This window comes from Bufo gargarizans, chromosome 6, assembly GCF_014858855.1.
Source record: "Bufo gargarizans isolate SCDJY-AF-19 chromosome 6, ASM1485885v1, whole genome shotgun sequence".
Taxonomy (NCBI): Eukaryota; Metazoa; Chordata; class Amphibia; order Anura; family Bufonidae; genus Bufo; species Bufo gargarizans.
The window spans coordinates 232,422,607-232,566,785 of NC_058085.1; the positions used below are offsets into that span (position 1 = coordinate 232,422,607).

The 144,179-nt window shown below is 44.8% G+C and overlaps 1 protein-coding gene across 3 annotated transcripts; it reads right to left on the bottom strand.

The window, feature by feature from the left end:
• Positions 1 to 23,427: 23,427 nt before the first annotated feature.
• Positions 23,428 to 104,653, bottom strand: LOC122941779. Of its 3 annotated transcripts, none has more exons than XM_044299213.1 (7): positions 104,539 to 104,653; positions 46,442 to 46,654; positions 45,372 to 45,485; positions 44,705 to 44,761; positions 44,280 to 44,492; positions 38,620 to 38,736; positions 23,428 to 23,960 (listed from the first exon to the last, which is right to left on the bottom strand). In XM_044299213.1, the coding sequence occupies exons 2-7, from the start codon at positions 46,643 to 46,645 to the stop codon at positions 23,895 to 23,897; spliced, it is 771 nt and encodes a 256-aa protein (XP_044155148.1). In that variant the 5' UTR covers positions 46,646 to 46,654; positions 104,539 to 104,653; the 3' UTR covers positions 23,428 to 23,894. The 3 variants fall into 3 exon arrangements, with proteins under 3 accessions (XP_044155148.1, XP_044155147.1, XP_044155149.1); XM_044299212.1 differs by lacking the exon at positions 104,539 to 104,653 and adding an exon at positions 67,013 to 67,130; XM_044299214.1 differs by lacking the exon at positions 104,539 to 104,653 and adding an exon at positions 59,346 to 59,430.
• Between the last annotated feature and the right edge of the window lie 39,526 nt (positions 104,654 to 144,179).

A 144,179-nucleotide genomic window follows, 5' to 3' on the forward strand; every position in this document is an offset into this window, starting at 1 on the left:
TTCTCAACCCCCGCTACAAAGAGAACTTCTCATCTCTCATTCCTCAGGAGGAGAGGACGAGCAAAACTATGCAATACCAGAAGGTCCTTTTGAAAAATAGCTCAAAACATTTCCATCTGACATTGCTGGCGGCAAAGTCCGTACTTCCTTGGGCAACCGAGGGCGGGGGGGGGGGACAAGGGGAACACACAGCAGTTCCAACAGAGGCAGGGTAACACTGTCAAAGGCCTGGGACAGTTTCCTGACACCCCGCCAGCACCCTCACCCTGATGCGCGGCCTAGTGTCATAAGGAGGGAAAAGTTTTGGAAGATAGTGAAGGAGTACGTAACAGCAGCCTCTAACATACAGTCCTATGTAAATGACACCCCCCTGCCCCAGCCCCCTCCAACATACAGCCCCAAGCAAATAACATCATCACCTACCACAGCCGTCTTCAACATACAGTCCCATGTAAATAACATCACCCTGCCCCAGCCCCCTCCAACATACAGTCCTATGTAAATAACATCACTCCCTCCTACAGCCACTATCAACATACAGTCCCATGTAAATAACATACCCCCTCTCCAGCCACCTCCAAAACACAGTTCCATGTAAATAACATCCCTCCCTTCAGCCCTAACATACAGTCTCAGTTAAATAACCCCAACTCCCAGCATTACTCTGCCTCTCCCTTCACTTACTTCTCCTGATGTAGCAGACATCACCTCAGCTTCTTCCCTCTTCACTGCTGCCCTTTCCTGTACTGGTCACATGATGATGTAATCATCACAGGTACTTCTCAACCACTGTTTTACTGGTCACATGACCTGTGATGTCACCACAGGTCCTTCAGCTCTTCCATTGCATTAGATTCAATTGCATTGCTGTTCTGTGGATGGCAATACAGTTGTATCTAGCAGGCAGACAGGACATTCAGGGCCTGGGACAAAACATCAGGGACCCAGGCCCCGAATGTTTTAACCTAGCAACGCCCTTGTCTAGGTCATACTGTTTATTGTCTCCCCAAAGGAAAGGGGGGGTGGTTCAGGGGCAACTGTTAGCTTAATATTTCTGGGGTATATGTTGGGAGTTTGAGACAAGAGCTTGTTATGCAAAACAATACATGAACAAACTTATGTAAGCATTTCTGTTTGTCAATGAGCAACAGACCAACAGAGATAAAATGTGTAATACAACTGAGTAAAGCCTTGTGTAAGAACCACAGAGCTTGCTACTAAAATTGAAGTAAAGAAATACAAAATCAACTGTCAAACAGAAAAGAACCGATTGTTAAAATAGTTTGCGTATATCTGTATTTTTTTATTCTAATTATAGGCTTATTATATATGTAGGTAAAAAAAGACATCTACTCACACGTGGCTACTAGAGATGAGCAAATTTTTTAAAAATTTGATTCGGCCAGTTCGCCGAATTTTCAGAAAAAAATTGGTTTGTTCTGAATTTATTTGCGGCAAATTGCGTTAACAAAATGCTATTTCCTGGCTGCAGAGAGCCTTTATAGTGAGAACAATGTGCCTTGCAGTAACACGCATAGGGAGTCTGCTGTGGTAATGAAATAATACTGTGAGTCTGTATGACTTGTAGATGACAGGCGTCGCTCTTAGAATCACTGCACACTTCACTTATTTGGGAAGTCACGGGGGCCAAAACTGACCAAATAACTCAAGTATGAACTCAGCCTTACAGGTCAATGTTAGCATCAAAAATAAGCGCACTCCTTTTACACCATCGTCAGCTGATTCCACATAGATGTCTACAGAACCTGTTCTATTAAACACTTATACAAGTAAAGCCCCCCCGACAGAGTGGAGGGGGTGTCAGCAGTAAATTTGTGTTGAAGTCACTGATTTTTTTGCCCTTCCTCTGATCCGTTATAACAATAACTACATAAAAACCAGATCCTGTGTGTGTAGCATCCGCCTTCACTCAGTCAGCATTTGGTCAGTAATCCATCAGTATTGCTAATGCCAAAGAAAACAAAAAACTGGTGTGGATCCAAAACAGATGACACATGAATGGAATATTTGTATGTCTTCTGTGTTTTGTACCAACTTCTGCTTTTGGCTACCAAATCACAAAATAATAGCAAAGACAGGTGCAAGAGTTCAAGAGTTTTGTCCTGCGACGCTCTGCAAACTGGGGCATGAAGCTAGGTATCGTGGATGATTGTTTTTATTGTGCTCTGGCAGCAGGTACAGTTTCAACGCGCCCAGGTCCACGTTGAAACCACAATAGACATCCTACACAAGAAGGAATTATGTGGATGTGATAATCAATATAACAATATAACAAAATAATAGCAAAGACAGGTTATCACGACCGGCGTGCCGATCACATACTTGACGCAAAGGGAGGGAAAAGGAAGGCCCTGTCCGAGGGAGAGGAAAAGATGGTGACCCCTAACTCACCTAGCTGCTGGCATCTGAGTGCCCTGACGTCCCTAGACAGGTTTCTCACCCGTACGCCGATCACGTTCCAAAAATGAGCCCTACGTAGTGAATAGGGCGGTGGGAACACTAGTCCGCACCACTAACACTAAAGGGAAACACTAGGGAGAAGACAGACAATACTGACAAAACACATAATCCCAGGTGGACGACAACAAACAACCAACGGGGATCCGGAGGGTAATGCTCTGGTACGACAACCAGGGATAACAGCAACTCAGCTCCAGTGGGTCAGTATAGAAGTCCAGGCAGGAAGCTCTATATCTGACAACCAGAGAAGTGGGAGAGGGGAAAATAAGGAGGTTGGGAGTGCTGGACAAGAAACAGCTGAGGAGAAGAAGCTACGGATCCCTGAGTGAGACAGAAAGGATTACAAGGCAAACCCCAAAAGCTACCATTAAGAAACAGCACTGTTTTTAGACATAGAGCGCGCAGCCACCCCGGAGCGACTTCCTGACCCCGGGTATAACGGAGTCAGACGTGGCTCTTGACACCCTCGTGACACAGGTGCACTCTGCGGTCTTACTAAACCCTCAAACTGATTTTAAAATTGATAGATTAGCCAACATGTCCTACGGTGCAGGACGTCTGATCCCGAGCACCATGCCAAGGTTTCTCAAGTAGCTTGGGACCTAACACTCACCTACCTGTGCCATGTTTTATACAGGAAAAAGAACACAGCATTCCAAGAAAAACACTGCTACCTACAGTAAAATATGGTGGTGGTTCCATCATGCTGTGGGGCTGTGTGGCCAGTTCAGGGACTGGGAATCCTGTCAAAGTTGAGGGACACATGGATTCCACTCAGTATCAGCAGATTCTGGAGACCAATGTCCAGGAATCAGTGAAGCAAACCTGAATGAACTAAAGATGTTTTGTAAAGAGGAATGGTCCAAAAAACCTTCAACCAAAATCCAGACTCTCATTGGAACCTACAGGAAGCGTTTAGAGGTAGGGATGAGCGAACTCGAACTGTATAGTTCGGGTTCGTACCGAATTTTGGAGTGTCCGTGACACGGACCCGAACCCGGACATTTTCGTAAAAGTCCGGGTTCAGGTTCGGTGTTCGTCTCTTTCTTGGCGCTTTTGTGACGCTTTCTTGGCGCTTTTTGAAAGGCTGCAAAGCAGCCAATCAACAAGCGTCATACTACTTGCCCCAAGAGGCCGTCACAGCCATGCCTACTATTGGCATGGCTGTGATTGGCCAGAGCACCATGTGACCCAGCCTCTATTTAAGCTGAAGTCACATAGCGCCGCCCGTCACTCTGCTCTGATTAGCGTAGGGAGAGGTTGCGGCTGCGACAGTAGGGCGAGATTAGGCAGATTAACTCCTCCAAAGGACTTGATTAATCGATCATTGAGCTGCTGAAATTCAATTGTTCACTGTTTTTAGGCTGCCCAGACCGTTTGTCAGTCACTTGTTTCTGGGGTGATCGGCGGCCATTTTGTGTCTTGTGCGGTGCTGCGACCAAGTGCATCCAAGCTGCGACCAAGTGCATTTAACCCTCAATGGTGTGGTTGTTTTTTGGCTGAAGCCTACATCAGGGTGAAGCTGTCACACCAAGTGCATTTAACCAGCAATAGTCTGTTTATTTTTTGGCCATATACTACATCAGGGGCAAGCTGCGCCTGTCACCAAGTGCATTTAACCCTCAATGGTGTGGTTGTTTTTTGGCTAAAGCCTATATCAGGGTGAAGCTGTCACACCAAGTGCATTTAACCAGCAATAGTCTGTTAATTTTTTGGCCATATACTACATCAGGGGCAAGCTGCGCCCGTCACCAAGTGCATTTAACCCTCAGTAGTGTGGTTGGTCAAGCTGTCACACCAAGTGCATTTAACCAGCAATAGTCTGTTCATTTTTTGGCCATATACTACATCAGGGGCAAGCTGCGCCTGTCACCAAGTGCATTTAACCCTCAATGGTGTGGTTGTTTTTTGGCTAAAGCCTACATCAGGGTCAAGCTGTCACACAAAGTGCATTTAACCAGCAATAGTCTGTTCATTTTTTGGCCATATACTACATCAGGGGCAAGCTACGCCCGTCACCAAGTGCATTTTACCCTCAGTAGTGTGGTTGGTCAAGCTGTCACACCAAGTGCATTTAACCAGCAATAGTCTGTTCATTTTTTGGCCATATACTACATCAGGGGCAAGCTGCGCCTGTCACCAAGTGCATTTAACCCTCAATGGTGTGGTTGTTTTTTGGCTAAAGCCTACATCAGGGTGAAGCTGTCACACCAAGTGCATTTAACCAGCAATAGTCTGTTCATTTTTTGGCGATATACTACATCAGGGGCAAGCTGCGCCCGTCACCAAGTGCATTTAACCCTCAGTAGTGTGGTTGGTCAAGCTGTCACACCAAGTGCATTTAACCAGCAATAGTGTGGTTATTTTTTGGCCATATCCCAGTCTAATTCTGTCACTAAATCCATACCGGTCACCCAGCGCCTAAATACTAGGCCTCAAATTTATATCCCGCTAAATCTGTCGTTACCGCTGTACTGTTGTGGCTGGGCAAGTTATTTAGTGTCCGTCAAAGCACATTTTTTGTTCTGGGTTGAAATACAATTCCCAATTTAGCAATTTCATAATTTAGTGGTTTCTGCTATATCAGAGCTAATTGAATTCTATCCCTAAAAGGGTATATAATATTCAAGGTGCACATAGGGTCATTCAGAATAACTTCACACACACGCTACTGTGCATTTCCAAGTCTAATTCTGTTAGTAAATCCATACCGGTCACCCAGCGCCTAAATACTAGGCCTCAAATTTATATCCCGCTAAATCTGTCGTTACCGCTGTACTGTTGTGGCTGGGCAAGTTATTTAGTGTCCGTTAAAGCACATTTTTTGTTCAGGGTTGAAATACAATTCCCAATTTAGAACTTTCATAATTTAGTGGTTTCTGCTATATCAGAGTTATTTGAAATCTATCCCTAAAAGGGTATATAATATTCAAGGTGGACATAGGGTCATTCTGAATAACTTCACACACACGCTACTGTGCATTTCCAAGTCTAATTCTGTCACTAAATCCATACCGGTCACCCAGCGCCTAAATACTAGGCCTCAAATTTATATCCCGCTAAATCTGTCGTTACCGCTCTACTGTTTTGGCTGGGCAAGTTATTTAGTGTCCGTCAAAGCACATTTTTTGTTCTGGGTTGAAATACAATTCCCAATTTAGCAATTTCATAATTTAGTGGTTTCTGCTATATCAGAGCTATTTGAAATCTATCCCTAAAAGGGTATATAATATTCAAGGTGCACATAGGGTCATTCAGAATAACTTCACACACACACTACTGTGCATTTTCAAGTCTAATTCTGTCAGTAAATCTATACCTGTCACCCAATGCCTAAAAACTAGGCCTCAAATTTATATCCCGCTAAATCTGTCGTTACCGCTGTACTGTTGTGGCTGGGCAAGTCATTTAGTGTTCGTCAAAGCACATTTTTTGTTCTGGGTTGAAATACAATTCCCAATTTAGCAATTTCCTAATTTAGTGGTTTCTGCTGTATCAGAGCTATTTAAAATCTATCCCTAAAAGGGTATATAATATTCAAGGTGCACATAGGGTCATTCAGAATAACTTCACACACACACTACTGTGCATTTCCAAGTCTAATTCTGTCAGTAAATCTATACCTGTCACCCAGTGCCTAAATACTAGGCCTCAAATTTATATTCCGCTAAATCTGTCGTTACTGCTGTACTGTTGTGGCTGGGCAAGTTATTTAGTGTCCGTCAAAGCAAATTTTTTGTTCTGGGTTGAAATACAATTCCCAATTTAGCAATTTCCTAATTTAGTGGTTTCTGCTGTATCAGGCCTACTGTAAATACATCCCTAAAAGGGTATATCAGAATCAAGGTGCTGATAGGGTCATTCTGAATAACTTCACACACACGCTACTGTGCATTTCCAAGTCTAATTCCGTCAGTAAATCTATACCGGTCACCCAGCGCCTAAATACTAGGCCTCAAATTTATATCCCGCTAAATCGGTCGTTACCGCTGTACTGTTGTGGCTGGGCAAGTCATTTAGTGTTCGTCAAAGCACATTTTTTGTTCTGGGTTGAAATACAATTCCCAATTTAGCAATTTCCTAATTTAGTGGTTTCTGCTGTATCAGAGCTATTTAAAATCTATCCCTAAAAGGGTATATAATATTCAAGGTGCACATAGGGTCATTCAGAATAACTTCACACACACACTACTGTGCATTTCCAAGTCTAATTCTGTCAGTAAATCTATACCTGTCACCCAGTGCCTAAATACTAGGCCTCAAATTTATATTCCGCTAAATCTGTCGTTACTGCTGTACTGTTGTGGCTGGGCAAGTTATTTAGTGTCCGTCAAAGCAAATTTTTTGTTCTGGGTTGAAATACAATTCCCAATTTAGCAATTTCCTAATTTAGTGGTTTCTGCTGTATCAGGCCTACTGTAAATACATCCCTAAAAGGGTATATCAGAATCAAGGTGCTGATAGGGTCATTCTGAATAACTTCACACACACGCTACTGTGCATTTCCAAGTCTAATTCCGTCAGTAAATCTATACCGGTCACCCAGCGCCTAAATACTAGGCCTCAAATTTATATCCCGCTAAATCGGTCGTTACCGCTGTACTGTTGTGGCTGGGCAAGTCTTTTAGTGTCCGTCAAAGCACATTTTTTGTTCTGGGTTGAAATACAATTCCCAATTTAGCAATTTCCTAATTTAGTGGTTTCTGCTGTATCAGAGCTATTTGAAATCTATCCCTAAAAGGGTATATAATATTCAAGGTGCACATAGGGTCATTCAGAATAACTTCACACACACGCTACTGTGTATTTCCAAGTCTAATTCTGTCAGTAAATCTATACCTGTCACCCAGCGCCTAAATACTAGGCCTCAAATTTATATCCCGCTAAATCTGTCCTTACCGCTGTACTGTTCTGGCTGGGCAAGTTATTTAGTGTCCGTCAAAGCACATTTTTTGTTCTGGGTTGAAATACAATTCCCAATTTAGCAATTTCCTAATTTAGTGTTTTCTGCTGCATCAGAGCTATTTGAAATCTATCCCTAAAAGGGTATATAGAATTCAAGGTGCACATAGGGTCATTCAGAATAACTTCACACACACGCTACTGTGCATTTCCAAGTCTAATTCCGTCAGTAAATCTTTACCTGTCACCCAGCGCCTAAATACTAGGCCTCAAATTTATATCCCGCTAAATCTGTCGTTACTGCTGTACTGTTGTGGCTGGGCAAGTTATTTAGTGTCCGTCAAGGCACATTTTTTGTTCTGGGTTGAAATACATTTCCCAATTTAGCAATTTCCTAATTTAGTGGTTTCTGCTGTATCAGAGCTATTTGAAATCTATCCCTAAAAGGGTATATAATATTCAAGGTGCACATAGGGTCATTCAGAATAACTTCACACACACGCTACTGTGCATTTCCAAGTCTAATGCCGTCAGTAAATCTATACCTGTCACCCAGCGCCTAAATACTAGGCCTAAAATATATATCCCGCTAAATCTGTCGTTACTGCTGTAATGTTGTGGCTGGGCAAGTTATTTAGTGTCCGTCAAAGCACATTTTTTGTTCTGGGTTGAAATACAATTCCCAATTTAGCAATTTCCTAATTTAGTGGTTTCTGCTGTATCAGGCCTACTTTAAATATATCCCTAAAAGGGTATATCAGAATCAAGGTTCTGATAGGGTCATTCTGAATAACTTCACACACACGCTACTGTGCATTTCCAAGTCTAATTCCGTCAGTAAATCTATACCTGTCACCCAGCGCCTAAATACTAGGCCTCAAATTTATATCCCGCTAAATCTGTCATTACTGCTGTACTGTTCTGGCTGGGCAAGTTATTTAGTGTCCGTCAAAGCACATTTTTTGTTCTGGGTTGAAATACAATTCCCATTTTAGCAATTTCCTAATTTAGTGGTTTCTGCTGTATCAGAGCTATTTTAAATCTATCCCTAAAAGGGTATATAATATTCAAGGTGCACATAAGGTCATTCAGAATAACTTCACACACACGCTACTGTGCATTTCCAAGTCTAATGCCGTCAGTAAATCTATACCTGTCACCCAGCGCCTAAATACTAGGCCTAAAATATATATCCCGCTAAATCTGTCGTTACTGCTGTAATGTTGTGGCTGGGCAAGTTATTTAGTGTCCGTCAAAGCACATTTTTTGTTCTGGGTTGAAATACAATTCCCAATTTAGCAATTTCCTAATTTAGTGGTTTCTGCTGTATCAGGCCTACTTTAAATATATCCCTAAAAGGGTATATCAGAATCAAGGTGCTGATAGGGTCATTCTGAATAACTTCACACACACGCTACTGTGCATTTCCAAGTCTAATTCCGTCAGTAAATCTATACCTGTCACCCAGCGCCTAAATACTAGGCCTCAAATTTATATCCCGCTAAATCTGTCATTACTGCTGTACTGTTCTGGCTGGGCAAGTTATTTAGTGTCCGTCAAAGCACATTTTTTGTTCTGGGTTGAAATACAATTCCCATTTTAGCAATTTCCTAATTTAGTGGTTTCTGCTGTATCAGAGCTATTTTAAATCTATCCCTAAAAGGGTATATAATATTCAAGGTGCACATAAGGTCATTCAGAATAACTTCACACACACGCTACTGTGCATTTCCAAGTCTAATTCTGTCAGTAAATCTATACCTGTCACCCAGCGCCTAAATACTAGGCCTCAAATTTATATCCCGCTAAATCTGTCGTTACTGCTGCACTGTTCTGGCTGGGCAAGTTATTTAGTGTCCGTCAAAGCACATTTTTTGTTCTGGGTTGAAATACAATTCCCAATTTATCAATTTCCTAATTTAGTGGTTTCTGCTGTATCAGGCCTACTTTAAATACATCCCTAAAAGGTTATATAATATTCAAGGTGCACATAGGGTCATTCAGAATAACTTCACACACACGCTACTGTGCATTTCCAAGTCTAATTCTGTTATTAAATCTATACCTGTCACCCAGCGCCTAAATACTAGGCCTCAAATTTATATTCAGCTGAATTTGAATACAATACATTGGGCCAAATAATATTTTTGTTGTTGTGGTGAATGATAACAATGAGGAAAACATCTAGTAAGGGACGCGGACGTGGACATGGTCGTGGTGGTGTTAGTGGACCCTCTGGTGCTGGGAGAGGACGTGGCCGTTCTGCCACATCCACACGTCCTAGTGTACCAACTACCTCAGGTCCCAGTAGCCGCCAGAATTTACAGCGATATATGGTGGGGCCCAATGCCGTTCTAAGGATGGTAAGGCCTGAGCAGGTACAGGCATTAGTCAATTAGGTGGCCGACAGTGGATCCAGCACGTTCACATTATCTCCCACCCAGTCTTCTGCAGAAAGCGCACAGATGGCGCCTGAAAACCAACCCCATCAGTCTGTCACATTACCCCCATGCATATCAGGGAAACTGTCTGAGCCTCAAGTTATGCAGCAGTCTCTTATGCTGTTTGAAGACTCTGCTGGCAGGGTTTCCCAAGGGCATCCACCTAGCCCTTCATCAGCAGTGGAAGACATAGACTGCACTGACGCACAACCACTTATGTTTCCTGATGATGAGGACATGGGAACACCACCTCAGCATGTCTCTGATGATGACGAAACACAGGTGCCAACTGCTGCGTCTTTCTGCAGTGTGCAGACTGAACAGGAGGTCAGGGATCAAGACTGGGTGGAAGACGATGCAGGGGACGATTAGGTCCTAGACCCTACATGGAATGAAGGTCGTGCCACTGACTTTCATAGTTCGGAGGAAGAGGCAGTGGTGAGACCGAGCCAACAGCGTAGCAAAAGAGGGAGCAGTGGGCAAAAGCAGAACACCCGCCGCCAAGAGACTCCGCCTGCTACTGACCGCAGCCATCTTGGACCGAGCACCCCAAAGGCAGCTTCAAGGAGTTCCCTGGCATGGCACTTCTTCAAACAATGTGCTGACGACAAGACCCGAGTGGTTTGCACGCTGTGCCATCAGAGCCTGAAGCCAGGCATTAACGTTCTGAACCTTAGCACAACCTGCATGACCAGGCACCTGCATGCAAAGCATGAACTGCAGTGGAGTAAACACCTTGAAAACAAGGAAGTCGCTCAGGCTCCCCCTGCTACCTTTTCTGCTGCTGCCGCCTCGGCCTCTTCCTCCGCCTCTGGAGGAACGTTGGCACCTGCCGCCCAGCAAACAGGGGATGTACCACCAACACCACCACCACCTCCGTCACCAAGCGTCTCAACCATGTCACACGGCAGCGTTTAGCTCTCCATCTCACAAACATTTGAGAGAAAGCGTAAATTCCCACCTAGCCACCCTCGATCCCTGGCCCTGAATGCCAGCATTTCTAAACTACTGGCCTATGAAATGTTGTCATTTAGGCTGGTGGACACAGACAGCTTCAAACAGCTCATGTCGTTTGCTGTCCCACAGTATGTTGTTCCCAGCCGGCACTACTTCTCCAAGAGAGCCATGCCTTCCCTGCACAACCAAGTATCCGATAAAATCAAGTGTGCACTGCGCAACGCCATCTGTAGCAAGGTCCACCTAACCACAGATACGTGGACCAGTAAGCACGGCCAGGGACGCTATATCTCTCTAACTGCACACTGGGTAAATCTAGTGGCAGCTGGGCCCCAGGCGGAGAGCTGTTTGGCACATGTCCTTCCGCCGCCAAGGATCGCAGGGCAACATTCTTTGCCTCCTGTTGCCACCTCCTCCTTCTCGGCTTCCTCCTCCTCTTCTTCCACCTGCTGATCCAGTCAGCCACACACCTTCACCACCAACTTCAGCACAGCCCGGGGTAAACGTCAGCAGGCCATTCTGAAACTCATGTTTGGGGGACAGGCCCCACACCGCACAGGAGTTGTGGCGGGGTATAGAACAACAGACCGACGAGTGGTTGCTGCCGGTGAGCCTCAAGCCCGGCCTGGTGGTGTGTGATAATGGGCGAAATCTCGTTGCAGCTCTGGGACTAGCCGGTTTGACGCACATCCCTTGCATGGCGCATGTGCTGAATTTGGTGGTGCAGAAGTTCATTCACAACTACCCCGACATGTCAGAGCTGCTGCATAAAGTGCGGACCGTCTGTTCGCGCTTCCGGCGTTCACATCCTGCCGCTGCTCGCATGTCTGCGCTACAGCGTAACTTCGGCCTTCCCGCTCACCGCTTCATATGCGACGTGCCCACCAGGTGGAACTCCACCTTGCACATGCTGGACAGACTGTGCGAGCAGCAGCAGGCCATAGTGGAGTTTCAGCTGCAGCACGCACGGGTCAGTCGCACTGAGGAACAGCACCACTTCACCACCAATGACTGGGCCTCCATGCGAGACCTGTGTGCCCTGTTGCGCTGTTTCGAGTACTCCACCAACATGACCAGTGGCGATGACGCCGTTATCAGAGTTACAATACCACTTCTATGTCTCCTTGAGAAAACACTTAGGGCGATGATGGAAGAGGAGGTGGCCCAGGAGGAGGAGGAGGAGGAGGAAGAGGGGTCATTTTTAGCACTTTCAGGCCAGTCTCTTCGAAGTGACTCAGAGGGAGGTTTTTTGCAACAGCAGAGGCCAGGTACAAATGTGGCCAGCCAGGGCCCACTACTGGAGGACGAGGAGGACGAGGATGAGGAGGAGGTGGAGGAGGATGAGGATGAAGCATGGTCACAGCGGGGTGGCACCCAACTCAGCTCGGGCCCATCACTGGTGCGTGGCTGGGGGGAAAGGCAGGACGATGACGATACGCCTCCCACAGAGGACAGCTTGTCCTTACCCCTGGGCAGCCTGGCACACATGAGAGACTACATGCTGCAGTGCCTGCGCAACGACAGCAGAGTTGCCCACATTTTAACGTGTGCGGACTACTGGGTTGCCACCCTGCTGGATCCACGCTACAAAGACAATGTGCCCACCTTACTTCCTGCACTGGAGCGTGATAGGAAGATGCGCGAGTACAAGCGCACGTTGGTAGACGCACTACTTAGAGCATTCCTAAATGTCACAGGGGAACAAGTGGAAGCCCAAGGCCAAGGCAGAGGAGGAGCAAGAGGTCGCCAAGGCAGCTGTGTCACGGCTAGCTCCTCTGAAGGCAGGGTTAGCATGGCAGAGATGTGGAAAATTTTGTCAACACGCCACAGCTAACTGCACCACCACCTGATACGCAACGTGTTAGCAGGAGGCAACATTTCACTAATATGGTGGAACAGTACGTGTGCACACCCCTCCACGTACTGACTGATGGTTCGGCCCCATTCAACTTCTGGGTCTCTAAATTGTCCACGTGGCCAGAGCTAGCCTTTTATGCCTTGGAGGTGCTGGCCTGCCCGGCGGCCAGCATTTTGTCTGAACGTGTATTCAGCACGGCAGGGGGCGTCATTACAGACAAACGCAGCCGCCTGTCTACAGCCAATGTGGACAAGATGACGTTCATAAAAATGAACCAGGCATGGATCCCACAGGACCTGTCCATCCCTTGTCCAGATTAGACATTAACTACCTCCCCTTAACCATATATTATTGTACTCCAGGGCATTTCCTCATTCAATCCTATTTTTATTTTCATTTTACCATTATATTGCGAGGCTACCCAAAGTTGAATGAACCTCTCCTCTGTCTGGGTGCCGGGGCCTAAATATATGCCAATGGACTGTTCCAATGTTGGGTGACGTGAAGCCTGATTCTCTGCTATGACATGCAGACTAATTCTCTGCTGACATGAAGCCAGATCCTCTGTTACGGGACCTCTCTCCTCTGCCTGGGTGCTGGGCCTAAATATCTGACAATGGACTGTTGCAGTGGTGGCTGACGTGAAGCCTGATTTTCTGCTATGACATGCAGACTAATTCTCTGCTGACATGAAGCCAGATCCTCTGTTACGGGACCTCTCTCCTCTGCCTGGGTGCTGGGCCTAAATTTATGAAAATGGACTGTTGCATTGGTGGCTGACGTGAAGCCTGATTCTCTGCTATGATATGAAGACTGATTCTCTGCTGACATGAAGCCTGATTGTCTGTTATGGGACCTCTCTCCTCTGCCTGGGTGCTGGGGCCTAAATATATGACAATGGACTGTTGCAGTGGTGGCTGACGTGAAGCCTGATTCTCTGCTATGACATGCAGACTGATTCTCTGCTGACATGAAGCCAGATTGTCTGTTACGGGACCTCTCTCCTCTGCCTGGGTGCTGGGCCTAAATATCTGACAATGGACTGTTGCATTGGTGGCTGACGTGAAGCCTGATTCTCTGCTATGATATGAAGACTGATTCTCTGCTGACATGAAGCCAGATTGTCTGTTATGGGACCTTTCTCCTCTGCCTGGGTGCTGGGCCTAAATATCTGACAATGGACTGTTGCATTGGTGGCTGACGTGAAGCCTGATTCTCTGCTATGATATGAAGACTGATTCTCTGCTGACATGAAGCCAGATTGTCTGTTACGGGACCTCTCTCCTCTGCCTGGGTGCTGGGCCTAAATTTATGAAAATGGACTGTTGCAGTGGTGGGTGACGTGAAGCCTGATTCTCTGCTATGACATGAAGACTGATTCTCTGCTGACATGAAGCCAGATTTTCTGTTACGGGACCTCTCTCCTCTGCCTGGGTGCTGGGCCTAAATATCTGACAATGGACTGTTGCATTGGTGGCTGACGTGAAGCCTGATTCTCTGCTATGACATGAAGACTGATTCTCTGCTGACATGAAGCCAGATTCTCTGTTACAGGACCTCTCTCCTCTGCCTGGGTGCCGGGGCCTAAATATCTGAGAATTGACTGTTCCAGTGGTGGGTGACGTGAAGCCAGATTCTCTGCTATGGGACCTCTCCCTAATTGATTTTGGTTAATTTTTATTTATTTAATTTTTATTTTAATTCATTTCCCTATCCACATTTGTTTGCAGGGGATTTACCTACATGTTGCTGCCTTTTGCAGCCCCCTAGCCCTTTCCTGGGCTGTTTTACAGCCTTTTTAGTGCCGAAAAGTTTAGGTCCCAATTGAGTTTAATGGGGTTCGGGTTCGGGACGAAGTTCGGATCGGGTTCGGATCCCGAACCAGAACATTTTTGGGATGTTCGGCCGAACTTCTCGAACCCGAACATCCAGGTGTCCGCTCAACTCTAGTGATTGGCTCTTCGTAAGACGGTTGAGGGTTTTGTGGCAGCCTGTGAGACCTACGCTCGTGCCAAGGTCCCTCATTCACGGCCATCGGGATCTCTCCTTCCGTTACCCATTCCTTCCCTTGGACGCATCTGACCGTTTTAGCAAAATAGCGCATTTTATTTCCTTTCCTGGGTTACCCAATGCTAAGACGCTGGCGCAAGCGTTTGTTGATCACATTGTTAAATTGCATGGCATTCCTTCAGACATCGTTTCTGATTGGGGCACGCAATTTGTTTCCAGATTATGGAAGGCCTTCTGTTATCGCTTGGGGGTTCGGTTGTACTTCTCTTCTGCTTTTCACCCGCAGACGAATGGTCAGACCGAACGCGTTAATCAGAATCTGGAGACATATCTGCGCTGTTTTGAGGCGGAGAATCAGGAGGATTGGTATTTTTTTTTGTCCCTTGTTGAGTTTGCTTTAAATAACTGTCACCAGGAGTCCTCTGATAAGTCACAATTTTTTGGTGCATATGGGTTTCATCCGCAGTTTGGGACATTCTCTGGAGAGGGGTCTACTGGTTTACCTGATGAGGAGAGATTTTCCTCATCTTTGTCATTTATTTGGCAAAAGATTCAGGGTAATCTGAAGAGGATGAGTGAGAGATATCAGAGTGTGGTGGATAAGAGACGTGTGCCTGGTCCGGACCTCAATGTGGGTGATCTGGTGTGGTTGTCTCCAAAGAATATCAAACTGAAGGTCCCTCCTGGAAGTTGGGTCCTAAGTTTATTGGGCCTTATAAGATCTTGTCCGTCATCAATCCTGTTGCCTTCCAGTCTTGATCTTCCTCAGACTTGGAAGATCCATAATGTTTTTCACAGGTCCCTATTAAAACCTTATGTCCAACCCTCTGTACCATCCTCTTTGCCTCCTCCTCCAATTGTTGTTGATGGTAATCTTGAATTTCAGGTCTCTAGGATTGTGGATTCTGGCATTATCCATGGTTCTCTTCAGTACCTTGCTCATTGGGAGGGTTATGGTCCTAAGGAGAGGATGTGGGTCCCAGTGGCGGACATTAAGGCCACTCGTCTCATTAGGGCTTTCCATAGGTCTCTTTCGGAGAAGGTGGGCTCTGAGTGTCCGGAGTCCACCCGTAGAGGGAGGGGTACTGTCACCGCCAGTTCTGTGAGAAGGTCTGGTGGACATTCTTCTCTACCTCTTGTATGACGTTATTTGCTTTGGTTTCACTTTGTCATCTCCCTTGCTTCTGGCAGGTGTCACTTATTTAGACTAATCGTCTTCCTTTATATTCCCTCCCATACTGCTCACTTTGCGGTTTATACTACTTCCTGGATGAAGTGTTCACTGCTGGAAGCTGCTGTTTGCTCATATAAGTATTTTCCTTTATTGTGTTTCCTTGCTGGCTTGATTCTAGGGGATCCTGACTCCGTCCGTAATAAGTGCAGGGAGCCGGTGAAGGGAACGAATGTCCTCGGTGAACAGTTCCAAGTATTTGCTAAGAAGCAATAATCCAGCAGTCCGACTGCCCCCCGGAACAATGCCAGAAGAGGCCAGTAGCACAAAGGTTAAGAAATGACAAGCTCAGAGTCTTGTCTACAAATGCTCGCAGTCTAGGGAATAAGATCAATGAACTTGAGGCTATAATGGCATCTGAGAATATAGATGTAGTGGCTGTTACTGAGACGTGGTTCAAGGGGAGTAATGACTGGGATACATCAATACCAGGGTTCTCTCTATACAGGAAAGACAGAGTAGGCAAGAAGGGGGGAGGGATGGCCCTGTATGTGAAAGATAGCATAAAATCTAATTTGATACAAGTTAGCAAGAACAATTTGGAGTCAGTTTGGGTTACCTTGCAGCTTGAAAATCATAAGGTAACTCGTGTAGGTGTGATATATAGACCACCTAGCCAAGTCAAAGAATTAGATGATCTACTAGTTGAGGAAATAGCTAAAATGACATTGAAGGGGGAAGTTATCATTATGGGAGACTTCAATCTTCCAGATGTAAACTGGAAAACCAAAATAGATAGTTCTGCCAGGAGTACAGATATTCTAAATTCCCTACTGGGATTATCTCTACAGCAAGTAGTGGAGGAGCCAACCGGAAGGAGGCCATTTTAGATTTAGTATTCACAAATGGGAATTTGGTATCTGATATTACTGTAGGGAAAGCTTGGGATCTAGTGATCACCAGTCAGTGTGGTTTACTATAAGTACAGTGACTGAGTCACACCACACAAAAACTAAAGTTTTAGATTTTAGAACAACTGACCTTTCTAAAATTAGATTAGTGGTACACGAGTCCCTATCAGACTGGGACAGTTTCATTGGAGTCCAGGAGAAATGGGACTACTTAAAAGTGGCACTATTGAAGGCAACAGAAAATTGCATTAGGCTTGTCAGTAAAAGCAAAAAAAGGAAGTGACCACTGTGGTACTCAGCAGAAGTGGCCAAAATCATTAAAAACAAAAAGATAGCATTTAGGAATTATAAAAAAAAAAATATGAGGATGACAGACAAATTTATAAGATTAGGCAGAGAGAGGCCAAACAAGTTATAAGAGCTTCTAAAGCACAGGCAGAAGAGAAATTAGCTCAGTCAGGGAAAAAAGGCGATAAGGCATTCTTCAGATACATAAATGAAAAAAGGAAACTAAAACAAGGAATTACCAAATTAAAAACTAAAGAAGGAAGGTATATGGAAGAAGATAAAGAACTAGCTGATTGCCTCAATGAATACTTCTGTTCAGTTTTTACAAAGGAAAATGAAGGAGAAGAACCTCAGTTAGGAAAGAAGACTAATGAATCTTTTGACGCATGTGTCTTTACAGAGGAAGAGGTTCTAAGTCAACTGTCTAAAATTAATACAAATAAGTCACAGGGGCCTGATGGGATACACCCAGAGCTATTAAAAGAGCTCAGCGGTGAACTAGCAAAACCATTAACAGATTTATTTAACCAATCACTGGCAACAGGAGTCGTCCCAGAAGATTGGAAATTAGCAAATGTTGTGCCCATTCACAAGAAAGGTAGTAAGGAGGAATCGGGCAACTATAGGCCAGTAAGCCTGACATCAATAGTGGGGAAATTAATGGAAACCATACTTGAGGAGAGGATTGTGGACCATCTAAAATCCCATGGATTGAAAGATGAAAAACAGCATGGGTTTACTTCAGGGAGATCATGTCAAACTAATCTTATTGATTTTTTTGATTGGGTGACTAAAATAATAGATGGAGGAGGTGCAGTAGACATCGCTTATCTAGACTTTAGTAAGGCTTTTGATACTGTCCCACATAGAAGGCTTATCAATAAAGTGCAGTCATTGGGCTTGGACTCCCATATTGTTGAATGGATTAGGCAGTGGCTGAGGGACAGACAACAGAGGGTTGTAGTCAATGGAGTATATTCAGACCAAGGTCTTGTTACCAGTGGGGTACCTCAGCGATCTGTCCTAGGACCCATATTGTTTAATATCTTTATCAGCGAAATTGCAGAAGGCCTCAATTGTAAGGTGTGTCTTTTTGCTGATGATACAAAGATTTGTAACAGGGTTGATGTTCCTGGAGGAATACACCAAATGGAAAAGAACTTAGGAAAACTAGAGGAATGGTCAAAAATCTGGCAACTAAAATTTAAAGTCGATAAGTGCAAGATAATGCACCTGGGACGTAAAAACCCAAGAGCAGAATATAAAGGGATCATTATTTCAGAAGACTTAAAGGTAGGCAGACAATGTCACAGAGCAGCAGGAAATGCTAGCAGAATGCTTGGGTGTATAGCAAGAGGAATTACCAGTAGAAAGAGGGAGGTGCTCATGCTGCTCTACAGAGCACTAGTGAGACCTCATTTGGAGTATTGTGCTCAGTACTGGAGACCATATCTCCAGAAAGATATTGATACTTTGGAGAGAGTTCAGAGAAGAGCTACTAAACTGGTACATGGATTGCAGGATAAAACTTACCAGGAAATCTTAAAGGAACTTAACATGTATAGCTTGGAAGAAAGACGAGACATAGGGGATATGATAGAAACTTTTAAATACATAAAGGGAATCAACAAGGTAAAAGAGGAAAGAATATTTAAAAGAAGAAAAACTGCTACAAGAGGACATAGTTTTAAATTAGAGGGGCAAAGGTTTAAAAGTAATATCAGGAAGTATTACTTTACTGAGAGAGTAGTGGATGCATGGAATAGCCTTCCTGCAGAAGTGGCAGCTGCAAATACAGTGAAGGAGTTTAAGCATGCATGGGATAGGCATAAGGCCATTCTTCATATAAGATAGGGCCAGGGGCTATCCATAGTATTTAGTATATTGGGCAGACTAGATGAGCCAAATGGTTCTTATCTGCCGACACATTCTATGTTTCTATGTTTCTATGTGGTCGTGTCCCCTCACTATTATAGGGTTTTCAGGTGTCACACAGTCCTAGGTTTGTGGCCATGCAATTGTCTACCATTGAGACCCTTGCATGTGCATAGTAGTCAGGGAGAGCTCTTAGGGATTTAAAGGGCTTACCCATATGCTCCTTAGTTGGTATCAAGCCAGTCGGTCATTTATTTATAAGTTCCAGCTATCTGAAACTGCATCTGTGACAGATGAATACTGTAGTGTTCAGTAGGGAATCCTGAAACGGGCACAATGTGGCATTTGGATAAAAAAAAGTGACTTCAGGAACTTGTCACTAGCCGTGGTGAACTGGCAGCAGCCTAACATTGTAGCAACAATGGAAATCCTAAACTGGAAAAGTCATGGTAAATTGGATAAGTGTCCATTCCTCCTTGGCCATCAAAGATGGTGAATCCAGGCTCTGCTCTTAACTGAGGTCGGTAGTTTGGATCAAATAAAGGGTTAACCTTTGTTATGGCATTTGCTGGTAAGTAAACTGGGAAAGGACCTACCCATTGCATTGAGTCTTTAGGTTGTGGGTCAGATACTTTTTGTAGACGGACCCTGCTGGTAGCATAATATAGTTTTCTTACAGAGATTGAAATCATAGGCTCATCAGGAATAGCTTTTGTGTTTAAAGGTACAGTATCAATTGGCTCTGATGTAGCAGAGTCCATAGGAGTGCGATTTTTCTCATATGATTGCATTTGTTCACACTCACCATGTTGAGTCTGGTCTGTCTTGAGTGCAGCAATGTGGCATAGATCTTCTAGATGTATCTCTAGTCTGGCAGTTCTTTCTTGTAGGTTTTGGACTTTGGCATCAGGCTCTGCAGCAGTAGGTTTCATCTTGTCTTGACGCATCTGATCCAGTTATATGCTGAACCGTTCTTTATTCACAATGTCCTCAGGCATTTGGACTTTGCGCGGCAGCTCCGGTGATGGATATGGGCTGATAGGACGCTCCAAGACTGTAGGTTGCCAGAAAATATTGGGTCTAATAAAGGTGGCTTTCTCTTGGTTGGTGGTATGGATCGGCTTACTGTGAACCTGTGGGGTAGTTTCGGAATAGTTCATCAGCTTCCTCCCAGTTTTCAGACTTAGGCCACGGGCGCGTCACTGCTGTGGCGTACGGACTTCTTAGGCCCTCCGCAGGGGTAAATTCAACGGGCTCACCTTCGAGGAGATTGTGCATGTATCCCTGCAAGTAGCTCCGCTTCACTGATCTGTGGTTCACATATAGATCACGGCCAGTGGTGAGATCTTTTATGAAGCCGAACCCACGATCTTTGTCAAAGGTGATGACGGTGCCTGACCTAGGTTCCAGGCAGGGCTGACATTCTCTTGGGTCTTCATGTATGGCTTCGGCAACTTCTTCAAAGTAAATTTTAGCTTGTGTCATTTTGCGTACTGCAGAGGCAGGTTTCTCTTGCATTAAAGTAGGCCATAAGGGATTCGGCCTAGAAAAACCTCCACTCAAATTTAAGCAGAGGCAGGGCAACCTCTCCGGTCCCGGAGAGTAAGCTGGTGGCTCACCCATTTCACATGCCGCGGCTCGGGGCTGTGCATCGGCAGATGCTGGAGTCTCGGTAATTGTTCAGGTGCACGTCGCTCTTGGGAGCACAGTCTCTGGCATGTTTGCAGACCGCAGGACTGAACTGAACTGCACAGAACAGCACAGCCTATCTTAGGTCTTAATAAGCTATATATACACACTGACACTGCTCCATCTAGTGGAGAAACAAGTGTAGTGCATCCTGACTAGGCCTGTGTAAAGGATATTTGCATGTAAAATCAGATTTTGACATGGAGAATATGACAGGAGATAAAATACAAAATACAGGCATATTACATGACATTAATACATAATTAAGATATGTTTGCGCGGCCCCCGGTTACTTGAGTGGGACACTGCACCCCCAGTTACAGTGGAAATAGTACAAAAAAAAGTCTCTCATAGTCTCTCAAAGGTCTTTCAGTGACTTCTTGAAGACAAATAATGTGGAAAAATATATTTAAAAAAATGTGAAAAGTAAATAAAAAAAATCACAAAAAATAAGTAATAAACCAATTATAAAAATTAATACAATAAAATATTAATAAAATACAGATAAAAGTGAAAAAAATAAAATAAAAGGTGCAAATAAAAAAAGATGCATCAGTGTCCCCCAAAGGTCTTTTTATGACCTCTTTGGAGATATATAATGTAGCAGAAATATATTAAAAATTTAGTTAAAAAAAATAAAATAAATAATAAAATTCATAAAAGAAAAAACACCCACACCAACCAAAACCATCACCATTCATGTGAAACTATACATATTATATAACAAAATGGCCTACACAAAATAGAGAACTAAAAATAATAATTTATTTTGGTGTGAGTTTGCATATTTAAAGAATAAAGAGCTATAGTTTGAAAAAAATAAAATAAAGTTAAAATGTTTTGTATAGAGGTGAGACGAATCCAATATTTTTCAAATCCGAATCCCAATCCACATCCGAAAAGGTTCTCAAATCTATTGAATCTTTTGAATCTCCAAACCTATGAATCCTGTACATAAGAATTGTCTGAACGGTGTAAGAAACAAAGTGATCCAAACAATTAAGGGGGCGATCTGTGGATGACACTGCTATGGGGGGATCTGTGGATGAAACTGTTATGGTGGGATCTGTGGATGAAACTGTTATGGGGGAGTCTCTGGATGGCACTGTTATGGGGGATCTTTGGATGGCACTGTTATGGGGGAGTCTCTGGATGGCACTGTTATGGGGGATCTCTGGATGGCACTGTGATGTTGTTTCCACTAGTAAGTTAAAGCGGGAATACTGTAGATCTGTGTAACATTGTAAGCTGTTGTGCTGCACCACAGGCTAGCCTGTACCACACACCCATACAGTGATCCTTGTTCTTTTAGGGTAATAACAGGTAAGGTGTGGCAGTTTAGTTGTGCCCGCCAGTAGGTAAATTACTGCTCTTTCCTCCTGCATCCATCGGAGAGCACCATTTTGTGCAGCACAAGGGTCTCAACCTTCCGGCTGGGTGTCAATTTATCGTATGTTCCCAGCATTTGTGGTTGTGTTTATTGCCACATTTAAGTAAAATTCTGTTTTAGCAAAAACTGGTGTTGGGGTTTCTTTCCTCGTTCATGACTTCACTGTATGCTGGGGAGCCCACCCCGGTACATGGCTTACACTAGTCTAGACTACTTCAGAGGGATAATCATAAAATGTGGTTCTTTAAATCAATACAGAAACTGAAGGCGTGTGAAAGGTGACATTTGCTTTATTTTGTAGCGTGACTACATGTCAGTAACATAGCAGTATTAGCCAAACATGTGGAAATTAACTTTTCTATTCTTTCATAATCAAATATTTAATTGGTAGCATGACAAAATAGCGAAAATCATTAGAAACGCCAGACTACTGTAATTGAACCACACTCTTACAGTGACAGTGCTTGTCATTTGAGGGGGCTGGTGTAGCGGGTTAGGTGTATTCTCTGGTCTACATTCTGCAATTATCTTATGTGACAAAATGGTATATTATTCAACACATTACTAATTTTACCACCAACATGTCTATATCTCACCATTAATGAGGTTCTCTGTGGTACTTATTCCTCCATCATGCTACCAATTCTCAGAGATTGTGCATGTATCCCTGTAAGTAGCTCCGCTTCACTGATCTGTGGTACCGATGCTCACACAACCACCTGGACTGGCTGCCGGCTTTTCCTTTAAGGATCCAACCAGATGGGTTCCTAAATTCTCCCATTCCGCTGTATTTAAAGTGTGCAGCTAAACAGGAAGAATAAGGAATACATTTGGTCAGGACAGGAGCGGAAGAGCCCACAGCTGGTCCAGGTTACATGACCTCAGGGTAGACAGCGGAATCGGTGGCATGATGAAGGGATAAGTACTGAGGAAACCACTTTGCCTCCACAGGTCACAAGGCTGACAGATTTTTAGAAAAGCCAATAGAACCTCTTTAACAGGGTGCCACCGACACTGCCAAGTGCCCCTTGGTCCAGTGTAAACTCTGGCATCTACAGGTAAAATGTTTGCAGGTCGCCTAATTAGTATTGATAATGTTGATTTTATACCAGGACAGAATGCAGCTGCAGAGTCTGACTTTACACTCCCCTACCACCTAATTTATCTGCACACAAACCCCAGCATACAGGTGTTTGTAATCTTTTATAACAATTTGGAATCAGAATATTTTTGTCCCAGATTTTCAGGAATTCTAGACCACAGGGTGGCAGATCAATAGAATTTTTCATTTATTTAATGTTTGCAATAAGAAAATTACAGCCAAAGGAGGAGATTTATCAAACTAGTGTAAAGTGGAACTGGCTTAGTTGCCCATAGCAACCAGATTCCACATTAAATTTTCCAAAGGAGCTGTCAAAAATGAAATGTGGAATCTGATTGGTTGCTATGGATAACTAAGCCGGTTCTACTTTACACCAGTCTGATAAATCTCCCCCATAGTGGTTATTTAATTAATAGCTAGATGAATGTTTGCATTAAATTCATGTATCATTGGATCTAAAGGAATATCATAAGGAGGCAAACGTTCTGTGACTTAAATTGTAAAAAGGTAATAGCTCTGAAACAGGGATTAGCAACCTCCGGCACTCCAGCTGTTCAGAAACTACAACTCCCAGAATGCTTAATTCACTTCTGTGGGAGTTAGAAGAACAGCTGAGCATGTTTGCATGCTGGGAGTTGTAGTTTCACAGCAGCTAGAGTACCAAAGGTTGCTTACCCCTTCTCTAGAAGAAATTATGAACAAATAAATTGGATAGTATGAAATTGTGGTTTTAACTAACACTACAGCAACAGTATTTCCCTTACAAAATATGCTTTTATAACTATGCTTTAGATCCGTGGATTTTGCAAAGTCTTCTCTTTAGGCAATGATGATGTCATCAGTAGGAACTGGTGCTATCAGAGCATCATCAGTCTGATCAGTTTTCTGTAAAAGATAATAATACATATATGGAAGATTATTAACAAGATATCTAATAAATCAAAGAACAGTACAGAGATCCAGCTGATAACCTTTTCAAACCTAGGCCTGTAACTATGAAAAATGTTAAGGGAGTGGACACAAGACCAAGGGCCCCTATGCAGGAAAAGTAAATTCTTTTGTGAGATGAGAAAGCAGTTCTCATTGTGTGAACATTGTATTTGTGTAAATGAAGTTAAATTAAATTTGAACTGACATTCTGCTGTTTGGCCACAAGTGGCCGCTGTTTTCCAAGCACAGCTAACAGACTGCATTTCGATATTCATGTATGCAAAACTCTCAGAGGTGGGGTCTCGAATTTAGAAAAGGAAGTGAAGCAGCAGCCATCTTAGGCTACTTTCACACTAGCGTTCGATCGGATCCGTTCTGAACGGATCCGCTCATATTAATGCAGACGGTGGCTCCGTTCAGAACGGATCCGTCTGCATTATAACTTAGAAAATTTTTCTAAGTGTGAAAGTAGCCTGAGCGGATCCGTTCAGACTTTACATTGAAAGTCAATGGGGGACGGATCCGCTTGAAGATTGAGCCATATGGTGTCATCTTCAAGCGGATCTGTTCCCATTGACTTACATTGTAAGTCGGAACGGATCCGCTCGCCTCCGCACGGCCAGGCGGACACCCGAACGCTGCTTGCAGCGTTCAGGTGTCCGCTCACTGAGCGGAGCGGAGGCTGAGCGCTGGCAGGCGGATGCATTCTCAGTGGATCCGCCTCCACTGACAATGCATTAGGGCCAGACGGCTGCGTTCAGGGCCGCTTGTGAGCCCCTTCAAACGGAGCTCACAAGCGGACACCTGAACGCAGGTGTGAAAGGAGCCTTAGCGTGATCCTGGGAGAAGCTACAGGAGCTGTGTGTGAGGAGAATCCCTTGACATCCAAGCGTGAGAGCATCCTTCAGGGACCTGAGCTGCAGCCAAGTGGAGTGTCCATGACCCTGATCTTGTCCAGAGGAAGGGGAATTGCTGCCAGGAACGCAAAAGAGAGCTGAGGAGTAAAGCCAGAGACACAGCAGCACTGCATGCTTGTTGGAGAAACCCTTGTTTCGTCCACGGTTACCAGCTTAAACGGAACAGACCCGGGTCAGTAAGACTAATCATGCATGTACTTCATCACAGTTTTGGCACCTAGGATCTCAGAGACTGAGACCAGGCCTGTAGTCAGTTGGGTGTTCTGTTTGTGTCAGGCCACAAAAATAGTTTACTGCTCATAACAAGGACTTCATGTTTAAAGTGACAGATCACACCAGAAAGCTGATAAGCTTCACAATGAATTTAACCCACGCTGATGTTTATTCAGGAGAAACACTATAGGCACATGCTATATGACCAGTTGTTAGGGTAGTGAATTATTATAGCATGGAATAAAATTGTAAGTTGTTGTGCAGGCTAGCCCGCATTACGTACCCAACAATTGTTTCTGACTCTAGAGTAATAACAGGTAAGGCATGGCTGGTCTATTTGAGCCTGCCAGTAGGTAAATTTACCACTAATACCTCCATCATTCACCGGAGGCGCCGCAGAGTACAGCACAATGGTCTCAGCCTCCTGGCTGGGTGTATGTAAATTTATTCATGTGTAACCAGCACCTATAGTCTCGTTCATTACCACGTTTAAGTAAAATATAGTTTTGGCAAAACTGGAGTCGGAGTTATTCTCCTCATTCGCGTCTTCACTATATCCTGCAGTAGAGAATTCTAATTCTAAATGCTGAAGACTGAAGTCCTCTATAGTAGGGAACCTTCTTCCTCATGAACCCTGTACTACTGCAACAGCAGTATGTCCATCTGCCCCCCTCCCAAAAAAATACATTAGTGGAAATGTATTTACTTAAAGGGGTTGTCTCATGACAATCTCTTTAGAAAAAAAGCTGTCCCAGCTATCAACTGATTGTTATAGGTGCGGTTCTTGAAACCCCTTTCAATCATCTGTTAAAGCTGGGGGAAGTTGTGGGTGCCCATACAAATAAAATCAAGGCCCGCCATGTAATACACAGCTGCAACTGCCAGGGCGGATAATTTCTATACAATCTAATAGGGTATATACTGTATAATGGGGTTGTCTTTGAGACAACCCGTTTAAGCATACCAAGTTACTAAGTAGAAAGATAGCTCTGCACTATTAATAGTACAGTAGAAATCTGGCAATGGATGATCCACAAACCTTGCTGTGATTGAGCTATTATTTTGCTGTTGTGTGTGACCACCCTCCCTATGCACCGTGTGAATAAACAAAGCATCGTGTTTTACACCAAGACTGGTCTGTGTTGCCTCTATACTGCACTCGCTACCACTGCCTACGAGAGCGTATCCCCACAGTATATATGATGCAAAACCTACTGTATGAAGGTCACACACCTATCTTGTCCCAGATATTGGAAAAATGATAAAACCTAACTTTTACTATATTTAAAATAAAAAAATGATAGTAATCTTAAACTGAGCTAATAAAGAGGTTAAACCTCTCTGGTTCCTGTGTCAACCTGTGTAATGTTCTGATTACTTGAAGGGCTACTGGGAGTGCACTTTCCCTGCTCAGCCCTAGCTATCAGTTAGTTACTATCACTGATAATCCGCTAACTGGATTGATGTGTTAACATCCACACTACTCAATAATGCATATTTCGAGGTCAGTGGACATAGGAACATAGACGCCTAAAACCTATAAGCTGCCCCCCAACATGTTTCTCCAGCTATTCTGGCTTCATCAGGGGTAACAGGCAAAATTGAAAAAAAGACACCCGACACCTGATATATAAAGGCTTCCACAAAGTGAGTGACATCCCTAGCCATCAGTCACAATGTAAGATTGATGGGGGTAAGTATGACCAACTTCACCTGTGGCTAATGGGAGCTGGTATAGAGCAGTGACACGTACCACTGCATCCAACAGAAGAGAAGAGGAGGAGTGCCAATGACGTAGTGCGCTCAACTCCAATGCGCACAGGCTTAGTTTTCCCAAAAACGGTGCGCTTGAGCTGAGGCTGCACATGGACTGAGTCTCTGGCATCAAAATGCCCTTACAACTGCGAATGCGCACCAATTTATTAACCAGAACTCTTCACAATGTATGTAGTGCGCTTGCGTAGATCATACTAACATAATGCCAAACTATAATACTTATGGGGACCAATATATATAATATAGTTTTACACTTGGCGACAAAAAAGAAAAAAAGTGTATAAATAGATCATAGTTTAATGAAAAGCATTATTACAGTGAAAACTGCACTAATATACCATATATCATACAAGTTCATCATGATCACAAACTGCAGCTTATATTCCACTTTATAAAATGGAAAAAATGAAAATAGCTAGAGCTCCTTCAATCTGGTAATTTATAAAAAAGGAAGAAAAAGTAAAGCCTTCATTAAGGCCTTTCGGACTGAAGCTGTCTAGGAGATAAATCTACCTGGTCTCTTCCTGGAGGAGGACTTTATCCAGGTTCCCTTTTCGTGCACCAAGAGTTTTTTTTTGCATACCCCCCACAATTTAAGAGAACTGGGGTCTCCTTGGTGGAATTGACTGACATGTCTAGAAATAGTAGTGTCTTCGTATTAATGCTAATGATATGCTGGCAGATCCTCCGTCTAAACTCTTGTGTTGTCTTGCCGATATATAGTTTGAAGCACGGACATTGGGCAATGCAATTCCCATAGTCTGACAATTAATGAATTGTCTAATATCATATTTTTTTTTAATTATCATTTGGATTGATGGAATCCTTAGTCTTTTTGATATATGGGCACATCTGCCACATTGGTAACTGCCCACTATATTAGATTTTAACCATGTAGTTTTGGGAGAGTCTCCACTGAAGAAGCTATAAACCAAAATATCCTTAAGGTTCTTGCCTCTACGATGGGTGATACTGGGTTTAGGGGTAATTAAATCCCTAAGATCATTATGAGCCTGTAAAATGTGCCAATGTTGGGTGTGGCTAGGCTGCCGAAAAAGATGGCCGCTTGAGTGAAGAGCTCCTGCACCTCAGCGTCTGCAAACTTGCCTGCCCGTCTCAAATTATACTGAAGAGACACCTAACTGCTCTCACAGATGCATAACTCCCCCGCTGACATTATGGGGAAAACAAAGAAGCATTTACAGAAGCTGCAAGACGGCAACCTGGAGAGCTATTTCGACTGGGGAAGATTCAAAGATGGCGCAGATGGTACAGACAAAGCGGCATTGGGATCTCAGTGCAATGTCACCAGCACATACAGCTCGTTCGCCCTCCCCACCGGACATGTCCGACAGCACCAACCTGCTACATGAATCGCCTCCGTCGTTCCCACCGACACCAGAAGAGGCCAGAGCTCCAGGGCCAGCTCCGCATGGGATCTAAAATGGCGCCCGTCCTCTGGCGCAGCGGGACCAGCCGCCTAGATTCCCTCATCCACAGCTGACTGCGGTGCACTCCGGAAGCCAAATACAGCTAAGTGAGTACACCTTTCACATTACTGCAACCCCAGATCCCTTCCAGTTGCTCACCTCTTCTGATAAGCCGGTCTGCAGACAGATATTGCGGGGTTGATTAACCCTCTCTCTGCCAGGCTGCAGACAACAGAAGATAAGATGCAACATGTGGAAACAAAAATGGGTGACTTTGCAACATTCCAGAATGCTATTATTGATGCCCATAATGTCCTGGCTAAAAATGGCGACCTGGAAGATAGCTCCAGATGAAATAACGTTAAATTTAGGGGTATTCCTGAAGACGTTGCCCCCCAGGAACTGCAAACCTATTTAAAAGGGTTAATAAGGGCCCTTTTACCACAGATTCCGACACCGGATATGATTATTGACAGTGCCCACAGACTCCCTAAGCCTCCACACCTTGGCCCTAACATCCACTTCTTTCATACTAAAGAGGCACTCATGGCTGCGGCATGAAACAAGACCTCATTGCCTGCTCCATACCAGAAGATTAAACTCTTCACAGACCGTTCTATGGTCGCCCTTCGCCGGCGCAGAGCACTACTGCCTATTACGATGGCCCTCCGAGACAACGATTTCCCCTACAAATGGGGTTACCCCCTGAAGATTCTTATCTGAAAAAACGGACAAACACATGCCATCAAGACCCTAGAAGAAGGGAAACAATTACTACATCTGTGGCAGATTCGTTGCCATCAAGTGAAGAGGACGCTGACCTCCATAGTCTCTGCTACTCCACACACATCAGAGGGCTGATGCCCTGAGTTTGTCCCCTGCAGATGACAACTTACAAATCAGGACTTCCGCAGTGGTAGTATACTGTTTATTACTACCCCGCTAAGACCTTTTGTGATATCCTACTTAGGCGTCCTGGAAGCACCTCACACGAATTGGTGCAGGTACTCTGGCACCACTCATCTTCTCGGTTTATTCCAACTCTAGCACCGAACTCTCGCCCTGTTTATACCTAGACGGTTACCACCGTCCTGTTCATTACCTACTGAGGTTTATACGGTTATCCCCGTCTCATTTATCTTATTTGTTGCTCTTCCCACCCTCCCTCTTTTCTCCCTCTCTTCCCTGCTATAGAGCCTTCAGTACTTTCAATTTTGACATATTAATATTGTATACCATTATTGTGTTCTCTTCTCCTTTTTGAGGGCTAAGATAACTATCTTCTTTTAATATCATGGGTCTGAAGATTATGTTCCTTAATGTTAAAAGCCTTAACTGCCCTCAGAAAAGGTTTTACATGTGGAAAGAAGCTTTAACCGCTAACACCTGTTTCCCACTATCCTGCAATCACACTGTGACAAGAAAAAGAGAGGTACCCTAATCGCTGTCAAAAACACTGTTGCCTATACTCCCATTAAGACCAAAATTGACCCAAAAGGTCACTACATTATTCTAGTTTGTTCCATCAATAACATTACATATACATTAGTTAACCTTTACGCCCCTAACTCCCACCAGTTGTTTTTTTTTACATAAACTAATGCGCAATGTGAATAAGCTTAAACAGGGGAAGGCAATCCTATGCGGGGATTTCAACACCGTCTTACAACCCACTATTGACTCCACATCCCCTACAAGGCGACCAGATACAGGGGTTGCTTCCTTCTTATATTCTGAAGGCCTTACGGACATATGGAGAGCTCAACATAGCCTAGAAAGGGACTTCACCTTTTTCACCCCCATACAAGGGACATACTCGAGGATAGACATGTTTATGATAGACCACCCCTCCCTACTCCACACGCTTTCCACTGATATTGGCCGTATTAAATGGTCAGATCATGCCCCGATCACCATCACCCTTGAGGAACAGTTTCAATCTCCAAGAGCCCCTATTTGGAGGATAATGCATTTCTCTTCAATAACCCGAAGCATGTTTTGGAACTTTCTGCACATTTGAATGAATACTTTCACTTTAACAGCAGTTTGGTTTCAAACTAATTTGTCTTGTGGCAAGCCCACAAAGCGTACATACAGGGCTCTTTGATTAAGATGAACTCCATTGTAAAGAAACTCAGAGAACGAGATATTACACAAACCCTAGGACACATTGCTAATCTGGAGGCAATAAATAAACCCGCTCCAACCCTTCAGGGTTCCAATGAACTTAGGATCACACGGAACAAGCTTAGCAGCCTACTTCTTCAAAACTACCATAAATCCCTCCTAAGGCTCCAATCTAAATATTATTTCCAGGGAAACAAAGCAAGCAGACTTTTGGCGCAACAACTAAAAGCTCAACAGTCAAAGTCCAAGATACCACATCTGGTACACCCCATAACCAAGGCAAAATTGATAGATCCCAGAGACATTGCTAACCAATTTAAAATATACTATAAAACACTTTACAATCTAAAAGATAGTACCCCAACTGCCTGAAAATTACTCTACCTTAGTGGAGGCGTCCCTTCCCACTCTCACCCAGCCACAATTACAGTCACTCAACGCACCGTTTTCAATCACAATAAGGTAGTTACATCACTCCCTTTAGGAAAATCCCCAGGCTCCCACAGACTCTCTAATGAGTACTTTCACCACTTTCAACATATTCTTGCCCCGGACATGTTGGAAACACTAATAGTCACAATCCCAAAACCTGGCAAAGGCACCTGACATACCCCAGAACTTCAGGCCTATCTCACTGCTTAATTCCGACATACATTTTTTTGCTAAGATCATAGCTAATAGATTAGCTCCACTTTTCCCTTCACGGATCCACCCTGACCAAACTGGATTTGTGACTGGCCGACAAGCCTCCGATAACACCAGGTGGATTGTAGACTTGTTTAATTACACTGAAATGCATAATCTCCCAATGCTTACGATCACATTAGACGCGGAAAAAGCATTTGATCGCCTACATTGAGATTACACATTCTCTACACTCCGACACATGGCTTCTCGGGACAAATACTCCAAGCTATCCACTGCTTATACTCCTCTCCCTCCGCGAAAGTCTGGGTTAATGGAGTACTGTCAGATCGAGTTGGGATTACTAATGGATCTAGACAGGGATGTCCCTTATCACCTCTACTGTTTATTCTGGCACTGGAACCCTTAGCACAGACTATAAGAAACTCACCTTTAATAGCTGGAGTGGAGATAGGGGGAAGATCCCACAAAATCACACTCTATGCAGATTTCATAATTGAAACTACCACCCCCTTCTAGCCACCATGTTGAATGACTTAAACAATTTTTCTATGAAAGCATTGTCCTGGGTGGGTAGAGTAGCATCCTTCCAAATGATGACCCTCCCCAAGCTTACATATATCTTTCGTGCCCTCCCAATCCCGGTCCCTGCAACATTCTTCAAAAAAGCACAGTCGATTCTGGGTAAGTACATCTGGGGTCCAACCAAACCCAGAGTAGCTCGGGCATTACTGTCCAAGAAAAAACATGCTGGCGGACTAGGCCTTCCTTATATTAAGGACTACTTCCGAGCAATAGCACTCTCCTTCACCCGGGAATGGTGGACCCCAGACGACACAAAAGCCTGATCGAATTCCACACAATTAAACATGCTACTTTAAAGGATTATCTGATCCATTTGTTATGGAACCCGTCCCAGCCACATGATGACCTACTAACGATAAAACATGTTAGCAACCTATGGTCCACAATTCACAGAACACAGAAAGACTCAAACTCTACCCTCTTACCACAAGCCACTATAAGAACATTGGAATTAAGCATATCTGACATTAACCTGACAAATTGGCGAGGAAAGGGGATCACTTCCATATCCCAAATCATGTCAAACGGCCGACTCCTCCCCTTTGACTCACTTCACCGCTTATTCACATTGCCACATGCTGAATTCTACAACTACTTGAGAATCCGACACTTTATTTTATTTCCACCCTCAATAAATTCTTGCATACTGAGACTATTCAAATTCCCATCCCTTTTTAAAAGACACACCACACGCTACGTATACGACATATTAGGAGATAAAGCCACTTTCACCAAGACTCTACCCATAAAAAAATGGGAGCTAGAGCTAGGGAAGTCCTTCCTAGAAGAGGACTGGGTCCTAGCTATCAGATTTCTGGTTTCTAACTTCAAATGCATAACCCACTACGAAGCAGGGCTTAAGACCATCCTACAGTGGTACTTTACTCCACAGAGATTGAACACAATCTACCCCTCATCCTGCCCCTATTGCTGGAGAGGATGCGGGGCTGGAGGCTCCCTACTACACATCTTGTGGATATGCCCCATACTCACCCCCTATTGGCACAGTGTTTTTGACTTGATTTCTGGGATATCAGTCCAGAGTATTGAACCTCTTTCTGAACTGGCTCCACAACCCCAATTATTCCCCCTTAACTACAGGGTCGCTCCACCTGCCTAGGACAGAAAGTGAATAATGGAACCCAGATAGATTTGCACTGCTCAACTATGTTAGATAATGATCGCTAATACCTTAATGCCCCTCTTTCCCTCCCCCCCTCTCCCTCCCCCCTTACCCTCCCCCCTTACCCTTTACTGTTTTATGGTCTATTTGTTGCGGACCTTATTGTACTCTACTCTCACTATGCAAAGTACCTATGTATATTGTCGCTCTATAAGCAAGCCTATTATATAGGCACATATAGATGTAAATCAAAATACTAAGGTATATGGCTTTCTATTTATGTTCCACTAAAATGCCAATAAAAACGATTGCCTTTAAAATGTGCCAATGTTTTTTCTTTCATGTCTTCTCTCTGCAGAGTTTGACTCATAGACATCTTAGTTTCCTACATTTCCATCATCCTCCCCACCTTCTGTGGACACCTCATCCTGCCACCCCCAATACTGTACCCACTGTGCTCCCCAAAACTATACTGCAGAAACAGTAAATCCCCCTGAAAATATTAGTACCACATAGATAGTGCCACCTTCAATAATTATTGGCAGATAGTGCCCTAAAAAATAGCTATGTTCAGTAAATAGTGTTCCTGACACTGTCATAAACATATACAGCGTCCCACTACATGATCGTGGGCACCACAAACTTGTTTTATTGTGTTTTATTGTCATATATTATGCCTGTATGCTGCACTTCATCTCATGTCATATTCTCCCATGTCACTAAGTGATTCTATGTGTAAGATCCTTTACACAGGCCTAGTTAGGGTGCACTACACTAGTTTCTCCACTAGATGGGGCAGTGTTACAGTGTATATATAGCTTAGCTCAGGCCCAAGTTAGACAGTGTCTAGTGAAGTTTAGTCAGAGAGTAGCCATGATGTAGCTGCCTGCTGGAGGGAGGCCTCCTGCCTCTCTGCTCTCTCCCAGTTGGCTCCACAGTCCAGGGTTAAAGCCTACAAGATTTTGCCCAGGGTGACCAGTGACAAGCTGCTACAGCAAGTATTCAAGGGGATTAGTATATTTTATTCAAGTCAAACGATAGCAAACAGCCATACTCAAAGGCTTCCCAGGCACCTTTGCAATTAGGTGTAGGACACAGCTTCCGGCATCCATACCGTCCAGTATAAATCCTGAGGACAGTTAGGCCAACTGCCAGAAAAGCACTGGAAAAAGAGGTTCATGGATTCTGAAAACCACCTTTAATTCAGGTTAGAATAAAGCGAGAGTTAATACCAGCCTAAGACTTTTATACTTCAAAAGCCTAGTCTAAAGCAGTAGCTTTCATATACATAAAAGACAAAGAGCCTGTTTTATCTGAGGACTTACAATATCCTACCCCGGTATGCATGAGAGACTGTATTTCATATCTTGAATGTAACCGTTATCAGAAGCAACGTTCAGTAAAAGTTATAAGCTGGATTGCACTATCCTTGTCTCAGTCTCCAATTCCTCAGTTAACACTACAGTAAATGGTTGTACCACCATAAAAGGTACTGGCGTCACGACTACAAGGGACCTTGCCATAAGCACATTATTACAGACCATCAAGGGCACCGCGAACCACCATCTGGCTTGTGTCCCTTACACCAGAGTCTGCCCCAGAGAATTCTTGTGCCGTTCTCCTCATCACTTATGTGAGCCTACCCAGGGACAACATAACCGTGAGTAACCAGAACTGTACTTACCTCGGCCCACCTAATGCTCACACCGTGACCTCACATATAATTCTCCTGTTGGTCTGGCATACTGCATAAAATAAATTGCGTCACGAACAGGATTTGCAAACCCCTGCACCATTATAGACTGCCTATTGTGAATGAGCCCCAACTGTTGGATTGCTTTTATCGGGCCAAATGACTGTTTAGGCTGTTTAGAGACTGTCTGCATATGTTGCGCTACACTTCTACTACAAAACTGCATCTTTAAAACTGCAAAATTGTTTTTTTTTCAAAAGTCAATAGCGCTGCTTGCTTTATTTGAATGGACTGTTTTGCACTTAAGATGGCTGCCTAAGGGACTTGTAAGTTGCACCCCCTCTCAAAGTGGGAAAATATTGGTGCCACTGTGTTGAAAGGTGGAAATAGTATCTCTGCTGCGCCATAAACCTCATTTGAATGGACAATATATGCACCGCTTACCCTATACTGGACTGCGTCACCAAAAATGGCAGAGAGCGGAGCAACCAGAGAGACTCCAGTGTCTAGAGATTCACAGCCCTGGACAGGATGAGAAATGGGTGAGCCACCTGCCTACTCTCCGGGATCGGAGATGCCGCCCTACCCCTGCCGGCAGCCATGTGACAGCTTTCCCAGGCCGAGTCCCTTGTGGCATGCTCTAATGGAAGAGATACACAGTGCTCAAGACGACTCAGACAAAAATGTACTTTGAAGAGGTCGCCAAAGCCATCCATGAGGACCCTAGAGACTCTCAGCCCCACCTGGAATGGAGGTCGGGCACTATTATTACTTTTGACAAGGACCAGGGTTTTGGCTTCATAAAAGACCTCACTACTGGCCGGGACCTATATGTGAACAGAAGGTCCGTCAAGCGGAGCTACTTACCGGGGTACAAGCATAACCTCCGAGAGGGGAAACAAGTAGAATTCACCCCCGCTGAGGGCCTGAGGGGTCCTTATGTCACAGCGTGACCCGCCCGCAGTCTAAGCCAGAAAATTGGGAGGACTCAGATGACATTTCTCTCTCAGAGACTGAGCCAGAGGTCCAACTTCAGCCTACCTGAACCACCTACCAGGAGAAAGCTGCATTCATCGGGCCTTACATCTTCTGGCAACCCACAGTATTGGAGAAGCCAGCCAGCCCGTATCCATCACCAGAGCCCCCTCGTTAGGACAGAACCCTAGAGGACATTGTGAAATGGGAACAGTTCCACGCTCACCTGAAAGGTATGCGACAAGAGAAGGCGCTTCACACAGCCGCTGAACTTGATGCTTCCCACGGAGCTGACCAACTCAATGTGGAGGAACAGATTGCCAGACTGGAAGCCCATCTGGAAGTCCTGCACCAGGTTGCAGCACTCCAAGCAACTCAGCCCAAGCGTGACAGCTGTGACCCAGACTCATCCAAAGAGCCGCAACAGACAGAAGAAAACTGTCAAGACACAGACCTAGCCACTAACTCTGCTGCATCAGAGCCTTCTACTATTCCCATGGTTCCAGTATCTACCAGCACTGTTCCCAAGATTGCTGCATCTGTGAAGGGTCTTTCATATGCCACCACCCGGGTTCGTACGCGGAAGATATCTGCACCAAAACCTGTAGAGCCAGCACAATGTGTAGGTCCCTTTCCAGTTTACTTACCTGCACGTACAGTTGCGTGGGTTAATCCCATATATGACCCGAACTACTGGTCACAGTTTCTTCGTCCAATTGGCCTCTCAGCTGTTTCTTATAATGTGTGCCAGTAAAAAAAAAAAATATATATATATATATATATATAGAACAAAGAAATCGGACTGCACTCCAGTTAAATCTTCAATGAAAAAAGGTTTATTCACCCATAGGTGGCACAAGCGACGTTTCGGCTCACATATGAGCCTTTCTCGCTTGAGAAAGGCTCATATTTGAGCCGAAACGTCGCTTGTGCCACCTATGGGTGAATAAACCTTTTTTCATTGAAGATTTAACTGGAGTGCAGTCCGATTTCTTTGTTCCGTATCAGTGGGTAAGCACCATTTACCACACTCGGACAGTGCACCCTCTATATTTGTTTTTTGGCCTGGTGGTGCTGCTGGTAATTTTTTTCCGTATATATATATATATATATATATAAAATTTGTGCCAGTACAAAAAAAGTTCCATGTGACATTAGAAATTATAGTGCCCATAAAATTAATCTTGTCCCCATAGTCCCCAGTAGTAATAAATCACACCATAATGTCCCCACTAGTTAATAGTTCCCCTTATAATGTTTGATGTGTGCCACTACAAAAATACCCCCTTCTAATATGTGCTCCTTATAATGTTTGCCAGAACATAAAATACCCCCTTTTTCGGGTCCCCAAAAGAGCAATGCTCCCTTTTGTGTGCCAGTACAAAAATGTCCCTTGTAATGTGTGCCATTACAAAAATACCCCCTTTTAGAGCTTCCCATAGAACCAATGTTCCGATAGATAGCAAGGGAGCTGTCTTACATTTATAATCGGTGGAGGATACGCCCAAGTAATTTAGAGGCTGGCACCTGGCTTCTAAAATGCCGGTCTCATTAAATGACCCCCTATATCTATAAATATAATATCAGGACAATTGTAAGCATATACTATATAACTACTTTGGTCTTCAGCATAGCACCACATGCTACCCAGCTTTCTAAAGCTGATGAAAGGCAAATCTACCCAATTGTTCCGTGAATGGTAAAATGATCACTGCAGAACTAGGCAGGTTTGTCTACAAAATCTGGGTACATTGTAAAGGAGACCCAATTGGCTACGTAGACACTGTTGTCCTGATGCTATGAATATGCTATGGCTTGTACTATGTATGTACTGCGGCTGGAACTATTGGTACTATGGGTGGCAAAGTTACCAAATCCAATTTGACCTACAGTCCAACAAAAAGGTCACGCTCACTGTGTAGACAAAAAAGTATGCAGCCTAAAGCAACCACTCCTCCCTGAAGTTTCTGGCTCACGTTCTCACGTAACATCGGATGGCAAAAACATGGTTGCAGCCAAAGAGAAAAATACACAGCTCTTCTGTTATTTTTCATTGTCTGAATTCGTATCAGACAAGACAAGAAGAAAAAGAAGATTTTGGTATGTTTTGCTGGTTGTTTTTTTCTTTTACTGGGATACTGGGGTTAGTGTTCATTTAAAGACACATCTAATTTTTTTTTTTTTTCTCTTTCTTTTTCTCTTTTCTATCTCCCAAGTACCATAATTTTTTTTTTATATAGCCATATAAGAACTTTTTTTTGGGACAAGTTAAATTTTTTAATGGCATCATTTAATTTACTATAGGTTGTATTAGAAAAAGTGGGGAAGTTTTTGAAGGTGACAAACACAAAAAAAAAAAAAAACACAGCAAATCAGCCATTTAGATTTTTTTCCATTTTGGTGTAGTTTTATATTTTAAGACTTAGAAATAACAATTAGGTTTATTTCTTATACTATAGATTTTTTTTATATGGAAAATTTAGAAAGGGGGTATAACATTTTTGAGTTTTAAATTATCATTTTATTAACCCCAATTTTCATATTGCTTGTACCATAGACTGCAACAGAATACCACCACAGTGCATACAATTTTTACAGGCTTCCTGCTAAGATGGTAACAGGTAGTAAGCCTGGTCAGGCCTGGGAGCCTTCACAAGGTCCCAGGTTGCCATAGTAACTGATCGGAGCCCCACAATTTTGCTACAACAGCTTGAATCACCTGAAAAACCTCAAACTATTGACCGTGGCATCTGAGGGGTTAAAAGCCTGGGATCAGAGTTATGGCCAATCCAGGCCAGTGCCAGCGGGTGTCTGCTGTATTATATAGCCGGTACCTGCCGTGTTAGGAGCATATTCCGCTTGTGAGCCTGATCCATACATCCCTTTAACACAAATCATGTACATTTATGTAATAACATTCCCTAGGACCCAAAATACCTTGTTAGCGTAACTACACAATTACAAAGGGGCCATAAAGTTGCTTATAACTATCACTATGATCACAATACTGCCATACTGTGAAGACGACATGTAATATAGTGTATATGCTTATCCCATTGCTTCTCATAAAGGATTGATATTTGCATAACCCATTACTGAATCATCACCAGTAAGACATTCTGTCACTTACCTCTAATTTGCAGGAAGACCAAAATGACTTCACTCTCATGCCCACGCTTAGGATTGCCATGCAGAGACCCCAGATCATGATCACCAAGGTCATATATGTCAAGCATTTTATTAGAAACTGAAAATGAGAAAATATATATTATTTTGAGACACATAAAAGGGGAAAATCGACAATAAGAATTTATCAAAATACATTAGAACAATTATATGAACTTTGTTCGATACACATTGTCAATATAAGGCCTAAAAAAGGTCACAGTGTCGCTTCTACTGTGTTATAAGCCCTTCGCCTGTTTTGGGGTTCTGTTATTAGATGCAAAGGGCATGGTTGGAGATTTCTGTTGTAAGCATTACCCTTTCCTTTAAATTCAACGCCTGCTCTAAAGCTGAGTTGGCGTCATAACCGCACAGCAGACGCCTGCCACCAGTGTCAATGAATGTACACAATTCTGATCACAGATATGTAACCCCACAAATGCCATAGTCAACTGCAACCATGGCATCTGAGGCTTCAGTTACCCGAAGTAGGCTGGTGATTAAATGGCTCCCTGCAATTAGATCCTGGGAGCCCTTTATTCAGTTGCTTTAGCAGTTTGGAGCCTTGTGAAAGCTCCCCGGCCTTCCACAGCAAAGTTCCTATTAAAGTTGTTGTGCAGCCAATACATATTGATGACCAATCCTCAGAATACATCATCAATATCAGATTGGTGGAGGTCCGACTCCAGCCACCCCCACCAATCAGCTGTTTAAATAGGAGGTGGCACTCGAACAAGCACTGCTTCCTCTTTAAGATTACACTGTGCATCGTCTTGCTTGCAGGGGTGGCACAGTATAATTACAAGTGCTCGTCCCATTCAAGTAAATAGAACAAGCAGTAATTACACTGCGAGATAACGTGCATTGTAATCTTGAAGAAGAAGTAACACTCACTCGAGCGCTGCCTCCACTTTAAACAGATAATTGTCAGGAGTCCTGGGAGTCGGACGGTACCAATCACCAAGGTTTGGGCAATATATATTCCCTGATATGTATGCAGTTTTACAGGAGTGCCAGAATGCCTACATATAGTGTGTTTATATTACTGAGGATGCTTTTGGCAGTTGAGGAAGGAGTTTTATTTTTGTATTTATTTTTTCTTAAAGAGTTTATTTTTATCTTTATTATTAAAATTTTTTTAAACTAATGGACAGCTCAGTGGTTAGCTTTGTTTCAATACTTTCCTCCTGTTTTTGTGGCTTTCCTCCAAGTTCTCCCATGCAAAGCTTTCAAGCCATATGTTAATTTGACTTCCTATAAAGGGTCGTTATGCTTGGTAGTGATCAGTAACAAACTGTTCCCTCCGGTATCAAAATGGGGAGGGGGTTGACTTTATGCAAAGTCCTGTCTAAAGCCCACACTTTGGGAAGATATAAGTGAGGGACATGAACATGTGGAGTGACTGTGGGTAGAAATACTGTTGCAAGAAAAAGTATGTGAACCCTTTGGAATGATATATATATATATATATATATATACTGTGTGTCAGATCAATATTAAAGGGTGGTCTAATATATATTCTTAAAGGCTAATGTACACCTTTGCTGCAAAACATCACCTCGTCCTGCAAAAAATGAGCCCCTACACAAGACGATCGGCAAATTTTTTTAAAAATATGAGTCTTAGAAAATGGCAACACAAAAACAGCATTATTTTTTCCAAAATGCTTCTATTGTGTAAGATTGCAGACGAAAATTAAAAAGTAAACATGCAATACATACAAAAGTAAGCATAAAATGGTATTGCTGCATCCATAATAAAAAAAATGGCGTAGGCTCTCTAAAAAATATCTAATGGTCTGTAAAAAAAAAAAAAAAAAGTACAAAATGGTAGCAAAACATTAACTCATCCTGCAAAAAATGAGCCCCCATACAAAACGATCGGCCGAAAATTTCCTTAAATGGTTAACCATGTTTGTAAAATAAGTTTTGAATAACTTTGGGGGTGTAGTCTCTAAGATGGGGTTATTAATGGGTTGTTTCTACTATGTAAGCCCCACAAAGTGACTTCAAAACTCAATTGATCCTTAAAAAAGTGGATTTTGGAAATTTCCTTAAAAAAATGAAAATTTAATTCTAAAAATCTAAGCCTTCTAACATCTTAAAAAAATAAAATGACATTCAAAAAATGATGAAAACATAAAGTAGACAGATGGTGAATATTAATTAATAACTACTTTATGAGGTATCACTATCCATCTTAAATGCAAATTTAGAATTGTTTTCCCAAAAATTTCAGGGAAATTTTTTATTTTTTAAAAATAAATAAAGGTAAAACATATCAACTCAAATTTGCCTTTAACCTCTTAATGACCAATGGTGTACTGTGTACATCATGATATAGTATTAGTTACTGCATCATGACGTACACAGTACGTCATTAGATCAAAGTGTCACTGCAAGTATACTTGTGGTGACACCGGCATTTAAGCCGGTGCCACGGACAGCTGAGTTGACCAGGCATACAGCGGGGGACTAATCACAGCGGCCCCTGTTTTCCGATCACTGTGATTGGTCACTCAAAATTTGACCAACCAATTGCAGTGTGTCCTGCTTGTCAGCAGGCAAGGATCCTCTAGCGCAGCTCTGATCTCATCCTGTCAGTTATCTTTGAGGAGATCAGAGCTACGCTCTTCTGGTCTCCTATCAGGGTGCCCCCAAGTGCCCCTAATTGTATAAACACCCCCACAGTGCCCCAAATAAAGGGCATTTGCAATGAGAACATCCTACATGTAAAGTTTCAAAACAAAAAATTATGACATTTATACATCCAGACAGTAGCAGCCTTATTCCTGTGCGTGGCACAAATGCCACTGCCTGTAAGCCTGTCTATATACAGGATTACAGTAAATATATGGGTGGGATGGACACCAAATGCTGCAGCCCTACAGCGAGGTCAGGAAATCTTGCATTTGGCATAAGAAACTTGCAGCCCACAAAATACAAGCATACTGTATTTTTCACCCCATAAGAAGCATGTTTTTTCCCGCCAAAGTGGGGGGAACATGCCCCTGTGTCTTATGGGGCAAATACTAACGAAGCTCTTCCATTATGGAAGCGCTTCATTAGTACCAGAGGACCGGGAAGCAATGAAGGCTCTGTACTCACCGCTTCCTGGTCCTTGGCTTGGCTATCGGCTATGCAGGGCTGCGCACAGCATGAGGGCGCTCTGTGACCTCACAGTGTGTGCTGCAATACACAGCCAACAGCATGATGAAGAGGATGGGGTAAGTGAGTTTTATTTTATTTGCACTGGGGGCTGATGGCTGACATATAGGGGTTGATATGTGGGGCTGATGGCTGACATATAGGGGCTTATGTCTGACATATGGGGGCTGATGTCTGACATATAGTGGCCTATGACTGACATATAGGGCTGCTGGCTGACATATATGGGCTGATATATGGGGCTGATGGTTGAATATATGGGGTTAAAAGCTGAATATATGGGGCTGATGGCTGAATAGACGGGGCTGATGGCTGACATATAGGGGCTAATTGCTGACATATGGGGGCTGATGGCTGACATATAGGGACTGATGGCTGACATATAGGGGCTGATGGCTGACATATGGGGGCTGATAGATGGCTGAAGGTTGCAGGGTTGATCTAAAGCATTGGGGTTTGATCTGAGGTCTGATTGACATTGGGGGTCTGATCTGAGGTCTCATTAACATTGGGGGTCTGATCTGAGGTCTCATTGACATTGGGGGTCTGATTGAGGCTGTAAGCTGAGGTCTGATTAACTTTGGGGGTCTGATTACTAGTTTTACCTGAGGTGTAAAAGAAGATATTTTTTTCTTATTGTTCTCCTCTAAAACCTAGGTGTGTCTTATGGGCGGTGCATCTTATAGGGCGAAAAATATGGTAATTCATTTGTCATGTTCCAAAAAGCAGGGAAGCAAGGAACGTATCTTGAATTTCAGGAACAAATTATAAAAATTTTTATTTTAATGGTCCCCTCATATATCAAATCCCTTAATCTCAATTTTCTCCAGTTTATGTCTTCCTAGCACATATTTCATAATATAAAAAATACAGCTAGCAGCTTAACCATCAATAACCCGAGTGTCTGTTTACAACAGAAATATAAGTAAAGTGACAGTGCCAATAATAATCTATAACCAAAAACTAAGTGACTGTGCTAAATATAATAACTAAATGTTACTTCATATTCCATAAACAATAAATAAATTAGATATGTCATGTAAGGGGGACCACTCTGTCGCGTGACCTGGGTGCGACAGCCAAGGATCGATCTATTTCACGTGCCCAATCTCACATGCCCTTACACACAGGCATCAGATTGAGTTTAGATCACACCACGACACAGCGTTTCATACACTCCAACACGCTGGCACAATCTATTACATTTAAATGAAAACACCAATTAATTAGGGGATCATAGAAAACCCCACGGCGCCCCACTCTTAAGCAGGCTCACAGTAGAGCAGAGGTCACACAGCAAATACACGGTAACGTAAACCGCACTCAAACACTTAAAAATGGAGGTTACTGGGCTCATTCAGGGCACAAGGCAAAACCATCAAAGATGTGCAAAGATGTACGAAAAAGGGTACAGTACTTAATTATAAAAATTACAAGAAATAAGAGATATACATTGGCATGCACAAAACAGTTATAAAAATAAAAGGATATGTGTGGGTATCATTGTTAGTTCCCTTAATCATTTTTTAGGTGTTATGGATATATTGAGATGCCCTTTTTATTGCCTGAGGCTTGTTTGTTTTTCTTTATTGCCTCATTCGAAAATGTCTGAGCTATTCAAATATTAATAAAAAATGTAATGTGTGCTGTAATGGAAAAAAAAACATTAAAAACATGCAATTCGCCGTTAGTTTTTTTCTGTTTATGTATTTTTAATATGTAAAATCAGGAACGGGGGTGATTTCAACTCTTAATTTTTTATTTTTTTTATTTTACAGTGTCAACTTTTAACCCCTTAGGGGACTAGAACTTGGGATCTTTTGATCCCTGGTCCTAAATCACCCTAATAGAAATCTATTAGGATTCATATAATTTTGACAGGCTCCTTGCTGAGCTGTGCCTCATGCACAGCGTAGCACAGAGGTTACCATGGCAGCCATGGGAAGCTTCAAAAGCGCCCAGGCTGCCATGGTAAACGATAGGAGCCCCACGGTTTTTACTTTCCTCACAGGTATGGCGATCGGTGTAGGATACAGCCGGCACCCGCTGCATATACAGTGGGCTCAACTCAGCAGCCTACTCCATAGATTCCCTTAGCCATCGTGATGTATGGGTACACCTGATTTATAGCTGATTTTTTGACGAAATTTGGCAAATGGGCCTAATCTAATTTTTCTAAACTTCACTCAATATTAGTGCCAATCTTTGTACAGCAAGGCAGAATATGCTGCCGCTACACAAATAATAGGAAATATATTGATAAAATATTCACTCATTTACATATTTTTACTTTTAGGTCAACATATGAAAAGATATGTAGCAAACAAATGTAACATAGTAACATAGCAAATAAGGCCGAAAAAAGACATTTGTCCATCCAGCTCGGCCTGTTAAAAAAAAAAATATGGCAATTTACATTTTTAATATTATAACATTGAAAGCAGTAAGAAGTGGTAACCTTGTATTTCCGGATTCCATCTAGGCATCTCTGCAGCTCATAATCATTGTAGCCGCTTGTTGCTCTGTAATATCCACGTCCATTAACAAGATTATAACAGGCTTGTTCATCAGGTCCCATCCAGTAGAAACGATGAGTATCATCAACTGTAAGTACCAGTCCCCCGATAGACACACCAAAGTTGACTAAAAGGGAAATGAAGGCAAGTGTCCTCTATGTGGGTAAATTACAAAAGAGAAAGAAGTAAGTATTACAGAACACACAATAAGGTACCAATAAAATACAATATACAATATACAGGCCTCAACTAAACCCCCTAATTATAGGCTTCTTATCTCTATTTTCTCCTGTTACATTTGTGTTCTTAATGAGTAATATGGTGCTAATTCTGGATACCTACTTTGTAAAGAAAGGCCAACACTTACCCACCATATGTTTGGGAACCTGTAAGCCACAAGATTCAGTAGTCCAGACACAAGGAACTATGAAGAAATAAGCCATAAATAAAATAATGAGGTTTTCAGTAACATGACAGTAGGAGAAAAAAAGCTGGTGAATGAATTCTGTCTCATGTGTACGGTGCTGTGTTAATGGTTTATCCATCCAGCAATAAGTACAATGACCACATCCTGGTCGCCAGGGTATGTCCTATAACACTGATGTCCATGTTATATATAGTATTATGTGTGTTGGATTTAATTGTCGACTGAGAGCATATAATAGCATAGAAAATATGAATTCAATAGGGTCTAACATTTTCTCACTCAGAAATATGATGTAACAAGAAGACAATCATTGTCCTTGGTTACTAAAATGGCATATAACCATCATAGAGAAGGGTCCATTAGAGCAGGTCCAAGACCAGGATACTAGTCTATACAGCTGTTGTCAAGCCTTTCCAGGTCATCCAAAATTAACAACAGATTACAGAACACTACCAAGTTATAACAGATAATCTGCAATGTTCTGTGTAACCTGGAGGGTCAGTGTAAGGAAGTTGGGCTTCAAAAACTAATGTTAGCAACCCTAATTAGGTAACTAACTATTACCAAGAGATACAGGGGTAGAGGGACATAGTTTAGAGGTACTTACCGGAAAGCCTACCCAGAAGTGGACCCCTGAATAGAAGATGCTCAAGTATGGCTGTGCAATGCAGAAAATAATGGCCAACATGACAGACACCAAACCCAGGGAAATATAGGCAACCTAGATTAAAGGGAGCACATATATGTAAAGTATGCACTATGAAAATATCAGTCTCCTCACACCATATGTAGTAACCTGCATGACTTGAGCTGGGTACAACCTAAACCCCATATACCATACTGTAAATTAACTGAACCTCCAGCACAATAAGGTATCTATTTTATTTTTTTAATTTTTAAATGTATTTATTATTTTTATATTTTGCAAAAGAAAAAGAACATACATGTAGTAACTACATATAAAATTAATACATCTATCTTTTCAGAATTCTATATCACTAAATCTACATCACAATTTATAGTTTTCCTATCCCCGTCCCCCTCCCACCCCAAAATATTGTTTTTTTTAAATAATAATAAAAAAAAAGGTTTCTATAGTGCTACAAGTTTAGTTCAAACCCTTCACTCTTTGGGCTATCTAAATTTGCCATGTATTGTGATCTTTAAAGGTAAATAAATAAATATAATATTGTTTAAATCATGTTTGTTTTATGTTAAACATATTTTTAAAGAATTTTTGTGATGTTATTTTTATTTTGGCATGACAATATCTATTTATAAAAAAAAGCACTAAAAACCTGCAGTTTTTAAACTGGAAACTAAGCCTAATAATAGGTGCCACTTCTTGATCTGTACAGATCACTTTACTGCAGTTATATGCTTATCATTACAGGCAGGATTAGAATGACAGATATCTACAGTATATATAAATTACACAGGATCCAACAATCACAATAGGTGATATCTACTCCGTAAGTCCTCTGCGCAGGTCACTCTTCCATAGAAGTCAATTAAGTCCCCTTCTGTCTGTGTCTATGGCCCAAAGAGGCTGTTGGATAAATGCACTTGATAAACCAAAAACTCTGAATGATCTCATAAGTTCTGCAGATCCTCTTCATTTACAAAAAACATTTGAAAACCTATTTTAATATCACAAAAGCAATAAAAAATCCTTACCCCAAACCCTAAGTGGGCTGCAGAACTAGACATACGGGAGGGCTTGGTCTTTTGCCCACTTCTCTTCATGTCCCGGAAGAAACGGAAAGTATCCAACAAACAATCCAAGGCAGAACGCTGGTTAATAGTAACGTTTACCACAGTTCCCTCTGGAGTCTCACAGGAGACTTTGCCATTTTCAGTCTTTATGGAGCTGAGGTCCATTGTGTCAAGCTTAAGGAGAGAGATAAAGTTGACAAAATTAATGAATGCAAGCCCAGGAAGAGCGGAGCATAGGATGGTACTGGTTCTGGCTACAAAAGTTTTTCATATAAATCACAGTGGCAGTACTCACACTGATGCTCCCTAGGGCTGGGCAGTGACAGGAGGGCACCCCTTTTCTTCCCTTAGGGCACACCATGTTGTTGGGGCTCCTGCCTGATGGTAGCAAGGGTGCTCTTGGTGTTAATTTGTTCCAGGTGCAAGGCAAGAGATGTAGGTGATGTGGCCAGCAAATGGTGCTGGAGTCAGTAAACAACCATTTGCAAAAAATAGACAAGTCTTTCTTTACTTAAGTACAAAATGGGAGCTATTCATAGAGTAAATGTTCTCCAATAGCAATGTATGGGTATAAAATTATGGTGTTTGTAGTACTTCTCTCTACCTCTCTTTCTCTCTACAGAATCTATCGCTGGCAAAAAGGTTCTTGCAAATATGTCTGTAATTTCCAGGCTGAGTACAGGATTAAGATGCGGCTGGCCAGGACAATGTCAAAGTGTAGACAGGTGTATTAGCAATGCTCCCTCACTACAGTAAAGTCTTTATCAGCCTTAAACAGTGACTACCTTACTGACTGGCATCACTGCCTGGCCATGCAGACTCTAGACACTCTAGGTCTTTCTTTTCTCTCTCTCTCGTAGTAATGGCTTTCTTAATGAAAATATCTCAAATATAGGGATTCTCTTGGACTCAGGCCTGGTTTCTTTAAGGAGTGAGCACATGCAGCTCCCCTCTCGCCCTCAGCTAACAGTAGACTTTGCACTAAACAAGGCGAGGATCCTAACTTATTCATACAGAACCAGGCTCAAACTGGTCCACAGGGGCACAGGTAAATCCCCTGGTTGGGCCCCTAAATAAGGTGGGCCCCTAGTTCCCCACTCCCTGCACAAATGGTACATGGCACAATAGACTGACTTGTACTACATACAGCATCTCCACCAGCCTATGTATCCATACAAAGACTGAGAAGATTATTTGGCAAACTACCCAGTTTATTATGTTACTGTAGATGCATTATTTGGCTGAGATGACTTCTAGATATAGAAGCAGGCCAGCCAGCATTCTCTTTCCCCAGAGACCCACTTTCTTGAAGTCACTGCAGGGACCCCCATAATCAATTATCTTGTAGTACCTGGCTGATGCATGCTGCTGTGAGAGCTAGTAATATTTACATGTATCCGTGCAGTGGGCCCCCAGAATGAATTTTACTTGTGTGCCCTAGACACTGCAGTCTGACACTGTACAGAACTATACAAGTACAATACATAAAATAGCATTAAAAACAAGAAACTATTTTGCAAGTACTCTAGTGTGAGGTACCACAGAGGCTGCTAAGATTTTGACATTAATGTTTGAGATAAGCAAATTAAAGTTGACAAAGTGGAATTCGATCCGAATTTCAGGAAAAATTTGATTCGTCCCGAAGTTGAATTTCCTCGTGGTAACGATTCAATTTTTTTTCTAAAATGGCTGCTGCACTCACAATGACACGCAGACAGCCAATCAGCAGATAGCCAGCCCCTGTGATGTCACCGCCCTATAATAAGCCTCCTCATGCTCGGTCTCCACCATTTTACAGTGAACTTAGTGCAGGAAGAGACATTAGGCAGTAGGGAAAGTGATAAAGAAAGCCTTTATTCACCCAAGATTACTATTGAGCAGTTCAGGGACAGCTTATTCATAGTGGAGGAATATAATAGGGAGGCTTTATCCACACTGTAGGGTGAGAGCAGAGGCCAATAGGAGAGTGCAAAGCGTGGGTAATAGGAGCCATTCTATTACACCGTGCTGTACTAATTGGGGTTACTAAAAGTGATCTATAACTACAGATTTTAGGTTGTTTTAAACAGTAATTGCATTAATCCTAGCATCTGTTATTGGGTTGAAAGTGCTGTCTGATTTATTTTAAATATATAAAAGTACATCCATTCATCCTTGCTTTTGGGGCGAAATTAGGGCCTGATACAAACAGTTTTGGGGTGTGGTTATTTCATATATAAAAGTACTCCCATTCATCCTTGCTTTTGATGTGAATTTGCACTCTGATACAACCAGTTTTGGGGTGTGTTAATTTAAATTATATCAAAGTACATCCATTCATTCTTGCTTTTGGGGTTGAAATTGGGGCCTGATACAAACAGTTTTGGGGTTTGTTTATTTCATATATAAAAGTACTCCCATTCATCTTTGCTTTTGGGGTGAAAGTGCGGTCTGTTACAACCAGTTTTGATTGTGTTTATTTGAAATATATAAAAGTACGTCCATTCATCCGTGCTTTTGAGGTGAATTTGCAGTCTGATACAACAAGTTCTGGGTGTGTTTATTTCATATATAAAAGTATCTCCATTCAACTTTGCTTTGAGGTGACTTTGCAGTCTGATACAACCAGTTCAGGGGTGTGATTATTTCATATATAACAATAATTCGAATAATCCTTGCCCTTAGGGTGAAAGTGCGGCCTGATACAACCAGTTTGGTGTGTGTTTATTTATTATATAAAAGTACTTCCATGCATCCTTGCTTTTGGGGTGAATTTGCAGTTTGATACAACCAGTTCTGGGGTGTGATTATTTCATATATAAAAGTATGTCCATTCATTCTTGTTTTTAGGCCTCTTGCACACAACCATATGGATTTTTCAGTATTTTGTGGTCCGCAAAAAGCAGATCTGCTAAAAATAGTGAAGTCCGTGTGCATTCCGTTTTTTGCAGAACGGAACAGCTGGCCCCTGATAGAACAGTACTATCCTTGTCCATTATGCGGACAATAATAGGACATGTTCTATCTTTGAACGGTATGGAAAAATGGAAAAATGGAAAAACAGAAATAGAAGGCATACAGAGTACCTTTCGTTTTTTTGTGTGGATCCATTGAAATGAATGGTTTCATATACGGTCCGTATATGGAACGCAAAAAATGGAACGGAAACGTAAAAAAAAAACTTTCATGTGCAAGAGGCCTTAGGGTGAATTTGATACAACCAGTTTTAGGGCTCGTTTACACGAATGTGTGCTGCCCATTGCCATATTGTGGACCTCATTTGCGGAGCCGCAATACACAGGCACCGTTCTGTGTGTATTCCGCATCACGGATGCGGACCCATTCACTTCAATAGGTCCGCAAATCCAGATATGCGGAACGGAAGCACGGAACAGAACACTACGGAAGCACTACGCCTCCGCACCTCAAAAACATAGAACATGCTCTATCTTTTTGCGGAACGGAGGGATTGCAGACCCATTCAAGTGAATGGGTCCAAGATACCCATGCGGCTGCCCCACGGACGGTGTCCGTGCATTGCGGACTGCAATTTGCGGTCCACAACACAGGCACGCTCTTCACACGTTCAGCCCTTAAGGTGTGGTTATTTCATATATAAAAATACTTCCATTCATCCTTGCTTTTGGGGTAAATTTGCACTCTGATACAACCAGTTTTAAAGGGAACCTGTCGCCCGGATTTTGTGTATAGCGCTAAGGACATGGGTTGCTAGATGGCTGCTAGCACATCCGCAACCCATGTCCTCAGCTCTATACCCAAAATCAAGGTCACAGGTTCCTTTTAAGGTGTGGTTATTTCATATATAAAAGTACTTCCATGCATCCTTGCTTTTGGGGTGAATTTGCAGTTTGATACAACCAGTTCTTGGGTGTGTTTATTTTATATGTCCATTCATCCTTGCTTTTAGGGTGAATTTGCGTTTGGGGTGTGGTTATTTCATATATAAAAGTACTTCCAATAATCCTTGCCCTTAGGGTAAAAATACGGCCTGATACAACCAGTTTTGGTGTGTGTTAATTTTAAATATATAAAAGTACGTTCATTTCTCCTTGATTTTGGGGAGAATTTGCACTCTGATACAACCAGTTTTGGTGTGTGTTTATTTATTATATAAAAGTACTTCCATTCAATTCTGCTTTTAGTGTGAATTTGCGGCCTGATACAAACTGTTTTGGGGTTTGTTTATTTGATATATAAAAGTACTTCCATTCATCCTTGCTTTTGGGGTGAATTTGCAGCCTGATAGTATTGCGCTTTTCCCCTTGCAGTTTCTTTCAATTTACAGTATGTCGGACAGACAGGTGACAGGCACTTCTAAGGGAACGTCAGTGGCCAAAATGTTTCTGGTGAAGGCAGCAGTAGCAGCAGAAGGGGGTGTGGGAGGAGTGGCAGCAGCAGTTGCCTGAGCTGCCAGTGTCATCTAGCAGTCGTGTTTTGACCAGCAACCAATGGTCCTTGAATGGTTGACTCGATCTTATCCTTTGTCGCAAGTGACATCAGACATCCCCCAGCCAGGAGTCGTGGTTTCCTCTTACACAAACCTTAGTTGGTATGGCCCGGGGCATTTTCTGTTCCCTTAGCTCGAGAAGTATTATATGCCGTTGGCTCGGCTTTTCAGCAAGGACGAGATTTAGCAGCTACTGCTCGGCCAAGATCGCATGTGGGAGCCAGGTGAAAAAGGGGGGCTTCATCATCATCAGGAGAAGAGGGTTGCAGCTTGTGAGTGAGACAGCGGCTGAGCCAGCAGGGTGGTAGCATGACCGTGAGTCAGCAGGGTGGCAGCAGTGGAAAGTCAGGAGTCAAACAATTGTCAATGACAATATATGTCGTCCTTTACAGCCCACTGGGTAATTGTGGTTCCTGCCCAGCTACACCAGTAAGGTCTCAAGCTTTGGGTTCTGCGCCAATGTCTTCCACTGTCTCCTCAGCCTTGTCCTCAGCCTCCACTGCAGGCAGAATTCGGAGTGCTCCTCCAGCATACCACATGTGCAGGACATGGCGGTGTAACACTGTTCTGCACCTAGTTTGCCTGAGCGAACAGAGTTACACAAGGGAGGAACTGCTCTGCATCCTCCATCAAGAAAATGAATCCTGGCTGTCTACTCACCAACTGAAATTTGCAACCATGGTCACCGACAAAGGGAAGAACATTGTGTCGGCGCTGTAAAACGGTTTCTGAAGTCTTCCACCCATCTGCAAGACATCCTGAAAATGGCCAGGGAAACTGTGCATGCATTTCAGCCACTCTTACACTGCAGAGCACACCCTTCTTGAGCTGCAAAGACTGATTGGCATTCCCCAACATTGCCTCATATACGACATTTCGACCCATTGAAACTCCAACCTTCACATGTTGGACCGATTTATCTGAGCAGAGGAAGGCCATAAATGATTTCTTGATGATGCAAGCGACAGGAGCACTCCTCTATGTAACTTTGATGTTAGCCAGTGGCAGCTCATGCGTAACACCTGCCGTATGCTCAGGCCCTTTGAGGAGGCCACTTTATTTATCAGTCGCCAGGACTACGGGACGAACAAAATCATTCCACTGCGTCATGATAAACTGAAATACTATCAAGACATCCTATGTGGTCAGCTGGCCGCTGCCTATGTGAAGTGTGAAGTGATTCTAAGAGTCACGCCTGTCATCTGCGTGGCATAGTGACTCACAGTACTGTTTCTCTACCATAGCGGACTTACTATGCATGTTTCTGCAATGCACAGTGTTCTAAACTACTATTACAGGCTGTTACCAGCCAGGAAATAGCTGTTTTTAATGCGATTGGTCCCAAATAAATTTGGATCGAATCAGATCTTTTTGGTAAATTCAGCAAACTGTCCGAAACAAATTTTTGAGAAATTTGCTCATCTCTAGCCACTACATTTACCCAGTTGGCAGTTAGGAAGATATAACATCCCTGCCTGTGCTTACTGGTCCTCGTATCAGTAGTTATGTGGACCTTGCCAGTGATAGCGTTGAGCAGCGCACACCTGATTTTGTCCACCACTTTTTCATGAAGGGCAGGGATGGAAAAGTAGTGGTGGCTGGGAACCACGTACTGTGGGACAGCCACCATCAGAAAGTTTTTAAAACTGTCAGTCTCCACCAGACGGAATGATAGCATTTCAAAGGCCACAAATTTTTAAATGCTGGCATTCAGGGCCAGGGCTTGTGGGGGGTACTTTCTCTTTCTCTTCGGTGTTTGGACGATGGACAGCTGAACGCTTCCATGGGACAGTGTGGAGATGCTCTGTGACACTGCTAGTGGTGGTAGCGTTGCTATGACATCCTCTCTTTGAGGGATGTCTGCTTCTATTTTGGCTGCTTTTATTTGTCTTTTATATATTTAATTGTGTCCACCATCTTCTCTTTATTTCCTTACACCTCCAACCTTTCCAAATAGAGCACCTGTTTCATGGTCCCTATAACTTCTTCCCATGGAGGAATCTCACTTTTTAGCTAATAATTTGATGTGGATATTTTGACAGACATAAGTAGTATATGTATGCCTTTCTCGGACACCCCTATTCTCGTTTCTTCTAATTGGTCTTTCGGTATAAACTGAAATATACACTGCTGTGGGTTAAGCGCAACTGTCACCCCCCATACTGACTTGATATAGTCAGTGGCCAGTGCCAATAATGACTGAAGGTTTGGACAATCCCACAGGCTGTGTAATAGTCCCACCCTCGGCATTATGCTTTCCATGGGTGTGTATTTGAGGAAGGGGACAGATAACAATAGGCTTTTTAATTCGCTCATTAACAAACCTATTGTTTCTGCTCCCCTTCCCCCACATACACACTCAGAATGGCAGGAGTACAGATGAATGTTTTATTGCATATTACCTAGTATACATTTACTGGTTGTCCTGTGCAGGGGTCTGTCTCAGTAAAAGACGATACATATACAAAGCATTATTGCGGGCACACCGTGACTCCCCGGCGACAAATAGTGGCCCCCTGAGTAGATCATACCTGCTTGTTAGTTTGGGACACTGTAAATACACTTTTTTTCAACTTCTCCTTTTTAGTGTTACACATATGACTCCGCCATTATTCTCTCACGCATGGCTTCTCCGTTTTAGTGTTACACATATGACTCCGCCATCTGTCTCTCACGCATGACTTCTCCCTTTTAGTGTTACACATGTCTCCGCCATTAGAGTCTCTCACGCATGGCTCCGCCATTAGTCTCTCACGTATGGCTTCTCCGATTAAATTTTGCACATATAACTCCGCCATTCGAGGCCAGCTGCGTGGTCCCACGACAAGTAAGTTCCATGTCTTTTTCTGCCTTCGGACCCGCTTGCAAGGGGCAGTTTACGAAGTCTGTCATGTCTTCAGACACAACAAGCCCTATCACGACTACAGGTGCAGCATACATAGTTTATCACGACCTTAAGCTTATTTTCCATTACGCCCCATGACAGCACCTGTGAGAGAGATCCTCCCCCTCCGGACAGGAAACAGGAACTTCCCAGATCCTTAAATTGGTCCATTGCCTTCCGCCACTCAGTTCTTTCCTGTTTCCTGTCCAGGGACAGGAGGATTTCTTTCCAGGTCTATCCTTGGGCTGTAGAACATCTAGGGTTAAATTGAGATACCTAGTGGAGGTACCTGTCGGCGTAAGTCTCCACTAGGAGCCGCTGAGAAGCCCGGGCGTTTCTTTCTTCCTTTCAGCCATGGGGGGATGCCTGTTGCTGCCTCGGATCCCTGCCTAGCCGGCGAAGCTGTGGCGTGAGGGGGGGGGGGTAATTATTCTCCTCTCATGGAGGCAGGCCGAGTCGGAGCGTGCGCGTCGGGCCGGAAGTGACGCGTGCGTTCCACCAGCCGGAAGGGGAGGAGCGAACATGGCGGGCGTTGCGCGGCCCATTTGAAAAGGAAACGCCGGCCAGACATCATGGAGGGTTACAGCAGCAGGCAATACAGACCGGGCGGCCAGATCTGCCCTCCATTTGCCCCCTTGTGCAGACATCATGCAGGATGAAGGGGAAGGACAACTGCGCGTTGAAAAGCAGGAGCAGCCTTCTCAAACCAGCACGGTACTCCTGGGGTAAGAGAGGTTAACCCCCGCCATCTCCCTTAGGGGAGTTATGATTATGGCAGTGTTAGACTGATTAGGCTATTTTCTTATATGCAGGTTAAAGAAGCCCCTAGAAAGGCCACACATAAAACAAGATTTAAGGAATGTGGAATTTGCAAATGGAAGTTGGCCCCATCTTACCCCAAAACATGTTGCCAACCATGTCTGGATAAGTTAGTGGCAGACGAGTCGCCATCTTTATTGCAGAGTATCCAGGAGTTAGTTAAAAATGAAGTTCGTTCTTTTGTGATGGAACTTAAAAAACCCATTACTAGCTCATCCAGACATAGGAAGGCTCAGACGGTAGTGGAGGATACTATTCAGTCTGATTCGGAGGAATGCGCCATTGCAGATTCAGATTCTTCCTCTGAGGATTTGACAGGGAAGCCGTTGTTCAGAGCAGAAGATACGGATCTATTATTAAAAGCGGTTAGATCCACAATGGAGCTGGAGGAAGAAAAGATGTCCAGGTCTAGACCAGAACTATTGTTTGAAAGCCTAAAGCCCAGGAAGTCTAGGGTGTTCCCCATTCAGGACTGTATCAAAGACTTAATTAAACGTGAATGGGAGAAGCCTGACAAAAAATTATTTATTCCCAGAGCAGTCAAGAGAAAATATCCCTTTGACGATCAGGAAGTGTCAGCCTGGAAGGAGGTTCCAAGAGTAGACGCCCCTGTAGCGAAGGTAAATAAAAAGTCAGCTCTCCCATTTGAATATTTAGGATCCCTTAAAGATCCCATGGACAAAAGGGCTGATGCATACTTAAGGAAGAATTGGGAGGCATCCACTTCTGCCTTTAAGCCAAATATAGCAACTACTTCGGTAGCGAGGTCACTAAAGGTCTGGCTGGAGGAACTGGAGTCTCATATAGAAAACAAGACCCCTAGGGATCAGCTTCTGGAGGCTATACCAACCATGTCCAGTGCAGTGGACTTTATCTCCGATTCCTCCGCGGATGCGTTGAGGCTTTCCGCTAGAGTGGCCGCACTGTCCAACTCAGTCAGAAGGTCCTTATGGTTGAAGGGGTGGAAGGGCGATGTGGCTTCGAAGTCTAAACTTTGTGCCCTCCCTTCTCAGGGAAATTTTTTGTTTGGGTCGGCCCTAGACGATATTCTAGATAAGGCTTCCGATAAGAAAAAAGGATTTCCAGCACCGTCCTTTCCTAGGCAAGGGACGCCATTTCGGAATAATGAGAGAAGGAAAGGTTTCGGGGATCAGAAGAAAAAAAGGAAATGGAGATCCGATAAATAAAAAAGTGTGCTGTTTAAACCCAGACCTCAAACTTCTAGTTCCACTCAACAATGACGCCAGGCCCCAGGTAGGCGGTCATCTTTCTTTGTTTTCTCCACCCTGGCGAAATATTACCGCAAGCACCTGGGTAAGGGGTATTATAGAGGAGGGCTACTGCCTAGACTTCAAAACGTTACCACCCAGGACATTCAAAATGACTTCTCTAAACCAAAATTCTCCAAAACAGGCGGCACTTTTGGAAAAAATAAGCAGCCTCCTGAAAAAGGCAGTCCTTGTTCCAGTCCCAAAAACAAACAAGGGGAAGGTTTTTATTCAACCCTATTTCTGGTTCCCAAGCCCAACGGTTCGTCCAGACTGATAATAAATTTGAAAGATCTCAACCAATATCTGTCCTACCAGAAATTCAGGATGGAATCCATCTCCTCCACGGTCCTCCATCTGTTCCCCAACTGCGTCATGGCCTCAATAGATATAAAAGATGCCTACTATCATGTGCCTATTCAGTGAGGATGGGAGAAGCAATAGTCCATTTGCAGTTCAGAGCACTTCCCTTCGGGGTATCACAGGCGCCGAGGCTCTTCACAAAGCTAATGGCAGAGGTAATGGCGGAAATAAGAAGGTCAGACGTCATTATAATTTCATACCTGGACGACCTTCTCTTGGTAGGGCAGTCCCCAGAACTATTGAGATCTCAGATACAGAAGGTCCTGGAGATCCTGATGAGCCTGGGCTGGTTAATAAATTGGGACAAATCGTCCCTGATTCCAATCTCTAGGCATTCTATTAGATTCTCAGACACAGAAATCTCATCTTCCGGCAGACAAACAGAAAGTTATTCAGCAGAAGATCAGGTCTTTCAGCAAAACCACGGAAGTTTCCTTAAGAAAAGCAATGTATATTCTGGGTCTGATGACGGCTTGTATTCCTGCTGTGAGGTGGGCCCAATTCAGGTCCAGAATACTTCAGTGGCACATTTTGTCCAAATGGGATGGGAGGTTGCTGTCCCTGGATCGCAAGATCGTAATCCCGGGGTCAGTAACCCGGTCCCTAGCCTTGTGGCTAAATATTCAGAACCTCAGTCAGGGAGTAGAGTGGTTGAGGCACGACCCCTTAATAATGACCACCGACACAAGCCCTTGGGGATGGGGGGCCCATTCAGTTTTAGTTTTTTTCCAAGGCCCTTGGTCAAGATCCCAGAGTGCTCAGTCCCAAAATGCAAGGGAATTAAGGGCAGTCCTGTGTGCGTTAAAGGAAAGTCTCCCATCTTTGCTTCAACTACATGTCAGGATCTTATCCAACAATGCCTCGTGGTAGCCTATATAAACAAGCAAGGGGGAACAAGATCCCCTCAACTAATGCAGCTAGCATCCAGGATCTTCTTACTAATACAGGGGAAAGCTCTTTCTCTTTCAGCGGTTCATTTGAAGGACTCAGAGAATCACCAGGCGGACTTTCTCAGCAGACACAGATTCAGTCAAGCCAATTGATGTCTGAACCAGGAAGTTTTTCATCAAATAGAGGCCCTATGGGGATGTCCCACGATAGATCTTTTCGCTTCGGCGGAGAACAGGAAGTGCGAAAGGTTCTTTTCTCTGAGCAGGAAGGATCAGTCAATGGGCACAGATGCTCTCTCACAGCCATGGGGGAAAGGCCCAGTCTATGCTTTCCGTCCCATCAGCCTATTGCCCAGAGTGATCTAGAAGATCAGGGGGGAGCAGTAATTCTAATAGCACCGTTTTGGCCGAGAAGAGTCTGGTTTGCCTGGTTGAGGAGGCTGTCAGTAGCCGACCCCTGGATACTTCCGGAAAGACAGGATCTATTATATCAGGGCCCTCTACATCATCCGGAAGTCAAGAACCTCCATCTGACGGCCTGGATTTTGAGAGGACATTCTTCAGGTCTAAGGGCCTATCAGAACAAGTCATTGGGACTCTTCTAGCTAGTAGGAAAAAAGTCACCTCCGAGATTTATCTCAGGGTATGGAAGACCTTCCTCCGGTTTGCAGGCCAGGCCTAGATTTGAGCTCACCCAACATTATGTTAATTTTAGATTTTCTACAGGAAGGCCTTAACAAAAAGTTTAAGCCTAGCACTCTCAGGGTCCAGGTCTCGGCACTCAGTGTCCTATTTGATTTTAGATTGGCCACTCATCCTTGGGTCAAAAGGTTCATTAAGGGGTCCTCTAGACTATGTCCTATAGTTAAATCTAAATCAGCCCCATGGGACCTTAACCTGGTCTTGTCCACTCTAACCAAGCCTCTTGGGGACATCCCCTTAAAGATGCTGTCATATAAGAATTTTTAGTGGCCATTACATCTGCTAGACGAGTAGGTGAACTATCCGCTTTATCATCTTCCCCTCCATATACTCAGATTCTGGAGGATAGAATTGTATTCAAACCGGATCCTGCATTCCTGCCCAAAGTAGTGTCGGTATTCCATAGATCTCAGGAAATAGTTCTCCCTTCCTTTTGTCAGGACCCAAAGAATGAAGGGGAAAAAGCTTTTCATACTTTAGACGTCAGAAGGTGTGTCTGTGCTTATTTAGAGTCTACGAAGGGCTTTAGAAAAACCTCGCAACTCGGTCAGAATAGGGGCTCGAAAGTTGTGAGCCGTACCTTAGCCAGATGGATCAAGAGAGTGATAGGTCTGGCATATTCACAATCAGATTGTCAGGTCCCTTCAGATTTTCAGCTCATTCCACCAGGGCAGTGGCCTCTTCCTGGGCAGAAAAAGGGTGCGCTACTATTGATCAGATCTGTAGGGCAGCAATGTGGAGTTCCCCCTCTACGTTTTACAAGCACTATAGGTTAGACCTTTCATCTGTGCAGGATATGTCTTTTGGGAGAAAGGTGCTGCAGGCTATAGTCCCTCCCTAATAGTTATCTAGTCTAGTCTCTCACAGGGCCGTCTTTACCAAGGGGCAAAAGGGGCAGCTGCCCCGGGCCCAGTTGCTCCTGGGGGGCCCAAGGCAGCTGCCTCTTGAGCCCTGCTAGCTACTGCCCCGGGTGTCAAGCTGTCAGCTACACAGGGGGTGCTGCCATGTCTGCCGTCACTGAGTCAAGGCATCATGATCGTACTATGTTTTAAGGCCGATTTATTGGCCTGTATTTGTGGGAGGGGCTATGCCACGCTATTTAGGCTCTGTTCCCCCTCCCCTACATCCTACGTCTGCTCAACACAGATCGTGGCCATATCCGTGTGCGTCTGGTCAGTTGCCTTACTGCTCCTTATTCGCACCGTGCGCTGTGCCCACCGTTTCTACATCCAAACTCATTCACCCGCCTTCCCAGGTAAGTTGCCGCCTCAGTCAGCGGCCCATTGCTTAAAGTCCGGTCGGCAGCGCCGGCTCCCCAGGTAAGGGGGAGTCACGCTGCACCGGAGCGAACTGCCTGGATGCATCGGCTCCCACGCGGCAGTATAGGCAGGGTGCAGGGGTCAGCGTGGTCCCGAAATCGTTCGCAAATGTCTGGCACGGGCCGCCGTGCCATTAGTGAGGCAGGTTATTTGGTTATATTTGCTGTACTTACCTCTGTGTTTTCTCCTGCTGCTGCCGGCTGCTTGCTTCACTTCACTCGGCGTCCCAGGCTCCTTCCTGTCTGGCTCCATTCGCCCCCGGTGGCCGCATCTGAGAATTCAGGACGGGGAGCTCACTACACAGGGTGTAGCAGGTTTTAGTACGAGCACCCTCTGGTGGTCACTCCTGCTACTGCAGTTGAGAGAAAAAAAAAAAAAAAAAGAGAAAACACATTTACTTACCTATGCCAGGCAGGAAAAAAAAAAAAAAAAAAAAAAAGGGGAAGAAGGTTGTATTAACACGATGGGGTGTGTATACATATATATATATATATATATATATATATATATATATATATATTTATATATATGTGTGTGTTCAAAAAAAAAAAAAAAAAAAAAAAAGGGGAAAGAAATGCCCTGCACATTTTTCAGGTCATGTTCAGTCGCCTCAAGTACGCATTCACTACGTCAGTTCATTTTCAAACCTCCGTAGTTTACGCATCATACGCATATTTGTTCGTCAATCTCGTCCACATCTCAAGTCGTGTATAGCCGTTCCTTGTCTGTTTTTATGTTTTCTCCATTTCTCTCCAGGAACGTTACTTCTTTTCAGGTCTACCATCGTTTCTCAGTGTCCCAGTATCATATCCAACAGGTAGTATAGGGAACGTTACAGTACTAGTTCACCTTCTCATTTTGTCGTCTAAAAAATCTCATGGTTTTATTTAGATACTCTCCTCATTCCCGCTATTTGCTTCTTCCGTGCTGTGGGTAAGTCAGCTCAGTTGTCGGTGGCGGTAATCATTGATCACGAGGTGACGTTGTCCACGATGGCATGCGCACGCACACCACATCGTTCGGTGGTAGGGTTGTCACTGGTGTCCAGTCCCGGGTCCCGTGCCTGTGCCTCATTCTCACGTACTGTATCTACAGGATCATGTCTCATGCCTCTGACATCATGGAGGCCTCGGTCAACGAAAATACAGCCAGGTTGTCCGAAGCAGGTAGCATCCCGTCACTACGGAGTTGGACCGTGCCAAGGTTGATGGCAGAGCTGTCCAAGAGGGGTATCCCGTTTACAGCATCGGCCAGAAAAGCGGAATTATACCGCCTACTCATGTCTTCTGCAAGTCCTCAACGTCAGGAGGAAGTCTCGATGGCCACAGTCCAGACCTCGCTCGCTCAGATTCACCTCATGCTAAATAATCTTACGTCATCTGTCACGGACATCCAATCCAGACTGGACACAGTCGAGTCCCGGGGGGCCGTTCTCACTCCTTCGGGTCCAGAGCTGGCCATCCCGTCCACATCCGCTGCGGGGTGTTCCGGTACGACAGTATCTGTTCCTAATATCACCCCCGCTCATTTCATACCAGCCAACATCAGGAAAGATATTCTGGAAGGCAGGGACGTCAACCTGGCTTCCCTGTTGATTGCTACTCGGGATTTCTCTGACAGCAAAGTCATCGCGTGCGGCGATGTCTCAGTAGTACTCAGGGGCCGCGATCTCAGGCTAAACAGGAAGCTTACCATCCCGGAGTTCCTTTTAGCTTTCAGCCTGTATAGAGACGTAATTTGTTCCGTACGGCCTGATCGCAGGGAAGAGCTAGATCTTTATTTTTTTTAGAGTGACCGAATTGGAGTACAAATATGGTGGTAGCTCATTTTACGATTATCACTGCTCCTTTTCAGCTAAAGCCGCGGCGGCCCTCAGTCAATTTCAGTTTCTCACAAACTGGGCTAATATCGACACTGAGATATTTTGCAGACACTTTGCTGGTCTTAGGGCTCCTGCTTGTTCTCTGTGTCAATCCATCTACCACACAGCAGAATGGTGTCACAAAGCCGCCTCTAGTGCCGATATTAGCCCTCCCGCACAGCCGTCTAGGCACCCTGATCCCCTGCATGCCCCTGGTTTAGTCGACAAGTTTGGAAGGCCCATTCAATATCTCGGCAGATCACAGATCTGCAATAATTTGAACTTTTCCTCCTGCAATTATAGCCAGTGTAGGCTGTTACATGTGTTTGTGAATTGTTTTAGAGCCCGTCCCAAGTTAGTCTGTACATTAAAAGCGGATAAGTCGTACCTCAGTGTCCGTAACGTTGATTGTCTGCTGCACTTCCTACGCAACCACCACGACCCTAGCTTCGTTCAGTTCCTCATTTCAGGGTTTAGATCAGGTTTCCAAACTGGCCTAGTCGCCTTGCCTGAATCGTCTTATGAGTGCAGGAATTTGTCAGCCCCCTAAAAAGGTGGAAGGTCCGTCCCCAGTTATTACTTTCTTAGGTATCGTTCTGGACACAGTAAACATGGTCGCTAAATTACCGGAAAACAAACTGGACAGGGTTAGGTTCACCCTCCACAATTTCACACAGACCAGGACCGTTAAAAAAAAAAAAAAAAAAAAAAAAAAAAGTTGTAATTACAGTCTCTTTTAGGCATGTTAAATGTTGCCGTGCGAGTCATACCCAAAGGTAGGCCGTTCGTGTCACGACTGCTAGCTCTCCTTCCTTCAGCTCCCTCCCAAGACAGCCTCGTATGCCTTGACGACCAAATAGTTGCCGAATTGTGGGATTGTTTTCTTATAACTGAAATGGTATTTCTTTCCTTATCCCGGTGGTGTCCAATAGTTCCCCTATAGTCTTTTCTTATGCAGCTCCCAGTTCTGAATTCGCAGCCATTTTTTGGCACACATTGGCTAGCGGACGTATGGCCTGACGAAGTCAAGATACTGACAGGGTTTCTTCAGTCTTCAGCTTCCTGTGAGATTTACCCCTTAGTCGCAGCCGCTCATATGTGGGGTCGCGAGTGGACCGGTCACACAGTGTTGTTCATTTCCGACAATGCAGCAGTTATGGATATCCTAAATTACGGATTATCTAAATCCCCGCAGGTGTTGCCATTCCTCAGACGGCTAGTGCTTTTTTCATTTCAATACCAGTTTCGTTACACATGCTCACATATATCAGGACAGAAAAATGTCGCAGCTGATGTGCTGTCTAGAGCTAATTTTGGCCTTTTCTCGCAGGTATTTCCCGACGCAGACGCCAGCGGAGCCACAGTCCCTCCGTTCCCTTCACTGGTTTGGACATAAACTCTCACTTAGCTACAGCTCGTTCTCTACTGGCCAAGTCCCTGTCACCCAACACGGCCAGGGCTTATCAAACGGGATGGAGGGCATTTCTTAAATTTCAAGACAAATTTCCCCAAGGCGTCCTCGATTTTACCAACTACATCCTGGCCTTCATTGGTTATTGTCACTCTGAGTTGAATTTGTCGTACTCCACAGTCAAGTCTTACTTAGCCGGTGTACGGCATTTCCGAGCCTCTAGTCAACCGCAAGCTCCCTCACTGTTCTCCATTCACGTAGTCAAGGCTACACTCAGGGGACTTGAGAAATGTAACCCTAACACGCGGCCGGGCCGCCAGGCCATCACCGGGCAAATATTTTGTCAGCTGTCCGACATGTTAGACCATAGCCCTTTCGGAGCCCAGCAAAGTCTAGTGATAAAAGCAGCCATATACCTGGCTTTCTACGGCTTCCTGAGACCAGGAGAGTTTACCTCAGCCCGTAGCAGCCACAGGTATCTGACTGTCGGACAACTGAAGACTGACACAGATAATTTCATTCTGTCGCTCATGTGCACCAAAACTTCACAGACAGGCCCTCCTACCCAGGTCACATACTACCCAACCACTCACCGCTGGTGCCCCATTCAAGTATTTCATCAGTTGTTAAGTAGTATTGACAGTTCATCACCTCAGAGGCCACTGTTGCCTTTCAATGCCGCACACCTCACAAGCTCCCAATTTGTTTCACATGTTCGCTCCCTGATGGCCAACCTAGGCTTAGACCCGGCATCTGTCTCCGGCCACTCCTTCCGGATTGGCGCAGCTTCCAAGAACAGAGTTCCTGCTCACGTCATCAGGAAATTAGGGCGCTGGCACTCCTCCTGTTATTCACGATACATACCTCACCCGAACATTGAAATGTCTCACGCCTGTCAGAATCTCGTACTATAAATGCGGTTCGTAAATAAAGTTTCTGGTGGCTTGCTCTTTTGGCCTCCTTCAGTCATCCCTACGACGTTGCGGTTACGGCACAAATCAAACCGTTTAGTTAACTACTGGTTAGGGTCCCAGTTCAGGAGTAGCCCCGACCACAAGTTTTAAGGCCGATTTATTGGCCTGTATTTGTGGGAGGGGCTATGCCACGCTATTTAGGCTCTGTTCCCCCTCCCCTACATCCTACGTCTGCTCAACACACCCACCCTTCCCACCCTCCTTTTCATCATCTCACCAGGGGATGGCCTCCTTCAGTCATCCCTACGACGTTGCGGTTACGGCACAAATCAAACCGTTTAGTTAACTACTGGTTAGGGTCCCAGTTCAGGAGTAGCCCCGACCACAAGTTAAAGTTGTGATCTAGGACCTTAATGACATCATCACCATGTGACCAGTAATCTAGCAATTACTGGTCACATGGCTATGAGGTCATCACAGGTCCTAGCAGGAGTGTTGCAGAAGTTAACTGTGGAGCTTTTTCAGATTATAGCGTGGGGGGCCTGTATAGTGTGGGGGACCTGTATAGTGTGGGGGACCTGTATAGTGTTGGGGCCTGTATACTGTGTGGGGGTCTGTATACTGTGGGGGGCAGTATACTGGGGGGGGGGGGGCTGTATAGTGTGGGGGGGCCTGTATAGTGTGGGGGGCCCTGTATAGTGTGGGGGGCTATACTGCTGTACTGTATACTGTGGGGGTCTGTATACTGTATACTGTGGGTGCGGTATAGTGTGGAGTGCTATACTGCTGTACTGTATAGTGTGGGGGGCTGTATCGTGTATAGTTTGGGGTGCTGTATACAGTGAGGTGTTGTATACTGTGAGGTGTTGTATACTGTGGGGTGCTGTATACTGTGGGCTGCTATACTGCTCTACTATATACTGTGGGGTACTGTATAGTGTGGGGTGCTAAACTGCATACTGTGTGGTGCTGTATACTATAAGGTGCTATACTGCATACTGTGGGGTGCTGGGGTGCACTGTAACACTAGGGTGAGCCGAGCCCTGGTCTACTTCCTGCAGAGCGGTGCCCACTTCCAGCCCAGAGCACTGATCCTGAGCTGCTGGAGTCTTCAGAACTGGAAGTATTTACAGTCATTCACTGTACTCTACCAGGTGTTTGGATTTTTTTTGTGTGTGTTGTGGTTGAGGGCGTGAGGGGTCATATGTGAAGATTACATCAGAAAAAGGTGACAGGGCTGTTATGTTAATATACTGTAAACTACTGTATAGTGGGGTGCTGTATACTGTGTGGGAGCCTGTATACTGTGGGGGGTTGTATATTATGTGGGACTGTATACTGTGTGGTGGGCTGTATACTGTGTGGGGCTGTATACTGTGGGGGGCCTGTATACTGTGTGGTGGACTGTATACTGTGTGGGGGCCTGTATACTGTGGGGGGGCCTTATACTGTGTGGTGGGCTGTATACTGTGTGGGGGGGCTGTATACTGTAGTGGGGGTCTGTATACTGTGGAGGGCATTATACTGTGGTGGGCTGTATACTGTGTGGTGGGCTGTATACTGTGTGGTGGGCTGTATACTGTGTGGGGGGGCTGTATACTGTGTGAGGGCCTGCATACTGTGGGGGGGGGCTGTATACTGTGGGGTGGGCTGTATACTGTGGGGGGCCTGTATAGTGTGGGGTGCTGTATACTGTGTGGGGGCCTGTATACTGTGGGGGCTGTATACTATGTGGGACTGTATACTATGTGGGACTATATACTGTGTGGTGGGCTGTATACTGTGAGGGGGCCTATATACTGTGGGGGGGCTGTATATTGTGTGGTAGGCTGTATGATGTGTGGTGGGCTGTATAGTGTGGGGGCCTGTATACTGTGGGGGTCTATATAGCGTGGGGGGCCTGTATAGCGTGGGGGGCCTGTATAGTGTGGGGGACCTGTATAGTGTGGGGGACCTGTATAGTGCTGGGGGCCTGTATACTGTGTGGGGGTCTGTATACTGTGGGGGCAGTATACTGTGGGGGGCCTGTATAGTGTGGGGGGCCCTGTATAGTGTGGGGGGCTATACTGCTGTACTGTATACTGTGGGGGTCTGTATACTGTATACTGTGGGTGCGGTATAGTGTGGAGTGCTATACTGCTGTACTGTATAGTGTGGGGGGCTGTATCGTGTATAGTTTGGGGTGCTGTATACAGTGAGGTGTTGTATACTGTGAGGTGTTGTATACTGTGGGGTGCTGTATACTGTGGGCTGCTATACTGCTCTACTATATACTGTGGGGTACTGTATAGTGTGGGGTGCTAAACTGCATACTGTGTGGTGCTGTATACTATAAGGTGCTATACTGCATACTGTGGGGTGCTGGGGTGCACTGTAACACTAGGGTGAGCCAAGCCCTGGTCTACTTCCTGCAGAGCGGTGCCCACTTCCAGCCCAGAGCACTGATCCTGAGCTGCTGGAGTCTTCAGAACTGGAAGTATTTACAGTCATTCACTGTACTCTACCAGGTGTGTGGATTTTTTTTTGTGTGTGTTGTGGTTGAGGGCGTGATTGCCTGCTAAGATCCAGGGGGCCCAAGTAAATTTTTGCCCAGGGTCCAATCAATATTAAAGACGGCCCTGGTCTCTCACAGGTGCTGTCATGGGGCGTAATGGAAATACTTAAATTACTCTTACCGGTAATATGTTTTCCATGACGCCATGACAGCACCTACATAATTCCCTCCCTATAAAAATATATATATATATATATATATATATATATATATAGTAGGCAAATAATAAAAAAAAATTTTTTTTTTATAATAATAAAAAATAATAATAATATATATAATATATTATATACATAAAAGATGATGTAAAGGAGAAATCTAAATTTTGTGCCAAAGAAGAGATATGCCTGGCATATATTTGGCACAGTTTTTTTCTGGTTTGTTTTCTTTTTGTTGTGTTATTAGTTTCACTATATAGAGGTGCATTGCTGGTCCCAGGAATCTTGTCAAGTACTGAGTGGCGGAAGGCAATGGACCAATTTTAGGATCTGGGAAGTTCCTGTTTCCTGTCCGGAGGGGGAGGATCTCTCTCACAGGTCCTGTCATGGGCTCATGGAAAACATATTACCGGTAAGAGTAATTTAAGTATTTCTGTCACAACTGCAGGTATTATGTGTACGTTCTGTCCTTATTACAGGCAACATTAGCTCGTTAATCGAAATAGTCATGTATTCCAGTGGATGGTTCCCCAGGCCTGGTGAGTTCACACATTTCACTTAATTTACTACTACAGTAAGAGAGAAGACGCCATGTTCTAACTGTTGGGCCCTTAATAGAAAGTGTGGCCTGGGGAATAAGTAGAGGTAAGTATGTTGCCACCAGGAACAGTTGGTGCCCGATCAGGGTCCTTGGCGGATGGTTGGAGTTCATTTAGGCCTTCCAACAGATTCACCATTGTTTGTTTCAGTCTGCAGCTCTCAGGATTCAAACCACCTTGTTATAGGGTCATATGTTAGTCAACATAGGAGTAAATTGTTTCTGGTTACCGGCCACTATTTCAATCGCATCAGCATTAGCCACCTCCAAGAACGATGTGGCTGTGCACATGACAAAAAAGGTAAGGTAGATGGAAGTCTCTGTGATATATACGGTATATTCCTCACCTTCATCGTGAAAGATCTTTTCCGTTCAAAATCTGGTGTCGTAACGGTATGTATATATTACTCTAAACAAGGTCTGCTCTTTTTGGCCCCTTTAGGCTGCCCTACCACAGCAGTTATGGCATAACTCTGCTGCTTGTTGTAGATGGGGTTAGATAGGGTAAGTTCACCTAACAAATAAGAATATGTTAAAATTATACAGGCAGTAATATAACCCAGCTATAACGCTTATTAATATCATACCTGTGCAATCCAAACCAAGTATGATATTATTAATCTATCTATCTATCTATCTATCTATCTATCTATCGATCTAAAAGTAAAACTTTTTGGTGTGCACACCTTCTGCTGGTCTAGCACTGTGAGATAACATACTCCTAATGATTAAAAATAAAAATAAGCATAAAAAGATAGCCGAATCGCTATAATGGCAAATACATAAATGCAGTTCAGTACCTATCTCCCCACATCCTTGTTATTTATAAGTGCATGTATTGCATGAGGATCACGTGTTAATAAGTGCAGTGAGTTCAGCAAGGATCCAAAGTCTCTATTAAGTTGAAAAAAATGTATTCACAGTGTCCCATACTAACAAGCAGGTAGGTATCAGAAAAATGTGGGCTGGATCGGGTCATATCTCATGTCCATAGCAAAACCCATATATGGAGTATTCTTTTTCAAAAAAGGGGTTAGTCCAATTTTCATTGCGGCATTATCTCCATTTATGCGGTTGGTGTGCGTTTTCCATGTTGAATGTACAGTACAGACCAAAAGTTTGGACACACCTTCTCATTCAAAGAGTTTTCTTTACTTTTATGACTATGAAAATTGTAGATTCACACTGAAGGAGTCAAAACTACGAATTAACACGTGTGGAATTATATACATATCAAACAAGTGTGAAACAATTGAAAATATGTCATATTCTAGGTTCTTCAAAGTAGCCACCTTTTGCTTTGATTACTGCTTTCCACACTCTTGGCATTCTCTTGATGAGCTTCAAGAGGTAGTCCCCTGAAATGGTTTTCACTTCACAGGTGTGCCCTGTCAGGTTTAATAAGTGGGATTTCTTGCCTTATAGATGGGGTTGGTACCATCAGTTGCGTTGAGGAGAAGTCAGGTGGATACACAGCTGATAGTTCTACTGAATAGACTGTTAGAATTTGTATTATGGCAAGAAAAAAGCAGCTAAGTAAAGAAAAACGAGTGGCCATCATTACTTTAAGAAATGAAGGTCAGTCAGTCAGCCGAAAAATTGGGAAAACTTTGAAAGTAAGGGCTATTTGACCATGAAGGAGAGTGATGGGGTGCTGCGCCAGATGACCTGGCCTCCACAGTCACCGGACCTGAGCCCAATCGAGATGGTTTGGGGTGAGCTGGACCGCAGAGTGAAGGCAAAAGGGCCGACAAGTGCTAAGCATCTCTGGAAACTCCTTCAAGACTGTTGGAAGACCATTTCAGGGGACTACCTCTTGAAGCACATCAAGAAAATGCCAAGAGTGTGGAAAGCAGTAATCAAAGCAAAAGGTGGCTACTTTGAAGAACCTAGAATATGACATATTCTCAGTTGTTTCACACTTGTTTGTTATGTATATAATTCCACATGTGTTAATTCATAGTTTTGATGCCTTCATAGTCATGAAAATAAAGAAAACTCTTTGAATGAGAAGGTGTGTCCAAACTTTTGGTCTGTACTGTACATACATTCACTTCTTTCTAAAAATTATTATCACTGTATGATTTGTAAATATGTACACTAGTAAAGTAAAATAAAATGAAAATAGAGATGAAAATGGCTTCAAACCATAGGATTGAGGAAGGGCACAATCAACACAGTTAATATAGATATCTTGTATTAGCAGTTTCCCCTGTCCCCTATATTTATTTTTAAGGAAAGGGGGTGAAAGGGTTAATGTACAGTTGGACTGGAGGTCAATAAATAAAAAAGGATGGTATTTCGGCTTTTATTTTCTGGCTGGTCCTTATATACCCCGGAGGCATGTTTTCATTGGCTGAAGGAGTCCCATGCCCTTCCCTGGCCATTCACATTACTAAAACTAGGTTTCATTCAAAGAATACTGAATAGGCAGCCAATGGGATACATTTTCCCACGGTCATGAGAGCCAATCAGGGGCAGTCCCCAGGTAATTAAGGTTAATTGCTGATGACAGGTTGTCAAAACACTGGTTTCATATTTGTTAACAAGGCAATTAACCTTAATTTTCTGGGGACTGCCCCTGATTGGCTCTCAAGACCGTGGGAAAATGTATCCCATTGGCTGCCTATTCAGTATTCTTTGAATGAAACCTAGTTTTATCAATGTGAATGGCCATTAGGACTCCGCCTGGCATAGCATTACCACGGCAAAACTAAAATTAGCAAAATGTCAAAAATTAAAAGATTAATTCACCCAGACACAATAATTATTTAAAAGTGCTTGATTGAGGTGCTGCAGTGATTTATTCTGCATTCCATGTACATAATTAAAGTAGTGGAGTGGAGTAATTTATCAATCTAGTTGAAGCTGGAGGCGAGGCGCTGTATATGTTTGCTTTAATAAAAAGGCTCAGGCGGCTCCACTTCCAGGGGCCTCCCTGGACTACATCTCTATATCGCATAGGGATTTTTTATTTTACGCTCACGTATTTCGTTGAAAAGTTTAACATAGGGGGGGGGGGTTGCACTTTTGAACGCTTTGGGCTGCCGTTCTACTTTTGAAAGCACCAAAGCTGGCAGAGGTCACCAAGCTGAGTTTGTCCTTTACACTTTTACATAGTCCCTCGATTTGCTGCAGCTCTGCTACATCTGTGAGCCGCTCTGCAAGCCATGACCTTGTACTATTTTGTATCCAGTTTATCATTTTCCAAAGCAGATCAAGTTGCATAAGTACATTGTAGCAATAATACTTACTTCCTACAGGATATGAACAGTGCCTGTCATTTCCGAGGATGAGGAGCCATACCTGCTCCATTAGGAGGATTCAATAGCACAGACTCCTCCAGCCCTGCAGAACTTGACATTAGCATTGTGACAACTTAGATGTCAGGGAAAGGTCACTTATTGCCACTTGAACTCTTAATAAATACACAGCCTTAGGAACCATAGGCATATATTGCAGGCTTTTATCCGAAGTGCATTATACTATTGTAATTAGGCAGCAAAATTGCAATCAGCAGAGCCACAGCTTGTCCTCTTCCATCCTTGCAAGTATTACTCTCCTTCTTAACCTTAAAACACTGCCGATACTAAATAATACATCATGATTCATGATGATAGCAAAACGGGTAAGGGTTATATCCAGAGCAGGGAGACTCGGGTAGGGATGAGGGTATCCGGTATCCGGGATAAAGCAGCTCCCTCAACACTGGAGATAATTTGAACTCTGACCGCGGGGAAAAGCATAGGAAATAGGGAAGCGCTGCACCCCCTCCGCTGTAGACAGTACATCCAGTTAAAGTACATTACTACAGATTCGAATACTACTGATTCATTTTGTACTTTGGCTCAACACTGCTATCTACTGACCTTGCTATGTATTGCTATTGTGAAGAAGAGAAAATCGCGTTTCGTTTGTAACTATATGCAAAAAAAGAGGAGCTCTAACGATGCTACATCTGTAGTGCCTTTATCTGGCAATTGAACATTCTTTAAAAAGAAAAAGAAAATTGCACCTGGGAATCTCCATCACATGGTCTGATATGGGTGTGGCTTACAGTCTTGCTTTGTTCACATTGCATTAGTTGTCCTGCTATGCAGTTGTGTAGAAGCTTGGCTGTGAGCTGGATTTCATCACCTTCAGACCGTGTTCACACCATAGTTAGAGTAGTGGTAGGACCCCTTGCCATGCTGAGTGGCCGTGACGTGGTGCATGTGGGCTCCGATATCTTCCTGACAGGAATATATTGGCAAAAGTCTCAGCTTTTAATATCTGCTTGTATGACCAGCTAGTATAGTCAGTGGTATATCTGTTTGGTGCATTTTCTTCAGTGATTTATATAATTGTATTGTCATCCGCACAATGCTCTGGTTTGTGTAGGATGCTTTTGTGGTGCATGTGGACCGCGCTGGCGTCCTCCTTTGTATGCATTATTTGCTCGGGATGGTCATTTGCTGCGGTCCACATGCGGTGGGACTGCTCCCCTAATGAGAAACACGCTACAGTGTTTGGGGTTTGAGCAGCTCCCCCATACTTGCCATGGTATTTCGGTGGTTCACATGCAGTGGGACTGCTCGCCCAATGAGAAACACGCTACAGTGTTTGGGGCTTGGGCAGTTCCCCCATGTTGGCCACTTCATTTCTGTGATTTTGTTTTATATGTATTGAATGTGCCTTTATCTGGCAATTGAACATTCTTTAAAAAGAAAAAGAAAATTGCACCTGGGAATCTCCATCACATGGTCTGATATGGGTGTGGCTTACGGTCTTGCTTTATTCACATTGCATTAGTTGTCCTGCTATGCGGTTGTGTGGAAGTTTGGCTGTGAGCTGGATTTCATCACCTTCAGACCGTGTTCACACCATAGTTAGAGTAGTGGTAGGACCCCTTGCCATGCTGAGTGACCGTGACGTGGTGCATGTGGGCTCCGATATCTTCCTGACAGGAATATATTGGCAAAAGTCTCAGCTTTTAATATCTGCTTGTATGACCAGCTAGTATAGTCAGTGGTATATCTGTTTGGTGCATTTTCTTCAGTGATTTATACATCTGTAGTGTCCTGCATCCGAAAACTGAGTTTGTTTTGCAAATTCCAAAAATCTGGGCCTAATCTAGTGTCCATAATCTGTGTGTTTCTGTGACATATACTGTCCTGCATTCAAAAACTGTTTCTTCAGGGCAAATTCCAATAATCTGGGCCTAATCTAGTGTCCATATGCTGTGTGTTTCTGTGACATATACTGTCCTGCATTCAAAAACTGAGTTTGTATTGCAAATTCCAAAAATCTGGGCCTAATCTAGTGTCCATATTCAGTTTTTTTTCTGTGACATATACTGTCGTGCATCCAAAAACTGTTTCTTTAGGGCAAATTACAAAAATCTGGGCCTAATCTAGTGTCCATATTCTGTGTGTTTATGTGACATATACTGTCCTGCATCCAAAAACTGTTTCCTTAGGGCAAATTACAAAGCACCGCAACAGGCTGGAAGAGGCAGTGGGGTTTCAAAAGTGAGATGTTGGCCCACACCAAACAGGCCCGCAACCGTTACACCAAGTACCCCCATGCGTAAATCTACCTTGCTAAGGGGTAGGTGCTTTTTTGAGGAAAGTGCAGATGACAAGAGTGGTAGTAAATGAGCCGGGGCATGAATACTAGCAACCTCACCATCACCAGCATGATCCGCCACATGGCATCCAAGCACCCTAACAAGTGGGCCGAACGCCTGGGTCCATAATCTGGGTCTGCGGGTCACACCACTGCCTCCTCTTCCCCTGTGTTACGCACTGCTGGCCAATCCACTGTCGAAGACGCAGGCCTGGATGCCCCTCACCCTGCACCTAGACCTTCGCATGAACCATCAGCAACAACATCCACTTCCCTGTCTGAGCGCAGTATCCAATTGTCCATAACAGTCAGGGCATCGTGGGAGTTGTAGTTTTACAACAGTTGGAGGGCCACAGGTTGAGCATTCCTGTTTTAGAGGGTCAGCTCAGCAGCAGGCCCTCGCATATAATGTTTCAGAGCGTCAGCTCGGCAGCAGGCCCTCACATATAATGTTTCAGAGCGTCAGCTCAGCAGCAGGCAATCGCATATAATTTTTTAGAGCATCAGCTCACCAGCAGGCCCTCACCCCTAATGTTTTAGAGCAGGGGTGCACAACGTTTCCCGGTTGGGGGCCACATTGCCAGACTAAACCAATGACGAGGGCCGAAATTAAAATTTAAAGGTGTATTAACAACTGAAATATTGTACTTGTGGCCCTCGGGCCGCAGGTTGTGCACCCCTGTTTTAGAGGGTCAGCTTAGCAGCAGGCCCTCGCCCCTAATGTTTTAGAGGGTCAGCTCAGCAGCAGGCCCTTGCCCGTAATGTTTTAGATGGTCAGCTCAGCAGCAGGCTCTTAAATATTATGTTTTACAGGGTCAGCCCTCCAGCAGACCCGCACCTAAAATCTTAAATTTGGTCAGCTCACCTGCAGGCCCGCAACTCAAATCTTTTATAGGGTCAGCTCACCTGCAGGCCCAAACCTAAAATCTTTTACAGGATTAGCTTACCTGCAGGCCCGCAACTCGATGTGAATGAGGCCTTCCTTTATGTGATATACAGGTTGTATCGGAATGCCTCTTCATTGTAATTTTTGGCAGGACTTGCACTTTATATACAAGTAAATTTACGGGAAAGAATGTTTTCAATCCATTTTTTCTATAAAATCTTTTTATTTTTTTTATTTGGTTTTGTTTGTAAAACCTTAATTATATTGTGGGCCTGGCGATCACTTTAAGCCCTTTTAAGCTGCATCAGTAAGAGCATGGTGATAAAAATGAGTGGCAAGGTGACATGGTGTGGAGATGGCAGCATGAGAAGGCCACATAGTGGCACAATGACTGAGTCTAGAACTAATGGATTTGGCCAGGGCCCCCTCAACAGTATTACACAATGAAATTATAGTGTCATTATAGACAGTACATAAAACTGATGGAACAGCTTCCGGCCCTGGTCTGAGAGAGCGATCTAAAAAATTACTGTGGGATAGAGCCCCGATTCAAAAATTGGTTGTGGGGCCCAGTCAATTCTAGCTACGTTACTGATGCAGCCCACAAGTGCAAGTTGGGTTTATTTGTTACAAAACCTTAATTAAATTGTGGGCCTGGCGATCAGTTTAAGGCCTTTTAAGCAGCAGCAGCATAGTGCAGTGCTCGAGTCCTGTGGGAACGTGTGGGAACGTGTGGGAACGGCGTTCCTGCACTTTTTTCATAGCAGGAACGCCGTTCCCTTTCAGGGCCACCCGTCTTTAACGCCGGGCAAAAGAACCACAAAGTGGTGAAGGCTTTGTACTCATTGCTTCCTGGTCCTCTGTAGATAACACTTGAAGTTAAAATATACCATCGGATTGGAGAGAACTCCGATCCGATGGTATATTCTAAATCTGAGGCGTTCCCATGGTGATGGGGATGCAGCATCATTGGTGGGCAGTGCGCCCCACTCCCCGGTATTAAAATCATTGGTGGGCAGTACACCCTCCCCCCGCCCTTCCCAATAATAAAATCATTAGTGGGCAGTGCGCCCTCCCCCCGCCCTTCCTATTATTAAAATCATTGGTGAGCAGTTGCGCCCCCCCCTTCCCAGTATTAAAATCATTGGTGGGCAGTGCGCTCACCCCCTCCCCCCCACATCATTGGTGGCAGCGGCAGTTCCGATCGGAGTCCCAGCAGTGCAATGCTTGGGATCCGATCGGTTACCATGGCAGCCAGGACGCTACTGAAGTCCTATCTGCCATGGCCAGTTACTCTGCAGCATTATTCTTACATGCGCTGTGGCTGCCCAAATGCTCCTTCTTGTAACTCACAGGTCTGTGCGGTGCATTGCTATAAGCAATGCGCCACACAGACCTGTGAGTTACAAGAAGAAGGAGCGCCGGACGGCCACAGCGCATGTAAGTATGCTGCTGACTAACTGACCATGGCAGCAAGACAGGACTTCAGTAGCATCCTGGCTGCCATGGTAACCAATCAGAGCCCCAGCATTACACTGCTGGGACTCCGATCGGAACAGCTGCTGCCACCAATGATGGGGGGAAGGGCGCCCACTAATGATTTTAATAATGGGGAGGGCGCACTTCCCACTAATGATTTTAATACCGGGGAGGGGGGGAGGGTGAACTGCCCACCAATGATTTTAATACCAGGGAGGGGGGAAGGGGGCACTGCCCACCAATTATTTTAATACCGGGGAGGGCGCACTGGGGGCTCATGGAGAGGCTACTGGGGGCTGATAGAGAGGCTACTGGGGACTCCTATAAGGCTACTGGGGGCTGCTATAAGGCTACTGGGGTCTGCTATGAGACTACTGGGGCTGCTATGAGGCTACTGGGGGCTGCTATGAGGCATGGGGCTCTTATCTGAGGCCTGATTGGGGGTCTGAGCTGAGGTGTGATCTGAGGTCTTATTGGGGTCTTGTTAACATTGGGAATCTTATTGGGGCTATTAGCTGAGGTCTGATTAACATTGGGGGTCTTATTGGTGGTCTGACCTGAGGTGTAATAAAACATATTTTTTTTCCCGGAGCACACATGCTTTATCCCCTGAAGACGCTCAGCTCACCAGCAGGCCCGCACCTAAAATCTATTACTAGTTCAGCTCACTTGCAGTCCCGAAACTCAAATCTTTTACTGGGTCAGCTCACATTCAGGTCCGCAACTTAAATCTTTTAGGCCCCTTTCACATGGGCAAGTATTCGGCGCGGATGCGATGCGTGAGTTGAACGTATTGCACCCGCACTGAATACTGACCCATTCATTTCTATGGGGCTGTTCATATGAGCGGTGATTGTCACTCATCACTTATGCGTTGCGTGAAAATAGCAGCATGCTCTATTTTGTGCGTTTTTCACGTAACACATGCCCCATAGAAATGAATAGGGTTGCGTGAAAATTGCAAGCATCCGCAAGCGGTGTGATTTTCACGCATGGTTGCTAGGAGACGATCGGGATGAAGACCCGATCATTATTATTTTCCCTTATAACATGGTTATAAGGGAAAATAATAGCATTCTGAATATAGAATGCATAGTAAAATAGCGCTGGAGGGGTTAAACTTTTTTAAAAAATGATTTAACTCACCTTAATCCAAATAATTGCGCTGCCCGGCATCTCGTCTGTCTCCTTTGCTGAACAGGACCTGTGGTGACGTCACTCTGGTCATCTCATGTTCCATCACATGATCTTTTACCATGGTGATGAATCATGTGATGATCAGAGTGACGTCCCCACAGGTCCTGTTCCTGAAAGGAATGTTCACCACAGGTCCTGTTCAGCAAAGGAGACAGAAGAGATGCCGGGCTACGCAATCAAGTGGACTAAGGTGAGTTAAATTATTATTATTTTTTTTAACCCCTCCAGCGCTATTTTACTATGCATTCTGTATTCAGAATGCTATTATTTTCCCTTATAACCATGTTATAAGGGAAAATAATACAATCTACACAGAACACCGATCCCAGAACCGAACTTCTGTGAAGAAGTTCGGGTTTGGGTACCAAACATGCGCGATTTTTCTCACGCGCGTGCAAAACGCATGACAATGTTTTGCACTTGCGCAGAAAAATCGCGGTCTTACAGGGTCAGCTCGCATGCAGGCCTGCATCTCATGCTGCCTTGCTTTGAAGTAGTAGTCATAGCCATTTATCAGGCTCCATCTCTGAAATCGAACAATGATTTCCCGTTACCGGGGTTCACCATGTTAGGCGCATAAAAGAACATTGAAAGTTGATAGGGAAGATATCCAAATGGATCGTGGACGTCATGAGGACGTGCGATCAGGAAAAAGGACGCATGAGCCTACAGCCATTGTGCATGAGCGTTCAGTAATGCGGCCCAAAAATACCCAGCTCTGCAGAGGCTGTCCTTTTTTTTTTTTTTTTTATTAAAAAAATTTGTTCTTACCAGTTTAATCTCTGTTTTGTCACCTATCAGGGGCCGGTGTATGGAATAGATTTGAGGAACCGGTAGATGGAAAAAGATGGTTAGTCGGTTCTCTTACCAATTTGGGGCACTGCGCGTGTGCCGTGCAATGTACTGTGCCACCCCCTATGAGTGGTGTGATAAGTAGTACTAGTCTTATCAGGGGATGTGTATCGAATAGATTTTAGACAACCGCAAAAAGTTGTCAATATTTGACACACTCATGACATACATTTTATTCCTCTATGTGTCAATCTTGGTGTAGTGATGACTGTGCTCGTGCGCACGTTTGGGAGATTGCAGGCAATGGCGGTTTTTCAAAACCTATGGTCGTGCTGAGGTAGTTCAGTGACAGTTAAGTGACCCAGAAAACAATGATTCTGCAGTGTGGGCCCATTGTTGGCCTAGTAGGCTTTAATGATCACCTTAGATGAAAACAAAGAAAATTAATGTTTTTTCTATGCAAAATTATCCAGCCGATCGCTTTTGGTCTGTTCACAATGAAGCAACGACCTTACCATCTGGGGTGTGCCAACATTGCCAACACACTCATAGAGGTAATAGCTTCATTGTGATACGCAAGCCCCTTCACCACAACAAGGTAACGATCACGAAGGGGAATTGACACATGTATGTGCCTTTTTTTTTTTTTTTCCAGCCACAGTGCAGCACCAGAGGCCAGAAAAATCAGGCTGCTGTAGCAGCGGACGGAAAAATTGATGTTTTCCAGGCAGAAAGTGCACTAAAACATTGCGGCTTGAACCCTAGTTGGTGGCGGAGAAGTCATGCAAGTGATCCGGCAGGCAGAGATTAAATACAGCAGCATGTGGACCATTTTTAGCCCAAGGCATCTCATCAGGCCTTTTTTAGTCAAATGCATCCCCCACTGTCAGTCCCTTCGGGATATATGCCTCATTCATCTTAACCCCTTAGTGACCACCCATACGTGTTTTTACGGCGGTCACTAAGGGGCCTTAGGCTGGGCCGCCGCGTTTTTACGGCGGCCCGGTCTAAGCGCTGCACGGCTCCCCCGTGCAGCGGGGAGCACGGACCCGGCTCTCACATGAGAGCCGGGACCCTGCTCTAACAGCCCGGACCGGCAGGAGTGCCGATCCGGGCTGTTTAACCCTTTACATGCCGGGCGCAATGGCGCCCGCTGCATGTAAAGTGGTGACAGAGGGAGCGGACTCCCTCTGTATCCCATCAGCACCCCGAAAATAAGATCGCGGGGTGCTGATGTGTTCGGAAGCTTACCTTGCTTCCGTTCAGGGCCCCGAGCCTGTCTTCAGTTATTTCCAGCAGGCTGTGCCTCTCTGGAGCCACCTGCTGGTAAAGGTTTGAATAGCATTGCTATTGAAATGCTATTGAAATGTAATGCCTTATAGAGATAATGCATTACATTTTAAAAGCAATCAAAATACTGTATATTATAGTCCCCTTGTGGGACTTTTAAGTAGTAAAAAAATAAATAAATAAATACACATTTATTAAATAAAAAAAATTCCATAAAATAAAAAAATATGCTTTTTTTTCCATTGAAACTACGCTTTTCAATGAAAAAAATTGCAAAAAGAAAATATCCCCCATATGTTTGGTATTGCCGCGTCCGTAACGACCCGGACTACATAAATATTACATAAATTATCCCCTATGGTGAACGCCGTAAAAAATAAAAATAAAAAAAAGACAGAATTTCTAATTTATTCTTAGTTTCCACTGAAAAAAACATAATAACAAGCGATCAAAAAGCGCCATTTACTCCAAAATGATGCCAATGAAAAATACAAGTTGTCCCTCAAAAATCAAGCCCTCACACAACTCCATAGAAAAAGAAAAAAAAAGTTATGGGTCTTGTGAAGTGGCAATGCAAAATCATTTTTTTGGTTAATAAAAGGGGTTTTATTGGAAAAAAAAGTAGTAAAACATAAAAAAATTATAAGTATTTAGTATCACTGTAATCGTACTGACCCAGAGAATAAAGATATTATGTTATTTGTACCGAAAAATGAACGCCGTAAAATTTATAATGTAAAAACGCAGTGGCAGTATTGCTATTTTCCCCCATCTCCCTCCCAGAAAGAGTTAATAAAAGTTAATCAGAAAGTTATGTGTACCCCAAAATGGTTCCATTAAAAACTACAACTTGTCCCGTAAAAAACAAGCCCTCATAAAGCTATATAGACGAAAAAATAAAAAAGTTATAGCTCTTGGAACGAGACCATGAAAAAAGGAAGAAAAACGCTTGGTCATAAAGGCCCAAACAGGCTTGGTCACTAAGGGGTTAATAAAGGTGAGGTAATGTAGACTTTTTGACCTAGGCGACTTCTCTTCTCAGTGACAGTACCTCCTGCTGCGCTAAAGGTCCTTTCTGACAGGACATTTAAAGGGGGCAGGCCAGAAGTTCTATCGCAAATTGGGATAGCTCAGGCCACAGGTCAATCCTCTACACCCAGTAGTCAAGGGGTTCATCGCTCCTCAGAGTTTAGATATCTGCAGTTAAGGCGAGGTAGTCTGCTACCTGTCGATAGAGTCATTCTCTGAGGGTGGACCCCGAAGGGCTGTGGCTAGGGATGAGCGAACTCGAACTGTATAGTTTGGGTTCGTACCGAATTTTGGGGTGTCCGTGACACGGACCCGCACCCGGACATTTTCGTAAAAGTCCGGGTTCGGGTTCGGTGTTCGTCGCTTTCTTGGCGCTTTTGTGACGCTTTCTTGGCGCTTTTTGAAAGGCTGCAAAGCAGCCAATAAACAAGCGTCATACTACTTGCCCCAAGAGGCCGTCACAGCCATGCCTACTATTGGCATGGCTGTGATTGGCCAGAGCACCATGTGACCCAGCCTCTATTTAAGCTGGAGTCACATAGCGCCGCCCGTCACTCTGCTCTGATTAGCGTAGGGAGAGGTTGCGGCTGCGACAGTAGGGCGAGATTAGGCAGATTAACTCCTCCAAAGGACTTGATTAACTGATCGATCTGCAGCTGTGGGTCATTGAGCTGCTGATACTCAATTTCTCACTGTTTTTAGGCTGCCCAGACCGTTTGTCAGTCACATTTTTCTGGGGTGATCGGCGGCCATTTTGTGTCTTGTGGTGCTGCGACCAAGTGCATCCAAGCTGCGACCAAGTGCATTTAACCCTCAATGGTGTGGTTGTTTTTTAGCTAAAGCCTACATCAGGGTGAAGCTGTCACACCAAGTGCATTTAACCAGCAATAGTCTGTTTATTTTTTGGCCATATACTACATCAGGGGCAAGCTGCGCCCGTCACCAAGTGCATTTAACCCTCAATGGTGCGTTTGTTTTTTGGCTAAAGCCTACATCAGGGTGAAGCTGTCACACCAAGTGCATTTAACCAGCAATAGTCTGTTTATTTTTTGACCATATACTACATCAGGGGCAAGCTGCGCCCGTCACCAAGTGCATTTAACCAGCAATAGTCTGTTCATTTTTTGGCCATATACTACATCAGGGGCAAGCTGCGCCCGTCACCAAGTGCATTTAACCCTCAGTAGTGTGGTTGGTCAAGCTGTGACACCAAGTGCATTTAACCAGCAATAGTCTGTTCATTTTTTGGCCATATACTACATCAGGGGCAAGCTGCGCCCGTCACCAAGTGCATTTAACCCTCAGTAGTGTGGTTGGTCAAGCTATCACACCAAGTGCATTTAACCAGCAATAGTCTGTTCATTTTTTGGCCATATACTACATCAGGGGCAAGCTGCGCCCGTCACCAAGTGCATTTAACCCTCAGTAGTGTGGTTGGTCAAGCTGTGACACCAAGTGCATTTAACCAGCAATAGTCTGTTCATTTTTTGGCCATATACTACATCAGGGGCAAGCTGCGCCCGTCACCAAGTGCATTTAACCCTCAGTAGTGTGGTTGGTCAAGCTATCACACCAAGTGCATTTAACCAGCAATAGTCTGTTCATTTTTTGGCCATATACTACATCATGGGCAAGCTGCGCCTGTCACCAAGTGCATTTAACCCTCAGTAGTGTGGTTGGTCAAGCTGTGACACCAAGTGCATTTAACCAGCAATAGTCTGTTAATTTTTTGGCCATATACTACATCAGGGGCAAGCTGCGCCTGTCACCAAGTGCATTTAACCCTCAGTAGTGTGGTTGGTCAAGCTGTGACACCAAGTGCATTTAACCAGCAATAGTCTGTTCATTTTTTTGGCCATATACTACATCAGGGCCAAGCTGCGCCCGTCACCAAGTGCATTTAACCAGCAATAGTGTGGTTATTTTTTGGCCATATTCCAGTCTAATTCTGTCACTAAATCCATACCGGTCACCCAGCGCCTAAATACTAGGCCTCAAATTTATATCCCGCTAAATCTCTCGTTACCGCTGTCCTGTTGTGGCTGGGAAAGTTATTTAGTGTCCGTCAAAGCACATTTTTTGTTCTGGGTTGAAATACAATTCCCAATTTAGCAATTTGAAAGATTTAGTGGTTTCTGCTATATCAGAGCTATTTGAAATCTATCCCTAAAAGGGTATATAATATTCAAGGTGCACATAGGGTCATTCAGAATAACTTCACACACACGCTACTGTGCATATCCCAGTCTAATTCTGTCACTAAATCCATACCGGTCACCCAGCGCCTAAATACTAGGCCTCAAATTTATATCCCACTAAATCTCTCGTTACCGCTGTCCTGTTGTGGCTGGGAAAGTTATTTAGTGTCCGTCAAAGCACATTTTTTGTTCTGGGTTGAAATACAATTCCCAATTTAGCAATTTAAAAATTTAGTGGTTTCTGCTATATCAGAGCTATTTGAAATCTATCCCTAAAAGGGTATATAATATTCAAGGTGCACATAGGGTCATTCAGAATAACTTCACACACACGCTACTGTGCATTTCCAAGTCTAATTCTGTTAGTAAATCCATACCGGTCACCCAGCGCCTAAATACTAGGCCTCAAATTTATATCCCGCTAAATCTCTCGTTACCGCTGTCCTGTTGTGGCTGGGAAAGTTATTTAGTGTCCGTCAAAGCACATTTTTTGTTCTGGGTTGAAATACAATTCCCAATTTAGCAATTTGAAAGATTTAGTGGTTTCTGCTATATCAGAGCTATTTGAAATCTATCCCTAAAAGGGTATATAATATTCAAGGTGCACATAGGGTCATTCAGAATAACTTCACACACACACGCTACTGTGCATATCCCAGTCTAATTCTGTCACTAAATCCATACCGGTCACCCAGCGCCTAAATACTAGGCCTCAAATTTATATCCCGCTAAATCTCTCGTTACCGCTGTCCTGTTGTGGCTGGGAAAGTTATTTAGTGTCCGTCAAAGCACATTTTTTGTTCTGGGTTGAAATACAATTCCCAATTTAGCAATTTAACAATTTAGTGGTTTCTGCTGTATCAGAGCTATTTGAAATCTATCCCTAAAAGGGTAGATCATATTGAAGGTGCACATAGGGTCATTCAGAATAACTTCACACACCCGCTACTGTGCATTTCCAAGTCTAATTCTGTCACTAAACCCATACCTGTCACCCAGCGCCTAAATACTAGGCCTCAAATTTATATCCCGCTAAATCTCTCGTTACCGCTGACCTGTTGTGGCTGGGAAAGTTATTTAGTGTCCGTCAAAGCACATTTTTTGTTCTGGGTTGAAATACAATTCCCAATTTAGCAATTTAAAAATTTAGTGGTTTCTGCTGTATCAGAGCTATTTGAAATCTATCCCTAAAAGGGTAGATCATATTGAAGGTGCACATAGGGTCATTCAGAATAACTTCACACACCCGCTACTGTGCATTTCCAAGTCTAATTCTGTCACTAAACCCATACCTGTCACCCAGCGCCTAAATACTAGGCCTCAAATTTATATCCCGCTAAATCTCTCGTTACCGCTGTCCTGTTGTGGCTGGGAAAGTTATTTAGTGTCCGTCAAAGCACATTTTTTGTTCTGGGTTGAAATACAATTCCCAATTTAGCAATTTCCTAATTTAGTGGTTTCTGCTGTATCAGAGCTATTTGAAATCTATCCCTAAAAGGGTAGATCATATTGAAGGTGCACATAGGGTCATTCAGAATAACTTCACACACCCGCTACTGTGCATTTCCAAGTCTAATTCTGTCACTAAACCCATACCTGTCACCCAGCGCCTAAATACTAGGCCTCAAATTTATATCCCGCTAAATCTCTCGTTACCGCTGTCCTGTTGTGGCTGGGAAAGTTATTTAGTGTCCGTCAAAGCACATTTTTTGTTCTGGGTTGAAATACAATTCCCAATTTAGCAATTTCATAATTTAGTGGTTTCTGCTATATCAGAGCTATTTGAAATCTATCCCTAAAAGGGTATATAATATTCAAGGTGCACATAGGGTCATTCAGAATAACTTCACACACACGCTACTGTGCATTTCCAAGTCTAATTCTGTCAGTAAATCCATACCGGTCACCCAGCGCCTAAATACAAGGCCTCAAATTTATATCCCGCTGAATTTGAATACAATACATTGGGCCAAATAATATTTTTGTTGTTGTGGTGAACCATAACAATGAGGAAAACATCTAGTAAGGGACGCGGACGTGGACATGGTCGTGGTGGTGTTAGTGGACCCTCTGGTGCTGGGAGAGGACGTGGCCGTTCTGCCACATCCACACGTCCTAGTGTACCAACTACCTCAGGTCCCAGTAGCCGCCAGAATTTACAGCGATATATGGTGGGGCCCAATGCCGTTCTAAGGATGGTAAGGCCTGAGCAGGTACAGGCATTAGTCAATTGGGTGGCCGACAGTGGATCCAGCACGTTCACATTATCTCCCACCCAGTCTTCTGCAGAAAGCGCACAGATGGCGCCTGAAAACCAACCCCATCAGTCTGTCACATCACCCCCATGCATACCAGGGAAACTGTCTCAGCCTCAAGTTATGCAGCAGTCTCTTATGCTGTTTGAAGACTCCGCTGGCAGGGTTTCCCAAGGGCATCCACCTAGCCCTTCCCCAGTGGTGAAAGACATAGAATGCACTGACGCACAACCACTTATGTTTCCTGATAATGAGGACATGGGAACACCACCTCAGTATGTCTCTGATGATGACGAAACACAGGTGCCAACTGCTGCGTCTTTCTGCAGTGTGCAGACTGAACAGGAGGTCAGGGATCAAGACTGGGTGGAAGACGATGCAGGGGACGATGAGGTCCTAGACCCCACATGGAATGAAGGTCGTGCCACTGACTTTCACAGTTCGGAGGAAGAGGCAGTGGTGAGACCGAGCCAACAGCGTAGCAAAAGAGGGAGCAGTGGGCAAAAGCAGAACACCTGCCGCCAAGACACTCCGCCTGCTACTGACCGCCGCCATCTGGGACCGAGCACCCCAAAGGCAGCTTCAAGGAGTTCCCTGGCATGGCACTTCTTCAAACAATGTGCTGACGACAAGACCCGAGTGGTTTGCACGCTGTGCCATCAGAGCCTGAAGCGAGGCATTAACGTTCTGAACCTGAGCACAACCTGCATGACCAGGCACCTGCATGCAAAGCATGAACTGCAGTGGAGTAAACACCTTAAAACCAAGGAAGTCACTCAGGCTCCCCCTGCTACCTCTTCTGCTGCTGCCGCCTCGGCCTCTTCTGCTGCTGCCGCCTCGGCCTCTTCCTCCGCCTCTGGAGGAACGTTGGCACCTGCCGCCCAGCAAACAGGGGATGTACCACCAACACCACCACCACCACCTCCGTCACCAAGCGTCTCAACCATGTCACACGGCAGCGTTCAGCTCTCCATCTCACAAACATTTGAGAGAAAGCGTAAATTCTCACCTAGCCACCCTCGATCCCTGGCCCTGAATGCCAGCATTTCTAAACTACTGGCCTATGAAATGCTGTCATTTAGGCTGGTGGACACAGACAGCTTCAAACAGCTCATGTCGTTTGCTGTCCTACAGTATGTTGTTCCCAGCCGCCACTACTTCTCCAAGAGAGCCGTGCCTTCCCTGCACAACCAAGTATCCGATAAAATCAAGTGTGCACTGCGCAACGCCATCTGTAGCAAGGTCCACCTAACCACAGATACGTGGACCAGTAAGAACGGCCAGGGACGCTATATCTCCCTAACTGCACACTGGGTAAATGTAGTGGCAGCTGGGCCCCAGGCGGAGAGCTGTTTGGCGCACGTCCTTCCGCCGCCAAGGATCGCAGGGCAACATTCTTTGCCTCCTGTTGCCACCTCCTCCTTCTCGGCTTCCTCCTCCTCTTCTTCCACCTGCTCATCCAGTCAGCCACACACCTTCACCACCAACTTCAGCACAGCCCGGGGTAAACGTCAGCAGGCCATTCTGAAACTCATATGTTTGGGGGACAGGCCCCACACCGCACAGGAGTTGTGGCGGGGTATAGAACAACAGACCGACGAGTGGTTGCTGCCGGTGAGCCTCAAGCCCGGCCTGGTGGTGTGTGATAATGGGCGAAATCTCGTTGCAGCTCTGGAACTAGCCAATTTGACGCACATCCCTTGCTTGGCGCATGTGCTGAATTTGGTGGTGCAGAAGTTCATACACAACTACCCCGACATGTCAGAGCTGCTGCATAAAGTGCGGGCCGTCTGTTCGCGCTTCCGGCGTTCACATCCTGCTGCTGCTCGCCTGTCTGCGCTACAGCGTAACTTCGGCCTTCCCGCTCACCGCCTCATATGCGACGTGCCCACCAGGTGGAACTCCACCTTGCACATGCTGGACAGACTGTGCGAGCAGCAGCAGGCCATAGTGGAGTTTCAGCTGCAGCACGCACGGGTCAGTCGCACTACAGAACAGCACCACTTCACCACCAATGACTGGGCCTCCATGCGAGACCTGTGTGCCCTGTTGCGCTGTTTCGAGTACTCCACCAACATGGCCAGTGGCGATGACGCCGTTATCAGCGTTACAATACCACTTCTATGTCTCCTTGAGAAAACACTTAGGGCGATGATGCAAGAGGAGGTGGCCCAGGAGGAGGAGGAGGAGTAGGAGGAGGAGGAAGAGGGGTCATTTTTAGCACTTTCAGGCCAGTCTCTTCGAAATGACTCAGAGGGAGGTTTTTGGCAACAGCAGAGGCCAGGTACAAATGTGGCCAGACAGGGCCCACTACTGGAGGACGAGGAGGACGAGGATGAGGAGGAGGTGGAGGAGGATGAGGATGAAGCATGGTTACAGCGGGGTGGCACCCAACGCAGCTCGGGTCCATCACTGGTGCGTGGCTGGGGGGAAAGGCAGGATGATGACGATACGCCTCCCACAGAGGACAGCTTGTCCTTACCCCTGGGCAGCCTGGCACACATGAGCGACTACATGCTGCAGTGCCTGCGCAACGACAGCAGAGTTGCCCACATTTTAACCTGTGCGGACTACTGGGTTGCCACCCTGCTGGATCCACGCTACAAAGACAATGTGCCCACCTTACTTCCTGCACTGGAGCGTGATAGGAAGATGCGCGAGTACAAGCGCACGTTGGTAGACGCGCTACTGAGAGCATTCCCAAATGTCACAGGGGAACAAGTGGAAGCCCAAGGCAAAGGCAGAGGAGGAGCAAGAGGTCGCCAAGGCAGCTGTGTTAATGCCAGCTCCTTTGAGGGCAGGGTTAGCATGGCAGAGATGTGGAAAACTTTTGTCAACACGCCACAGCTAACTGCACCACCACCTGATACGCAACGTGTTAGCAGGAGGCAACATTTCACTAACATGGTGGAACAGTACATGTGCACACCCCTCCACGTACTGACTGATGGTTCGGCCTTATTCAACTTCTGGGTCTCTAAATTGTCCACGTGGCCAGAGCTAGCCTTTTATGCCTTGGAGGTGCTGGCCTGCCCGGCGGCCAGCGTTTTGTCTGAACGTGTATTCAGCACGGCAGGGGGCGTCATTACAGACAAACGCAGCCGCCTGTCTACAGCCAATGTGGACAAGCTGACGTTCATAAAAATGAACCAGGCATGGATCCCACAGGATCTGTCCGTCCCTTGTCCAGATTAGACATTAACTACCTCCCCTTAACCATATATTATTGGACTCCAGGGCACTTCCTCATTCAATCCTATTTTTATTTTCATTTTACCATTATATTGCGAGGCTACCCAAAGTTGAATGAACCTCTCCTCTGTCTGGGTGCCGGGCCTAAATATATGCCAATGGACTGTTCCAATGTTGGGTGACGTGAAGCCTGATTCTCTGCTATGACATGCAAACTGATTCTCTGCTGACATGAAGCCAGATTGTCTGTTACGGGACCTCTCTCCTCTGCCTGGGTGCTGGGCCTAAATATATGCCAATGGACTGTTGCAGTGGTGGCTGACGTGAAGCCTCATTCTCTGCTATGACATGCAGACTAATTCTCTGCTGACATGAAGACAGATTCTCTGTTACGGGACCTCTCTCCTCCGCCTGTGTGCTGGGCCTAAATATATGCCAATGGACTGTTGCAGTGGTGGCTGACGTGAAGCCTCATTCTCTGCTATGACATGCAAACTAATTCTCTGCTGACATGAAGCCAGATTGTCTGTTACGGGACCTCTCTCCTCTGCCTGTGTGCTGGGCCTAAATATATGCCAATGGACTGTTGCAGTGGTGGCTGACGTGAAGCCTCATTCTCTGCTATGACATGCAGACTAATTCTCTGCTGACATGAAGCCAGATTGTCTGTTACGGGACCTCTCTCCTCTGCCTGTGTGCTGGGCCTAAATATATGCCAATGGACTGTTGCAGTGGTGGCTGACGTGAAGCCTGATTCTCTGCTATGACATGCAGACTAATTCTCTGCTGACATGAAGCCAGATTGTCTGTTACGGGACCTCTCTCCTCTGCCTGTGTGCTGGGCCTAAATATATGCCAATGGACTGTTGCAGTGGTGGCTGACGTGAAGCCTCATTCTCTGCTATGACATGCAGACTAATTCTCTGCTGACATAAAGCCAGATTGTCTGTTACGGGACCTCTCTCCTCTGCCTGTGTGCTGGGCCTAAATATATGCCAATGGACTGTTGCAGTGGTGGCTGACGTGAAGCCTCATTCTCTGCTATGACATGCAAACTAATTCTCTGCTGACATGAAGCCAGATTGTCTGTTACGGGACCTCTCTCCTCTGCCTGTGTGCTGGGCCTAAATATATGCCAATGGACTGTTGCAGTGGTGGCTGACGTGAAGCCTCATTCTCTGCTATGACATGCAGACTAATTCTCTGCTGACATGAAGCCAGATTGTCTTTTACGGGACCTCTCTCCTCTGCCTGTGTGCTGGGCCTAAATATATGCCAATGGACTGTTGCAGTGGTGGCTGACGTGAAGCCTCATTCTCTGCTATGACATGCAGACTAATTCTCTGCTGACATGAAGCCAGATTGTCTGTTACGGGACCTCTCTCCTCTGCCTGTGTGCTGGGCCTAAATATATGCCAATGGACTGTTGCAGTGGTGGCTGACGTGAAGCCTCATTCTCTGCTATGACATGCAAACTAATTCTCTGCTGACATGAAGCCAGATTGTCTGTTACGGGACCTCTCTCCTCTGCCTGTGTGCTGGGCCTAAATATATGCCAATGGACTGTGTCAGTGGTGGCTGACGTGAAGCCTCATTCTCTGCTATGACATGCAAACTAATTCTCTGCTGACATGAAGCCAGATTGTCTGTTACGGGACCTCTCTCCTCTGCCTGTCTGCTGGGCCTAAATATATGCCAATGGACTGTTGCAGTGGTGGCTGACGTGAAGCCTCATTCTCTGCTATGACATGCAGACTAATTCTCTGCTGACATGAAGCCAGATTGTCTGTTACGGGACCTCTCTCCTCTGCCTGTGTGCTGGGCCTAAATATATGCCAATGGACTGTTGCAGTGGTGGCTGACGTGAAGCCTCATTCTCTGCTATGACATGCAGACTAATTCTCTGCTGACATGAAGCCAGATTGTCTGTTACGGGACCTCTCTCCTCTGCCTGGGTGCCGGGCCTAAATATATGCCAATGGACTGTTGCAGTGGTGGCTGACGTGAAGCCTGATTCTCTGCTATGACATGAAGACTGATTCTCTGCTGACATGAAGCCAGATTGTCTGTTACGGGACCTCTCTCCTCTGCCTGTGTGCTGGGCCTAAATATATGCCAATGGACTGTTGCAGTGGTGGCTGACGTGAAGCCTCATTCTCTGCTATGACATGCAGACTAATTCTCTGCTGACATGAAGCCAGATTCTCTGTTACGGGACCTCTCTCCTCTGCCTGGGTTCCGGGGCCTAAATATCTGAGAATGGACTGTTCCAGTGGTGGGTGACGGGAAGCCAGATTCTCTGCTATGGAACCTCTCTCCAATTGATTTTGATTAATTTTTATTTATTTAATTATTATTTTAATTCATTTCCCTATCCACATTTGTTTTCAGGGGGTTTACCTACATGTTGCTGCCTTTTGCAGCCCTCTAGCCCTTTCCTGGGCTGTTTTACAGCCTTTTTAGTGCCGAAAAGTTCGGGTCCCCATTGACTTCAATGGGGTTCGGGTTCGGGACGAAGTTCGGATCGGGTTCGGATCCCGAACCTGAACATTTCCGGGAAGTTCGGCCGAACTTCTCGAACCCGAACATCCAGGTGTTCGCTCAACTCTAGCTGTGGCGATGCGTAGGACTTAAAAAGCTCTGCATGTCCTCCATCAACAACACGTCTGTAAAGCATCCTGTCCTTGCCGCCGTGGTCGTGGTAGGAGGAGGATTACTTTCACATCTTCCCCTGTTAGATTCCCGTTGTGCTGTGACATCACCCTTATACGCAGTGTAAAGCATACTTTTTAACTTGTTTTGGAACTGCTGCATCCTTTCCGACTTCCGGTAATTCGGTAATATTTCAGCCACTTTCTGCTTATACCGGGGGTCCAGTAGCGTGGCTACCCAGTACAGGTCGTTCTCCTTCAGCCTTTTTATACGAGGGTCCCTGAACAGGCATGACAGCATGAAAGATCCCATTTGCACAATGTTGGATGCCGAGCTACTCATTTCCCGTTCCTCGTCTTCACTGATCTCATTGAAGGTCTGTTCTCCCCTCCCCTTCAGCCATGTATAACACCACGGGTACCAGATAGGTGACAACGAGCACCCTGGGATGTCTCTTGTGGTTGGTCTTCCTCCTCCTCAAAGCCACATTCCTCCTCTGACTCCTCTTCCAGCGTTGCCGCAGGTCCAGCAAGCGATGATGATAAGGTTGTTTCTGGTGGTGATGACGACCACAACTCTTCCTCTTCACACTCATCTACAGCCTGATCCAGCACTCTTCGCAGGGCACGCTCCAGGAAGAAAACAAATGGGATGATGTCGCTGATGGTGCCTTCGGTGCGACTGACTAGGACGCATGAGCCTACAGGCATTGCGCATGAGCAACCAGTAACGTGGCAAAAAAATACCCAGCTCCGCAGAGGCTGTCCTAGCACCCCGGTCATACAAATACTCGTTGACAGCTTTTTCTTGTTGGAGCAGGCAGTCGAACATTAGGAGTGTTGAATTCAAATGTGTCGGGCTGTCGCAAATCAAGCACCTCACTGGCATGTTGTTTCGCCGCTGAATATCGGAAAAGTGCGCTATGGCCGTGTAGGAACACCTGAAATGGCCACACACCTTCCTGGCCGGCTTAAGGACGTCCAGTAAGCCTGTGTCACAACCAGACAGCTGAGAAGCTCTGACAGAAGCCTTTCATAACCTCCTCCTTGAGTTTTCTTTGTTTGGTGTTCAGTTCCTCATCTCGTTAGCCTCTCTCAGCTGTCATGTAGTTGGACTGATTGCTTCCCTTTAAATTCCTCCCCATGATGCATTACTGGGCGGCTTATACTTCTTCCTGGAGTCTGTGTGCATGCTGATCCTGTTTCCCAGTCTGCTACTAAAGTTAAGTGCTGTACATTTATCTGTTATTTTCTGTTTGCTGGATCCCAGGTGACCCTGACTCCCTCCGTGTCTGGTATAGGGAGCCGGTGGCCGTGTCCCCTGACCATTGTAGGGTGTTCAGGTGTTATATAGTCGAGGTACGTGGATATGCAACCATCCACCTTTGGGGAAAGTGCCAGGGAAAGTGCCAGGTTTTGTGCAGGGGTCTCCCTTTTGGTTCCTTAGCTCTGGATCCAGTGAGTCATATATGCATGTTGCATTGTCTTGTTTCCTGTACACCGTCCTTGACAGCCTGGGTACTTAGACACAAAGCATTGTACGATCAGATTCAACACATGTGCCATGCACGGCACATGTGTCAACTTTCCCAAATTCAATGCTGCCAACAAATTGCTTCCGTTGTCACACACCACTTTTGCCGATCTCCAGTTGGTGCGGGGTCATCCACTGATCCACCTGTGCGTTCAGGGCAGACAGGAGTGCTGGTCCGGTGTGAATCTCTGCTTTCAGGCAAGTCAACCCCAAGACCGCGTGACACTGTAGTATCCACGATGTGGAATAGCCCAAGGGGAGTTGGGGGGGGGGTACAGTTGATGTGGAGCAAAATGCAGCAGCAGAAGAGGACTCAGCCGAGGAGGTTAGCAAAGAGGATGAAGTAGAAGGAGTAGAGGAGGTGGCAGCAGGCCTGCCTGCAAGTCGTGGCGGTGTCCCCAACTCCTCTGCAGAGTCACGCATTCCATGCTTGGCAGCCGTCAGCAGGTTTATCCAATGCTCAGTGTACGTGATATACCTGCCCCGACCGTGCTTTGCAGACCAGGTATCAGTGGTCAGATGGACCCTTGCCCCAACGCAGTGAGCCAGACATGCCATGACTTCCTTTTCCACAACAGAGTACAGGTTGGGGATTGCCTTTTGTGGAAAAAAAATATTTCGGCCGGGTACCTTCCACTGCGGTGTCCCAATAGCTAAACATTTTTTGAAGGCCTCAGACTCCACCAGCTTGTATGGTAAAAGCTGGCGGGCTAAGAGTTCTGACAAGCCAGCTGTCAGACGCCGGGCAAGGGGGTGACTCTGTGACATTGGCTTTTTACGCTCAAACATTTACTTGACAGACACCTGACTGTGGGCAGATAAGCAGGAACTGCTGAAGGTGAGAGGCAGAGTGGGGGGTGTTTGAGAGGGGGCAAGGAGAACAGCAGTGGTTGACGTGACTGAAAATGCTGGACCAGGAGGAGGATGGTGGCTTTGAGTTTGTGTGCTGCTTGTACTCATCATGTGTTGATCCCATAGGCGTTTGTGATGTGCGATCATGTGCCTTCGCAAAGCAGTTGTACCTAGGTGTGTGTTCGACTTCCCACGACTCAGTTTCTTTTGGCACAGGTTGCAAATGGCATCGCTGTTATCAGAGGCAGACGCACTGCTGAGCTTTGCAATGACGGCATTCTGGTGGTGGCAACAACATGCGTTGATTGGCGTGCTGTCTGGCTGACCCCGGGTGCCGATACATGCTGTCTGACTGTGCCACTAGCTCCTTGCGACGACCTCCCCCTGCTTCCAACTCGTCTCCTCCTCCTCTCTGTCTCCCAATTTGAACTTTCCCCTTCTTCTTCTCTTCGAGTGGGCACCCACATGACATCCACGGACAAATCGTCATCATCAACCACTTCACTTGTATCTGACAACTCAGCAAAGGAAGCAGCAGCGGGTACAACATCATCATCATCACACCGTACGTCCATGTGTGTAATGCTGCCTGACTGAGACATATCCCTGTTATCTAGATCCTCTGGCAATAATGGTTGCACATCACTCATTTCTTCCAACTAATGTGTAAATAACTCCTCTGACAGATCAAGTGAAGCGGTTGTGGTGCTAGTGTTGGTGGTGGTGGCGGGCGGTCAAGTGGTAACTTGAGAGGTGCCCGAAGCTGAGCTGGAGGAGGATGATGCGTCAAGGTTCCGAGCAGAAGCTGTAGAAGATTGGGTGTCCTGTGTTAGCCAGTCAACTATGTCCTCAGAATTTTTTTAGTTTACGGTACATGGCCTCTGAACACTGGGCATTATTCTAGGGCCAAAAGAAATCACAGCACCACGACCACGACGGCCCCTGCAGGGTGGCCTGCCTCTGCCTGTAATTTTTTTTTTAGATTAGTGGTACTATGCGTGCAAGGTTCTGTGCCACCCTATATGAGTGGTGGGCAGTGGGCACAGTACAGTCTGTGGGCCTGACACTCACGGGCAGGCAACTGCAATTATATTACAGAGAAAAAAATGTAATTACTTTTTTATCTGCAAGGTACTGTGCCACCCGATATGAGTGGTGGGCACAGTACAGTCTGTGGGCCTGACACTCACTGGCAGGCAACTGCAATTATATTACAGAGAAAAAATGTAATAACTTTATCTGCAGGTACTGTGCCACCCGATATTAGTGGGGTGCACACAGTACAGTCTGTGGGCCTGTAGCCTCTCACACACGGGCAGGCAACTACAATATATATATATATATATATATATAAAAAGCAGACTGATGTACCAGCCCTAAAAAGGGCTTTTTGGGGTGCTGTCAGGACGCTGTCCTTACAGCAGATGAGTCTTTGAGGACTGTAGTGGACACAGAACACTTGCCTACCTAGCGATTATCCTATTAATTCAGCAGCAGCACTTTCCCTGCTCTAACTAACACTGCAGCTTCAGAAAGAATCTAAGATGGATGCTGTCCTTGCTTTTTGATAGACGGTGGGAGGGTCTGGGAGGGAGGGTATGCTGCTGATTGGCTGGAATGTGTCTGCTGACTGTGAGGTACAGGGTCAAAGTTTGCTCAATGATAACGTATAGGGGGCGGACCGAACATCGCATATGTTCGCCCGCCGCGGCAAACGACGAACAAGCGATGTTCGCCGGCGAATAGTTCGGGACATCTCTAGTCGCCAGCAAGCCATCAATCATAATTTTTCAAGGGTGTGTATGATGCCCTCCTTTATGTGTAACAAAGGGTGTTTTGAAGTGCCAGTTCCTTGTAATTTTTGGCAGCCCTTTCACTTAGTGCATAGGCTTTATGAGTGTAGGAGTCCCAGTACCTGAACAATTGTACCACAATGTGAATGAGGCCCTCCTTTATCTGATATACAGGCTGTTTCTGGGTGCCTCTTGGAATTTTCTTGCAGCACTTGCACTTCAATATACAGGAAAGAATGTTTCTGTCACGGATGGTGTTGCAGAAAACAAGAAGTAACAAATAAAGATCCGACTGACTTGATCCCAAACTAAGGAACAAAAGGGTGAGCCATATTAAAGCCCTATAGCTCTCCCTGAATGCTCAGCCCATGCAAAGATCTCTGTGATAGAAAGTTGCATGTCCACATACCTAGACTGGGTGACACCTGAAAACCCTATAATAGTGAGGGGACACGACCACCGACCCCCTGCACTAAATACAGAGGGAGTCAGGGTCACCTAGAATCAAGCCAACAGGAAAACACAAATAAAGGGATAGACTTCTAGCACTGAGCACAATCCAGGAGGGGCTATAAAGGGAGGCAATCACTGCTAATAGATGACAGCTGGGAGAGGGAGAAGAGATGTCAAAGCGAAACCAAAACAAAAGAACTTCATGCAGGAGGTACTGAAGAACCTCTATCAGAAATTCTCAGAGATCTGGCGGTGACAGTTTCCTAACAATTTTTCCTGTAAAATTGTTTTTTTTGGGGGTGGTTTTGTGCGTATTTTTGTCAGCCTCTAAATATGGCGTACAACTCGGACAACATGGTTCCCAGCAGCAACTTGGGAGTCCAAGATGCATCCAGTTATCGTCCTCATGGTGTTCCCGGACCATTTCGCTGGTGTTTCTGTCACTTTCTGATCTTTTCCAATGGACCAGGCACTCTCCCCTCTTCAGAGCAAGGGGTGCCTGGTTGTCTCCCATTGACTTCCATTATACTCGGGTGCTCGGTCGAGCACAGGAATATAGCAATGTGTTCGGCCCAAACACCCAAATACTTCAGTGCTCGATCATAACTAGTAATCATCTTTTTAAACTGAAAGTGTCTTTTGGCATATAAGAACATAATCTGATACTGTGAAAACTGTACTGGGCATCTGTTGGTTCATTGTTATGTGCTCAGCCATTTTTATTTTATTTTATGTACTCAGCATCTATTTATTATTTTGATGTACTCAGCCTTTATTACTTTGTGTATCTAGAGTAGGAATTGAATAGACCCGTTTCATGGCACCTTATCTTGGTGTCATGAGGGTATCGAGAACCACGCCTGACTCCGTTATACCCGGGGTCAGGAAGTCGCAGCGGTTGGCTGCACGCTCTATTTAAGATAGGGCTGTTTTCCTTATGGTAGCTTTCTGGGTTTGCTTTGCAAACCCTTTTGGCTCACTCAGGGATCCGTAGCTCCGTCTCCTCAGCTGTTCCTTGTCCAGCACTCCCAAACCTCCTTATATTCCTCTCTCACACTTCTCTGGTTGCCAGAGATAGAGCTTCCTGCCTGGACATCTATTCTGACCCACTGGAGCTGTGTTGCTGCATTCTCTAATTGTTGATTCAGAACGCTACCCTCCGGATCCCTGTTGGACCTTTGTGGACTGCTGTGGTCGCCCACCTGTGTGTATTTGTTTGTCTGTATTTGTCTGTCCTCTCCCTAGTGTTTCCCTCTTAGTGCAGTGGTGCGGACTAGCGATCCCACCGGCCCGTTCACTATCTAGGGCTCATTTCAGGGAAAGCCAGGGTTTAGGCACGTGATCGCCGCACGGGTGAGGAACCCGTCTAGCGACGTCAGGGCAGTCAGGTGCCAGCCGCAAGGTGAGTTAGGGGTCACCACCTTTCCCTCTCCCTTGGGCAGGGCTTTACCTGTTTTCCTCCCTGTGTGTGACATCGGTCATTACATTATCTCTGGCCCTTAATTTGTGTAGGTTAAAAAAAAAAAATATATATATATATATATATATATATATATAGCAAGAAAAAAGAGCGGCACTCCAAAAAATGAAGCAGTGAACCCTTTATTCACACCAGTGGTGCAACGTTTCGGCTCTGGTCACGAGCCTTCCTCAAGCTATATATATATTTTACCTTCTTAGAATCCAGTATGGATCAAATTGCTGCTCTGTCCAAACAATTTTATGGCCTGTCTTTGGAGGTGGTAGGATTGAAGGCGTCGGTCCTCCAGCAACAGCAGCAATTACAACTGACCGCAAGCCCAGCGGTTGCTACTGGTAACCAGGTTGTTGCGGAACCCAAGGACCCTCTCCCTGACAGATTTTCTGGGGGAAGGGACAAGTTTTTGACATTCCGTGAGGCCTGTAAGTTATATTTTAAACTGCGCCCTTACTCCTCTGGTAATAAAGATCAGCGGGTGAGGGTTGTTATTTCCCTGCTGCAGGGGGACCCGCAGTCCTGGGCGTTCTCTTTACCTACTGATTCCCAGGCTCTTCGGTCAGTGGATGAGTTTTTCGGGGCCTTGGGTCTCATATACGACGACCCTGACCGAGTCGCACTGGCTGAATCAAGATTACGGAGACTCTTACAAGGAGAGCGGCCGGTACAGGAGTATTGGTCTGAATTCCGTAGGTGGGCTGCGGATACCCAATGGAACGACCCGGCTCTCAGGAGTCAGTTCTGCTCTGGGTTATCCAAAAGGGTTAAGGATGCGCTTGCATTATATGAGACCCCCTTTTCCCTTGATGCGGTTATGTCCCTTTCTATCCGTATAGAGAGAAGCCTTAGGGACAGGTTGAAAGAACCGGAGAAATTGGTAACCCCTCCCAAGCAGCAGTTAGTCTGTTCAGACTTAGCCGAGCCTATGCAGCTAGGAGGAACTACTCGTCAGGTCCGTCCTCCTGAGGCTCGCCGTAGGCATGGGGTTTGTTTTGTTTTTTTGTGGGGAGAGGGGTCATTTCATTAATGTCTGTCCTTCTTTCCTCAGAAACAAAAGACCGTCGGAAAAACTACTAACCCCAGGCGGTGTGGAGGATGTCAGCCGGGGGGTATACGTCTCCTCCATACGTACATCGCAATTTGTGTTGCCAGCGGTTATTATTTTTGAAGACTATTTCTTTCTTTCTAGACAGTGAAGCAGGGGTAAATTTGATAGATGCCCATTTTGCCCGCACTTTGGGTTTGTCTCTCTGTACGTTACAGAGACCCATTCCCACATTCGCTATTGATTCTGCTCCCCTGTCTCAGAGAAACCTCACCCACATTGTTCATAATTTACACCTTCGGGTAGGGGACCACCATAACGAGATGCTTTCAGGTTATGTTCTGGAGGGGCTTCCCACTCCGGAAGTGCTGGGTCTTCTCTGGTTGGTAGCGCACAATCCAGTAGTAGATTGGCAGGCCAGGGAGATATTGGAGTGGAGTGAGCAGTGCAGAGAAAATTGCTTAAATAGCAATTGCTTAGTCGCCTCCATAACTACCCTACCTACATTTATTTCGGATTTTGAGGATGTTTTTTCTGAAAAGGGTTGTCAGAAGTTACCACCTCATCGTCCTTATGATTGCCCGGTTAACCTTATTCCCGGCGCAAAATTACCCAAGACCAGATTATATAATCTTTCGGGTCCAGAGAGACAAGCCATGAAAGATTATATCTCCGAGAGCTTGGCTAAGGGACACATCAGACCCTCTTCTTCACCCGTGGCTGCAGGGTTTTTCTTCGTTAAAAAGAAAGATGGGGGCCTGCATCCTTGCTTAGATTTTCGCGAATTAAATCGGATAACCATCCGAGACCTATACCCTCTTCCTCTCATTCCTGACCTGTTTAATCAGATTGCGGGTGCTAGGTGGTTCTCCAAACTTGATCTTAGGGGGGCCTAAAATATGATTCGTATTAAGGAGGGGGATGAGTGGAAGACAGCGTTTAACACCCCTGAGGGGCATTATGAAAATCTAGTTATGCCTTTCGGTCTGACCAATGCTCCTGCCGTCTTTCAACATTTCGTTAATGACATTTTTAGTCATCTAATCGGCAGGTTTGTGGTAATATACCTAGATGATATTTTAATTTATTTGTCTGATCTGAAAACACATGAGGTGCATGTCAGACAAGTACTGCAGGTCCTACGGACGAATGAATTATATGCTAAGATTGAAAAATGTGTCTTCGCCGTTCAGGAGATACAATTCCTGGGTTATTTTTTATCTGCTTCAGGTTTCCGTATGGATCCTAGGAAGGTCCAGGCAATTTTAGATTGGGATCTTCCTGAGAACCTCAAAGCACTACAACGGTTCTTGGGCTTTGCAAATTTCTATAGGAAATTCATTAAAAATTATTCACTTATTGTAAAACCGCTTACTGACATGACTAGGAAGGGGACTGATTTTTCTAAATGGTCTGACGCCGCTAAAGTTGCTTTTTCCTCTCTAAAAGAGAGGTTTACCTAAGCACCTGTACTAGTCCAACCTGATGTCTCTCAGCCTTTTATTGTTGAAGTCGATGCGTCAGAGGTGGGAGTGGGGGCGGTGCTGTCTCAGGGTCCGTCTCCTGGCAAATGGCGTCCTTGTGCTTTCTTTTCTAAAAAACTATCTGCAGCAGAAAAGAACTACGATATTGGCAATAGGGAACTATTAGCTATTAAACTTGCGTTTGAGGAGTGGCGTCACTTCTTAGAGGGGGCAGTCCACCCCGTCACTGTGATTACGGACCACAAAAATCTCCTGTACCTCGAATCAGCTAAGCGTCTCACCCCTAGACAGGCTAGGTGGTCGCTATTTTTTACCAGGGGCAAAGAACACCAAGGCTGATGCACTATCTCGTTGTTTCCCTGGAGGGGGTAATGTGAGTGATCCAGGGCCCATTCTACAAAGAGGAGTGGTTGTCTCTGCGGTACACTCTGTTTTGGAGGGGAAGGTGTTAGAGGCCCAGGGGGACGCCCCGGTCTCTTGCCCCTCAGAGAAATTGTTTGTACCGTTGAACTTATGTTTCGATTATTAAAGGAACATCATAATTCGGCACTTGCTGGGCACCCGGGCAGTAAATCAACCTTGGAGCTATTGTCTTGTCGTTTTTGGTGGCCAAGGTTGCGTCAGGATGTATTGGATTTTGTGTCTTCTTGTTCTACCTGTGCGCACGCAAAAGTTTCAGATACACGTCCTGCAGGGTCTCTATTACCACTCGTCATTCCCAATAGACCGTGGACACATCTGTCAATGGATTTTATCACTGACTTACCTTTGTCTGCGGGTAAAACAGTTATTTTGGTAGTAGTGGACAGGTTTAGCAAAATGGTACACTTCATTGCGTTACCCGCACTACCTAATGCTAAGACTCTTGCTCAGGTATTCGTCAGTGAAATCGTGAAGCTTCACGGGGTCCCCTCCGATGTTGTTTCGGATCGGGGTACCCAGTTTATTTCTAAATTTTGGAAAGCTTTTTGTTCCCGTTTGGGGGTACACTTGTCCTTTTCCTCAGCTTTCCATCCTCAGTCGAATGGACAGACTGAGCGTACCAACCAAAACCTTGATGACGATAAATAATCGTCGTCAGGAATCCACTGGCAAGTCACCATTTCTTGGTGCATATGGTTTTCATCCCCAATTCTGTACTTTCAAAGAGGGGGGGTGTTCTGGGGTTCCCGAAGAGGAACGGTTTTCGTCATCTCTTTCATCGGTATGGCAGAAGGTGCAAGCTAACTTGAAAAATATGGGAGGTAAATACAAATGCATGGCTAATAAGAGACGGTCGCCAGGTCCGGACCTAGGAGTGAATGACTATGTGTGGTTGTCTACTAGGAATATTAAATTGAAGGTTCCCTCTTGGAAACTGGGTCCTAGGTTTATTGGCCCTTACAAAATTGTAGCCATCAACAACCCTGTGGCTTTTCGCCTGGAGTTACCTCAGACTTTTAAAATTCATAATGTTTTTCATAAGTCGTTACTCAAAAAATATGTTCCACCTCTAGAACCATCACCGCTGCCACCCCCTCCTGTTGTCGTGGATGGTAATCTAGAATTTCAGATATCCAAAATTGTTAATTCTCGTCGGGTCCGCCGATCTCTTCAATATCTGGTGCATTGGAGAGGTTACGGTCCCGAGGAAAGAATGTGGGTTCCTGCGTCTGAGGTAAACGCCGCCAGGTTAGTTCGGGTTTTTCATGCCTCTCATCCTGAGAGACCTGGTCCTGAGTGTCCAGAGGCCCCTCGTAGAGAGAAGGGTACTGTCACGAGGGTATCGAGAACCAGGCCTGACTCCGTTATACCCGGGGTCAGGATGTCGCAGCGGTTGGCTGCACGCTCTATTTAAGATAGGACTGTTTTCCTTATGGTAGCTTTCTGGGTTTGCTTTGCAAACCCTTTTGGCTCACTCAGGGATCCGTAGCTCCTTCTCCTCAGCTGTTCCTTGTCCAGCACTCCCAAACCTCCTTATATTCCTCTCTCACACTTCTCTGGTTGCCAGAGATAGAGCTTCCTGCTTGGACATCTATTCTGACCCACTGGAGCTGTGTTACTGCATTCTCTGATTGTTGATTCAGAACGCTACCCTCCGGATCCCTGTTGGACCTTTGTGGACTGCTGTGGTCGCCCACCTGGGTGTATGTGTTTGTCTGTATTTGTCTGTCCTCTCCCTGGTGTTTCCCTCTTAGTGCAGTGGTGCGGACTAGCGATCCCACCGGCCCGTTCACTATCTAGGGCTCATTTCAGGGAAAGCCAGGGTTTAGGCACGTGATTGCCGCACGGGTGAGGACCCCGTCTAGGGACGTCAGGGCAGTCAGGTGCCAGCCGCAAGGTGAGTTAGGGGTCACCACCTCTCCCTCTCCCTTGGGCAGGGCTTTACCTGTTTTCCTCCCTGTGCGTGACGTCGGTCATTACACTTGGTATGCCTCAAAAATCCGTCTTCAGGGCCATCCTAGGGCATGTAAGAGGGTTCCTGAATACGAGATTGCCCTTATCAGGGTTGCTATTCCGTTCTATAGGCAGGGCTATACACTATAGGGTGAGAACTAGGGAAAGGTTTCTATTTTACCATCACCACCCTGCCTATGGTATTGTCATATCCTGCATTGTGGAACACTAATGATTATTGTGTCTTCATCCATTTATTATTTTTTGGGTTGATATAATAACTGTAGTGGGGTAATTTTAACTAATATATTAAATGCTATGTTTTAGACTTGAGTGGTATTCTGTGAATACATTATTATAACTGGGGCATCACTATTGGGGAACTGTGGAAGACAGTGCTATTATTATAACTGGGGCAGCGCAGCACTATACACGGTACACAGATGGCACTATAAGATTGCATTTTTATTATGGGGGCATTAATAATACTGTGGGCACTAAAAGGGGGATTAAGACTACTGCGGGCACTATAAGGGGGTATAATTACTACTGGGGCACAATAAGGGGCTTTAATACTACAGAAAGCAGTGTGATGGGCTTTATTTCTACTGTGATACTATAGGCAGGCATTATTACTTTTGGGAGAATTATGATGGGCTCCACTTCTACTGGGGGCACTAAAGGGGGAATTTTTATTACTTGGGGACATTATGGTGGGCTTAATTACTACTTTGGGACTATGGGGAAACATGATTACTAGTATGGGTACTAATCTAGACATTATTACTTCTCGGGGATTTTATTACTATTGGGGACACTGTAGGGGCAATATTACTACTAATTATTACTATTTGTCAGACTTTTGGGAATACTATTGCTGTGGGCACCCTAGGACATTATCAGCTTAGCACAATTATTTTCGTGTACACTATGTTTACTGCCCTATTAGTGTCAGGGACACTATTTGCGGGGCACAATTATTTTTGAGGCCACTGTGTGGCAATAATTATTGAAGGAGACATCTGTGTGCTACTAGTATTTTCAGGGAGACTATCTGTTTCTGCAGTATAGTATTGGATAACACAGTGGGTGGCTGGATGGGATGTTCTGAAAGTAGGGAGGATAATAGAAAAAATAGAAGTAAGTTGTCAGTGTGACAAACTCTACATGGCGAAAGCTGAAAGAAGCCATCATGGAGTGTGGTGTTGTAACATCCCAGAGTATGTCACTAAAAATTCTTTCTCCCTGCTACAACATGTTGGGTGTGTATATATTGTCATCTTGTGTAATCTACCACTGCATTCTCCATTATGGGCATTTTCTATGCCTGTTTCATATAATTGCTATGATTTCGATGTACACCAGCAAGTGGCAGCAATGTGTTTAGCATAGACTTACACAGTTTAGCATAGCTGGACTGGAATAGTACATTCCAATCTAGCTCCCCCCCCCCCCCCCCCTCTTTGAGGAGGTGTGGAATGTTCGCACTTCCTGCCTCATGGGGAGGAAAGAAAGTTCTAGTCAGTGTACCAGCCACCCCGGCTAGGGGAAGGCTGTGTTAGTAGGAGCTCCCAGAAACAGGGATCCCAAGACAGGATCGAGCCTCGGCTGAGGTAAAGATCACCCTTCCCAGCCTGAGCCATCAGCCTCAGCTGGTTGACAAGAAGAGCAGCCACCTCCAGCCTCCAGGAAGAAGCATACCCTGCAAGCCGAGCTGTGAGTGCATATCCAGAGTCCAGGAGAAGCCAAATTCCTCCTCAGCTAGTCAGGCCCATACCAAGCAGAAGACAGACAGAGCAGAAGATATATACCTGCCAGATTCTCCAGGCACATAGTTAGTAGCACCCCCTATGTTGTTCTTTGCCCCCCCAGGTGCCCCACCGCTGATTCCCCCAGGTGAATACTAATGAGCGCTTCCATTATGGAAGCGCTCATTAGTACCGAAGGACCAGGAAGTGGTGAACGGTCTGTACTCACCACTTCCTGGTCCTCGGCTGTCGGCTGTGCAGGACTACGCACAGCGCGAGGTCGCTCTGTGACCTCACGCTGTGTGCGCCAGTTTAGAGCACAGTCGACTGAGGAGGGAGAAAATTGCAGGCGGCGTCCGTCCAGGAGCAGGAGAGGTAAGTGTTTTTTTTTTATTTTATAAAAAATGTGGCTGCTGGGGGCAATATGGGGGCTAATTGGAGGCATATGGGGGTAATTGGAGGCATATGGGGCCTAATAGGAGGCATATGGGGGTAATTGGAGGGATATGGGGCTAATTGGCGGCTAATTAAGCATATGGGGCTAATAAGAGGCATAATGGGGCCTAATTAGGCATATGGGAGCTAATAAGAGGCATAATGTGGGCGAATGAGGCATAATGGCTTATAATAGGGGCTAATGAGGCATAATGGGGCTAATGAGGCATAAGGGCTTATTATGGGGACTAATGAGGCATAAGGGCTGATATGGGGCTAATGAGGCATAAGGTCTGATATGGGGGTGATAAGAGGCATAATGGGGGCTAATAAGAGGAATAATGGGGGCTAATGAGGCATAAGGGCTGATATGGGGGCTGATATGAGAGGCATAATGAGGGCTAATGAGAGGCATAATGTGTCATCCACAGATGCCCCCATAACAGTGTGTCTTCCACAGATCCACCATAACAGTGCGCCTGCACACTGACGAGAGACAGAAAGAATCCACAGAAGCAAGCAGAGGACGGCACAGCAGACGACTGAATAGCTTCTTTTGTAAGTAAATTGCTTTATTATAAATGTATCCCTGCAAACCGCAATTCTCTCGTATTTTGTAATCTTATTTATATATACTTATTTTGTTTTTGCCCCCCCCCCCCATTTTTGACTTGTGGTATCTTTGTGCCCCCCCCCCCCCTATATATTGTTCTTAGAGTCGCCACTGCACATAGTATAGAAGCAGAAGAGATACTGATCCCTGCCATACATTGCCTATACCTGCTGGGACCCAAGACTATTGCTGTAACTCGTATGAATTTAAAGCTGCCATTCAGTAAAGACAAGTTGGATCATATTACCTGTTTGGCTCTTATTTACTGCTACCAAAGTTCCCCAATTACTCCTACCGACTACACTCAATTTATTGCAAGTGAGTCAGGATCCAGGAGTCCAGCCGTACCAAGGTAGGAGACACCGTTGACATTATTGCCACAATCACACAGAGACATTACACCACTCTGGCATTCCTAACCTGGTACGTGAGCTATAACCTCTTAAAGGGCCCTGCTACAGTACCTGCGCAAGCTGCAATTGGCGTCACAAACTATTACACATATATACTGACCCACTGCATAGCTGACACACTGTACCAGTGTCCTGTTCATTGCAGTGTGAAAGGAGAAGATGAGGAAAGAGAACATATCACTTGTTGTAAGAAGTATTTGGTGCTGCATATTCCTTCATGTTTGGTCATTTAAAAAGTAATGGTCATCCATCATGGGTCCTAATGTGGTGTCTGTCATTTTGACTGGAAGATTAGCATTATTATTTCTGTCATGTCTGAAGGAACTGCTGGCTTAGAACAAAGCCTATGACAGTTGCATGAGAATAGCCTTATTTTGTTATCATTTATCACTGCTTGCATATGAAGCAATAGTATCGGAAGGCTCCTGAGCCCTAATCAGGGTTGCCAACCAGACAGTCAACATTTTTTTTACGAACAAATTGGAAAACCATAATAAAGGATAAATATTATAATTAATACATGTCTATAGCACAATATACTGATCAGAACTCATTATCAGCATATGAGCTGTTAAATTATAATAATTACCACCAAAGTAATCTAGTCATGTACCAACAGCCTCAAAAAAATCAGACATCTCTATTTTTTTTCACGGACAGAGGAAAAAGGTTGCCTATTTTTAAGGACTGTCCAGAAATTCCTGGACGGTTGGCAACCCTGGCCCTAATGCGAAAGATGTAACGGGTCACATTGCAACTGCCATTTTTGCCCTGGAGCTGCCTCTGCACCCCCTTTAGCTACACCACTGATAGTATCCTTCATTTATATAACTGGAGACTGGACAAAGAGTGTCTTTCAGATCCAGTGATTTGGGAGGGACCTGTTTGCTTATATGAGCTATGTACTTTGATCTTCATCTACATAGACATATCAGGATATGCACTGTATATAAAATGTTCTATATGCCGGGACATTAGTAGGAGTTTCCTCTGATCTTTCCTGGGGTACAATTTATACATAATCACATAATTATTAACCTGCTGGTAGTTCCCAGCGGCTGACAACGTACTTACCTCCTCTCTCAGCTCACACGCAGCCAGTAAGTCCCAGCCTCAGAATCCAGGAAACCAGAACAGCTCTGCCAGAATAAAAACACTGTAAACTCAATAGATGAATGGGAGGCACTTACTGGGAAGAGGGCCAGGAGAGGACGTATCCCCTGCCTACAGTGGGTAGCCATTAGTGGGCTAAACAACCTTATGTCATGCCCACGTCACTAGACTTACTTTCTGTGAGAAGAGCAACACTAGGGAATTTTTGAGCCAGCATGTTTTACCAAGCTTCTGGTCATTTGCAATATAATCACCAGGAAATGAACCACAACAGCAATGCTCTGCAGGGACTGGGAACTCTGGGTGCACTGGAATGCAATGCACTGCATGGACTCGGAACTCAGGGTGCAATGGAATGCAATATTCTGCAGGGTCTGACACATCTAGTGGCACTAGAAGACTGTGGATGCTGGGTGCTCTCTCAGCCTAGGGATACAATGTTCTGCAGTAGAACAATGCCCTTTCTGCAGGAGGACAATGCCCAAAGCACTAGATCCTTTACTGGTTTCTCGGCATATGCCATCATTTTATCAATTCTTATTTTGATTTCAGGACACAGCTTTTTTTTTTTTTTCCTTTTTGTTTTTTTTTAGCTCTTTGCATTTCAAAAGCCATAACTTTTTTATTTTTTTTGTAGCCATATGAGCAGAAGTGCAGGCCTATAACCCAGATCATAAGATTATTGCACCTAGCTAGAAGCAACAAACAGTACTCCTCATTGTTACTACTGCTGCCCGCTGGCTTAATAGGGTGGCCAAATGTCTGGCATTAGGCCAGGCAGTCCTCTTTTTCAGTGGCACCCTGTTCTCCATCCAGCGCAGGACTTAGACGGACACTGGGGTGTCCTCTTTTTCAGTGGCACCACGCTCAAACAATATTGTTGTGCTATTGCAGGCACAAACTGACTGAGGCTTTCCTCATACCCAGTCAGTCACTGGAGCTGAAGGACATGTCACTCTGTGACTGAATGAGGGTGATAGAAGCACTGTACGGTAAAAAGAAAAGGATAAGCAGCACTACAAATTCCAACATGGGGAAAAAGGATACAGTTAGTAAGGGCTGTGGTGCTCGCAGATAGAGATCCCGGCCAAGGGTCCCATCATCAGGTAAAAATATACAAAAATCTGCAGCACTCCTCCATGGATGAAAAAATCTGGTCTTTTATTAAACCAGCAGCATAACTACAGCAACGTTTCAACCACCTCTGGTCATTATCAAGCAGTGTTGATAAAGACCAGAGGTGGTCGAAACGTCGCTGTAGTTATGCTGCTGGTTTAATAAAAGACTGGATTTTTTCATCAATGGAGGAGTGCTGCAGATTTTAGAAGCACTGTATGGATATTGGTTCTAGCACTGTATTTGAGTGTTAAACTTGGATCTGATACTATACTATGATACAATCATTGATGGAGGCTTTGTTCAGGGCCTGTGTCACAGATCATGTAAAAAAGGCCGGAAAAAAAGGCTTTATGTGTTTCGTCTATATGTACATGCAATACCCCACAATAGGGTACTTGCTAAATTGTTATTATTAGTTAACCGCCTCCGGACCGCCTAACGCAGATCTGCGGTCAGGAGGCGGCAGCTCTGCGCAGAGTCACGCATATATGCGCCATCTCGCGAGAGCCGTGATTTCCTGTGAACGTGCGCACACAGGCGCACGCGTTCACAGGAACTGAAGGTAAGCGAGTGGATCTCCAGCCTGCCAGCGGCGATCACTCGCTGGCAGGCTGGAGATGTGATTTTTTTTAACCCCTAACAGGTATAGTAGATGTTGTTTTGATAACAGCGTCTAATATACCTGCTACCTGGTCCTCTGGTGGTCCCCTTTTGTTTGGATCGACTACCAGAGGACACAGGTAGCTGTGTAAAGTACCACAAAACACTACACTACACCCCCCCTGTCACTTATTATCCCCTTATGAACCCCTGATCACCCCATACAGACTCCCTGATCACCCCCCTGTCATTGATCACCTCCTGTCATTGATCACCCCCCTGTCATTGATCACCCCCCTGTAAGGCTCCATTCAGATGTCCGTATGATTTTTACGGATCCACGGATACATGAATACCTTGGGGTGTCTTCTTTCCAAAATGGGGTCACATGTGGGGTATTTATACTGCCCTGGCTTTTTAGGGGCCCTAAAGCGTGAGAAGAAGTCTGGGTTCCAAATGTCTAAAAATGCCCTCCTAAAAGGAATTTGGGCCGCTTTGCGCATCTGTCATTTTACATATACCCATGCTGGGCGAGATAATATCCTGGTCAAATGCCAACTTTGTATAAAAAAATGGGAAAAGTTGTCTTTTGCCAAGATATTTCTCTCACCCAGCATGGGTATATGTAAAATGACACCCCAAAACACATTCCCCAACTTCTCCTGAGTACGGCGATACCACATGTGTGACACTTTTTTGCTGCCTAGGTGGGCAAAGGGGCACACATTCCAAAGAGCACCTTTAGGATTTCACAGGTCATTTTTTACACATTTTGATTTCAAACTACTTACCACACATTAGGGCCCCTAAAATGCCAGGGCAGTATAACTACCCCACAAGTGACCCCATTTTGGAAAGAAGACACCCCAAGGTATTCCATGAGAAGCATGGCGAGTTCCTAGAATTTTTTATTTTCTGTCACAAAATAGCGGAAAATGATTTTTTATTTTTATTTTTTCTTACAAAGTCTCATATTCCACTAACTTGAGACAAAAAATAAAAAATTCTAGGAACTCACCAAGCCCCTCACGGAATACCTTGGGGTGTTTTCTTTCCAAAATGGGGTCACTTGTGGCGTAGTTATACTGCCCTGGCAATTTAGGGGCCCAAATGTGTGAGAAGTACTTTGCAATCAAAATGTGTAAAAAATAGCCTGCGAAACCCGAAAGGTGCACTTTGGAATATGTGCCCCTTTGCCCACCTTGGCTGCAAAAAAGTGTCACACATCTGGTATCGCCGTACTCAGGAGAAGTTGGGGAATGTGTTTTGGGGTGTCATTTTACATATACCCATGCTGGGTGAGATAAATATCTTGGTCAAATGCCAACTTTGTATAAAAAAAAATTGAAAAGTTGTCTTTTGCCAAGATATTTCTCTCACCCAGCATGGGTATATGTAAAATGACACCCCAAAACACATTCCCCAACTTCTCCTGAGTACGGCGATACCAGATGTGTCACACTTTTTTGCAGCCTAGGTGGGCAAATGGACCCACATTCCAAAGTGCACCTTTCGGATTTCACCGGTCATTTTTTACAGATTTTGATTGCAAACTTCTTCTCACACATATGGGCCCCTAAATTGCCAGGGCAGTATAACTACGCCACAAGTGAACCCATTTTGGAAAGCAGACACCCCAAGGTATTTTGTGATGGGCATAGTGAGTTTATGGAAGTTTTTATTTTTTGTCACAAGTTAGTGGAATATGAGACTTTGTAAGAAAAAAAAAAAAAATCATCATTTTCCGCTAACTTGTGACAAAAAATAAAAAGTTCTATGAACTCACTATGCCCATCAGTGAATACCTTAGGGTGTCTACTTTCCGAAATGGGGTCATTTGTGGGGTGTTTGTACTGTCTGGGCATTGTAGAACCTCAGGAAACATGACAGGTGCTCAGAATGTCAGAGCTGCTTCAAAAAGCGGAAATTCACATTTTTGTACCATAGTTTGTAAACGCTATAACTTTTACCCAAACCATTTTTTTTTTTTTTGCCCAAACATTTTTTTTTTATCAAAGACATGTAGAACAATAAATTTAGTGAAAAATGTGTATATATAGATGTCGTTTTTTTTTGCAAAATTTTACAACTGAAAGTGAAATTTCGATTAATAACAAAAAAAAGAAAAAATATCAGCAGCAATGAAATACCACCAAATGAAAGCTCTATTAGTGAGAAGAAAAGGAGGTAAAATTAATTTGGGTGGTAAGTTGCATGACCGAGCAATAAACGGTGAAAGTAGTGTAGTGCAGAAGTGTAAAAAGTGGTCTGGTCATTAAGGGGGTTTCAGCTAGCGGGGCTGAAGTGGTTAATGTTATTTTGTTCTGTGTAATGCCCTGATGTATTGTATTGTACCTGCACAGTTCTCCAGAGAGTGAGACAGAAAAAAACGAACTAGACAGTCCTGAATTTGCATGGAGGAGCATTGAAGTAAGGTATTCATTGACTGATAAAGACTTTATTGCAGGGACAAAGCACGCTGTTAATAAACCTTTCCACACTGTGATATGGTTCTGGCCTGCCATATCTTAATTCTGCAACCCTCAGATTCCCCTTCGATTCTACAGAGAGAGAAGGATAGAGAGTAGTGATGAGCAAGCATGCTCGTCCAAATACCTGTTCGGCTCGAGCATTGCTATGCTCAGCAGATCTGAGTGCTCAGCTGAACAATTCAGGTGCTTGAATACAATGGAAGTCAATAGGAGACAACCAGGCACCCCCTGCTCAGAAGACAAGAGGTTGTCTGGTTTATAAACAGGTTAGAAATTGATGGAAACCCCATCAAAATGGTCTGGCAACAGCATTAGGAAGATAGCTGGATGCATCTTGGACTCCTATTATGTATGACATACAATAGACAACCACACAAAGGCTATATGCCAAATGCCAGGTATGTGCCCAATCTATCCATGAGACAGATAACAATCAGCATACCTTACAATGGCAGCCTTATGCACTATGAGATATTCCAAACCAAATCTCATCTGACTGAGAACCAATAAATCTCTACGTTATTTTGCATCTGTTGGATGGCTTGGGTGGACCTGCACACCTAGATTAATATAATTAGGGTGACAAAAAGTTTTCCGATTGTCCTAACATAATATTCAATAACCTTACTATACAGTTTTGTCATGTGAAAACTTATTTGCATAAACATGGGCTTAAGGGAAAGACATGCAAATTAGCAGAATCTGCCTTGTTTTTCAGCTGACATAAAACTATGAAAACCAATAGATGGCGCTGTAGTCATGAGTCATGAGTACAGCGCCATCTTTTGGTTTTCATAGTCTTATGACAGCTGAAAAACAAGGCAGATTCTGCTCATTTGCTTATCTTTCCCATATGCCCATGTTTATGCAAATTAGTTTTTTCATGACAAAACTGTATTACCTTACCCTTATAAATTACCCTTATAGTTTCCCCAGTAGTATGTACCCATCCAGTGGTAGTGAGGAGATCTCAGGAGACCCTATGGCCATTAGTCCACAGGGAAAATTCCCTGTAAGATCTATGGCCAGTCCACCCCTGAACAACTGTCCACTCACATCCTCTACTCTGCTTCCCCAGAGCTTGCAGAACACAGATATAGGGATTGCATTTACAGATTATATGCCAGATATTCTGCAGCCTCTGTGACCCTATAAGCCTCTCCTCTTAAAGGTTTGTGCTGCAAAATACTAATTTCCTGTAAGCAGTCGCCAGGGAATTTTGAAGATGTCATCACTGTGAGATATTTCCTTGTACAGCAATCAAAGGAGTTATGACTGTGGTAGAAAGGTCACACGCACTTACTCACATTCACACACATATGCCGATCAACCATAACATTAAAATCAGAACAGCCCTGATCCATTGAGTATTTCACAAGACCACTGAAGGTGTCCTGTGATATTATATGGCACTAAGTTGCAAGGTGGGGCTTCCATGAATCAAACTTGCTGTGACGAATACCAGACCTCGTGCCCGCTTGACGTCACCTACGTCGAGCTCAGGAGACGCGGTATGGTCACGGGTTACCAAAGCATGACGTTACACCCTCCAGAGGGGCAGGTAAGTTCAGCTTGGTACAGTTTACACAGACACCTCTTGTCCACGTGGGTAAAGAGAGGCAACAAGCTGAGAGAGCCTTTTCACTGCTGCAGTGAAACAGCGCATCCTCAGCCCGGGAAATCTGCCACCAGCTTCTCGTTTGATAACTGGATTATATAGGGTGAGAAACTAACCTGCGGTAGCTTATAACTAGGCCGAAACACGGACGCAGGGATTCGTGATCGAGATTTCGTGATCGAGATACAAGATAGCACAAGATTAAATTATATATTTAATCCCCTTAAGGGCACACTATATATATCACAATATGCACAGAGAATATATACAGTGGTCTGAGGTTACAGATACAGGTGATATAGGTACAACAGGGTTAAGCAGAGAAAGTCAGTTACCGGGTAGATGAAAGTTCCTTGGGGTTACTTATGATGGTGAAATAGTCCTTGGTCTCGCCAAACACATTTGCATGATCTGACCCCCTTTCAGAAAAAGACACCGCCTGCTCGCTTCCATGGGCTTATGGCTAGGGTTGAGCGAACCCGAACTGTAAAGCTTTAGGATTTTGGACCCCGGACCCAAACCCGAACATTTCAGCAAAAGTTCGGGTTCGGTGTTCGGCGATTTCTTGGCGCTTTTTGAAAGGCTGCAGAGCAGCCAATCAACAAGCGTTTAACTGTGTGCCCTTAGAAGCCATCACAGCCATGCCTACTAATGGCATGGCTGTGATTGGCCAGTGCAGCATGTGACCCAGCCTCTATATGAGCTGGAGTCACATAGAGCTGCACGCCACCCTGCTGTGTTTAGTGTAGGGAGAGGATGCTGCTGCTGTGAGAGAATAGGACAGAATCTTTAATCAGAACTCCAATTGAACTCGGCGATCTACATAGATTTTGTTGTGTGGGTGCATTGCACAATCTTTTTACCCTGCCCTTAGCCCAGTGACAGAGAAAAATAACTTTTATCCGTCTGTTAGTTAGGTGGGTGGCGGCGGCGGCTATTTTATGCAAGCTCAGTGAACCAGCACAGCATATGTGCTTTTGTGACATTCAAATCCAAGCTTGAAATACTGCAATAATATTCTGGTTTTAAAAAAAACACCCATTTTTGGCAATACCCTCCATCTGGGGCCTCTGCCGCATTAATCAGTGTGCATTTTAAGCTATAAATGCAGCTATAATTTTCTGGGTTTTAAAAAACACCCTTTTGGGGCAAAAATCTTAATTTTGCAGCCTTTGCTGCATCTGTCATTGTGAGATACACCCTTTACATACTGCTGTGCTATTCTGGTATTAAATAAACACCCATTTTGGGACAAGACTGGGCATTTTCATTACCCCCTGACTCTCTGTGTCTTAGATCTGTCTATGCATTTTTTCAGCCCCTCTGGGTTTTGTATGATGAACCTGACAGATCATCTGTAGCGTAAAATCTGTTAAAATCTCTTGTGCAGGGTAACCGACCGGTAGAAGACTACTATACTCAGTTTCGGAAATGGTGCATTCCCTCTGGTTGGAATGAACGTGCTTTTAAAAGTCAATTTAGGTCTGGCCTATCTGAGACTCTCAAAGGCATGCTTGTAAGCTATCCCTCTCCTGAGACTTTGGAGCAAACCATGACTCTAGCTGTGAGACTGGACAGACGCATTAGGGAGAGAATCATAACTATGGAGATCCCCCTGACTCATTATTCTACAAAGGGAAAAATGGGAAGTTTCTGCCTGTGAGTGATAACGTTATCCCATTGTGTTGATTAATTGTATCACGGGTGGGTGTTGTCTGCCTGTGAGTGATCCCATTTTGTTGATTAATTGTTTCTGCCTGTAACTGCATGTGATTGGTTTATGTAAGAAACTCTCAGTCTTCCACAATGTCCCCCATGGGAGTGTCCCTTGCTGGAAGACCTGCATAAAAGTCTGACATGTTGCCCCATTAAAGTGTCCTGTTCTACCCTTCATGAAGTCTGGGCTAATGTTTGGGGGATTGGAGAACTACACTCTGGTGTTTGCTATAATCAATATACTCTCCAGAGTATAATCTCTAGCTCTTGTAAGAGCTGTTCCTGTTCCTGCATTGCTCTGTGAAGGAAGAGAGGTGCACCCACTGGAACCTAGAAGCCTTGTCGTAGGTCCAGGGTGGGTAGAAGGCAACGAGATCCCAACCAAGCTGCGGCGGTTCGTGGGGTTGTCAGTGCTTACGGTGTCAAGTGGAGTGCTTGGAGTCCTAGGGAAGCACTAGGAGCATCCATCAACGGAGGTACCCAGTCGGGGTGCTAGGAGATTTATTACAGAGATGCCAACAGTGGGATGGCATCCTAATGCGAGGAGAAGGAGCTCGGAGACACCATTTGTTGATTTATAATTAGGGCAACGCTAGTACTCGTACAGCGCCCCTGGCAACAGCAGCATGGAATCAGATAGTTCTTGGACAGCATTCCATGAGGAAGAGGAGGATCACCCAGATTACTTGGATGCAGTCCGGAAAGATTAGGTTTCAATCTTTGCCCCAGGCAGCAGAAAGGCTATGTGCTCCCCTACCCCTGGCCACAAAGCACTGAGGGAAGGGGGACCCAAGCTGACCTCTTACACCAAGGCCCATTAGCCTTTAGCTATGCCTCTGATTGACGTGCCATGTTAGAATGTCAGTGTGGTGCTCTGCGTAGTGTGCAGTACAGGATCTGTGCCTGTGCTGTACACTACACCCATGCACTAGATTTTTTAGTAGTATTTATTGTACTATGCTCCAGTCAGTATAATGTTTGTTATGACCACTGATTGTGAATACAGCTATTTTCAGCCTAATATTTTCCTGTGTTTGTGGTGTGTTTTCTACATCCTGAGCTCCTAATGCTTGCATCAGAGTCTCTGAAACCATTGGCTTAGGTGCCAACTACAGTGAGAGTATGCCAGGAGGTAGCTGCCTGTACATCGGTTAAAGGGTGAATACTAAAAAGCACCAGAATACTGCCATTAGGGTTAGTCCTATGACAACCAGGTTAGTTGGCACAGTACGTTAACATTCACTGATCCATAACAATATACACAAATATATAAATTCACATACATACACACTGTGTCACACACATAAACACTCACATTCTCTTATGGACTCCTCTTATGAACAAGGGTGAGTAGTCCTAACAGGACTGCTCAAACCAGCAGTGAATTGGAACATAATAATAATGTGTCCATTGTCCATATTTGCAATGATAAAAAAAAACTTTGTCCATAAAAAATAATGACTAGTGTTGAGCGAGCATGCTCGGCCGAACACCAGTTCGTCTCGAGCATTGCGTGTGATGTTCGAGTCAGTGTATTTAAATCTAATTTAGCCTCTATGCAGAAGATCACTGTACAATGAGGGAATCCCTCAGTGTGAGTCTGCGGCTTACGAGTCCCTGCTCTGACTCCATATATAGCTATGTCCATATATGGATTCAGTGTTTGGGGACACTTCAGTGTATTTAAATCTAATTTAGCCTGTATTTCAGAAAGGTTTCTGCCAGGATTCAGACTCACAACCTTCTACAATAGAGGTAAGTAACTTAACCACTCAGCTATAAAATAGCTACCTAGCCAGTTACTTATAAATAAATAAATATGAGACTTCTACTGTAGTTCTACTGAGACCGATACAGTAGTCTCATATTTTCATATATATATATATATATATATAAATAGAAAAAAAAGAAGCAGCACACAAGGATGTGGGTGCAAAAAATCCTCCAAAGAGACCTGCGACCAAGGTCCCAAGTGTAGATAATGTAGAAAAAAGAAGGCAGCACTCCAATGGAAAGTGAAAAAGTGGACGGTTTATTCACTCATCAGCTCAGCGACGTTTCGGCTCTCACTATGGAGCCTTTTTCCAGCTGAATAACATGTGCCAAATTACATCTATATATAGTGCAAACAATTAATCAAGTACAAATTGATGTAAAATATAATAAAGTGCAAATGCATACATATTACAATCATAATATCAAGTTGACAAATGTGACAAGGTAATTAAAAGTAGCAGCATTATAAATACATTCATAAATGTTTCGTGCTGTGAAGGAAACGATACAGAATCACAAAAACTTCATAATTGTTAATTAAAAGTGATCATTGAACATATGTGTAAAGTACAAAAGATTAAAACCTTAGAATGAATCACATCAGGCATGGTGGACGTGATGGGAGCTTGTTGGGGTCCGGAAAGGAACACGGCGCATGCGCCGTAACCGCCGCTATCGCGAGATTCACAGTGAGAATGCAAGAGGTAGAAACCACATCAAAGATGGCCACTATGGATCATAACTTCAGGGCGCATGCGTGTGCCGGAACACCGCCCATAGAATTTTGACAGGTACTATTATAGTACAAGAGCGCCGCAGCATAAAGCAGAAAGGGCTGAAGAAGACATCAGCGGCCGGTGGGTCAACGTCGGTCACCAATGAAGTATCTGTATTTACATGGTGGTACGGTTATCACGCCGTCATCACCAAGTAGTCCAGAATTACAGCGCATCCGCTCCATGGCCCTCAAAACAGTATAGCGGAATCCAAATAAAGAAACCACCATCTGCCATTGCATTCTCACTGTGAATCTCGCGATAGCGGCGGTTACGGCGCATGCGCCGTGTTCCTTTCCGGACGCCAACAAGCTCCCATCACGTCCACCATGCCTGATGTGATTCATTCTAAGGTTTTAATCTTTTGTACTTTACACATATGTTCACTGATCACTTTTAATTAACAATTATGAAGTTTTTGTGATTCTGTATCGTTTCCTTCACAGCACGAAACATTTATGAATGTATTTATAATGCTGCTACTTTTAATTACCTTGTCACATTTATCAACTTGATATTATGATTGTAATATGTATGCATTTGCACTTTATTATATTTTACATCAATTTGTACTTGATTAATTGTTTGCACTATATATAGATGTAATTTGGCACATGTTATTCAGCTGGAAAAAGGCTCCATAGTGAGAGCCGAAACGTCGCTGAGCTGATGAGTGAATAAACCGTCCACTTTTTCACTTTCCATTGGAGTGCTGCCTTCTTTTTTCTACATTATCTACACTTGGGACCTTGGTCGCAGGTCTCTTTAGAGGATTTTTTGCACCCACATCCTTGTGTGCTGCTTCTCTTTTTTCTATTTTTATATTCCTGGACCCAGGGAAGCCAAGCACCTGCAACATGAATACTACCTCTGGATGTACCCACTCAGATGTGTTCTCCTATACGCCTGAAGACGAGGAGAGAATATTGCATGATTCGGTGAGAGACATTACCTTCTTATCTACTTTTTCTGCCACCGACATTAAAAAGAAATTTGAAAATGAAACCAAACGCCTAATCAGCTTGGAATTACACCTTGCAACTTTGAGCGAATATCATATTGCACATAGAATTCCTAGAGGGATGCGGTCCCACTTGAGACCGGATCTATTTATTAATAATGCTGAGTTTTGTGCCAGATTTGTCCAAATTTCAAACAAGTATGCATTTGATATCATTCTATTAAATGTTGAATATCTACAAAAAGAAAAAGCAGCAGTACAAGTGACTCTGGCTGAATTGACAGATAAATTGAAAAATGTGCTTTCCATTGAGGAATTTGATGCCTATGTGTCCAATAACACGGTATATTTTGACAAATTTAAGGCTGATCTGCAAAGCAAGAAACGCCACAAATGGATGCGTGATGTCGATGATTATGCTACAGGCTTTATATACAATTGGCAGGGTGACCAAAGAAGAAATCGCAGGATTCCAGGTGAAAAATATGGATCCAGGTCCCCGTCCACCACCAGGAAACTCCAGGGATATAATAGCCGTGATAATGCTACAGCTACACAATTGGACTCAAATTCTGCTACGCAACCCACATCTTTTTTAGGGGGAACCCCCGGGCCAGCAGGACTCGCCGAGGGGGCAGGAGACAACATAAACAAAGGAAAAGGGAAAAATATACAGTCCCACCAGGGCAGGACTTTAAGGCGCAAGATATAGTGGTAAATATCTCTTCAACACCTTTGAACACTGCACAGCTGTCTGTATTAAATAAGGGCCTGTCATTTTGTCCTGTGAACACAACTAAATGGTTTGATCTAGAAATTGATCTACAGAGATTTCTGCGCAACATTAAATTAAAGGTGTGGTTTGCTGAACAAGTTGACAGACCTACAACTGAAAATGTAAGGGTCAGCGAGTTGACCTTAAAAAATCTTGATCTTTTTGTCAAAAGTGATTTCACCCCCCCTGTTGACCATCCTGCCATTGAGGCTTTTGGTCTCGCGGTCAAACGCGACATTGCAGGCCTCAAACAAGAGTCATCTCAGCAACCATTTAAATTTGCAAATATGACTAAAGCAGAGATCACAGCACTTAGTGATCTGGCTTCGGACCGCAACCTCACCATCAAGTCTGCCGACAAGGGTGGTGGGGTTGTGGTCATGGACACCAGATCCTATATAGCTGAAATTAGACAGCAGCTTTCAGATACCAAAGTTTATGAAAAGATCTATAATGATCCGAAATTTATACTTTTGAGAGAGCTCAAGGATATACTAATTGATGCCAGGGATAAAAATATTATTGATGAAAAGATTTTTACTTACCTATACTGTGATAAACCTGCCACCCCAATTTTGTATACCCTACCTAAAATACACAAATCACTGACTTCACCCCCTGGACGCCCCATCGTCGCGGGGATGGACTCATTGTTTTGTAGAGTTGCCATTTTTTGGGATAAGATTCTGTGTCCTCTTGCTAAATCTGCCAAATCATATGTTCGAGATACTAGTGACTTCTTAACTAAAATTGACGGTCTATATATTCCACAGGGGGCATTATTGGCGTCTTTCGACGTGGTAAGCCTTTATACCTCTATAGAACATAAACTGGGCATACAGGCTGTTGAACAGGCTCTACATAAAACCGACTATAGTATCATTTGTCAACGTTTTTTGATTTCTTTGTTGAGGTTCATTTTAACTAGAAATTATTTCCTATTTCAGGATGATTTCTTTTTACAGTTACGTGGGACTGCGATGGGGTCCAACGTGGCGCCGACTTATGCAAATCTTTACATGTCACACCTTGAGGAGTCTGTCATCTATGTGAGCCACCACTTCAGCCATGTGCTGGGGTGGTGGCGCTACATCGATGATATTTTCCTGGTTTGGGTCGGCGCCGCGGAGGACCTCATCGCGTTCCACAGTTTTTTTAACACAATTGACCCTAGCGTCAAGTTTACATTGGCACACTCAGAGACCTCTTTGCAATTTCTAGATACTCAAGTTAGCATTCACAATGACAAATTAGTGACGGATTTATATGTGAAACCGACAGATAAAAATACGTTGCTACGTTATGACAGTCATCACCCTAAGCCTATGATCAGGTCTCTTCCCTTTAGTCAGCTTTTAAGGGTCCAAAAAATTGTCCAAGATCCAGTTACAGTTGATAAAAGATTGCAAGAAATGGGATCCAAATTCCAGACACGCGGGTACCCTAAAAAACTGATCCATGATCAGATCAATAGAGTCAAACCACTCACCAGAGATGTTATTAGAGAGGGATTTGGTAACCATAAATGTTCCCAGGCCCGAATTCCGTTCATATCGGAGTTCAGCACCAATAGTGGCAAAATTGCTGCTATAATTAAAAAGCATTGGCGAATTCTTACTAGCAACTTTGATAAAGTGCAAGAATTTAAACTACCGCCCCTATGCTCCTATCGACGTAGTCCCAATCTAGGTGATAGACTGGTCAAATCCGATATTGGCTCCAACAGGGAGACATGTGAAAGCTACTTTGGTTCCACCCGCAAAGGGTGTTATCCCTGTTACAACTGCATCAATTGCAAATTGATGCAGAGAGGCGATTCTTTTGTGCACCCTACCTCTGGTCAGATGTTTAAGATCAGACAGTATCTAACATGTGACTCCTCTTATGTTGTTTATTTATTGACGTCCCCATGTGGCCTCCTATATGTCGGGGAGACGACATGGGACGTCAAGACTCGTCTCAATCAACATAGGTTCTCCATCAGAAAACAAAAAATGGATCTCCCTGTATCTAAACACTTTACTGAAGCCAAACATACACAGAATGATCTGCGGTTTAGAATTTTGGAGCAGATATCTCTCTCTAGGCGAGGTGGTGACCGAGTAAAACTTTTGAAAAAACGCGAGCTTTACTGGATCTACACACTTGGCACCCTTAAACCTCATGGTTTAAATGTAGAGTTTAGGATTGTCTAGTCATGTTTTATGTTCTTTCTCTCTTTGTCTGATAATGTATATGGAGAACTACATGTGCTATACAATAACAGAAAATATTTTTTTCTTTTTCCTTCTCTTTTTGTAGGATATGATTCTGAAATACAGCATAAGAATGTTCACATCTGGCGATGACTGTAGGAATCTTGTTGGCGACCTCTATTCATTTGTTTATTTCTCTGTACTTCACAGTATGTATTATGGATACTCTTGGACAGTTGTTGTCTGCGAGGTTGTGTAACCCTAGCCCCTCCTGGGACTTTGGTTGCACCCACGCCGACGGCTACTGCCCTATTATATAAATATGATATTGATATATTATGAGCTCCGTGGCAGCTTTTTCCATGCCCCCCTGGCAGATGGTGGTTTCTTTATTTGGATTCCGCTATACTGTTTTGAGGGCCATGGAGCGGATGCGCTGTAATTCTGGACTACTTGGTGATGACGGCGTGATAACCGTACCACCATGTAAATACAGATACTTCATTGGTGACCGACGTTGACCCGCCGGCCGCTGATGTCTTCTTCAGCCCTTTCTGCTTTATGCTGCGGCGCTCTTGTACTATAATAGTACCTGTCAAAATTCTATGGGCGGTGTTCCGGCACACGCATGCGCCCTGAAGTTATGATCCATAGTGGCCATCTTTGATGTGGTTTCTACCTCTTGCATTCTCACTGTGAATCTCGCGATAGCGGCGGTTACGGCGCATGCGCCGTGTTCCTTTCCGGACCCCAACAAGCTCCCATCACGTCCACCATGCCTGATGTGATTCATTCTAAGGTTTTAATCTTTTGTACTTTACACATATGTTCAATGATCACTTTTAATTAACAATTATGAAGTTTTTGTGATTCTGTATCGTTTCCTTCACAGCACGAAACATTTATGAATGTATTTATAATGCTGCTACTTTTAATTACCTTGTCACATTTATCAACTTGATATTATGATTGTAATATGTATGCATTTGCACTTTATTATATTTTACATCAATTTGTACTTGATTAATTGTTTGCACTATATATAGATGTAATTTGGCACATGTTATTCAGCTGGAAAAAGGCTCCATAGTGAGAGCCGAAACGTCGCTGAGCTGATGAGTGAATAAACCGTCCACTTTTTCACTTTCCATTGGAGTGCTGCCTTCTTTTTTCTACATTATCTACACTTGGGACCTTGGTCGCAGGTCTCTTTGGAGGATTTTTTGCACCCACATCCTTGTGTGCTGCTTCTCTTTTTTCTATATATATATATATATATTTATATATATAAAAATATGAGACTACTGTATCGGTCTCAGTAGAACTACAGTAGAAGTCTCATATTTATTTATTTATAAGTAACTGGCTAGGTAGCTATTTTATAGCTGAGTGGTTAAGTTACTTACCTCTATTGTAGAAGGTTGTGAGTTTGAATCCTGGCAGAAACCTTTCTGAAATACAGGCTAAATTAGATTTAAATACACTGAAGTGTCCCCAAACACTGAATCCATATATGGACATAGCTATATATGGAGTCAGAGCAGGGACTCGTAAGCCGCAGACTCACACTGAGGGATTCCCTCATTGTACAGTGATCTTCTGCATAGAGGCTAAATTAGATTTAAATACACTGACTCGAACATCACACGCAATGCTCGAGACGAACTGGTGTTCGGCCGAGCATGCTCGCTCAACACTAGTCATTATTTTTTATGGACAAAGTTTTTTTTTATCATTGCAAATATGGACAATGGACACATTATTATTATGTTCCAATTCACTGCTGGTTTGAGCAGTCCTGTTAGGACTACTCACCCTTGTTCATAAGAGGAGTCCATAAGAGAATGTGAGTGTTTATGTGTGTGACACAGTGTGTATGTATGTGAATTTATATATTTGTGTATATTGTTATGATTGTAATATGTATGCATTTGCACTTTATTATATTTTACATCAATTTGTACTTGATTAATTGTTTGCACTATATATAGATGTTATTCAGCTGGAAAAAGGCTCCATAGTGAGAGCCGAAACGTCGCTGAGCTGATGAGTGAATAAACCGTCCACTTTTTCACTTTCCATTGGAGTGCTGCCTTCTTTTTTCTACATTATATATATATATATATATATATATATATATATACAGGGAGTGCAGAATTATTAGGCAAGTTGTATTTTTGAGGATTAATTTTATTATTGAACAACAACCATGTTCTCAATGAACCCAAAAAACTCATTAATATCAAAGCTGAATATTTTTGGAAGTAGTTTTTAGTTTGTTTTTAGTTTTAGCTATTTTAGGGGGATATCTGTGTGTGCAGGTGACTATTACTGTACACAATTATTAGGCAACTTAACAAAAAACTAATATATACCCATTTCAATTATTTATTTTTACCAGTGAAACCAGTATAACATCTCAACATTCACAAATATACATTTCTGACATTCAAAAACAAAACAAAAACAAATCAGTGACCAATATAGCCACCTTTCTTTGCAAGGACACTCAAAAGCCTGCCATCCATGGATTCTGTCAGTGTTTTGATCTGTTCACCATCAACATTGCGTGCAGCAGCAACCACAGCCTCCCAGACACTGTTTAGAGAGGTGTACTGTTTTCCCTCCTTGTAAATCTCACATTTGATGATGGACCACAGGTTCTCAATGGGGTTCAGATCAGGTGAACAAGGAGGCCATGTCATTAGATTTTCTTCTTTTATACCCTTTCTTGCCAGCCACGTTGTGGAGTACTTGGACGCGTGTGATGGAGCATTGTCCTGCATGAAAATCATGTTTTTCTTACCTTGCAGACTTCTTCCTGTACCACTGCTTGAAGAAAGTGTCTTCCAGAAACTGGCAGTAGGACTGGGAGTTGAGCTTGACTCCATCCTCAACCCAAAAAGGCCCCACAAGCTCATCTTTGATGATACCAGCCCAAACCAGTACTCCACCTCCACCTTGCTGGCGACTGAGTCGGACTGGAGCTCTCTGCCCTTTACCAATCCAGCCATCTGGCCCATCAAGACTCACTCTCATTTCATCAGTCCATAAAACCTTAGAAAAATCAGTCTTGACGTTTCAGCTTGTGTGTCTTGTTCAGTGGTGGTCGTCTTTCAGCCTTTCTTACCTTGGCCATGTCTCTGAGTATTGCACACCTTGTGCTTTTGGGCACTCCAGTGATGTTGCAGCTCTGAAATATGGCCAAACTGGTGGCAAGTGGCATCTTGGCATCTGCACGCTTGACTTTTCTCAGTTCATGGGCAGTTATTTTGCGCCTTGGTTTTTCCACACGTTTCTTGCGACCCTGTTGACTATTTTGAATGAAACGCTTGATTGTTCGATGATCACGCTTCAGAAGCTTTGCAATTTTAAGAGTGCTGCATCCCTCTGCAAGATATCTCACTATTTTTGACTTTTCTGAGCCTGTCAAGTCCTTCTTTTGACCCATTTTGCCAAAGGAAAGGAAGTTGCCTAATAATTATGCACACCTGATATAGGGTGTTGATGTCATTAGACCACACCCCTTCTCATTACAGAGATGCACATCACCTAATATGCTTAATTGGTAGTAGGCTTTCGAGCCTATACAGCTTGGAGTAAGACAACATGCATAAAGAGGATCATGTGGTCAAAATACTAATTTGCCTAATAATTCTGCACGTAGTGTATATTTAAAATAAGTTTAGCCTCTATTTCAGAAAAAGTTTGTGACATGATTTGAACTCAGGATTCTGCATCACAGCCCAGAACTTTAACCACTACAGTATATAGCTACATACATTTAAAACTAGTAGTAAGTATTCCTCTACAGTAGAAGTCTCATATTTTATATTTTTTTCAGATTGGCTATGCAGCTATATAGTGTAGTGGTTAGAGTTCTTGGCTATGATGCACAAGCTGTGAGTTCAAGTCCTGTTGCAACTTTTTCAGAAAGAGGTTAAAGGGCTTCTGTCAGCCCACTAAACAGTTTTTTTTTTTTTTTTGGGTTAATAATAACCCCCTACACTGCGAGCTCCCTATACATAAGCTAAATATTCATTTTGGTTCAGTAGATTTAGTTAAAAAGCTATTTTTATAATATGTAAATTACCTTGCTACCAGCAAGTAGGGCGGCTACTTGCTGGTAGCAGCCGCATCCTCCGCTCCTAATGACACCCCCTCCGCTGTGTGATTGACAGGGCCAGGGAACGGAATCGTTCTCTGCTGGCCCTGTTTGAATTCAAAATATCGCGCCTACGCCGTACCTGTCTTTAATCGGCGCAGGCGCACTGAGAGGCGGCCGCTCTCTCGGCCACTCCATCCTTAATGCGCCTGCGCCGATGACGTCACATCTACACCCGGCGCAGGCGCATTGAGGATGGAGCGGCCGCCTCTCAGTGTGCCTGCGCCTATTAAAGACAGGTACGGCGCAGGCGCGATATTTTGAATTCAAACAGGGCCAGCAGAGAACGATTCCATTCCCTGGCCCTGTCAATCACACAGCGGAGGGGGCGTCATTAGGAGCGGAGGATGCGGCTGCTACCAGCAAGTAGCCGCCCTATTTGCTGGTAGCAAGGTAATTTACATATTATAAAAATAGCTTTTTAACTAAATCTACTGAACCAAAATGAATATTTAGCTTATGTATAGGGAGCTCGCAGTGTAGGGATTATTATTAACCCAAGAAAAAAACAAAAAAAACGGTTTAGTGGGCTGACAGAAGCCCTTTAAATTAGATTTATATTTTTTTTTTTTGCCATAGTATATATTTGGTCAATACAGACCAAAAGTTTGGACACACCTTCTCATTCAAAGAGTTTTCTTTATTTTCATAACTATGAAGGCATCAAAACTATGAATTAACACATGTGGAATTATATACTTATCGAAAAAGTATGAAACAACTGAAAATATGTCATATTCTAGGTTCTTCAAAGTAGCCACCTTTTGCTTTGATTACTGTTTTGCACACTCTTGGCATTATCTTGATGAGCTTCAAGAGGTAGTCACTAGAGTTGAGCGAACACCTGGATGTTCGGCCGAACTTCCCGGAAATGTTCGGGTTCGGGATCCGAACCCGACCCAAACTTCGTCCCGAACCCCATTGAACTTTTCGGCACTAACTTGGACCCAAACTTTTCGGCACTAAAAAGGCTGTAAAACAGCCCAGGAAAGGGCTATAAGGGCTGCAAAAGGCAGCAAAATGTAGTTAAATCCCCTGCAAACAAATGTGGATAGGGAAATGAATAAAAATAAAATATATAAAAATTAACCAATATCAATTGGAGAGAGGTCCCATAGCAGAGAATCTGGCTTCATGTCATAGTAGAGAATCAGGCTTCACGTCACCCAACACTGGAACAGTCCATTGTCATATATTTAGGTCCCGGCACCCAGACAGAGGAGAGAGGTCCCATAACAGAGATTCAGGCTTCATGTCAGCAGAGAATCAGTCTTCATGTCATAGCAGAGAATCAGGCTTCACGTCACCCACCACTGGAACAGTCCATTGTCATATATTTAGGCCCCGGAACCCAGGCAGAGGAGAGAGGTCCCATAACAGAGATTCAGGCTTCATGTCAGCAGAGAATCAGTCTTCATGTCATAGCAGAGAATCAGGCTTCACGTCACCCACCACTGCAACAGTCCATTGTCATATATTTAGGCCCAGGCAGAGGAGAGAGGTCCCATAACAGAGATTCAGGCTTCATGTCAGCAGAGAATCAGTCTTCATGTCATAGCAGAGAATCAGGCTTCACGTCAGCCAAAACTGGAACAGTCCATTGTCATATATCTAGGCCCCGGCACCCAGACAGAGGAGAGAGGTTCCATAGCAGAGATTCAGGCTTCATGTCAGCAGAGAATCAGTCTTCATGCCATAGCAGAAAATCAGGCTTCACGTCACCCACCACTGGAACAGTCCATTGTCATATATTTAGGCCCCGGCACCCAGACAGAGGAGAGAGGTCCCATAACAGAGATTGAGGCTTCATGTCAGCAGAGAATCAGTCTTCATGTCATAGCAGAGAATCAGGCTTCATGTCACTCACCACTGGAACAGTCCATTGTCATATATTTAGGCCCCGGCACCCAGATAGAGGAGAGAGGTCCCATAGCAGAGATTCAGGCTTCATGTCAGCAGAGAATCAGTCTTCATGTCATAGCAGAGAATCATGCTTCACGTCACCCAACACTGGAACAGGCCACTGTCAGATATTTTTAGGCCCGGCACCCAGACAGAGGAGAGGTTCATTCAACTTTGGGTTGCCCCGCAATATAATGGTAAAATGAAAATAAAAATAGGATTGAATGAGGAAGTGCCCTGGAGTACAATAATATATGGTTAAGGGGAGGTAGTTAATGTTTAATCTGCACAAGGGATGGACGGGTCCTGTGGGATCCATGCCTGGTTCATTTTTATGAACGTCAGCTTGTCCACATTGGCTGTAGACAGACGGCTGCGTTTGTCTGTAATGACGCCCCCTGCCATGCTGAATACACGTTCAGACAAAACGCTGGCCACCGGGCAGGCCAGCACCTCCAAGGCATAAAAGGCTAGCTCTGGCCACATGGACAATTTGGAGACCCCGAAGTTGAATGGGGCCGAACCATCAGTCAGTACGTGGAGGGTTGTTCACACGTACTGTTCCACCATGTTAGTGAAATGTTACCTCCTGTTAACACATTCTGTATCAGGTGGTGGTGCAGTTAGCTGTGGCGTGTTGACAAAACTTTTCCACATCTCTGCCATGCTAACCCTGCCCTCAGAGGAGCTGGCTGTGACACAGCTGCGTTTGCGACCTCTTGCTCCTCCTCTGCCTTCGCCTTGGGCTTCCACTTGTTCCCCTGTGACATTTGGGAATGCTCTCAGTAGCGCGTCTACCAACGTGCGCTTGTACTTGCGCATCTTCCTATCACGCTCCAGTGCAGGAAGTAGGGTGGGCACATTGTCTTTGTACCGTGGATCCAGCAGGGTGACAACCCAGTAGTCCGCACACGTTAAAATGTGGGCAACTCTGCTGTCGTTGCGCAGGCACTGCGGCATGTAGTTGCTCATGTGTGCCAGGCTGCCCAGAGGGAAGGACAAGCTGTCCTCTGTGGGAGGCGTATCGTCATTGTCCTGCGTTTCCCCCCAGCCACGCACCAGTGATGGTCCCGAGCTGCGTTGGGTGCCACCCCGCTGTGAACATGCCTCATCCTCCTCCACCTCCTCCTCATCCTCGTCCTCCTCGTCCTCCAGTAGTGGGCACTGTCTGGCCACATTTGTACCTGGCCTCTGCTGTTGCAAAAAACCTCCCTCTCAGTCACTTCGAAGAGACTGGTCTGAAAGTACTAAAATTGACCCCTCTTCCTCCTCCTCCTCCTCCTGGGCCACCTCCTCTTCCATCATTGCCCTAAGTGTTTTCTCAAGGAGACATAGAAGTGGTATTGTAACGCTGATAACGGCGTCATCGCCACACGGGTTTGGGACGGGGTGGTCACAGGGCAAGCTGTAGTGGTTGTGGTGGGCAAATAAAAGGAAGCCAGGGGCTCAATGTCGTTGCATAAGTTATCCACAATCCCCATGGTGGTTTTGCCGGATCCAACTCCCCAGTCTGGGTGCGCTTGGGCAGTAGGGAGGCGAAAAACAGCTCATCTGGCGACTCGGACAGCAACTATGTGGTTGGACCGGTGCTCCGGTTTGACCAAGTGTCGTTGCACCAGAGTGATGGTGGTGCCTGTATCCGCAGATCTTAGGCTAGCCATGTTGGTGGAGTACTCGAAACCACGCAACAGGGCACACAGGTCTCGCATGGAGGCCCAGTCATTGGTGGTGCTGCAGCTGAAACTCCACTATGGCCTGCTGCTGCTCGCACAGTCTGTCCAGCAAGTGCAAGGTGGAGTTCCACCTGGTGGGCACGTCGCATATGAGACGGTGAGCGGGAAGGCCGAAGTTACGCTGTAGCGCAGACAGGCGAGCAGCGGCAGAATGTGAACGCCTGAAGCGCGAACAGATGACCCGCACTTTATGCAGCAGCTCTGACATGTCGGGGTAGTTGTGAATGAACTTCTGCACCACCAAATTCAACACATGCGCCAGGCAAGGAATGTGCGTCAAACCGGCTAGTCCCAGAGCTGCAACGAGATTTCGCCCATTATCGCACACCACCAGGTCGGGCTTGAGGCTCACCGGCAGCAACCACTCGTCGGTTTGTTGTTGTATACCCCGCCACAGCTCCTGTGCGGTGTGGGGCCTGTCCCCCAAACATATGAGTTTCAGAATGGCAGGTTGACGTTTACCCCGGGCTGTGCTGAAGTTGGTGGTGAAGGTGTGTGGCTGACTGGATGAGCAGGTGGAAGAAGAGGAGGAGGAAGCCGAGTAGGAGGAGGAGGCAACAGGAGGCAAAGAATGTTGCCCTGCGATCCTTGGCGGCGGAAGGACGTGCGCCAAACAGCTCTCCGTCTGGGGCCCAGCCGCCACTACATTTACCCAGTGTGCAGTTAGGGAGATATAGCGTCCCTGGCCGTGCTTACTGGTCCACGTATCTGTGGTTAGGTGGACGTTGCCACAGATGGCGTTGTGCAGTGCGCACTTGATTTTATCGGATACTTGGTTGTGCAGGGAAGGCACGGCTCTCTTGGAGAAGTAGTGCCGGCTGGGAACAACATACTGTGGGACAGCAAGCGACATGAGCTGTTTGAAGCTGTCTGTGTCCACCAGCATTTCATAGGCCAGTAGTTTAGAAATGCTGGCATTCAGGGCTAGGGATCGATGGTGGCTAGGTGGGAATTTACGCTTTCTCTCAAATGTTTGTGAGATGGGGAGCTGAACGCTGCCGTGTGACATGGTTGAGATGCTTAGTGACGGAGGTGGTGGCTTTGGTGGTACATCCCCTGTTTGCTGGGCGGCAGGTGCCAACGTTCCTCCAGAGACGGAGGAAGAGGCCGAGGCGACAGCAGCAGAAGAGGCCGAGGCGGCAGCAGCAGAAGAGGTAGCAGGGGGATCCTGAGTGACTTCCTTGTTTTTAAGGTGTTTACTCCACTGCAGGTCATGCTTTGCATGCAGGTGCCTGGTCATGCAGGTTGTGCTAAGGTTCAGAACGTTAATGCCTCGCTTCAGGCTCTGATGGCACAGCGTGCAAACCACTCGGGTCTTGTCGTCAGCACATTGTTTGAAGAAGTGCCATGCCAGGGAACTCCTTGAAGCTGCCTTTGGGGTGCTCGGTCCCAGATGGCGGCGGTCAGTAGCAGGCGGAGTCTCTTGGCGGCGGGTGTTCTGCTTTTGCCCACTGCTCCCTCTTTTGCTACGCTGTTGGCTCGGTCTCACCACTGCCTCTTCTTCCGAACTGTGAAAGTCAGTGGCACAACCTTCATTCCATGTGGGGTCTAGGACCTCATCGTCCCCTGCATCGTCTTCCACCCAGTCTTCCTCCCTGACCTCCTGTTTAGTCTGCACACTGCAGAAAGAAGCAGCAGTTGGCATCTATGTTTCGTCTTCATCAGAGACGTGCTGTGGTGGTATTCCCATGTCCTCATTATTAGGAAACATAAGTGGTTGTGCGTCAGTGCATTCTATGTCTTCCACCGCTGGGGATGGGCTAGGTGGATGCCCTTGGGAAACCCTGCCAGCAGAGTCTTCAAACAGCAAAAGAGACTGCTGCATAACTTGAGGCTCAGACAGTTTCCCTGATATGCATGGGGGTGATGTGACAGACTGATGGGCTTGGTTTTCAGGCGCCATCTGTGTGCTTTCTGCAGAAGACTGGGTGAGAGATAATGTGAACGTGCTGGATCCACTGTCGGCCACCCAATTGACTAATGCCTGTACCTGCTCAGGCCTTACCATCCTTAGAACGGCATTGGGCCCCACCAAATATCGCTGTAAATTATGGCGGCTACTGGGACCTGAGGTAGTTGGTACACTAGGACGTGTGGCTGTGGCAGAACGACCATGTCCTCTCCCAGCACCAGAGGGTCCACTAACACCACCACGACCATGTCCGTGTCCGCGTCTCTTTCTAGATGTTTTCCTCATTGTTACCGTTTACCACAATAAGAAAAATATTATTTGGCCCAATGTATTGAATTCAAATTCAGGCCTTTTTTCACAGACACCTAACACTATCTGGCTATCTATTTAGGCAACGTATTACACTTATACAGGCACAGCAGTAACGACAGATTTAGCTGAATATAAATTGTAGGCCTAGTATTTAGGCGCTGGATGACAGGTATACGTTTACGGACAGAATTAGACTTGGAAATGCACGGTAGCGTGTGAAGTTATTGTGGATGACCCTATCAGCACCTTGAATCTAATATACCCTTTTATGGATAGATTTAAAGTAGGCCTGATACAGCAGAAACCACTGATTTAGGGAATTGCTAAGTTGGGAATTGTATTTCAACCCAGAAAAAAAACTGTGCTTTGACGGTGTTAAGGAAGGGTTGAGACTTATGCATATATATCCATGCATGCCTGCAAACATGTGTGGGCATGTATGGTATATATGTGCATACATTAACCACAGCATCATGGGACGATGTGCGCAGATGTGCCCAGCATCTGCGCACGTCTGCCCATGGTGATCCCCAGGGGCTCATGGTGGCCCCTGTGGGAAATATGTGCCTCCTTTAGACCGTGTCCCTTATAATATATATATGGCTGTGGCCCCTTATAACATATATATATATATATATATATATACTTAAATTTCCCTGGCATTCAGCCAGTTCCTGCAGGGGGTGGATATGTCTCCAGGTGGCTGGTGACTTCAAAGGCTAAGGGATCAATTGATTTGAGGCACTTTGTTGAGTTTATCAGCCTATTTACTATGCGGCCCCACCTTGTGTTTGTGACATGGCTGGGCGTGTGGTGCTGCTTGCCTCAGGGGGCCAACTGGCATGCATACGTCACAGTCACACTATGATGTCACATCCCTGAGGAGGGGGGAGGTGGGCGGTTTCTGAGGCTGATATAGGAGCCTGAAACCAGGAACAGGGGTCTATTGGAAACCTGGACTACAATAAGAAACACATTGGGACTGCTGCCTGAAGGAAGAGAGGCCCATATGCCCCTGGAGATGGCTGAGTATACGCTGGCATGGCATTGTACCTCTGCCCTTGCAGTGCCAACCATATTCACCCCTTCCCTGCCTATCCCTTCACTGCTGCCTGCTTACTCCAGTAGCAGCTGAGTGTTGTTTTGGGTTGGGCTGCTAAGGAATGTATGTACAGCTAGAGTGTGGGGTGGAATTGTCTAGTGTAGCTAGATTCGTATTGTGGTGTGTACGTCTATATGTATATATATTTATAACCATTGATCTATAAATATATATAGATATAGCGTATAATTAGATTACGATTATCCCCCCCCCCCCCCCCGGTTTACCCTTTTCCTACCCTGATTAACCCCTGGTTGTAACCCCTGCTTAAACCCTGCCACCCCCCCCCCCTCACTGTACACTTGCAGGGTATTTAACCCCCTGCATTGCTGTACAGTTCTAATATTATCCCCATTGTTAATCCTTTGTGTTGGTGGTCGGCTTACACCCCTGTAAGACCACCGTTAACCCTCGGTGTACCCCATAGGGATAGTATAGAACTAGATGGGTGGGTTGTTAATATTACTTGTATGTGTGTATTGTATAGTTAGTTTGTGGGTGGAATTTGGGAACGTGTAGTGTAGTTTGAGTACTGTATATTTAGTGCTGTATTGTTAGTGTATTGTGTGCGTAGTGTATTGTAGTAATAAATACTGTGTTACTTGTACCTATCTGTGTAACGTGTAGTTATTAGCGATAGTTAGTACAGTAAGGCGCATGCAGCTAGTGTAGCGATTAGTGTAAAGCATAGCGAAGGTATTGTGTTATTGTTATATAAAGGTATAAATAGGTGGAGTTATCACTAGAGGGTTCCTCCTATTTAGGAATATTAATTATCGATATTCGCTTAATATTTAGAATAAAAAGGTAGCAGGCATACTCATAAATGGGATAAATATAATGGTCTTTATTTAGTTAAAATACTAGGTATATTAAAATTGGGTAATTGTGTTAGAAAAAGAGGTGGGTGTGGTGGTCTGGACACTTGGTACGGGTGCCAGATGGGGGGTGGCTGATATTAGGTGATCTTGGGATAAATCCGTGGGGAACAAGAGGTAGAGCCTTTTGTGGCTGGCTCAAATAGGTGGGATATCTTTCCCAGTATTTGTGAAAAATATAGTGGTGTGAGATAAAAGAATAAAAGATAAAAAATGGAAAAATGGGATAAAATGTGTAGTTTTATATGGTATAGTTCGTCATCAGGTGGTCCCAAGGTAACGCTAAAGATAAAAATTTAAAATGGTTGAAGGTACTATACATTAGGTATGTAACATATTGTCCCATAAGTAGCGCTTAAAACAAAATTAGCGCTTAAAAATTGCAGTAGATATAATGTGGGGTCTTGTATTTCTGGAAAGATATATGGTTCCTGTGGGGGAATTACTGCTCTGGACCTCGGTGCGGCGTCCCGCACTGTCTTGGGTACAGAGATCACTTACCCGCCACGTGGAGATGTCTTCCTTCAGTGCTCCGGCCAGTTGTTGCTTGCAGTTAGCTTCCTCGGCTGTCGGCGTCCCTCGTGGTCTCTAGGCGCGCGCGCGCTTGTAGTTAGGTATGTGGTGTCAGCGTGACCTGGTGTTGGTCACGTGATCGGGATCTGCCGGGCCGGTTTGGAAATAGTAAGCGCAGCAAGGGGAGCGCTTTTGTTGGTGTCTGTTATCACAGCTCCGTTGTCAAAAATCCTCCGTGCTCCTTAAACGCGTTTCGGGACTACACTTGGTCCCTTCATCAGTAAGTGTTTATTTGGTAGAATTTATTGGCTGACCCGTTTTGAGTTAATTAATTGATTTAGGGTACAGCCCATCATTTAGGGTTAATTGGAAAGTGGATTGTTCTTTACTTAATTGAAATTATTATTTTATTCTAGAACATCAAGAACATCTATTTTATTTTATTCTAGAACATCAAGTTTTGGTGATGTGAGACCAGGAATATGGTCAAATAGGAGATATTGAAGTTGATGATCAGGGTAAAAATTGATCTTAGTGATTGAATAGAGGATTAGGATGGGATGTAAGATTGGGATAGGATATGTATTTTTTTTGGAATGGGATGAAAGTGCTTGGGATAAGGTGTTTGGTTTAGCGGAAAATAGTTGCAAAGCGCTGACAACCTTGGGGTACAATTGCATCCGGTGTGTATGTTGTATGTGGTATCCTGGTGGGGATGAGACTAGTGTACGTATTTATGAGTTTAGTATGGGTATATGTGTGTGTCTGTATTTCTGTGTGTGTATATGTAGTGGATATTGTGGTTGATATTTTTGGGGTATAGTTATGTCTAGTGTGTGTGTTGTATTTTTGGGTGCGTAAGTTTAGTGTGGATATGTGTGTGTATTTATGTGTCTGTGTATACGTATAGGTAACGGATATTGTGGCACATGGTGGTGTATCCGAATTGATATGTTGATCTCAACTTATACATTTTGTGGGTGATGGGTACATGTTATTAATTTGTCCCATGTGTATTGAGATGGGGCGTGAGCTCGCTAGTTGCTCCACGTCTGGGTGGCATGCATGAACAGTACAACACTGGTCCGTAGTAATAGACCCAGCGTTGACTGGACAGGTGCCCCCAGACTGTGGGACAAGGCGTACCGCCAACATTCAATCCACCCATTGGGATATTTATAGTGGTGTTGTATTGGGCTTCTATTAGTGTTGGTCCAGGCGGTCTGCAGTTTGGTATACAGGTCTGGGGTATAAGGGACTGTCATATATTGAAATGGGACAGAGACTCGCTGGTTGCTCCACGTTTGAGTAACGGGTAGGAGCAGTAGAATACTGGTTCGTAGGACAATAGGCCCGGCGTTGATTGGACAGAGGCCCTCAGACCGTGGAGCGGGGCGTGATGTCGCATAAATCCACCTATTGGGATGGGGGGGATGTTTGGTGATTTTTATGTAAGGGATGTATTGTTGGGTGATATGATTATGTCTACAGACCGGGTATAGTGTTTCAGAGGAAGCCGAAGATTTCCATTTCAGCGTTTAATCCGTTGGGTGCAATTGAGTCGAATTCAAAGATTCTTCTGGATTCTAGTCTGGACATTTTGTGGATGTGATTTCCGCCCCTCCAATCCTTTGTTACTTTTTCCAATGTTGTGAATATTAGTCCTGTGGGGTCCTTATTGTGTACTGATTTGAAGTGGTTTCATAGTGTGTGTGTTTCAAGTCCCTTTTTTATGTTTGAAATGTGTTCAGATATTCTTTTTTTTTTTTAGAGTTCTTTTTGTGCGGCCTATATAAATTTTTGACATGGGCATTCTAATGCGTATATAACATCGGTTGAACTGCATGTTAGGAATTCCTTGATCTCCTGCTTGTGTGAGTTTTTCTTGGATGTGACATGTGTGATTTTTTTGGGGAATGATGTTGTCCGGCAATTGTTACATTTTCCACACCTATAGAAGCCTGTAATGTCCATCCATTTTTGGATAGATGGGTCTTTGTTTACAGTCTGTTTGATGGAGGGGGCTGTAGCGGAGTGCAATATTAGAATCCACGATCTCCGCTGGTATAACAGGTAAATCCACAGTCAGCGCTGAACAGTACGGCAATATTCCCAATCCTCCCAATAACCGGACGAAACACAGTCTGGGAGTCAACTACTCGCTTTATTCACAAGCTTGTATATTTATACAGTTCCCCAGCCATTGTACACAAACTCCCCTCCCTTCTGTCTGTAACACAATACACAAAACCAAATGAGCCTTGTCTGAGACGTAATTACCAACACAATAAGCATTGTCTGAGACGTAATCCACACAATACAATTACCAAACGTAATGGACTAACTTGACCCCCAGCATACACAGATACAATGTAACTGAACACATAATAACATACATAGTCTGTAGGACAGCCTGAATGCAATCTGCTACCCAGTCTAAAAGGGGCAGTAGTAGCAATATACAATACCACATTCCCAAATATTGCATTCAAACGTACGGACAACCTTCTTACATTATAGTCCAGAAGTGGCTAGGTTTGCCACAATGCTCCCCCAGAACCAAGCCGGCATACACAGTCTGATCCCAACGGATCGGCTTGGGGATGTCCGGGAGAGTACTCACAGATCACTTTTCCAGTTCCGTTTGTCTGGATAACCCATCGGCGTTACCGTTTTGTTTCCCTGGGCGGTAGTGGATGGTAAAGTCATACGGCTGCAGCGCCAGACTCCAGCGCAGCAGCCGGGCATTGTCTCCAGCCACACGGTTTAGCCACACCAACGGGTTGTGATCTGTGAGTAAGGAAAAGGGTTGTCCATATAAATACGGCTGTAACTTTTTGAGGGCCCACACCACGTCCAGGCACTCCTTCTCAATGGCGGCGTAGCTTACTTCTCGTGGCAATAACTTTCGGCTCAAGTAAGCTACGGGGTGTTCTCCGCCATCGGCTCCAACTTGGCTCAGCACTGCTCCCAATCCAAACATTGAAGCGTCTGTGTGAACAAGAAATCTTTTAGTTGGATCAGGAGCAGCAAGTACGGGAGCATTAGTTAGAGCAGTCTTCAGTTGTTGGAATGCCTGCTCATACTCTGGGGCCCAGACAACCTGTCGAGGAAGATTCTTACGCGTCAAGTCAGTCAGGGGTTTGGCCAGGGCGCTATAATTGGGCACAAATTTTCTATAGTACCCTGCGGTACCCAGAAACGCTAGCACTTGGGTTTTTGTCCTAGGAGTGGGCCATTTAGCTACAGCTTCCACTTTAGCTGGTTCCGGTTTCTGTTGCCCGCTCCCCACCCGGTGGCCCAAGTACTGCACTTCGGCCATCCCTATATGACACTTGCTGGGTTTCAGCGTTAATCCTGCCTCTCCAATACGATCTAGGATGGCCCCTATGTGTTGTAGGTGCTCTGCCCAGGTCTGGCTGAATATAGCGATGTCATCTAAGTAGGCACAGGCGTATTCCTGGAATCCGTCCAGTAACCGATCGACCATCCGCTGAAAAGTTGCCGGAGCGTTTTTCATCCCGAATGGCATGACCCGAAATTGATACAGGCCAAACGGGGTGACAAACGCCGACTTGGGGATGGCATCCTCGGCTAGTGGAATCTGCCAGTATCCCTTACATAGATCTATGGTAGTGAGATACTGGCCCCGTGCCATCTTATCCAGCAGCTCGTCTATCCGAGGCATCGGATAGGCATCAGACACCGTTTTGTCATTTAGCCTCCGGTAGTCAACACAGAAACGTGTCGTGCCGTCCTTCTTGGGTACCAGCACTACCGGCGATGCCCAGGGGCTATCGGAAGGTTTGATAACCCCCAGCTGCAACATCTCGTCAATTTCAGTTTTCATATGGGTTCTGACTGCTTCAGGGACGCGATATGGAGTCTGCCGCATAGGTAGCTGTCCCGGGGTTTCGACTCGGTGGGTGGCCAGCGGAGTGTACCCAGGCAAATTGGAGAAGGTAGCCCCTTTAGCTACAATCAGCTCTTGTACCTGGGCACGCTCCTGAGGGCTTAGCCGCTCCCCCAGCCGAACCCCCTTGGAGGGCTCTGTCTGTTCTTCCTGTTCTAATAGGTCAGGTAGGGGCAGATTCTCCTGATCCTCAGAGGCTGAGGCGCATATCGCCGCCACGTCCTCTATCCTCTCATGGTAGGGTTTGAGCATGTTTATATGGAGCATGCGTCTCTTCCCTACCCCTGAGCAGGGGCCAATCACATAGGTGGTGTCACATCTCTGTTCCACCACCTGGTACGGGCCTTGCCAGATGGCCTGCAGCTTGTCTGTGCGGACGGGTTTTAAAATCAAAACCTTCTGCCCCACTTGAAAGCTGCGGTCTCTGGCTCCCCTATCGTACCATCGGCGCTGGCGCTGCTGGGCCGCCCGGAGGTTGGTGCGCACAGTCTGAGTCAGTGCCTCCAGACGGTCCCGGAACTCCAGTACGTAAGATACGATAGGGGTTCCATCTGGGCTACTCTCACCCTCCCAATGCTCCCTAATTAGGTCTAACGGCCCTCGTACCCTCCTTCCAAACAGTAATTCAAAAGGAGAAAACCCTGTCGATTCTTGGGGTACCTCCCTGTATGCGAAGAGCAGGTGGGGTAAAAACCGTTCCCAGTCTTTGTGCGCTTCTCCAAATGTACGGAGCATTTGTTTCAGCGTACCATTAAATCTTTCGCATAGCCCATTGGACTGGGGGTGGTAGGCAGAATTTATTATTGGCTTAATGCCACATATCTTCCACAGTTGTTGGGTGACCTCGGCAGTGAATTGGGTGCCCCTATCGGATATTATTTCTTGGGGAAACCCTACCCGGGAAAATATCTTCATTAAAGCCTCGGCCACCGTTTCAGCATGGATATTAGTGAGGGCTACGGCCTCAGGGTATCGTGTGGCATAGTCCACTACTGTTAAGATAAACCTTTTCCCAGAGGGGCTGGGTTTGGGTAGGGGCCCTACTATGTCGACGGCCACCCTACTGAAAGGTTCTGCAATAATAGGGAGGGGACATAATTTAGCTTTGGGGCGGTCACCTCGCTTGCCTACTCGCTGGCATATATCACAGGATGTGCAGTACTGCCTCACATCTTTAGAAATCCCTGGCCAGAAAAATGCATGGGTTAACCTATATCGGGTACGGGTCATCCCTAGATGCCCAGACAAGGGAATATCGTGCGCAATCCTAAGTAGCTCTTGCCGATATTTCTGGGGAACCACTAACTGTTTGGTGGTCACTGTGACTGACCCCCCCACTCCTCTTTCAGCAATACGGTACAGTAGCCCCTTCTCCCACGTGTACCGCTCCCCCTCTAACCCAGCCTGGTCGGTGAGTACTCTGTCCCTATATATCTGTAGTGTGGGGTCTGACTTTACCTCTGCCTCAAATGTAGTTGGGGTATCCCAGGACATACGTATCGTGTGGGGGTCATGGTCTTTTACCTGAGCCTCAGAGTGTGCTAGTGGAGCTGTGATGCGAGCCTGCTGTCGTGTGGTCACTGGATGAGCTTCCTGGTGTGGAGCCTGGGGTACAAAAGCAGAGGTCATCTGGCCCAAGTCATTCCCCAGTACAACATCTGCTGGTAGATTTTGCATGATGCCCACTTCCACAACCCCCTCTCCCGCACCCCAATCCAAATGTACTTTAGCAGTGGGTAGTCGGTACACTGCTCCCCCTGCCACCCTTACGGCCACTGATCCACCAGTGTGAGCGGAACCTGGAACCAGGTGAGGTGCGATCAAGGTTAGCGTGGCTCCGGAATCTCGGAGCCCTTGTACTTCCTTCCCTTCCAGGGTCACCAGCTGGCGATGGTGCTGCCTGTTGTCGGTGGCTCGAATGGACATCACCTCATGTAATACCCCTAGAGGTTCCTCGGCTTGCACACTCCACATCTCTTGGGCAGCTGGCTCCCGCTGATAATGGTGGGCAGCAGCCCTTGGTGCCGGATTCGGTCGAGCTTGGTTCCAGGCGGGTCTGCCTTGATTTTGGGTGCACTCACGGGCCATATGCCCCCACTGTTTGCAGGTGTGGCACTGGATATTGACACGTCCATTATACCTCGAGGGTGGTGGTAGGTTCCCTGGGGACGGGCGAAGAGGAGATGCAGTGGGAGCGTGGGGGGGTGGAATGCTGGGTGACCCCGCGGGTCGCGGGTAACTCTTGGGGAGGGTTACCTGATGCCTTCTCGCATCAAAATGCTGATCGGCTAAGCGTGCCGCTTCTGTTAGGGTGAGAGGCTTCCTGTCCCGCACCCATTCTTGTGTCTCTGGAGACAAACCGTTGAAGAATTGCTCCAACAGCATTAACTGTCGCAATTCTTCCATAGTAGTGGCTTGGCTGGCTTGTATCCACCCTTGTGATGCTTGGTCCAGCTTGTGTGCCCACTCAGCATGAGAATCTTTCTCTGGTTTTCGCAGGTTTCTAAATTTTCGCCGGTATGCTTCTGGGGTAATGGCATACCTCTCTAATATCGCTCGCTTCACTTTTTCATAATCTCTGCTGTCCTCGCTGGGTACAGCGCGATATGCTTCTGCTGCCCGCCCTGCTAGCTTGCCTGCCAGCAAGGGGACCCATACTGACCGTTCCAAGTCATGTAAATCACACAGCCTTTCAAAATCCTGTAAAAACCCATCAATCTCATCCTTCTCCTCGCAAAATACTTTAAAGGCATGATAGGGAATTTTGGGTTTTACCTGGCTGTAGAGTGACCCAGTCGTGGACTCCGCTCGGGACGGTGCATGCTGTGGGCTGTGTGCCATCACGTACTCCTGCACATTTGCCATTACCATTTGCATCATGGCCTCTGATATAGGCTGTGGCAGAAATTCCAGCCTGGTTCTCATTTCCCTCTGGTAGAGTGTCTCCTCCATGGCTGCTGGGGGTGTAGCGCTGCGGGCTCTGTCTCCCTCCATCAGCTCGGCAATTAGTACCTCCTTGGGTTTGTTGCTGGCTACTTTACCCCTGGCTTCCAATAGCTCTTTCAATGTCTGCCGTTTCAAAGCAGCATAATCAATCTCCATTCACCTCGTTGTTCGTTCCTTTGTTCCATACGAATTGTCCTTCACTTTCCTTGTTCGATAGTTTCAATTTACACGAACACCGCTTTTCGGCTGTAAGGTTGGATCCCGTCGCTTGCCACCAATTGTAGCGGAGTGCAATATTAGAATCCACGATCTCCGCTGGTATAACAGGTAAATCCACAGTCAGCGCTGAACAGTACGGCAATATTCCCAATCCTCCCAATAACCGGACGAAACACAGTCTGGGAGTCAACTACTCGCTTTATTCACAAGCTTGTATATTTATACAGTTCCCCAGCCATTGTACACAAACTCCCCTCCCCTCTGTCTGTAACACAATACACAAAACCAAATGAGCCTTGTCTGAGACGTAATTACCAACACAATAAGCATTGTCTGAGACGTAATCCACACAATACAATTACCAAACGTAATGGACTAACTTGACCCCCAGCATACACAGATACAATGTAACTGAACACATAATAACATACATAGTCTGTAGGACAGCCTGAATGCAATCTGCTACCCAGTCTAAAAGGGGCAGTAGTAGCAATATACAATACCACATTCCCAAATATTGCATTCAAACGTACGGACAACCTTCTTACATTATAGTCCAGAAGTGGCTAGGTTTGCCACAGGGGCTATTTTTAGGCCTAAATTTGGGGCCTTTGTGAATGTGATTTGTGGGGTAGTTGGGATGGTGGATCCTATAATTTTATCTTGTTTAATGTGGTGCCAGTGGTTATTGATGATTTGTTTTATCTTCTTATATTGTGAGTTGTATGGGAGAATGATTCTAAAGGAGGTGTCTTTCTGTGGAGTTTTTTCATTGTTTTGTATGAAGAAATCTTGTCTGTTCATATGCCGTACTTGGTTTAATGATGAGTCGATGAGTGCCGTTGGGTAATTTTTATCTAGGAATTGTTTTCTCATTTTTTGTGCTTCTTCTTCGAATTGAGTGTCCAGTGTGCAGTTTCTTTTAACTCTTCGGAACTGTCCCTGTGGTATATTTGTTAGCCAGGACGGTAGGTGGCAGCTATCGAATTGTATGAAGCTGTTCTTACTGGTTGGTTTTTGAAATGTTGTGCAGATGAGTTTATCTTTGTCTGTGGTTATTTGTAGGTCTAAAAATTAAATTTTTGATGTGCTGATGATGGGAGTGAATTTTAAGTTATATTCATTTGAGTTTATCTGTTTCAAAAAGGAGTGTAGGTGTTCCTCACTATTTCGCCACACAAACAGGACGTCGTCTATGTAGCGTTGCCATAGCACCAGGTCCGTCCCCAGTCTCGGCGCGACGGTTTCCCGTTCCCACTGCGCCATGAATAAGTTGGCGTAACTGGGGGCGAACCTGGTGCCCATGGCAGTGCATTCGCTTAATATTGGTGATTAATATTCCCCCTTTACAGACGGTCACTAAATAACTTGACCCCCTACAGCAATAACCACAGATTTAGCTGAATATAAATTTGAGGCCCATTATTTAGGCGCTGGGTGACAGGTATACGTTTACAGACAGAATTAGACTTGGAAATGCACAGTAGCGTGTGTGTGAAGTTATTGAGAATGACCCTATCTGCACCTTCAATCTTATATACCCTTTTATGGATAGATTTAAAGTAGGCCTGATACAGCAGAAACCACTAATTTAGGGAATTGCTAAGTTGGGAATTGTATTTCAACCCAGAACAAAAACTGTGCTTTGGTGGACACTAAATGAATTGACCAGCCTCAGCAATAAACACAGATTTAGCTGACTATAAATTTGAGGCTTATTATTTAGGCGCTGGGTGACAGGTATACGTTTACAGACAGAATTAGACTGGGATATGCACAGTAGCGTGTGTGTGAAGTTATTGAGAATGAACCTATCTGCACCTTCAATCTAATATACCCTTTTATGGATAGATTTAAAGTTGGCCTGATACAGCAGAAACAACTTATTTAGGGAATTGCTAAGTTGGGAATTGTATTTCAACTCAGAACAAAAACTGTGCTTTGGCGGACACTAAATGAATTTACCAGCCTCAGCAATAAACACAGATTTAGCTGAATATAAATTTGAGGCCTATTATTTAGGCGCTGGGTGACAGGTATACGTTTACGGACAGAATTAGACTTGGAAATGCACGGTAGCTTGTGTGTGAAGTTATTAAAGGGGTTGTCCGGGTTCAGAGCTGAACCCGGACATACCCTTATTTTCACCCCGGCAGCCCCCCTGAGCTAGATCGCGCAGGGCACAGGCTCTTTTGTTTTTAATAACACACTGCCGGGCGGTAACTTCCGCCCAGCAGTGTGTTCGGTGACGTCACCGGCTCTGAGGGGCGGGCTTTAGCTCTGCCCTAGCCGTTTTACTGGCTAGGGCAGAGCCAAATCCCGCCCATCAGTGCCGGTGACGTCACCGGGTATTCCCTGAGACTACCCAAGATACAAAAGCAAGTCTGTCTTACAAAGGGGAGGCTAGCGAAGTACCGGAGGCCGCTGCGGTTGATAAAAAATATCAAAACTGATTTTTTTATCGCCGCAGTGCGTGTAAATTGAATGTGCAGCGATCAAAAAAAAATTTTTTTTTTGTCACTGCGGTGGGGCGGGTGTGGGCGAACGCACGTGTGGGTGAGCGATCAGGCCTGATCTGGCAAACACTGCGTTTTGGGTGGAGGGAGAACTAAAGTGACACTAGTACAATTATAGATCTGACCGTGATCAGTTTTGATCACTTCCAGATACTATAAAAGTACAAATGCTGATTAGCGATACGCTAATCAGCGAATAACGGACTGCGGTGCGTTGGGCTGGGCGCTAACCGATCCCTAAACTACCTAACCAAGGGGCCTAAACTATACTGAAACCTAACGGTCAATACCAGTGAAAAAAAAAGTGACAGTTTGCACTGATCACTTTTTTCTTTTCACTTGTGATTGACAGGGGCGATCAAAGGGGTGATCAAAGGGTTAATTGGGGTTCAGGGGGGTGATCTGGGGCTAAAGTGTGATGTTTGGTGTACTCACTGTGTAGCCTGCTCCTCTGCTGGATCCAACCGACGAAAAGAACCAGCAGAGGAGCAGGCAGCCATATAACAGATCATATTTAAAAATATGATCTGTTATTCGGCTCTCTGATTGGATTTTTTAAAAAAGCGCCAAGAAAGCGACGAACACCGAACCCGAACTTTTACCAAAATGTTCGAGTTTGGGTCTGTGTCACGGACACCCCAAAATTCGGTACGAACCCGAACTACAGTTCGGGTTCGCTCATCTCTAGTAGTCACCTGAAATGGTTTTCACTTCACAGGTGTGCCCTGTCAGGTTTAATAAGTGGGATTTTTGCCTTATAAATGGGGTTGGGACCATCAGTTGCATTGTGGAGAAGTCAGGTGGATAGACAGCTGATAGTCCTACTAAATAGACTGTTATAATTTGTATTATGGCAAGAAAAAAGCAGCTAAGTAAAGAAAAACGAGTGGCCATCATTACTTTAAGAAATGAAGGTCAGTCAGTCCAAAAAATTGGGAAAACTTTAAAAGCGTCCCCAAGTGCAGTCACAAAAACCATCAAGCGCTACAAAAAAACTGGCTCACATGCGGACCACCCCAGGAAAGGAAGATCAAGAGTCACCTCTGCTGCGGAGGATAAGTTCATCCAAGTCACCAGCCTCAGAAATCGCAGGTTAACAGCAGCTCAGATTAGAGACCAGGTCAATGCCACACAGAGTTCTAGCAGCAGACACATCTCTAGAACAACTTTTAAGAGGAGACTGTGTGAATCAGGCCTTCATGGTAGAATATCTGCTAGGAAACCACTGCTAAGGACAGGCAACAAGCAGAAGAGACTTGTTCGGGCTAAAGAACACAAGGAATGGACATTAGACCAGTGAAAATCTGTGCTTTGGTCTGATGAGTCCAAATTTGAGATCTTTGGTTCCAACCACCGTGTCTTTGTGCGACTCATAAAAGGTGAACGGATGGACTCTACATACCTGGTTCCCACCGTGAAGCATGGAGGAGGAGGTGTGATGGTGTGGGGGTGCTTTGCTGGTGACACTGTTGGAGAGATTTATTCAAAACTGAAGGCATACTGAACCAGCATGGCTACCACAGCATTTTGCAGCGGCATGCTATTCCATCTGGTTTGCGTTTAGTTGGACAATCATTTATTTTTCAACAGGACAATGACCCCAAACACACCTCCAGGCTGTTTAAGGGCTATTTGACCATGAAGGAGAGTGATGGGGTGCTGCGCCAGATGACCTGGCCTCCACAGTCACCGGACCTGAACCCAATCGAGATGGTTTGGGGTGATCTGGACCGCAGAGTGAAGGCAAAAGGGCCAACAAGTGCTAAGCATCTCTGGGAACTCCTTCAAGACTGTTGGGAGACCATTTCAGGTGACTACCTCTTGAAGCTCATCAAGAGAATGCCAAGAGTGTGCAAAGCAGTAATCAAAGCAAAAGGTGGCTACTTTGAAGAACCTAGAATACTAGAATATGACATATTTTCAGTTGTTTCATACTTTTTTGATAAGTATATTCCACATGTGTTAATTCAGAGTTTTGATGCATTCAGTGTGAATCTACAATTTTCATAGTCATGAAAATAAAGAAAACTCTTTGAATGAGAAGGTGTGTCCAAACTTTTGGTCTGTACTGTGTGTGTGTGTGTATATATATATATATATATATATATATATATATATATATGTGTGTGTGTGTGTGTTTAAATTAAGTTTAGCCTCTATTTCTGAAAATGTTTGTGGTGGGATTTGAAGCCTGGAAGTTTAACCACTACACTACATAGCTGAGTGGTTAAGTGCTTTGCCTCTAATACAGAAGGTTGTGAGTTTGAATCCTGGCATAAACTTTTCTGAAATACAGGCTTAATTAGATTTAAATACACTGGCTTCATATATGGACATAGCTTTATATGGAGTCAGATCAGGGACTCCTAAGCAAACTAGAGTCCCTACGCAAAGTGTTCTACACAAGCACAAAGTGCTCCATGAACACTAATAATGACTCAAAGGACATTACAGAAGGTATTCATTGCTTTGGCAGGAAAACTAGCAGAATGCACACAAATGGATCCTCTGAACATAATCTTAAAGGCGTTTTCCAGGATTTTGATACTGATGACCAGCTGTTTGAGAAGGTACTGGCACTCCTGTGAGCGTCATGGCCTTTTCCGTGCTTACCAAGTACAACGCCGTACATTGTATAGTGGCTGTGCTTGGTATTGCGTTCATCCTCATTCAGCTGCTATACAATGTACATGCTTGTGCTTGGTGAGCTCTGAGAAGGCTGTGGTGCTCACAGGACTGCTGGTACCTTTTCAAACAGCTGATCACTGGGGGTCCCGGGTGTCGGACCACCACCTATCAGATAATAATGACATATCCTGAGGATATATTTTTATTTTAAGTGGATGATGGAGGGACGGTGTCACCATGATCTCAAAGAAGAAGCCAAATGTTCAAAATGCTCACCCTCGAACATGGGAAAGTTTATTGTTTCTATCACTACATTGATGTTGGGATGGATTAGCAATAGAAGTCTCTGCAAGATAGTGATTGGAGTTAAATGCCGCCCCCAAATGATTGTTTGCACAGGTACATAGGACACTATTAACAAATAGGGGAATGTGGCCAGCATAACTATGTGCGAGAGTGACGTTGTAGTCATGTGGTATGAAAAGAGGTCATGTGATGCATTGACATGGCAGACATGTGACATGGAAGCAATCATGTGGAACATCATGTGATGCATTGGTGTGACTGATGGTCTATCCAATAAAAAAAAGGGGGGGGTTTGTTTACACAGTTGGCCATGCACGTTTAGAGCAAGGAGGTGCCAAGTACATGTGCGATCTAGTGGAGACCCGTCTGTCCATTTCCACCTTTGTATGTTAATGGGACTTTGAAATGATTGTTTTGATAATATATAGTGTTGAGCGAATTTGTGTTTTAAGTTCGGCGTCTAAAGTTCGGGTCCGGGTTATCAAAGTATCCCGCTATGGATTCTGCTACCACGGACCATAACGGAATT

What these genes read in the sequence shown, in the direction of transcription:
- LOC122941779 (XM_044299212.1), bottom strand. An exon ending in GGTTCCCAAACATATGGTGG is followed by an intron (nt 44,493 to 44,704) that starts GTAAGTGTTGGC and finishes TTACCCACATAG; the next exon opens with AGGACACTTGCCTTCATTTC. An exon ending in GGTCTTCCTGCAAATTAGAG is followed by an intron (nt 23,961 to 38,619) that starts GTAAGTGACAGA and finishes TATCTTTTACAG; the next exon opens with AAAACTGATCAGACTGATGA.